Below are 125,000 nucleotides of genomic sequence, written 5' to 3'. Positions count from 1 at the left end.
CAGCGAAACGGGCAAAGACCACCGGCTACGGTCTTTGCGTCAATTAATACTTGAGTGACATTGCTATTAATCCTGACATGCAAGCTGGCTATCGAACTTGCAATAATGCTGACCGTCATTTTGCAGGGTCTGTGAGGCGCGTCCATGGCATGGACATTAACGTTGGCATTTCTTTAACATTATCACACACACATACACATACACACACACCACACACACACATATATATATACATATATATTTATATATATTATGTATATTTATATACATATGTATATATATAATTTGTATATAATACATATAATACATAATATATATATAAATATATATATATATATATATATATATATATATATATATATTTTATGTATTATGTATATATATTATATACAAATTATGTGCATATAAATATATATGTATATATATACATATACATATATATACATTTATATTTATATATATATAAATTGTATATAATATATATAATATATAATATATATATATATATATATATATATATATATATGTAAATATATACATATACTATATAGAAAACATATATGTATATGTACATTGAGTGTGTATGTTTTCATGTTTATATACGAGCCAGCGCAAAGGCCTTGAGTTCTTCAGTAATCAGTAAGACTAACGTTGAATATATGTGTACATGCAGTGAAGCATAATATGTCTGTCCAAACATAGAGTATGTGCGCGAACGAAATTTATTAAGTGTCAATATTGGCTTTCAACTAACAAGGCCGCTTTTCACGAGCGGGAATGCATTCTTCCAAATGATCAACTGACTAGGAATTTTCTCTCCTGGCTAGGTATCACCCACCAGGCAACCCCTTCCCACTCCAACAATATAGAGGTCAGAGTTGCTGATTCATTGTCTGTTTTTTTCACTGTATTTCCAAGAAGAGGAATTCTCTCGAATCTTCTTTTTCCTCTTTTGAGAGTAAGTCCCCCACTCACATCGGTGTTGTAGCCTGCTCTTTTTCTTTTTCTTATTCAGTAGTTGCTATTACTTTTCTCATTTTAATATTTCTCTATTCTTCAACTATTTTTACTTTCCTTGCTTTTGGCAGGGGGTGGGGGTTGGTAATAGCAATCAGCCGGCACTCCTAATGGCCTTCCCATTAACTGGAATACAAAGAACAACAATAATTATATGTTATTGTTCCTGCCTCTGTTTCCTTGTACTTAGGAAGGGCAATTTAATTCTTATTTTCATTTTACTTCCGTTCCCTCCTGCATTTTCTTACTGTTTTTAACCTTGTCTTCATGACTAATGATTGAAATCGGAATATAGTTTAGGAATGTAAAATGGCTGTGCCAGATTCATTATCTTCGCGAATAATGCGATTACAGTATTTTTTTTAAATATTCAGTATGATGAATTGAATATAGAATTTAGGCCAAAGGCCAAGCACTGGGACCTATGAGGTCATTCAGCTCTGAAACGGAAATTGACAGTAAAAGGTTTGAATGGCGTAACAGGAGAAAAACCCCGAAGTTACACTATGAATCAATTGTTAGGAGAGGGTGGAAAGTAAGATGGAAGAAAGAGAGCATGAAAGGAGGTACAGCAAAAGGAACGAAAGGGGTTGCAGCCGAAGACACGTTGCAAAAAACCTTAAGTAATGCCCACAGTGCACCGCACGAGGTGCACCGACGGCATTACCTCCTTACGAGGTAGTCAGCATAATGGAAAATCTTCAGGGCGAAATTCAGTCTGTTTGAGGTACGGACTTTGCAACCAGAACAGAGAAAAAGAGGACCATGAAATCGAGAATGAAAAATGCGCCGAAGTTTCTCCGGCACAATCGAGTTTTCTGTACAGTTGCTATAGCGTATAATCAGGGCCACCGAAAATAGATCTATCTTTCGGTGGTCTCGGTATAATGCTGTATGAGCCGCGGCCCATGAAACTTTAACCACGGCCCGGTGGTGGCCTATCCTGCATCGTTGCCAGAAGCACAGTTATGGCTAACTTTAATCTTAAATAAAATAAAACTACTGAGGCTAGAGGGGTACAGGTTGTTATGTTTGATGATTGGAGAGTGGATGCTCAACATACCAATTTGCAGCCCTCTGGCCTCAGTGGTTTTTAAGATCTGAGGGCGGACAGAAAAAGTGCGGACGGACAGACAAATAGCCATTTCAATAGTTTTCTTTTACACAAAACTAAAAAAAAAGAGGTAGCTCTTTTTACCGTAATTCTCGTCTGCTGTCAACTCGGAATAAAGAAATGACTACCTAAGAAAAAGTGTATCCCGTGGAAGAAGACAAATACAATGGAAAAATTATTGGTTACTCTTAGACGACAATGACTTGTTTGTACTGTTCTTTTTTTTTATACTGTGTGCATTACGCATTCACGGCCTTTTGGTTAATACCCTGTATCCAAAATAGGTCTTATTATCACCATATAACGAACTTACAAATAAAATACATGCATACGTTTTAATATATATATATATATATATATATATATATATATATATATATATATATATATATATATATATATACACACACATATAAGTATGTAGGTATGTATTTATACACATGCGCAAATGTGTGCAGAAAGAAATCACACATACGGTTCTATCAAAACACACAGATATAAAGGTACAATTACATATTTGCTCTCAGCTCAGAGCTGTTTACATGAGTCTCCATGACGTATAGTACACTTGTCTACATGCCGGCTTCTGTGGCCATAGAACCGCCTTCAAAAACGAAAGCCATTGCCCGAGCAAGGTCAGATCATGTGTCGAGATTGCTAGAAATTAATGGCACTCGGAACGTAGGGGCTGCCTTTTGATGCATTATTCAGCGTAAAGGACCAAGGGTCCACCTTCCGGTTGTTAGAAACACGTGAGAGAGAGAGAGAGAGAGAGAGAGAATGTTTATCTGGTGATTGGTTCCACCCGTCTGGTAGTAGAGTTATTACCTCGACGAGGTCCTCCCCTGGTTTGTTCTTCACTGAAAGCAATCATGTCAGCTATGAAATATGAACTGGTCCTGATACGCCAGTTCGGTTTTGGGTTCCTACTTATTGGGGGGTGGGGTGGAGAGAAAGAGAGAGAGTGTTATGTATAGGTTTTAAGACCTCATACCTCCACACAGATCTTGTGTATAAATGCGCCCTAGTGAGAAAAAAAGAGTAAATAAACTAACTCATTTAATAGATAAAATCAAAATATAATGATGTTTCATAAATAGAAAAAGAAAAGATAACAAAATTATCTTCTATTTGGAGAAGGATTCTATAGTTGTTCCCTCCCTTATTATCATTATACATACTGCCTTTTTCAACCAAATTTTATATTTCCTTTTCCCTCACAGGATTACTTTGCCATCCTAATATTGAATTAGCTTTTCTCTATACATTTATTTGATTTTTTCTTCATCATTTTAAAATACCCTTTTCCCTAATTTAACTTTACCTCTCCATCCTAATTTCAAGTTATTTTTCTAGCCTTGTTTTTTAAAATAACTTTTTCTCTTCATTCAAAGTTAATCTTCTCCTACATTTCAAGTTCCCCTTTTCTTTACTGTAAGTTACTGTTTTCTCTAATGTCAAACCAGTGTCCTCCCTAGCATTAAATCACCTTTTCCCGTTAATGTTGAACTGATTTTCTCTGAAATCTGAATTAATCTTTTCTTATTTCTAAATCACGTTTCCTCCCAATTTCAAACTAGTTTTCTCCAAAGCATCGAGTAATTTTTCCTCCTTAATATGAATCATCTTTATTTGTTATTAAGAATTTTCTCCTAAAATTGAAGCAACTCTCATCTCAGGTTTTAGCTCAAAAATCGTCCCTAAAATTTAGTCTTCTCCCTAGCTTGAACCAATTTTCTCCCTAAAATTAACGCTCCTTGTATCTCTTAATTTTAATTGTCGTTTGCCCTTATTCAAATTAACCTTATCCCTAATTATGAATAGCATTCTCCACCGGAATTTAAATTAACGAATGTTTATGTCATCTTTTTTTATAGAGTACCAATGCCGGTATGTGTGCATACATTTATTAAGATTAAATATTATAATTCACAAAAACGTATATAGGTAATGAATAATTTCTTCTATCATCTCGCAATTCACCTGTCAAAAACTACTTTATACCACAGTGCAATATATACCCCTCAGAATTCGCTTCTCATTGCTCCCTCCGCCACCCAGCCACAACACCCCCCCAAAAAAAAAAACAGGCAACTGGGAAATTGGGAGGAAACGTGAATAAAAACAAAAAGTCGAAATGAAACGACAGGTAGGAATAGGGTCAGAAGAAATTGGGGAACGATTTACATATTAATCTTGAAAATCGTCACGCAATCGTCCCAGTTGCCTGTTTTTTTTTGTGGGGGGGTTGTGGTGGGGGAGGAGGAGTCTCTATACATGGCAATGAGAAGCGAATACTGAGGGGTATGTATTGCACTGTGGTGTAAAGTAGTTTTTGACAGGTGAATTGAGAGATGTTAGAAAACATTATTCATTACCTATATACGTTTTTGTGAATTATATTTACTGTTCATAAATATATGCACACATACCAGCATTGAATAACAAATATTAAATACACATTCCTTACCTATAAAAGATGAAACTGTTATTTTTCAATTCTTATTCAGTCAGTCAATCAATCAATCATTTCCTGAGGTACCCACGGGGATGCATGGGGCCTCGATGAACTCACGCCACCACATTCTGTCCTGGACTAACTCCTCAAGATCTTCCCAACACTCCTCTGCTTTCCGCCTCATTGTCCTTAACCACATCTCCTTTGGCCTACCTCTACCTCTTCTACCAAGGGCAACCCAACCCGTTGTATCTCCTACTATTCCCTGTCTTCTATACACACGGCCTAGCCACTTCCAGCGTGAGACTGACATATTCATCGACCGGCTGCACCCCCTTTACTTCTCTAATTCTATTATTTGATATCCTATCCCTCCAATTAATTCCTAATATTCTTCTGAGCGCCTTATTTTCAAATGCTAAGAATTTATTATCTGAAGTCACTGTACTGTACCATGACTCATGATCATAAATCAAAATACTTCTAACCATTACCTTATAAATCTTGATTTTTGTTTGCACAGAAAAATTGCTATTATTCCAAATATTTTTAAGGATTCCCATTGCCTGATGAGCCTTTTTTAATCTTTCCATAAATTCTGTGCTCAGAGAACCATCCTTATCTAAATAAGTACCTAAATATTTAAACTTATCCACTTGCTTTGCGACCAAACCTTCAATTAGAGAATCCTGTGCATTTTCAATATTCGTAATCATGATTTCAGTTTTTCCACTATTAATAACCAAACCAACCTTTCGACCTTCACTCACTAGACAATCCAACACTCTGCATCTTTTCTGGTCCTTCGCAGAGCAAAACCATATCATCAGCATAATCCAAGTCAAAAAGTTTCACATTTTCTCCCCAGAGTATACTTGCATCCGTTTCTCTTTTAATCCTTCTCATAACGTAATCCACGACCAATGCAAACAACAGAAGAGGCAGAATGCCACCCTGAATCACACCAGACTTAACTTCAAATGGATCACTCAAACACCCATCAATCATCACTTTACAAGATGTTCCCTCATGTATGTTCACGATAACCGTCACAAACTTTTCCGTTATTCCATAATACCTCATGATTTTTCCCATAGTCCTTCTAGAAATACTATCAAAGGCCTTTTCAAAATCAACAAAACAAAGACTCAACGAAGTTTTCATTTCATTTGCTTGCTGCATTAAATGCCTAACTATGAAGATCTGATCACTGCAACCCCGCCCCTTTCTAAAACCAGGCTGTTCATCCCTCAGAATACCATCAACCACTGGCTCCAACCTATTCAACATTACAGAAAATTTTCAAGGCTACAGGTGACAAAGTGATTCCCCTCCAATTACCACACTTACTCAGATCTCCTTTCTTTGGGACTTTAATGATCACACCATTCTTCCAACCTGATGGTATTATTCCCGTCACCCATATCTCACTGAATAATATCTTCAAGACAAATACTAATCTATCCTCCACTTTAAACATTTCCGGGAAGAAACCATCCTCTCCTGGGGCCTTATAATTATTTACCTGTTTTATTGCCTTAACTACTTCTTCTAGCCTGATCTCACCTTCATCAATATTTAAATCTTTCTGAGCAGGCGGTATATCCTCTTCTGGGGGGACTGGCCTATTAAGAACTGTCTCAAAGTGTTCGTTCCATCTGTTTGTTATTTCAACATATTTGGTCAATAAATTATCTTCCATCCCTGACCGGTATATCCTTACGCTTACCAGCGCTGCCAATCAGCTCTTCAGTTGTTTTATATGCTATTCTTTGACTCTGACCATCATTTCTGTTAATTAATTTTTCAGTTTCCACAACTGGTAGCATAATTCGTTAATTGGTCTTTATAAACACGGAAACATTTAACATAAACTATTAAATATATTGTTCAAAAGACAAATAAATATGGATGGCTGTTTGTTATAATATTTGTCTGTCGTGCATTTGGCGCTCAATATTGTATAAAATAAATCTGTCAAATAAAAAATGATGTAAATATTTAGTTAATTTTGCAATTGCAACGCACGCATAACATCAAGTATCTTATGTTGAACTGCTTTTTCTTATTTGTTGATTTATCTTTTCTTTTTTGATAAGTGATCTCTTCTTTCTGTATTTCTCATTACTTTCTGTTACTTTTTTTTCTAATGAACATCACATTCTTTGGAAGCTTGAATTTCAAGTCAAGGGCCCCATGGGCTTGTTCCGTGTGAATAGGGTTCATCTCCCGAATAATAATAATAATAATAATAATAATAGAATAATAATAATAATAATAATAATAATAATAATAATAATAATAATAATAATAATAATTTCACATGAAGTCTATTTCCTGTAGACTCTACCACAGAAGCACAAAATTAATGTATATTGTGTTTTATAAGAGGCATGGTTGCTACAGAAAAATATCACCTACAAGCAAACATTAGGAAACATAAGGTGCAGAAAAGCAATACAGGTAATCGGTACATAGTAACAAGAACAAAGCGTTAAAAACGTCAAGGGATACGACTGGAATTTGTGACACTGATCAGAATCAGCTTAGATCACTGAAAATGTAGACAGATTGCCCCAAACTGCTTCCATGTACTCAATCAAGGTGAAGAGCTGAAACCATTTGGTGTCAAAGTAGTTCCACAGCTCTGGCGTTCTGGATATCAAAACATATGGAAATGTGAATCTGAAGGAAAAGTAAGGATAAAATATCCTATAATCTTGTTCAGTTAGTTATTGTAACTTCTAGATAATGAGTTATTAACTTCCATATAATATACAGACTGACAATACAACTGTTTTATTTTTTGCTAAGTATGTGGAATAATCTCGAATTCAGAGCATTTTTTTTTATTCTTCCGTATCGAGAAAAGAGAATCGTATGACAACTCTTTCGCAATGCAATAAGATAATTTATAAATATAATTCGAATAAGATTTCAGGATTTTTTTTTTATCACATCGATTCAGACTCAGCAGCTATCTCCTATCTCCGTCTTTTTAAATACAAAAATTGCTTTAAAAAAAAAAGAAAATCTTCGCTTTAGCGGACAATATTAAGGCACAAGATTAATGCAAGGTGACTGCTGACGTGAAAGGATCAATCAACACAAAAAACGCCGATAATTCAAATGTGAATTGTGAATTCTCATCACGCACATCGTAAAGCATACAAAAAAAGAAAAAGAAAACTAATTTCGCGTTGCACAGATAATCTAGTACTGCAAGCAAGAATACGAATCAGTCCCTACATATGTTTATTTCGACTAGACAGCGTCTGTAGCCCTCGTGAATCCTTATCAATCAAATATATGCTTGTGTTGTTTATGAAATCTATTGTTCACCTTCACCCGATCTTCGTAAATACTACGACCGCCGAGAATGAACTTTCAGTTTCTTGATTACCACATTACTAATTCATATATTTCCTACTGAAACTTCTGAGTTCAAATTTATTAACTTATGAATACAATCTTTTCCCTTGCCAGGATTCGAGAGTGGGTTCAGAGAATAGAAGAGAAGGGCGGGAGGGCACAGCTCTGAACCACCTACACCGTCATGAAAGAAGAGGAGTCACAGCTCATCCGTACATATTGTATCTATCGAATACAGATATATTTTACTTGCCCTTTTTTGAGGGGAGGGTGTGGCAGGGACTAAAATAACTGGAATCTACTACAAGAACCTCTTAATTTACCAGACCTTAACTTATAAGACTTCTTTAATTATTAAGTACATTACTATGTGGTGTTTTGCTGGGCAACCTTCTTAGTCTAGAAAACACACGTGATTACTCTTAGCTGTTGGATGTCTTGAATGTTCCAGCGCAGGCTATACTACAGCGTCCTTTTCACCTATCAGATTTTGTAAGTTATAAGAAGCCAAACCTACCTAGCTAAAAGGCTGACATTTAGTCGAATACCATCTATGACCCTTACCATACTGAAAATCAGCAGCTCTTCTGAATACCTACCACAGCAAAATCTATGCAAAGTAAGCTTTTGAACTTAACGCATTTATTATGCTCGTCTCAATTCGAAACGGGGGCACCAAGTTCCATGATAGTAACATCAAAGGAAATCATGGATGATGATCTAGATCACGCATGTGCAAATATATGACAGTTAGAGTACTAATGTCCCGTCTGTCACGAAAGGTGTAAGGCTTTGAGGCACGCTGACTAAACTAACAGTAGATGGAACAGGAAGAGCTAAATAAACAGAATTGAAAAATATAACAGATGTAATGTAACTTGAACAAAAAGATGTTCTTTCGTTTCCCAGTCCGCATTCTCTCAGAGAACAGGAAGCATTTTGAAGAATGAATTTCTCCCCCCGCCCCCATCCCCCCCAAAAAAAACCGTCATTCTTAAATGGAACATTTGTTGCTAAATGCTGTCATTATTAAATGTTCTCTTCCTATCACATAAGCGAAAAAACACTGAAGAAATAATTGTCTGTTTGTATCCTTAGATTAACGACAAAATCATTATGCCAAAGAATGGGGTGATAATAAACACAGTTCTGCATTGTACTAAGTTTTTCCAAGTGTTTGCTCCCAACTTTATATCAGACGCTTTTCACTGGGAAGTTCATTCAATCATTAAAGATATATATATATATATATATATATATATATATATATATATATATATATATATATATATATATATATATATATATATATATATATATATATATATATATATATATATATATATATTTTTTTTTTTTTTTTTTTTTTTTTTTTTTTATCAAGTTGAGCATTCAATCGGGCCGAAAAAGAATTGGTTTCTTTTCACAGACTTAATATAAATTGGATAGATTTGGTGGAGAGCTGGACGACAGTTTTAGGTCCCATTTAACAGTGTCATAACACTCAGAAATGTGCATTGTATGGTCATGCAACAGTCGTCTACTAATAGATCTATACGTAGGTAGAAATCAGCGAGGTGCCGTTGCAGAGGTTATGCCTCTGACTTCGATTAAACTTTAACGATATGAGCAATGGCGATAATAACCCCAATGCATTAACTTCTTTGCTGATGTTCTCGAGTGTGTGAGTGTTTGTTCACACATTGTTTACCTCACTCTGAAGACCAACGCTTTTCATGCTTAGTTATAATTGAGTGATACTGAGTAAATATTTACACTATCTATAAAGCCTGGAAGTTTTACACTTGAAGGGTATCACGGAAATCAGCATTCAAAGGGAGCTTTGTCCTTGGTATTTTTAACGAGAGAAAAAGAGAGAGAGGAATGAAAGGATTCTTCAGACTCTCAGTTGTTTCGATATTTTATTTAGTCAAAGCGAGAATACACTTCCTATAGCTCCAGCTATTCTTGAAGGAGTCGTTTTTGTATATATATATACATATATATATATATATATATATATATATATATATATATATATATATATATATATATATATATATATATATATATATAGATTTACCCATCGAGTTCAGGCAGTGACCAGCAATTGCCACTCGCCGCAGTTTACATTAATTCACAATTTAATTGCACGTCTAGCGGGTGGATCGATGCGCAGTTTCACAACTACGTATTCCAAGAAAGTCGTCACAGCTCTCTTGTCGTGCTGGTTCGACGTCACACGGGCTACGAGCTCGTACCGTGTAATGTGTTAAGGTGCTCCAAGTAAACAAAAGAGATTTAATAATAGCGCAGTCGTTCGCTCTTAATCCATAACTCCTTTGCTTTTATGGCTGTTTGGACAGGTAACGTTTGGCAAAAGATGTGCCATTTACGGGGCTGTCAATTATGATTATTGTCTGTTCTTACTATTTCTCATCTTAAGTTTTCTTCCCTCTGTATTTACATAGATGATGTCTAACAGAAATATACGATCTATCTAGTAAACAATAATTCTCTTCTTTCTTATTCATTTACTCCACTTGCTTCTGATTTCTCTTTGGACAGGTAATGTTTGGCACAGGCGGTGCCATCTGGGGGCCGCAATCGCCATGAGCTGAAGATGACCAGGTGGGGTACCAATTACTTGGGTCAAGACAAGCCTCTCACCGCCCTCACCAGCCATGAAGGGAGCAGGCACGAATACTACGCCCAGCCGCAGGACATGGCCTCCTACAAGGATCGCTCTGCGGACCAGAATCCAGCGACCGCTAAGGCCGATAAGGAAGAAGAAGGAGTGGCTCAGCTGTGGGTCTTCCGGGTGGTGCACCTCACAGACGTCACCTTGGAGTCGTTCATCAGGAGTCAGGGCGTCCAGGTCCTTCATGTAGAGGAAGTATCCCCTAGAGGGGCAGCTTACAAGTCCTTCCTGGTCACAGTCCACAAGAAAGATGCCCCCACTTTACTTCACAAGACCTTCTGGCCAGGGCTGGTGTCATGTAAGTATTGGCATGAGCAGGTGGAGGGCGGCAAGGGAGCCATCCTCAGCAGGCGTTCTTCAGCCAAGAGCAATCGGAAATCAACTTTGGCACAAGAGAGAGAAAAAGCAGCGGAGCAGAGAAAGAAGAGTTAGTTTATATTTCTTTAGTTTAACACTTAATCCTTTACACTTCACGCTCAAAAATTTATTTTATTAGACACTGCTCCAGACACTAAGCCAGACAGTAACGTCATAGTATTCAATAGTAGACGAAAAATAAATAGTTTTTGCATAGTAAACTAAAAATAAACAATTTAATATTTATTATTGTTTGGTTGATTGGTTTGTTTTAAATATTTCATTAGGTCTTCTATATGTAATTTATTTAAATTGTACCACTGTGCATTTCAACACACTCTTAAGCTATGGCAATTAATTTTGTATATTTACAACAATATTTACACTGGGTAGACAATAGTTTTCAGTTTTCACGTCCTAAATTGAAAACATAACAGGCCTACCTAACGATTAGTGTTTATCGTCTTGACATGACTACAAACACAATTATTTTATCAAAGATAGGTTATAGTTTACTGCAAAGCTCGGTCATTCTAATCTTCACTGATGAACCCCATGAGAAGTTTCTTCTGATCTGTGTTGCCGAATGCTTTCTAATTCAGTTTTTGTTTCTAGGTGACGGAGAGCGACCCCCGCAAATCCTACCGCCCCTCCAGAAGGTCAGCCCGAAGTCCAAGACGGCCAAGAGTCTAAGGAGACACAAAACGAGCAACAACAATCCAGGTCAAATCAAGAAGACCAGGAAAGCCAAGAAGAGCAGCTCTCGAGGAACCGTTCCCAGCAGCAAAATCACGAAGAAGAAGAAGGCAGACAGCAGGCGGGGAAGTCTCGCGAAAATTGCTGGTGGCAACGATGCACAAGACTCCAACCGCAAAAGCAGTAAGAAGGAAAAGGGCAATAAAAGGGAAAAGAGCAAGAACCTAGACGATGAAGGGTCGAAGGTGAGAAAAAAGAAGAAAAGGTTAAAAGATTCTACCGGCGAGGGCAAGGCAGAGAAAGAGCAGACGACAGCCAAAGTGAAAGACCAAGTCCCTTCAAAGAAGAAAAGCAGCGATGCTAAAGGAAGAGAGGATGTAAAGGTCAGAGACACAGGAAAAGAAAGAGAGAGCAAAGGCAGCGGTACTCTTGGTAAACGTCAAGATGATGCTAAGGAAAACCATGGAAAGCAAAAGAGTGAAACAGGTGGTGAAAAAGAGAATAAGAACAAAGAGAATAGAAATCAAAGAAAAGAGGGTAAACCAGGAGCCGTGAATCCTAACGATAGGGCATCCAACAAAGAGCCCAAAGAAGGGCAAAATAAAGACCACAGCGGCGGAGGGGCTCCGCTGTCTCAAATCACAGTCGAGGTAAGCGTGAAAGAAGCTCTCACCAAAGATCCTGACAAAAGGTCCATTGGTGAAAAAGACCGAAGTTCGAGAATCAGAGCTGTTGCTGATGGATCACCCTCTGGAAGAGGTTATTTGTACACCCAAGAGACAGAAAAAGATTCCAACAGACAAGGTTATTTACTTCCTGAAATACCTGTCAAGTCTCCCAACTTCACCGTCGCCTCTACGCCAAGATCCCAAGGGAGGCCAAAGGAGCCGGCTTCCGGTTACTCCAGTCCTCTTCCAGACATCAACCAACACCGATCCAACGCTCAGGCAGGAACAAAAAGATACCCGAACTGGGTCGTCCCTCTCAGCGGCCTCTTGATTCTCTCTTCGGAGGAAGTTGTGTACGCCCTTCTCGGTAATGACTACGACGGCTTGCTCACCCAGGACGTCATTTCTGACGACGAGCTCTTTCTGGGGGTCAAGGTTCTAGCCCACGCGTCACGGGCCAAAGTAAGAGAGGAGGACCTGGTTCAACTCGTGCGTAAAATTTGGCAGCCCCACGTCATCCGCTTGATCAAGACATTCACGGTGACCGTGGAGAGACTCTATCCAGAGAGAGCGGAGAGATATTTCTGGGATCTCGCAGAGTTTCTAGACGTGTACGTGAGTAGGGACATCCACATTGACCAAATGCCCAACCTCATCGACACGTGCTACATGGAAGTCCTGGCGCTGAGTTATAAGTCTTTTCTCTCCGATGAGATTGTTAAAGTATTTAGAGTGATGCAGAGTCAGACGAAAGAGAAGGGAAAACACTGAAACCCTAACGTGAATGTCATTTCTATTTTTTTTACTTTTTTTGAAATTTCACCAGTCAAGTGCCTTAACCACATTCAAGAGAGACTAACTGAAAAATTACCACTAATCGAAAGGAATATCATTACTTACGAAGCAATAAACCAAGAAAGAGCAATTTAGACTTGTATAATCGGCAAGAACATGTACAGCCTGTTAGTTTTACTACTTTTGAAATCGTTATGAGTAGATTTTATGCTAAACAGCAAGATTCTCTAAGTTCTAGAAAAGTGATAATTTTTTTCCTGTTGCAGAATTCAAACGGGTTCCTCAGGACGGTTTCCAATAACTTAGTGTTGCTAGTGTTTATATATTATTAACTAACAATGCTAATTATCATTAAAGAAATTTTTATACATTTTCATTTCCAAAGTACGTGGTTGTTAGTCAAGTGGGGAGGGTCAAAGCCTGAGTGGAGGAGGTCATGGGCTAGCAACCTCATCCCCTAAAAAGAATTTTGAAAATCTCAAGGTTAACAGCCTCTGGGGTCACCCCCTCTACAGAATATATATATAATATATATATATATATATATATATATATATATATATATATATATATATATATATATATATATATATATATATATATATATATATATATATACAGTATATAAAGAACTTGTTCATTATTAACAGATAGGAAAATAAACGTTTTATTAAATATTCTGTATAGATATAGAATAAGCCATGAATCAACATATTTTAAGGTATTAAAGGCAGTTCATTTCAGAAGTTTGTTTTTTTTTAAAGAAACGGAAGCAGCCTTTTTCTTTCTCTTTCCCTCATGCGTAAAGATATTGGGTAGTCTCCTCCCTTCGGCCTCTGCTTATTTCTGTATAGTTTGCCCTTTCTGATATTAAGATCATAAAGCAAGATATTTTAATAAAACTGTTCTCTAGCAACTCTGTCAAGTTTATTGTGTTGTTTTATCTGTACTGTTTTCAAAAATAAATGAAATCTAAGGTCTCTGAGTACAATAATAATTGTCATACGAAAGTAACACATGAGATGCATTACTGCATTCATTTACTGCTAAATACATAATAATGTTATACGCTACAAATAAATCAACAACGATTATAGATAACAGATCAATACTGCTGTTCCAAAACTTGCATTATATTTGTTTTTTTTCGATTAACTGATAACTACTGTCCCCACAAGATTCAAATTTTACCGAGTGGTATACAGCCACAAGTCTAAACCCAGTGATTACAGTGTTCGACTGCCGTTGCAATATCAGCAAATCAGTGAAAATGTTTTCTTTCAGGCCTATGCCCTGAGAACCAGCAATTTCTAGGCTCCTAAATCAAGGTACATTTCTTTATACTGTCTTTAGTTCAGCAATTACCTTAATGCTTAAAATTATAAAGAAGACTTGCTAATGAATTCTGGACTCAGTTTCATTTAAGTTTTTTTTATTATTCAAATGGTTTCATTTGAATGCAGTACATTACGAACTACTGTAAAAATAGACCTGAAACCTGTCTTGTGTTCTGTGGCCCTCTGTTCAGACTGGTTTGATCGAATTTTACATTCTACTTTAAACATATTATGTATAATTAGTTTCACTTTCAACCGCACCCTTACTTCATTGAAAGTTTAACCTCATAGTATTTTATATAAAGAGAAATAAATCAAAACAGGTTATTCCTAAAATAATTTATGTATTAAACTTAAAAGATCGTTCATGTGAACATCGATTTGCCGCACCTACTAATATTCCGTCCGTGAAAATTCGACTTCTTTTGCCAACCCCTCGCGGGGGGAAAAAGGGAACACTCTTGAGTGAACCTCGTTTTACTGAAAAGTCGACAGGGTTTTCGACTTTATATCGACTGGAGTGAACCGTGTTTATTGAAAAGTCGGCAGGTTTTTCGACTTTATATATATCGACTGGAGTGAACCGTGTTTATTGAAAAGTCGGCAGGTTTTTCGACTTTAGATCGACTGGAGTGAACCCTGTTTATTGAAGAGTCGGCAGGTTTTTCGACTTTGTATCGACTGGGAAGTCGCTGGAAAATTTCGGCTGAGAGTGAAGAATTTATCGTGACAGGAATACGTAAAGGTGCACCGTTTTATTTTTATATTCTAGAAGTGAGGCTTCCGCATCAGAATGGAATGGAATGTAACCCGTTTGGAAAGTTGCAAAGACCTTGCATAAAATACTGAGAGTAATCGAGTCTTTTATTCGCCTGATGTAGAAGGAGGTTGTCACTGACACTACCTTCAGTGGGCCCTGAGCGGCGCACTGTAAACTTTGCCAAAGCAGCATTGTTTTGAGACCTCTTTTGTCCGTCCTCACGTAGCTGTCCAACTTCCTTAACTTTTACCTTAGTTCAGTAATTTCACTCCGTAACGAAAAAATTCTTTCTGGAGGTCATATGAGAGTCTAGGTTTGTGACTTATTAGTCTCGTGAAATTATATAATAATAATAATAATAATAATAATAATAATAATAATAATAATAATAATAATAATAATAATATCAAGAAAGTATAAGTCATATGAGAGTCTAGGTTTGTGATTCATTAGTCTCATGAAATAATAATAATAATAATAATAATAATAATAATAATAATAATAATAATAATAATAATAATAATAATAATATCAAGAAAGTATAAACACGTTTTGATAAAAACATTTGAAAAGCACCTACTGGGCAACTGTTTTCAAATAGCAGGTATTTGCTTGACGTCACTGAAAATTTGGTCTTGGATTTGTAACTAATAGAAATCACCAATTCTTTATCAATACCTAAAATCAACAAGTCACCAAGAGGTGTCAATTCGGTGAATGCCTTCACCAAGTTACGTTATGCACTGATTAGTTTTCAGGTGCTCCTGCGCAGACACAGTAAAAGAAACAGGTAGACGGCCAGAGAGAGAGAAGAAGACAGTCAGGCAGACAGGATAAAGTAGTAGTAGTAGTATTAGTACTTGTAAAAGTGGCAGAAAAATAAAATAGTAGCAATAGTGGATCTTCTGGTTTTGAACACCTGGAAAATGTTACCTCCACATCTGCAAAAAGGGGAAGAAATGGTGAAGGATCAAAGAGGGAGAACATTAAACGGATGTAGACACAAGGACCCAGAGAGAGAGAGAGTTCAGCTCCCCGTATATTGCTTATTTTTTTTATTGTGTTCCGTTTTTACTTTTTGTTATTTAGTAGGCCTCATTCATCCTTATCTCTCTTTTCGCCGTAGGAACTTTTTCATTCATACTATAAGCTTATGTGGATGCTGATGATACTCAGTTCTATTTTCCTGTCGAAACGGTAGAAGACACCACTAGTAAGACTGTGATGCAATAATGAAAGATATCAAGAAATGGATGTCGGCGAAGAAACTGAAACTTAATGAAGACAAAACTGAGTGAGTGCTATTTAGATCTGACAGAGCACTACGAAAATATGAACACTTCAAAAGAATAACTATTGGTTCGTCAACAATAATGATTGTAGCAGCAGTGAGGAACTTAGGAGTATTTATTGATAAAAAAATTGTGGATTAAGAACCATATATTGTCTATTACAAAAACCTGTAACTATCATATTAGAAACATTGCATTTATTAGAAAATACCTAAAAGAAGATACTCTGAAAACAGCAATTTGCAGGCTTGACTACCGCAACATGATATACAGGTACTACGGTCTCTCTAACTACCTACTAAGAAAATAGCAAGGCGTACAAAATAGACCCGCCAGGTTAATGAAAGGACTACGTTCCCGTGACAGAATAACCACAGCACTAATTGAGTTACATTGCCTCCCAGTAAAAATTAGAATAGAATATAAAATACTACTTACAGTCTTTAAAGCACTAAAATATGATGAAGCAACATATCTGAGAAACTGCTTAAGCTTCTTTAGACTCGAAATGAATATTGTAATCAGACATGCAAGTGAAGCATATAGGCTATTTGAACCTAGAACAAATTGTAAATCAGGCGAGAGAGCATTTGTGCACTGCGCACCAAGACTATTACAACAAAATGCCGCCTGAAGTGAAGAGCATACAGGAAGAATGCAAATTTAAAAGGGAACTAAAGACTCTCCTGTTCTGCAGGAGCTACGATACAGACGAGAAAACACTGAAAGACAATTATAAAGTATAAGAAGCACCTTATTTTGAAAACGTACACGGGGCCGCCAGAGAGAGAATTATCCCTGTGGAGGGCTGTACATAAAACCAAACAAAGTGAAACAAAGTGAAAACTGAATTTTCAGTCAGGGACAACACCTGTCAATGAACAAATTACTAAAATGGAAAGGCGCATACGAAATCAAACCAAAGGATAATAAAAAAAAGCAGTAACTATTAGAAAATTGTGAAATAGGCTACAGTTCGAGTCACGGCAACAAGTACAGAACAGATAGAGGATACTGGAAGAATGACACAGCGGAAGAAAAAAACAGATTCCTGCCCTTGCGCCTTGGAGGAATAAGGTATTATTCCTCCAAGTTCCTGCCACAGATATAGAGATCATTTTGGCTAACCCACTAAATCCTAAATCGAAGCTTAACTTTGAAGTACCTGGAAACAGGGAAGATAAGTCTGAAATAAACGACAGCAAGAATATCAAAGTAGGGAACATTGACTAATTGCAGATTATCTGGAGTCCTAATTACCCGAGTCACTGACCCCGAAGGCAACTATATAGCGAAAAGAGGAACAAACAATTAGCGAAGACAAAATGTATGAGATGAAGATAAAAAAAAAAATAGTGTACCATTGACAACGTGGAAGATATTCTGCCATACATCGATGTGAAACGTAAGTGTATGGATTAGGGGATAGACAGGATTAATCCTGGGGATAGATACTGCTCTCGTGAACGGCTCGTAAAAGTCCTGAACAGGAAGCTAACTGAATATAAACTCAACGCAAAAACTTAAAAAAACATTATTAAAGCTTAGAGTAATCATTGTTCATACAAAGTAAACGAGAAAGGAAAGGTATATTGGCATGTCTGACAGAAATGTCTGAAAACTGCTTTTGAAAATAGCTGTGTCAGGTTCAGTCTGGAGAAGGTAGGTTTAACGGTTTCTGTCGAGGAGAATGCTTGTAACATGAGGAAATAAAAAAATCGGTTAATATTTGTTGTCATCATAGATGAATAACTATAACTTGTTGTGAGAACTGGCCCGAGTAGAGAGAATAAGAGGAAATAAAAAAAATTTCCACCGGACTAAAAATATAACTGTTAATGGCGATGATGACAAGACAGAGGAATATGCGTTGCGCCTTCATTTTCAGTACCTATGAAAACAATTTCCGAACCTGACCTGAACCTCGAAGACTACATTGTGGAACACCAGTCACTCTGATCAGATAACTAATGAATATAAGTGTTTTTCTCTCTCCAAAGAGCCTGGCATGATCGCATCTTCAGAAATATACATAGCGTGAGGAAATATATGAGAATACTCAACCTTTCGTTTTACCGTCAGTTTCATATATGAAACATGCTTTAGGAATTATTGATTAGTTACGAAAATATGATCTATGTACTAACCACAAGTCATTATCATCAATATTTTCTGAAGGTTGCAAAGTTCAATGGTCAATTGCTTGCAACATTTTCAGTTGCAGCTGGATGAGTTGACACATGGAACTCCACGTCTCTCGTCACCATAGCAACCACAAGATATTTAAGTACTACAATCTCGCCTTCATTATGGACATATCACAATTAAATATAACGTTCTAGAATAAGATTAATTAGTAGAGAAAAATGGCGGATTTTTTATATCTAAAGGAAACCATGTTAGAAAAATTAAATAGACTAGCGCGTGAGCAAAATTTTCGCTAGCCCAGAGAACTTGTGATAGTCAGCACGACAAATTTTTTAAAATTTCAAATTTTTAAGGAAAGAACAAAATAAAACGTGCATATATATATTTTATTTATATATCAAAATAGGTTATACTTACATGTACCAATCTGTATATCAAATCTTCTGGCTATAATCCTGTGAATCTCCTAATATGCTATAAGTAACAGTGCCAAATTGCTACTGATACTCGAATGTAACGTAGTGTATGTTGTCAATCGTTGGTTGGTTGTCGGCCGGCGACCCAACGTCTCGAGTTGGAGTACCAAAAACAAACGGGTGTTTCGTCTACCAATTTGTAATTTTTTCATAATGAAGTTGTTAAGTTATCCCTTTCTCTTTGCGTTAGTGATTATAAGTGTGTCGGGTACATTTGATAGCATAAATAAGGATATTGTCAACAAGAAGATAGACAGGAAAGTTGACATATCGACGCAAGTCGTGAAGATAAGTAACAAGATTACCTTAGAGAATGGAGGTTCAGGAGCTGTCAAATCCTTCCTTTTGTCGCTTACGAAGGAGGAGAAAGACACCTTGGCGTACATCAATGTAGTGGTAAGTACTATCCAAGAAATTTAATATACGTATTCCACACGGAACTTAACGTACTTAGGGTAGCCTAGGACTTGCCGGTAGGTCGGCTTAGGATTGGCCGAAATGAACGCCTGGGGGACGAAATGGAAGGTGTGCTCTTGACCAAAGCCTAATGCACTGTAGGCTCAACTTAAAATCCTTTGCAGCCTCCTTTCGGTCCCTAGCTGCAACTCGGTTCTTTCCTTTTACTATACCTCCGTTCATATTCTCTTCATTACATCTTACTTGCCACCCTCTCCTAACAGTTGTTTCGATAGAACTATGTGGTTGCTCCGCATCGGGTATTAGCTTGGAAATTGACTTTTCCTATAGTATTTTGGTTGTTAACAATACACCATAATTTTTTGGTGGTCGACTGTAATTAACCTATAATTAACATCAGAACTGATATGTTTTTGTATGCTTGCTAGCCTGGAATGCTATCACACATGCACAGTGTTATAGGGGAGGTTTCGTAAAAGTGGAGTTTCCTTCATTGGTGGGTTCGCCCCCCTTCCCCCCAACTAAATAACGCAGCCTGCTAGGTTAGGGTACGTTAGGTTAGTATAGTTCCTTTTATAATAGGCTTCCTTAACCAATCCCTTCTTGAACATATGGCTCCCTTATGGCTCGTGTATGCATGGAACCATTCCATAACAACAACGTGGCAGTCCATGCGGAGTTACCTTGTAGTTTTACTGTTGTTTCGTGGGCAAGTGCAGCTGTGAGGTTTTCCTCCTGTTACCTTTAAAACCATTTTACTTTCAATTTCCCTTTCAGCACCGAATGACCTCATGGGTCCCACTGCTTTGAACCTTTGGCCTGAATTTAGTATTATGTGTTTTTATGCTGTGCATGTTATCACATTAGAGGGTTGTCCAGGAAGGCTTGGCCCCAGCCTCCCAGGTTAAGGGAACAGTAGCATTAGCTTATGTCTTTTTCTGCGTTTGCCATTAAAAACTCTAGTCTTCAGTACTGAACTATTATCTGTATGTGTTTGTAAGATTGAATATCTCTCGGGTGTTGGGTGTCATAGAAATGACAGCAAATTTTTTTGTTTATTTTTTTAGGGTGCTTAGGAAGAATTTGACCTTTTCTGGCAAAGTTTGGTTTCTTCATCTGCCCTCCTTTTTGTTAAGTGTATTGTAGATGTCATTTTGTATTCATGTGCTGACTGTTCTTTAGTAGACAGTGGTAGACAAGGTACTCTGTGAAAGCTTTAAGCACAAGAAAAGCTATACAGGGCAATGTGTTTCATACCAGACCTTTGAGGATGGACAATAAACAGAAAAGATGGTAAATTTTTCAAGTGATCTCACCTGTATATAGTGCATTATATACACCCTTGTCTGTACTGTTCAGTCAAAAAATTCTAATAAATGATATATTTCTGCATACGTAGCCCTTCTGTAGGATTACCAAAATTTTCTTTTATATCTTATCCTAAGCTAAGTCTTACTATGTATTAGCCCCATAGAGGGGTAGTGCCATCAGTGCACCTCACGGGGTGTACTGTAGGCATTACTAAAGGCTCTTTGCAGCATGCCTTTGGCCCCTAGCTGCAAACCCTTTAATTTCTTTTACTGTACTTCCATTCATATTTCTCCCATCTTGCTATCCACCCTCTCCTAACAAGTATTTCATAGTGCAGCTGCGGGTTTTCCTCCTGTTACACCTTTCAAACCTACATACTGTTAGTTTCCTTTCCAGTACTGAATGACCTCATAGGTCCCAGTGCTTGGCCTTTGGCCTAAATTCTATATTCAATTCAATTCAATACTAGATATTAGTTAATGCATACTGTATTTGTTATGCTTGGCATATCTCATCTTCCACCCAGGTAACAACCTCACAATCTAAATGATGGACAGAAATGACCAAGATTGAGAATCCATGTGATATTGGAAACCAAATGTTGGACATCTTACAATATGGAAATTTTGACTTTTTGATGTCAGTTTTTCCTCTCAAGGACACTTATATTTTTAAACATGGTAAAAAGTGGTTTGCTGTTATCATAAAAATGGGTAGGCATAGATTTAAATACTACCATTGCAGTGTTATATCTTGTCACATTAAAACCTCGGTTAAGGAGATTTATCCTTTTGTATTATATTTACTGTATTTTGAAACCTAATTGAGCTGGAATTTTGCAGCCTAAGAAGTCCTGTTTTAATATATCCTGACAGTATTTCAGTAAATGCAGTATGATTGCTGTACAAGAATATTCTGTGAGTCAGCAAAATTTGTATATGGGTAAGATTTCCATATTTTAGTACAGTGTCACCTCAATTTAACAGTTCATGGGACTGCCCCTTCCAGTAAGTAATGAAATTCACTAAGTAACTAAGGTTGGCATATAACCTACTTGAAGGGGATACCTTAGGGCCAACTACATAGCTTATGGTAAAATACAATTCCATGTAAAGTACTTAATAGCCTATCCTAAGTAATCTTTTGTAATTATTAAGGTGAAAATAATTATTTACTTATTCTGTCTGGAAATCAGTTGCTTCTGAAAATATGTATACTGTACAGACCTGTACATTCTTATGTCTACAAGATATTTAAAATACTGTATACTGTAAGTAAAACCCATACATTATAATAAAAACATAAGCATTTTTTGTTCATAAGCATAAATGATTCCAAATTTTTCATTAAAACAACTGAAAGAGCGAGCAGGTGTGTGTGTTTGTGTGTATGTGTGTGCATGAAAGGCAAGCAAACAAATCATAAATATTATACCATTACATGATGCATACATGTGTGTCCTCTGTGCATGTGCATAAATACTAAAAAATGTATAACTACATTATTGTACTGCATTTACTACAGTAAAGTACTGTATTGCATTAAGGAATGTCAATACAAAGAAGATATTGAGAGAGAGAGAGAGAGAGAGATAAAGGTGGACCCACAGAGTGCATGAAAGGCAAGTAGGCACATTACAAGTGTGTAGGGTATCTTGATGCGGTGCATATGTGTGCTTACACAATGTACACACGTGCATACAGAAAACTGTGTAACAATGCATTATTGAATTGTATCAAGTATATTAAAATACTCTATTGCATTAAGTAACATCAGTAAAAATAACATATAAGAGAGAGAGAGAAGGCAGGATCTGCAGTAAATGAAAATTGTTCCGACACTATACAAACCCTCGGTCCTTTACATTAGGAGATTACTTTCAGGCGTAGGCTGGAAACGGCTGTTGAACTTCAAACAAGGTGGTATAAGCAGTTAACTACTGTCCGGGAGGCAGGAGCACCGCCTGCCCAGATGTAAACATTCCAATTTGCTTTCGGCCGTCGTAGTGTGCGGACGTTGTTCTTCGCTCTCTGCCTGACTGCATCTTACTTCTACTTTTGGTGGGATTTTTCTGTTTTTTTCATCATCATGGAAAAGTCTAAACCCTCCATTCCCCAGCGTGTGTGTCCCGGGGTAGGGGGTAAAAAGTGTGATTCTTTTCGTCCCAGAGTCGACGTGGACCCACATGCACTCTGCACATCTTGCAGGGGGCGTGTGTGTTCACGCGACTCTACTTGTGATGAGTGTTGTTTGTGGTCCACCAAGCAGTGGGGTAAGTTCGAGGGGAGGCGACGTTACCGTCATAAGCCTTCCAAGGAGTCGTCCGAGGGAAATACGCCCCCGACGACGCTGTTGGTGGCCAATACTTCGGGTTCGTTTCTTCCTCCCGGCGAGCTTCCCCTTCTTGCTCCCTCTCCCTCGGGTGAGGACTCCCCCTCCCCTTCCTCTTACGTATCTTCGTTAGTGGAAGGGCGCGGGGGAGAGTTGGACCGCGGCATCCTCTCGGAAGTCTCTTCCTGTTCCGGAGGTGAAATTTTTCCTCCGGATCGAGTAGAGGCTTCCATTGATAACCCGACTTTTGCTTCAGGTTCCGGACTGGACAGCCAGGCTATGATTCCCAGCTCTCCCTGGCTACACCTGGGTCTACCTGGCTCGGCCCTGGAAGGCTTGGCTCCCCTGGCCCCCCCTCCAGTCACGACCCACACGGCAGCGGCAGCCACGACTACTACCGTCACCTTTTCAAGATTTGTCCAGATGCCGGTTTCAGTGGCATCGCATCTGGACACCCAGGTATCGGCGTCATCCGCGGGCCAGCACGCTGTTCCATTACCACCTGGCTTCTTGGCTCCATTCTCGCGCGCTGGCCCCTCCTACATGGTGACGTCATCTTTTCCGTACGTGACTGTTGCTGCCCCTGTTGCTGACCATGGACTGGCTTTGGACACGGTTCCTCGCTTGAATCTCCAGCCCAGCCCTTCGTCTGCCTCAATCCCCATCCCAGTGACTATGGCAAGGCCCGACCTGGACCTGTACGCGGGAGGGGCGGCGCCTGCATCCCTGGCCCCGCCCACTTCTGTTCCTGGCCGACGCGCGGCTCTCCCTACCCAGGCAATGGCTGGTCCGAGCTCCGCCATCTCTGCCCGGGTTGCTTCTTCTACTGCTGCTGCCCCTCCTGCTGTTCCTGCTGTACCTGAATCGGTGGCCTCGCTTTCCTGGCTTGGGGATTTGACTGCTTTCCTGAAGCAGATGGTGAAGAAGAAGAAGAAGAAGAAGAAGAGGTCTAGGAAGGTGTCATCGTCGTCTTCGTCTTCATCTTCATCATCGTCGTCGTCGTCTGCTGCTTCTTCCTCTTCTCCTTCCGAGGCTTCGCGGCCGAAGAAGAAGTAGTCTGTCTCTCCCCCCCCTAAGAAACTTCGCACCGAGGTTTCTAAGGGTCTGCCTCCTTCCACAGGGAAGGCAGTGGGATCTCTCGTTGGCTCTTCCCGATCCTCGGATCAGGGAACCGCTTCCCCGGCCTCCGGGCCACAGGCATTGGGAGTCAAGGGCATGCAGACCAAGGTCGGCACTTCCCCTGCTGCGCCTAAGAAACCTCCTGCTTCTAAGGCCAGCGAGACCGCGTCGGGCACTCGTTCGCGAGTTGCCCCGAGTACCCGGGTCCCCAAGGAGACTCAGGTATCCCAGGCTGTTATGGTAGATACTTCTCGCCGTACAGACCAGGGCGTGGGACGAGAGAAAGAGCCGGGGCATGCAGGTGCTCCGCCTCTTCCTGCTGGCACTCCTTCTAGTGCCAAGTCAGGTTCCCGGGACAGTGCTTCAGCCCCGCGGGGCCGAATGCAAGGAGAGACAGGGAAGAAGTCCCCTACTCAGTCTTCTCGAGAGGCTTCGGCCTCGAAGAAGTCTGGGGCGCGTCCAGAGGACAGCGCAAGCTCGCGCCAGCCAGCCGCGCGTTCGGCTCCTCCCAGTCCCCGGCCACGCCCGCGCGGCCAGCCTGGCTCGGGGGAGACGAATGCGCGGCTTGACTCTCGCGAGCCGCTCCACTCTCCTCGGGAGATTGTTTCACCTGGGCTGAAACGATCTCCTCGACCTGAGGGCTCGTCATCACCGCGGGTTGGTGACCGCTCTCGGCCCGCTGCCTCTACTGGTTCTGCCAGTAAGGGCAGTGGGAGTGCCCGATCTTCCTCGCCTGTCCCCTCCGCCCCTTCGGTCTCCTCCAGGGGGCGTGAGTCGGAGAGGAGGAACTCTGGGGATCGTTCTCCTCAGAGTCCAGCAGCGTGGGGGTATGTACCTGGATCGGTCCTTGGCTCGACCAGGTCCTACGCCCGCGTAGTTCAGGAAGGTCCTCACGGGTCTGCCGAGGTTCTCCCCCCTGCAGGGAGAGTAGTTCGGGAAGACCGCACCCGGGAGGCACTCGAGGGTCCTCTGCCCCAGGATGCGGACACCCCCGAAATACAGAGGACTTTTTCAGAGGTTATCGCGCTGATTCGTCAGCACAATGACCTCGGGGAAGGGACCATGGCCTCTTCTGTGGATTGTCCGTCACGCCTCGAATCCTTCTGGGGACCCAAGAAGGAACCCAAGGCTTCGGTGGGACTGCCGTGGTCCGCTCTTGCCGAGGGAGTTCTCGATCAAGTGAACGGTCTTGTGTCTGGGCAAGACAGCTCCCTTCGATCGAGTCACTCAGACAAGCTTTTTCCCCCCCCCTCTGCCTCGTCAGAAGCGCTTTTATACTCCATCGGAAGGGGCGTTGTCGACTAAGCAGGTTGACCCAGACATGACTCGTTTGGATCCGGGTCTTTCGTTGCAGCAATTGTTGGCAGAGAACATATCTCTCTCCCAACAAGAAGCTGCAACCCTGGAAGCCACCGCCATGGCGGCCTTCCAGGCAGTCTCCTGGCTCGATCTGTGGTCCTTCACAGTATCGAAGTTGGCTGCTTCCTCGGGCGCTATCGTACCTGGGGAGGACTCTGCCTTTGGGAGACTGTGCCAGTCTGGAGGTAGGGCTATTTCCTACCTTGCCCACCAGACTGCAAACCTGTGGGCGAACCTGGTGTTAAAGCGGAGAGACGCTGTTCTCTCTCGCTTTGCCAGGTCTGTGGGTCCCGAGTCGGCAATTGCTCTACGGAATGGACCGTTGCTGGGTTCCTCCTCTCTCTTCCCTAGAGAGTTGGTGGACGCCGCGGTGGACAAACGCCGTGCCGATGAGAACGACCGGCTTGTCCACCAGGCAGTGGTTAAGACCTCCGGGTCTTCTCGTCCCACTGCAGCCAGGTCTTCGGGCCAGGCTGGCTCTTCCTCGGCCCCTAAGAAGTCCCAGTCTTCGAAGGGGTCCCGAGGAAACACCGAGCCTTCTTCTTCCTCGAAAAGAGGGGGTTACTCCCGTCCTTTTCAGCCCCCTTTCCAGTCTGGTAAAGGGGGCAAAGGGAAGAAGAAGAAGGGGAAACGCTAGGGGCGGCGTTCCCCCCCAAAAGCTGCCAAAGGTGGGGGTTGCCTGTCGAGCCATTGGGCAACATGGCAGCGACACGGAGCCGAGACCTGGATAGTGGATGTCCTTCGGGAGGGATATCTACTACCCTTCGAGTCTCGGCCTCCCCTCACCTACTCGCCGGTCCATCTCCAAACTTATCTTTCAGGTTCATCAAAGGACATCGCACTACAGCAAGAAGTGCAGGCCATGCTGAGCAAGAATGCTGTGGAAGTCGTGTCGGACCAGTCTCCAGGCTTTTACAGCCGTATCTTTCTCGTGGAGAAAGCATCAGGGGGATGGAGACCGGTCATAGACCTCTCTCCCTTGAACTGTTTCCTTCGCCAGACTCGGTTCACGATGGAAACAGCGCGATCTGTGCTGGCTTCCATCAGGGAGAATGACTTTATGCTTACGGTGGACTTGAAGGATGCCTATTTCCAGATACCCATCCATCCGTCCTCACGCAAGTACCTCCGCTTCGTCCTCGGGGAGTCGGTCTTCCAATTCAGGGCACTTTGCTTCGGGCTCTCGACCGCTCCCCAGGTGTTCACGAGAGTGTTCTCTCTCGTGTCAGCTTGGGCCCACTCGCGCGGGATACGTCTGCTGAGGTATCTTGACGATTGGCTAGTCCTGGCGAGCTCTCGCTCGCAGTTGCTACAGGACAGGGATCGTCTTTTCGAGTTTTGTCAGGATCTAGGGATCGTGGTAAATCTGGAGAAGTCAGATCTCACTCCCAAGCAGAGGACAAAGTACCTGGGCATGCTGATAGACACGGTGGCAGCACAAGTCTTTCCCTCGGACTCTCGCATCAGCAAGTTCAGGCAGGCAGCACAGTTGTTCCTGTCTCGACAGGAACAACCAGCTCGGCAATGGCAAGTCGTCATCGGTCACCTGTCGTCTTTAGAGAAGCTAGTACCTCACGGGCGTCTTCACCTCCAGTGGAGGCTAAAGGAGCATTGGTCCCAGTCTCGAGACCCCCAGTCCTTCCTCATTCCTCTTTCCGAGGAAGTGAGAAAGGACCTTCACTGGTGGCTAGACGACAGGAACCTCTTAATAGGAGTATCCCTGCATACTCCCCCTCCGGACATGCTTCTGTTCTCGGACGCATCGACCGAGGGATGGGGCGCACACCTGGAGGAGTTGCTGACTTCGGGAGTGTGGCATCGAGACGACAAGCACCTTCACATCAACATCCTGGAGCTCAAGGCGGCCTTCCTGGCCCTCCAAGAGTTCCAGGATCGAGTGATGGGACACTCCGTGGTACTGATGAGCGACAATACCACGGTAGTGGCATACGTCAACAAGCAGGGGGGACTGGTGTCCCACCAGCTTCATCAATTGGCGATGCAGGTGCACGAGTGGGCCGTAGCTCACTCAGTAGAGCTGTCAGCCAGGTACATTCCAGGCAAGAGGAATGTCGTGGCAGACAAGCTCAGCCGCCAGAGCCAGGTGGTAGGGACCGAGTGGTCCCTCCATCAGGAAGTGGCGGAAAGGCTGTTTGATCTGTGGGGGTGTCCAGTCATTGATCTGTTCGCCACCCGGCACAACAGGAAACTCCAGGTCTTCTGTTCCGTCGTGCCGGACCCATGGGCCGCTGCGGAGGACGCGTTCCAACACCCGTGGGACAACCCCGACACTTACACCTTTCCCCCATTCTGTCTGATTCGCCGGGTGATCAGCCGAGTGATGATCACCCCGAATCTCAGAATGACTCTGGTGGCACCCAAATGGCCCCAGGCCAGTTGGTACCCGGACCTGCTAGCTCTCCTCTCAGAGGCGCCGAGAGAGATTCCCCCCTGGCCCAACCTTCTGCGTCAACCTCACGCGCAACGGTTCCACCTGGCAATACATTCCCTGTGTCTTCACGGCTGGAGGTTATCCACCATCTCTTGCGAGCGAGAGGCTTTTCGTGCCGCGCAGCAACAGAGATGGCAGGATTCCTCAGAAGATCCTCCGCAGCGGTGTACCAGGGAAAGTGGTGTCGTCGAAGGGGTATCTCTCCGGTCGGAGCTACTGTTCAACAGGTCGCGGACTTCCTCGTCTTCCTTCGCCGAGAGAAGCTTCTCTCCGTTTCAGCTGTAAAGGGCTACCGAGCCGCACTCGGCCTAGTCTTGCGGCTGAAAAGAGTAGACATCTCATCCTCTTTCGAGATTTCTCTACTCATGAGAAGCTTCGAACGGTCTTGCCCACCCAGGGATCTCAGGCCCCCTGCGTGGGATGTGACTCTCGTATTAAGGAGCCTGACTCGTGCACCGTACGAGCCTTTAAGAGAGTCGTCAGACAGGGATCTGACCCTCAAGACTGTTTTCTTGCTTGCCCTGGCATCGGCGAAGAGAGTAGGCGAGCTTCACGGACTTTCCTTTGATGTCAAACACTCGAGGGGATGGGGATCAGTTACGCTCGATTTCATCCCGGATTTCGTTGCGAAGACTCAGAACCCTTCGGTCCCTGACGCACGGTTCGAGTCCTTCACGATCCCCTCCCTAGAGGACTTCGTAGATAATGATCCAGACGAGATGCTACTGTGTCCTGTTAGGGTGCTGCGGCACTATCTGAAGAGGACTCGGCACCTCCGGCCTGAGTGTCGAACGACTCTTCGTTAGCACTGGCTCGACCAAGAAAGAAGTGTCCAAGAATACCATCTCTTTTTGGCTTCGTGAGACGATAAGGAGAGCGTACTCTGCTGCAGGAGAAGACGACACCGTGCACGCTCTGTCCGAGAGCTCACGAGGTTCGCAGCATTGGTCCGTCCCTAGCATTCGGAAGAATATGTCGGTACCACAGGTGCTGAAGGCAGGGGTGTGGTCCCGACAGACTACCTTCACCTCCTTCTACCTCCGGGATGTTGCACACAAGTCCTTGGACACTTTTTCCTTGGGTCCTGTGGTGGCTGCTCAACAAGTTGTGTAGCTTATCCAGCTCCCCTAACGGGACAGGTTGCATCTCGCCTATGTTGTACGGTAGTGATTGGGAGATGAATCTTGAGTGACTGGCCTCTATTCCTCTCCCCATCCTAAGCTCTCTTCCCACGGGCAGGGATCGGACGCACCGTTACAAGCTGGACCGGGCGATCAAGGCAGGTAAGCACATAATGAGAGCTTCCGTTCTATTTCCTTTCAGGTTAATAGAAACAACCCCACTCCCTCCTCTTGCAAGGGGGAGGAGGAGTCCATGACTTTGAGACAAACCCAAAACTTGTATTTGCCTTCTTGTCATCCGGTGCAATTCTTCCTAGCCTACTTTGCATGAACTGACGTTTCCTCTTTCATGCAAAGGGCCCAGAAGTCTGACAACTGATCCTGCGTTTCCTACAACCCGATCTTTTGTCAGAGGCAGTTTTTTCCCTTCCTCGCTCTTACGACCTGGAAGGGAAGACAAGGTGGTGAACTCCAGTCAGTTCAGAGAGACTTTTTCAGATTCCTCCCTCCAATCAGTAAGTCTCCTAATGTAAAGGACCGAGGGTTTTGTATATAGTGTCGGAACAAATAAAAATTTTTAAAGTAAATTGTATTTTTGTACATATAACTTACCTGGTAATTATATATATAGCTGTAGTCTCTGACGTCACGGCAGAAAATTGAAAATCGCGGCAGCGCTAATGAATGGTCACGTGACACCCCTTCCCACCGCCCTCTACAGGTGAGTGAGAGGAACCATAACCCAAACTCTTCATATGTTTCTGCCGTGTGGTACCGGTAAGACCGGTGCAGCTTAGCAGAGAATTATCGCTGATTCTTTCGTTGGACATTGTTGGTGATGTACAATTGTTTGATTTGAATCTTTGGCAGACATTGTTTGTGCTTAGCTTTTTTCATCCCTGCCTTCCTTATTTAGCATTATGTCGGACACTGGTCCCTCGGTGTATAGGTTTTGTAGCAAGGGCTGCAAAACTAGATTAGGGAAAATTACCATTGACCCTCATTCTGTGTGTTCGGTGTAGAGGACAGGTATGTTGGTATCGTTAACCTGTGAAGAATGTAAGGATTTGTCAGGGGAAGAATGGACGATTTTAAATGCTTATCTGAGAAGGCTTCAAAAGAGAGAGCTAGAAAAGCTTCAGCTAGGACTACCTCTTTATCCTCCCGTGATAGTCAGGATTTATCTTTTTCGGTTACTAACCCTGATATTCCTTCTAACAAATCTCCTATCCCAGACCCCGTTATTCCCGAACCCGATACCATGGCCAGTCTTAAAACGCAGAGATGGATGCGCGTTTTTAGTGTGATGCTTGCTGCCATGGAGCGGATGAGTAAGTCTTTGGTAGTAAGAAGTGCAGTGTCTTGTGATAGTGCAGTGGAGGAGCTGGCTGTTCGGCCCACTCATTCTCCTAGGCCTGGACCTCTGTCAAACTCCCAGCACCAGGGAGGAGGCAAGTCGAAAGCCCAAGGGAGGTGAGTGGGACCTGCCCCCGAGCAGTTGGCCCCTCAAGCAGTCCTGTTGTCGCTTCCCAGGATGCAGATGTTAGCCATAGAAAAGGCACATCAAAAGGTGTATGTCTTCGAGTATGTCAAGTGAGGATTCGCCTAAGAGAGGTTGGCGCCAGTAAAGATGTCTCGAGACCATTCAAGAGGTCTAGGTTGGCATCTCCTTTGGCAGTTCCCAAGAAAAGAGTGGCGCTTCAAGATCAACCTCCTTCGTGTAGTTTTTGGGAGGAGCCCGAATGTTTTTCACATTCCATCGATTCGGAGAGACGAGGCATGTGTTGGAAGCGCCGGAGACGCTTGCGTAAGAAGAAGAGTGGTGTTGTCTTCGCCTGTTGTTGCTGCTTCTGGCGTGATTGCTGCATCTAGCGCCATGCCCACCCTTCCGTTCGCCTGGCTCATCGCGCCATATGCCACGCTACGATCCTCATGGCGCCATGCGCCAAGCGCCAAAAATTGTTTCTCCTAGTGACTCTCGTCAAGCTCCAACTCCTGCGGTCACCGTGCCTCGTTCAGTTCCGCATTCTCCTTCTTCCGCCTTGCCTCAAGATTTGTTTTTGGCGGAAATGAATAGGAAGCTTGATAGTATTCTCGGCTTTATGGAAAAAAGTGATCCTTCCTTGAACGAACTGCAAGTTGCTTCGATTTCAAAGGATGCTCCTTCATCGAATGTGCGGCTTCCTACGAGCGATCCTGTGCTGCATTCTCCTCGGAAGACGAATCTTCCTCCATCTAGATCCTTGGCTCTTTCTCCGATTTCTGGTGGTGATGTTGCTTCGAATCGGAGCGGAGGTACAACCAGAGAAAGAGAAGCCTTTATCGAGCTATAAGCAACTGCTTCAGTATTTTCTGGAGAATTTTCCGGATTCCTTTTCACCAGTATCTCCAGCTTCTCCGAAATCTCAATACGCTTCGTGATAATAGGACAGACACTTTAATTCTACCAAATTAGTTCTTTCTATTTCTTGAAGAAAATGGAGGAGTGGCAGAGAAGAGGGAACAAGGGAAGACTGTGTTTTGTTTTCCCCCTTCAAATTGTCGTCTCGTCGTGGTGGTTGGTACGAGACTGGAGAATCTTTCTCGTTGGGAGTAGCTGCCTCCTCCCAAGGAGATTTCTCTAGTTTGGTAGATTCGACCAGGAGGTCGGCTCTTAATTCAGCCAAAGTATTCTTTTCACATCGGAATTTGATCACCTCTGCAAGAATGCTTTTAAGATTTTGGAAGTTATAAGTTTCCTCGATTGGTCGGTTGGAGCTCTTGGGAGGAAACTAAAAGCTTGCGCCCTTCAGGACGATCAGTTCGCTTCCTGTCCGGCGTGTTAGCTTGCATCGACAGGAGCATTAGAGATGCGGCTATGGAACTCTCATCTGTGATTACGATGGGAATTCTCAAGAAACGTGAACTATGGTGTTCTTTCACCACTAAAGGAGTCTCTCGGTCCCAGAAGTCAGCTTTGTTGTTCGCTCCTTTAGATAGGAAACATCTTTTCCCAAGGAAATAGTATCTGAGATCGCCTGACTCTTCAACAGAAGGCAACTCAAGACTTGCTGGCACAGTCCACCAAGAAGCCTAAACCATTGCCTTCAACAGTTGCTCGCCCGACAACGTCGACGGAAAAATCTCAAGGTCGGCCCTTTCGTGGAAGAGCCCCTGCTAAATCATTTCCCAGATCGAGAGGGAGAGGTTGTTTTGTACCTAAAGCGATCAAACCCTCCGACAAGAAGTGAGAGCGCCACCCTTCACTCACCAGTAGGAGCCAGACTGTCAGCTTTCTGGACAGTCTGGGAAGAAAGGGGAGCAGAACCTTGGACAGTCTCGGTTTTAAAGGAAGGCTATTCAGTTCCATTCTTGAGGGACCCTCCTTTGTCCAGGGAACCAGTGGTCTTAATGGCTTATTCTCTAGACTCAGAGAAATGTTGTGCTCTAGAGAAAGAGGTGTCAGCTTTGCTAGAGAAAGAAGCAATAGAGAAAGTTCTCCCCCCTTTCTCCCCAGGATTTTACAATCGTCTCTTTGTAGTACCAAAGGCGTCAGGAGGCTGGAGGCCAGTTCTAGACGTGAGCGCTTTGAACCTGTTTGTCAAGAAGACAAAGTTTGTGATGGAAACCACTCAATCAATGCTGTCATCCCTTCTTCCAGGAGATTGGATGGTATCCATCAACCTCCAGGATGCGTATTTCCACATCCCGATCCATCCTGCTTCGAGGAAGTTCCTTCGCTTTGTGTTCAAAGGCGAAGTGTTTCAGTTCAGGGCAATGTGCTTCGGCCTCTCGACAGCCCCCCAGGTATTCACCAGAGTTTTGTCATCAGTGGCGAAGTGGCTACATCTGTTGGGGATCAGAACAGTTTTTTATTTAGACGATTGGCTCCTGCGTGCGAAGACGAAGGAAAGGTGTATGAAGGATTTGGTAAAGACTCTTCATCTAACCAAGAACTGGGACTACTGGTAAATTGGCAGAAGTCACATCTGGTGCCATCTCAAGAATTAGTCTATTTGGGAGTTCAGATGAACTCAGTAGTTTTTCAGGCTTCTCTGTCGGTGGAGAGGGTAGAGTCGTGCCTGTTGAAAGTGCGAGATTTTCTGAAGAAGACCCAGTGCTCGCCAACGAGTGGATGAGCCTTCTGGGGAAGTTGTCTTCCATAGAACCGTTTGTGAGTTTGGGGAGACTACATCTAAGGCCCCTTCAGTTCTTTTTAAGAGAAGTCTGGGACAGGAAGAAGAGCCCGGACTCGTTTTTTTCAAATCTCAGAGGAGATAAAGGCAGACCTCAGTTGGTGGAACTCTCCAGAGAAACTTCAGGAAGGAATTTCACTGTTCCCAAAAGAACCCCAACCTCATCTTGTGTGCAAACGCTTCAGATCTAGGATGGGGAGCCACGTTAGGCAAGTTGGAAACAGCAGGCCGATGGAAGGGAGAACAACTTCGTGGCACATCAATCTGAAGGAATTAAAGGCCATTCATTTAGCCCTTTTAGAATTTTCGAAGGTGGTAAGGAACCAGGCAGTGATTGTCCAATCAGACAATACAACAGCTCTCGCATACATAAAAAAGCAAGGAGGGACCCACTCATTCTCGCTATACCTGGTAGCGAGAGATCTTCTGTTATGGGCGAAAACGAACCAAACGACGTTGATGACAAGGTTCATTCCAGGGAAGCTCAATGTGAGGGCAGACGAGCTAAGCAGGAGCTTTCAAGTACTCTCAACAGAGTGGATCTTAAATCAAGACGTTTGCCTCCAACTGTGGAATCTATGGGGTCGTCCTCTCATAGATCTGTTTGCCACCAAGAAGACAACTCAACTGCCTCTTTTTGCTCTCCAGTGCTGGACGAGGGGCAGTCTTCGTGGATGCAATGCTGATGGACTGGTCAGGTCTGGACCTTTACGCCTTTCCTCCGTTCAAGATGTTGAGAGCAGTTCTAACAAAAATGTTGTCCCACAAGGACGTGCGAATGACACTGGTTGCTCCGTTTTGGCCAGCAAGGAATGGTTCCCGGACTTGATAAGTCTTCTCGTGAGACTTCCCGAGGCTTTTACCACCGAGAGTAGATCTACTCAGACAGCCTCACTTCCGAAGATTTCACGGAGGTCTATCCGCTCTTCAGCTAACTGCGTTCAGACTGTCGAACGTTGCCTCAGAGCTAGAGGTTTTTTCGAGGAAGGTCTCTAGAGCCATCGCTAGAGCTCGCAGACAGTCCTCCACAGCAGTTTATCAAGCTAAGTGGTCAGTCTTCAGAGAGTGGTGTAGGAAGACTGGCACATCATCTTCTAAGACCACTTTAGAAGAGATTGCAGACTTCCTCCTGTATCTGAGTGTGGATAGGAAGCTGTCTTCGTCTTTCGATCAAGGGCTACAGAGCAATGCTTTCGACAGTCTTTAGGCATAAGGGCCTGGATATTTCAAATGATAAGGACCTGTCAGATCTTATCAGATCGTTTGAAGCATCCAAGAATTCCAGAGAGAGATTGGTTTCCTGGAATTTAGATGTGGTCTTGAAATGGCTTGTGGGCAGTAAGTTTGAGCCATTATTGTCTTGCTCTTTCAGAGACCTTACGAGAAGACAATCTTCTTGGTAGCTTTGGCTACAGCAAGGAGAGTCAGTGAGTTGCACGCCCTAGATAAGAGAATTGAGTTTTCTAGGGTAAGGCAGTCTGTTCTTCATTGTTGAGTTTTTGGCAAAGAATGAGACACCGTCTAAGCCTTGGCCGAGATCCTTTCGATCCCTGGTCTCTCGGTTTGGTGGGACCAGATGAAGAAAGAAGACTTTTATGCCCAGTAAGAGCATTAAAAGTATATATCGAAAGGACTCAAGCAGTGAGAGGTCCCTCTCCTAATCTTTGGTGTTCTGTGAGGGATCCGAGTAGGCCTCTTTCGAAGAATGCTCTTTCCTTCTTTTTGAGAGACCTGATTGTAGAAGCTCATAACCAGGTAGAAGATGTGCAGCTTCAAATTTCTAAAGTTAAAGCACATGAGGTGAGAGCGGTCTCAACCTCTTTGGCATATAGGAGGAATCTTTCCTTAGATTCAATTATTCAAGCTACATTTTGGAAATGTAGGTCAGTGTTCGCATCTCATTATTTGAGAGAGATTGAGACAATATATGATGGATGCAGTACGTTGGGACTGTTTGTGGTGACTGGCACGGTGTTGGGTAAGGGAATAAAGGAAGTCGATCCTTCCTTGTGATGCTTTCTCTTGCTTAAGGTTAGCGTTGTTGTTTTCTGGGATGTCTGGGGGTACATTGTGACTAGGAGTACCCAACAGTCTTACATATTGGGTAATACTTTTAAGGTACAGGTTATTGGTGACACCCCTCATCTTTTTTTTTTTTTTTTTTTTTTTTTCTTCTCTTGGTTGATTTGTTCTATGTGTTTTCGTGTACTGCGCCCTGGGCTGGGGCATTTATTTGGTTGGTTATCATGCATAGTCCACGGTGAGCCCTCGACTGGCATGTAGCCCTCTAGCACTTAACCCTCAGGTCTATATACCTAGTTGGTGCAAGTTGAGGATAGCAGATTAAGAGGCAGTATCCATCAAATCAGGTACCTCAACAGGTAAGGAACCATCATTGTGTTTTTTATTTTCACAATTGTCTAGACTTTTTCATATTAGCTGCCATGGCCCGCCTCCATCAAGGTGCCAATCAGCTATATATATAATTACCAGGTAAGTTATATGTACAAAAATGTATTTTTATAATAAAATGAGGTTTTGTACATACTTACCTGGTAATTATATAATCAAAGCCCACCCTCCTCCCCTCTCATGGGCAGGTATGGCATAAACATATGAAGAGGTTGGGTTATGGTTCCTCTCACTCACCTGTAGAGGGTGGTGGGAAGGGGTGTCACGTGACCATTCGTTAGCGCTGCCGCGATTTTCAATTTTCTGCCGTGATGTCAGAGACTACAGCTATATATATAATTACCAGGTAAGTATGTACAAAACCTCATTTTATTATAAAAATACATTTTTCCTAACTATACAAACCCGAGGTCCTTTACAATTATGCCCACCTCATGCCACCCCTCAATCTGTACCTGGGCCGAAAAGCAAATTGGAATGTTTACATCCGGGCAGGCGGTGCTCCCGCCTCCCAGACAGTAGTTAACTGCCTATACCACCTTGTTTGAAGTTCAACGGCCGTTTCCAGCCTACGCCTGAAAGTAATCTCCTAATGTAAAGGACCTCGGGTTTGTATAGTTAGGAAAAATACAATTTACTTTAAAAATTGTTATTTTTCTAATGTGATGCATAAAGAGGAGCGTGTTGGTTGCTTGTGTGTGTGTATTTGCTTACATCAACCTCACAGGGTTAGCTAGGAAAGGAAAATATCTGTCAACTTGAGTGCATTTGTCTGTTCGTTCACCATTCACCCTAATAGGCAGACACACTATCGTACTTACCAGATTTCTCCAGTTTGTACAAAATATTTTTATTATTTTATCAGACTTGGGGTGAGTCTGCTAAGTAATGAAATCCGCAAAGTTGAGGTGCCTCTGTATTACAATAAGTTGGGCTGTGGTTTATATATTTCTAGATAGTACTGAATGTATATCTGTTTTTATCTTTTCCAGACTGGAGGCTCTAGCCTCAAAATTGCAGAAACCAAAGTCCAGGAATTCCCAGATATATTTTTCTACAAGGTTGAATTGAAAGATGCACTTCAGCCAGGCAAGACAGTCAATGTATGTATCTTGTTTTCTTTTTCCAGTACATCATATGCAGTATTTATGTTTTCATGAATAATGGAGTTTATATGTTTGGAAATAGTTTGTTTTGTAATTGAACATTTTTAAAATGATACTGTACAAGTTTTTTTTAACAAGCTTTTATGACTATATACCAAGTTTTCTAGGTTATCTGTAACTTTGTATTAATGGTGTTATGCTACAAGGAATTGGATTTTCAAGATTAATTTAGGGTTTGTGTTGTTACTGCAGTTTCCACATATTTTTACATTTCAGGTTGAGGTAGAAATGCTTTTAACTCATCTATTGGAAGCCTACCCAGCTTTGATACAGCAAGGAGAAAAGCAGTTAGTGAGATACAAAGGCAATCACTATGTGCTCACACCATATGCCACCACTACTCAAACAACCACTGTGACACTCTCATCGCCAAACATTGAAAATTACTCACGTCTTAAGCCAACTTCCCACACAGATACATCCATCACATATGGTCCTTATGAAGGAGTTGCTGCCTTTGCTGTGGTAAGTATTTTTTTAGTCGAGTTTCTGTGTTTGCAGATTGAAACAAAAACTTATTCAAGTGTCATGATTTCAGTTGTCACTGGTTTCTCTCAAGTATCATGATGATTTCAGTTGTCACTAGTTTATTTTCCTATTGATTTCAGGATCCAATGAGTATTCACTATGAAAACAATTCACCATTCCTTACTGTGACGAGACTTGAGCGTGTCATAGAGGTTTCACACTGGGGTAACATAGCAGTTGAGGAGACCATTGATGTTCTTCATACTGGTGCTAAACTCAAAGGGTCCTTTTCAAGATATGACTTCCAGCGAGAACATAACAGTTATTCCAGCGTCAAGTAAGTTGCATTTACAACAGTCATTATTAGTGAGTGGGGTTTCTGCATTACAGTATACATTTCCAGTCATTTTCTTCACTTGAAATTTTTAGTTCTTTGTTTAGGTAACTTTTCACATTTGAGTCATAAGTATTATTTACTTTTTTTTTTATAGTGCTTTCTGACTACAGTACTGTATTGGTGTCAGTTGCAGGTGCAATATTTTAAGTTCTTAGTTATCTGTCAGTTTAGCCTAGCACTCAATCAGATGCAATTCTTGAATTATTCATTCTTAAATGATGATCAAAGACTACAGGTACAGTATAGCAAAAATTTAAGCAAGACAGGGAATTGGTAATGAGAAAACTTGTACAGATGACAATCAGAATAAGTACTATAATGCAAGTAGGGGTCAAGTGTGCGTCAGGACAAACCATTAGTGTGATCTACTATGTAGTGCAGAAGGCAAACTACAGCCAGTATCCTCCTCTAGTCAATTTCTGTGAATACCTTCCTGTTGTGGTGAGATTAAGATGAAATTTTCATTTCGCTCAAACTTTTCATTTCATTCAGTTTACCAGTAGAGAAAATGAAATTTGTATCCATGTACAGGTACTGGATTTTTGTTTGTGTAATGATTTCAGCCTAGTAATATTGAACTCCATGTTTAGATGTGCTTTTGTCCAGTAGATGTGCTTTTGTCCAGCCAAGGCCCTGTATCTTGCCTTTGGTTCCCATACATGTATAGTTATGTAAGGTGGAAATACTGTTCCTTGGTCTAACTTTGGGATATTGCATCTTCTAACCACCTGTTTTATGACTATCATTTTTTATGCTTTGGCTACATCATCATTGGTTCCAAAGTCATGCAACATAAAGGACCTCTCTGAAGTCTGCCCCATATGTGTTTCCTATGCTATATCTTCCACAAATCTACACTCTTTGACAGCCTCCCTTCTCATAGTTCTTATCCAAGTTGGTGTGGTTCTTCAAAGTCCACTGATGTGCACGGGAAACCAACTGAGTCCATTTGGTATTCTTGCAGGGATTGGGCAAACAACATGTCCAAGCCATCTTCATATACCTTGTTTTATTATTTTCATGGGTGTTCTAGTAAAATATAAAATGGGTTACACAATATTTCTATTTTTGACTTCTGTAGGGGTTAGTGCCATCAGTGCACTTCATATGGTGCAATGTAGACATTACTAGTGGATGTTTGCTGCATCCCTGTGGCTGTATCTCCATCCACAATTTGGCCCTTTACCTCCATTCCCACTTCCTTTCTTCAGTCTTGCTGTCCATCACCTCTAGCTGTACTTCTTAATGCAACTGTGGGTTTGCTCCCAGTTTCACCTTTATATCTCTCATTATCTGGATCTCTATCTTGCAGTCCAACCAACTCACTCTTTTCACTGTATTAAGTGCCGAGTGGCCAAAGGTGTCCGTGTTTGGCGTAAATGGCCTAAATTTCTTTAATCAAATCAACTTTAACTCATTTTGTATTGCACAATATAATGCTTTGAGTGCTTACAAGAAATTTTAGATACTCAGGGAATGTTTAACTGATTTTGTCTTAGTTTAAAGTCACAAACATTTGATCTGTGCATCTCCAGCCTCGTGTAAAACCAGTTTGTACATATCTAAGCATTTTATTAATTTCTTTCTCCAGCCTGTTGAGAATGAGCATGCTGAACATTGTCATTACATATTAGTATCAAATGTTTGTGTTAGGAAACATTTTTAGTATCAAATATTTGTGTTAGGAAACATTGTGCAACAGTGTATGGAATTTAAAATTCCCCTCCCGCTGGTGTTTGTTGATTACAAAAAGGCATTTGACAGCATCCAATATGTAGCGACAACCTGAAATATGTACAGTATAGCAAATTGAAATTATCCTTGAGCAAAGTAGATACAAGTTCATGACAAGAGAATTTGAAGTACTTAAATGGTTGGTTGGTTGCTACAAGGGTTGTTATTTCAGTTTTGTGATTTTCTTTGTCTTATATTTTATAATAATAAAAAAGAGTGGTCAAATATTTTAGAAAAGATTTAGATTGGAGTTATGATAGAAAATTGACAAATTTAGAATACAGCATGTAGATGATGCTCTGTTAATAAGTAAAACACTCTTTAAGATTTACAAAGCTTGCCTAAGAGGGTGCATCATATTTCTAGAGAGATGACTAAAAATAAATTTAAGAAAAACAAAAATAATGATGACAGACCAACATTTTATGGAAAAAGGTTTATTGATTTGAATCTCTCAGCTATTTAGAATCAGTGATATCCAGGATAAGTTCTCTTGAGTTGGAATTTAGTGATTAACTAAAACAGGCCAATCACACTATTAACGGGTTGGATAAGATATAAGATATCGAAATCAAGTACAGTAAACTGAAATTGCATATTAAGGTAAGATTATACCTAAGTCAAGTATATATATTGCTGCGTGAATGTGAATCTTGTTATGGTGGACTAATATCTAAAAAACTTTGTTGATTTGAGAGTAAAGCTTTAAAAATAATATTAGGAGTTAGATGGTGGGGTTAGAAATATCAAAAGGGAAGTTACGGAAAATCTAATTTTACCCTTGTGGGTGCCTAAAGAGTTGGAGGATCCAGATGTACTTGGAAGCGAACCTTCAGCAGGGAAGCTGGATATTTGTGGAAGATAAAGCACAGGACAGATATAAGTACGCAGTGGAATTTCACAGAAGCCCATTGTATCACAAGGCGATGGATGCAATGATGATAATGATAAACTTTTTATGCCATCCAGTTTTTAGGTCAAAATATTACTAGTGCCTACTTCAGTATTGAACAATAATTTTAATCAACCACTCTTTGCTTTTTAATCGCAGGAAAACTGTTTTGAATGTTGTTAGTTACGAAAAAATTTAACCAGACAGTTCAGCATAAATGTTATTAAGGATTATTGCTATGTAATGGGTTTCCTTTCTGAATGTCACTTGTTTCATATATTTTTACCGATGTACTATCAGATGTCTGCAATTTGGTGGCTAAATTGCTATTGCTTGTTCTCCACAGCTTAAATTACTATCCAATTATCTTTCAGATCTTTTAAAACTGTATTGCCTGCATCAGCCAAGGACTTGTATTACCGTGATGAGATTGGCAATATCTCGACTTCCCATATGCGTGTCCTAGATGATGCTGTGGAGTTGGACTTGAGGCCAAGATTCCCTTTGTTTGGGGGATGGAAAACTCATTACAAGATTGGATACAATGTTCCATCTTATGAGTATTTATACAGCTCAGGTTAGTTTGGTATTAAGTATAATATGATTTCACAGGGCCTGTTGGGGTAAAGATCTCTGTACAGTCTTAACAAATTTTGATGGTTTTTTTATTGACTATTCTGAAACGACTATTACTGTCAATGTGTTTTCAAGGGTCCATGGGTTCTGCTGTGCAAATACCATCCTTTCCTTTACAGCCTCATGACTGTAGTAGTCATGACCAGGTTTTAGGTAATGTTAGTTTTATACATGCAACTTACCAAATAATTACATAGTCATTAGTTTCTACTTTACACGGCAGCTCAAAATTTAAAATTCGCAGTAGCGCTCTTTTATTTTGAGTGTAGTTATACTGCCCCATCCACACTTTCAGGGAAGGATAGGTACAGCATAGGTAAAGAGCTCAGTTTGTTTCTGCTGGTCAATGACTTGAACTCTTAGTCATTGGCAGCTCTGAATTTGTTTTTTCACCAGATGGTTACTGTTGTTCTTCATTTGGTGAAGTACTTTGTTCTTTTTGGTATTGTGCTACTATTAATTAGCTACTTCAGAATTCTCTCTTTGTGACTTTCCTGATTTTGACTGCTCAATTGGACTGATCATGTCAGATTCTAGCCTTTCTAGTATCAGGTATTGTAGTAAAGGCTGTAAGAATAGGTTGACTTCAGCCAAATATGACAGTCATACTGTTTGTAGTTCATGGAGGGAGCAAGTTTGCTCTCCTGAACTTTGCTGTTACAAATGTAAAGGATAAGGGGAAGTGGAAGACTTCAAATGCATATTTAGGTAAGTTACAGTTTGGCAGATTTAGGAAAGCTACTGCTAGGACTGGAGGGAAGGCTTCCGCTAGTCAGGTTTTGTCTCTGGGGGTTCATGTGACTGATTTACCTGTTCTTGCAACACCTGGGGCTGCTTTTTCCCTTATCTCAAATCCTCCGACTTTCCATGCAACTCTGATCCCTGGCTCTCATTCCTGTGATCCCAAAGCCATTGCCAGCTTAGAAGCTCATGTAGATAAGAAATTTGATTTATTAGTGAACACTGTTTCCCAGATTGGGAACTCAGTGCGTGTCCTCATGGACAGATTCAACAGTGTTAGTGCAGTGTCACTGGAAGGGACGGCTACTCGTCCCACCAATGCCCCTAGACCAAGGTCCCTGCTAAACTCCCCTTGCTCACCTGGGAGGAAGCAAACTGGCAGTCAAAGAGAGGTCGGTTGGGTTTGCCCACGAGTAGTCATCTCCTCATCCGAGCCTGTTGTCCGCTTATCCCAGGACTCGGAGGGACGCCGTTGGAAAGGCATCCTCTTGGAAGTGCATGCTTTATCTTCCAGTGACTCAGGCTCTGGCGCTCATAAGTGCAGTCGGCTCTTTGCCAATGTTTCGAGACCATTGAAAAGGTCTGGATGGACGAAGATGTTCCCCTGGCTCGTAAGCGAGTGTTGGATAGGGCTCTTAGCCTTCTTCCCTCGTGTAGTTTTTGGGAGTCTCCTCATGCTTCTTGCTCCCCTTTCAGTCCACCGAGCGCCACAGAGTTTCCAAAAAAGTGCTAGTTAGTCCATTTTACTGAGGGTTTTTTGTTCCCATGTAGATGCAAACCACTGCCTTTATATGGAAGTATCGTTCAGTACAAGCTGGAGCAGTTATTGACTTGATAACAAAGTGGTTGATTGGTGGTCATGGGGGATGAGTGGGAATACCTCTCACTCCTCTTAGGTCACCACTCATTTTTTCTTCAGCTGCTGATAAGAGTAGAAGTGCTGCCTTGTCTCTCTTTCTGACTGGTTTTTGCATGCACTTGGATGAAAAGCTTATTGTTTAAATTTGGATATTGTTTTTCTTGCCTTGCTATTTTTTTGTATTAACATGATGGAGAAAATGTACAACCAACACCATTGCAAAGGATATGGGTGTTTGACGTCAATTGTAATGGTAGACTCCCACAGGAACTGTTTATTTAGTAGGGAGAAGGCATATATTCTTGCTTCCTCCTACTAGGTGTCTGGTGGCTGGTCTTCACTTTGGTGGGAGGAGTTTGGTAAGAGGGGGAAGAAGGATAAGGAACATTTGCCAGATTTTTTGGGTTGGGAGGGCGGCACCCCCCTGGCTGCAGGCTGAGTGGTACACTGATCTGTTATCCTTTTAGGTGGAGGCTGCACTCTCAAAGATACTTTCTGTCTTAGCATTGGCCGTGGCAAAAAGGGTGGGAGAGTATTTAGACTGTCCTATCTTGTTCAGAACATTGAGGGTTGGGGATCTCTCTCATTTTCTTATGTGCCTGGGTTCATGGCAAAAAGCTCAGAACCTGTCAGCTCCAGACAAGAGACTCTGCTTGAGGGATTGTCACCCACAAGTCCTTTGATACCTTCTTCTTGGGACTTGTGGTAACTACTCAACAGGCTGTGTAGGCACCAAGCCCTGGCTGGACAGAAAAGTATGTCGCCCGAGTAACTTTAGGTAGTGGAAGTCTGGAGTTATGAGTATAGAGTGACTGGACTCCTTCCTTCCTTCCTTCCTCTCCTCTTGGGAGCAGTGTCTAGTCTAAAGTACCAGTTGGAGTTGGAAAAAATATAGGTTATTACACTTCAAGCATCTACCTTGATTAACTTATAAGATGCATCTCACTGTGTCCTCCCCCTTATAACAATGGGGAGAGGGCATGGTTGAGCTGCTTCTGAATCCATTGCTTGGCAATAGCCCTGGCCTTATACTGGTAACCAATTTATCAGACGTGATAGGTTGCTAGAGCCATGACATCCCATGTACATGCACAACTGAGATCATGATGTTTCCAGGTGGATTCAACTTCTGTCAGTTGCTGAGGTGAGCTCCATCTAAGGACTCCTATATTAAAGGAGATTGTTTGTATTTCTGTAGGAATTAATGTTTTTCTTGTATATAATGCCCTGCTCTGTCCCAGTGGCCAAAAGAAATATTCAGAGGTGACATAAGGTGAGTAAGGGTTATACTTCCCATAAAGCCCCATAACCACCAATTAACTACCTTGTTACCAAGTTCATTGGCTGCCTCAGCTCATGCTGAAGGATATCCTATATAAAAGGCTGTGTTTTATACCCAGGAAAAATACAAATCCCTTAAAAAACTTTATATTTATTCATAGATTCTTAATATAATTTCATGCACTAGCTGATATCTCCTACAATAATTTTTTGAAAATTTTACAATGTTTTTTTCATAAAGTGTTTCTGTTTTGGTGTTGTAGTTTGTGTTCATTATTAAAGATTAAAGCATTAATTTTTGTCTTTTCAGGTGATGACTACATTTTGAAAATGAGGATTCTTGATCATGTTTTTGATGATGTCATTGTTGATGAGCTAGTACTGAAGGTCATATTACCAGAAGGTGTTCGAAACATTGTTATTGAGTAAGTATTTATGTTTAATTTTTTAATTTATTATCTTGGAGTTTTACAATCCAAGAGTATGCTTATGAGGCTGTTGTCATGTTACTTGCAGTGATTGTCATCTAGTGAAGGTTGTATGTTATTACTGGAGGCATTACTTAAGGTTCTTTGCAGTGTCCCTTCAGCCCCTAGCTGCAACTCTTTTTCATTCCTCGTACCGTACCTCTGGTCATATTCTTTCTCTCTTCTTACTTTCCACCCTCTTCTAACATTGTTTCATGGTGCAACTGCAAGGTTTTCCTCCTGCTACGCCTGCAGCCTAAATTGTATATTCTATGTATCATATGTCATATCTAGTATCATTCAGTTTGTTCAGAATTGTCTTGCATCATTCATTTATTGTAGTGATATGTTACTCCTCAATATTTTCATAATATACTTGATTTGGGTGTGTTCTTTTTGTTGGGTTACAGTTCCATATGTTGTTGTTTTAGCCCTGTTTTCTTTCTTTGACAGCTTTCATTGCTTTGCTTTTCATTTTATAGTTTTGTATTATACACATGTACATGCTTTCAATCGAGTACTGTATGATTTTTTTTTTTTTGCCAGTTGATACATTGCAGTGCTCAATCTTTTCATATGTTTGTGGTTTTTAATCCAAAGTAGGCACTTGTAGGATTATTATGGCTTTTTTCCAGTATGTCTGTGTCCATTTTTGAACAATTTTTTGTATCCTAGAGTTCAAGTATAAAGGTCTAGATTCTCTTGTTTTGTACAAACATTTTTATTTTTAATGGTAAGTTTTATCCATTAAACTTTAGTTTCACTGCCTTTAGGTATGTTTCCTAATTTTTTTAGTTGGGAGTCTGTGCTGTTCTTTTGATATAGTAAGGCGTTGCCCCCCCTCTCTCTCTCTCTCTCTCTCTCTCTCTCTCTCTCTCTCTCTCTCTCTCTCTCTCTCTCTCTCTCTCTCTCTCTCTCTCTCTCTCTCATATATCTTTGTAGGGAATAGAGTGCTGTATTTTGATTGATGAGGTCCATCCTTACTTTTACATTTGGATAAAGCTAAAATTTACCGTACTGTACCTTTGATGATATTGACTGTCATGTTTTCTAACCATTGATGTTAATTTTCATTAGTTAACATGAAATTCTCAGGCTTGAAGTTAGAAAAGTTTCTGCCAGCTTGTATGACATAATCTTATGATTGTCTGAGTGAAATTTCTTTTGAAGTATTAGTGATACACTTCAGTAGTGAAAACTTCTCTCTTCAGTCTGAAATAGATTTTAAAGATTTCTAGCCTCACCACTAAGCACAGGGTTTGCAAGTTCAAATTCTGACCCCCAATTCAGTTTCCAAAGTAAAACAACTTGAAGATATCAACTTTTAATTTTAAGGCAAAGTAGTGAGCATAATAACATCTTACAGTGGATTAAGTTTTTTAATGTGTATCCTGCCTGCATCTAAAACTCTTCTGTGTTAAAATTTACACAAACTACTTCAGTAAAAATCCACTTACTGCTTTTCAAAGTATTAGTCTAGTTTAAATTCAATTATATATTTCTGCTCAACTCTGAACAAAATTAGAACCAAATATAGACTGAGACAATGAGAATCAAACTGTATTTACATTTACTTTTAATTGCTTTGCTGTGGTGAGGGTGAGAAAAGAAAACACCATGGTTGCCTCTGCAGCCTCCTTGCTTTAAGAGTATGCATGGCAAAACTTGTTCCCAACAATTTCTAAGCTATATTCATCGATGCTGATAGTGCTGAATGTCAATTAAAGTAAGAAAGATGATCAGTATAGTAAGAAGTTAAAAAAGCATCTTAGAGAATGGAGAAAGTACCTTTTGAATATTGTTGCAACAAGGTTAGAAGTGGGGGTCCCAACTCTCTGCCCTTGGCCAATTGCAAGGGAAAGAGCTACAACTAATGTGTGACACTACTGGCTATCACCATTATTCTTCACAGCCAGTATTACCAGTTTACTAATGCGATAAAAAAAAAAAGTTGGGCGAGAGGTTAATTTCTAAGATAGTGCTATCTTAGGGAACCAACAAACCAGGTCAGAAATCAGAAGGTGTGGGGTAATCATAAGTGTACTGAATTAAAACAGAATAACCAGGGGTTACCTCAGAAGATTTATTGAAGGCTTTGTCTTCTGCCTTATAAGTTCGTATAGTGAGGGTGTCTTATGCTGTAAACATGTGCTGATGTTAGAAACTGCAGTTGAGAAAAAGAAAGAGGCATGGAAATGAGGGGAAAAGTTATGATGGCAAAAGAGGGAATGGGGCATAAGATAGTCTTTTGTTACCAGTTTCTCTGTCTCTTAAATACTGTAGACAGTCCCCAGTTAACGGGACTGGTTGTGTTCCCGGCCAAGTGCTGCTAACCAAAAATCGCTGATAATTATGGTAATAAGTGGCATTTATAACGTCATAAGCACCAATAAACCGCTTTCAGTGCCATTAACTGCTTATCGCTGCTGATAAACCACTTACCAACGCTGATAAACCGCTTACCAATGCTGATACACTATTCACCAACACCGAAAATCGCTTACCAACAGAAAATCTGGTTAACTGGAATGCTGTTAACCGACGCCACCAATAAGCGAGGACTTCCTGTACTAAGAATTTTGACCAATTTTTCTCCCAAAGAGGGATGCAGAATGAGTCAAGTTTGGGTCTGGTGTCTTGTGTGTAGATTTTTTTTTTGAGATTCTAAGTCTTGTTCTTAGATGATTTACATTCTGCTTTTGATACAAGTGATGATTCTACAAAATTGTTTTCTTGATGTGGTCTTCAATAGGACCCAAGTTATCAGGGAACAAGCAAGCGTTAATAAAATTCCTTCAGGTATTTTGCTGTGCTTGTTACAAAACTGTTGTAGGGTTGAATAGAATGCTTCTAGTATCTTTAGGGTAATGAGTCCATTTAGAGCAGACCTCTCACTAGGAGCAGAGCTTGAAAAGAGACTTTCATCTTGTTTGACTGATCAAATCATAAGGAATAACTACTTAGATCTCTCCTTAAAAATGCATTGCCGTGATAATGTACATATTGTGTTTTTAGAAATGAATGCAACGTTTCGGTACTATCAGCCCATCATCAAATTGGTCAAACTTGTTGAACAATGGGCATTTGATGAATAGCCCACATGATCCAGTCCCCAAGGGTAGAACACATCCAATCTTAAATTCTTATTGTCCTGTTTTCAACCCACAATGTATATCAGGTATTAAAAACAGACTCTTATAAGAAATTGTTCAGAATATAGTAAACTCCCAGTATTCGCATTCTCATGATTTGCGGACTCACTGATTTGCGGGATTTTCTGTGAAACATATCTATAAATTATTCACGAAAAATTCAGCAATCCACGGACTTTTTCGTCTGGAAATATTCACTAATTAGTGTTTTTTGATAGTATCTTCATGACTAAATACAGTAAACCCCCCCGTATTCGTGTTCTCACAATTTGCGGACTCACATATTCGCAGATTTCTCTGTGGAATGTATCTACTGATTATTCACAGAAAATTCACTCATTCGCGGTATTTTTCACTGAGAAATATTCACTAATTACTGCATTTTCATATTTTCATGACTAAATACACTTTTGTGATAAAACTATTAAAATACTTGGGTATTAGCCTTTTTAGAGGGTTTGTCTTGTGTTTAAACCATCAAAATAGCCGGTTCTAAGTGCTTTTAGAGGGGTTTTAAGTGTTCACGGATTTTAGCTATTCGCGGGGGTGGCGTGCGGTACACATCTCCCGTGAATATGGGGAGTTTACTGTACATTTTTTTATGATAAAAAAAAATAATTTACTAATTTTCAAATATTGTTAAGATTAATAATAATAATAATAGTAATACTGCAAGATTAAATAATACGTAACTCAAAGAGAGAGAGAAACTGGTTTCCTCCCCTTCATTCAGGACGGACCTCTCCTCATTAAAGCAAAGATAGATGCTGAGAATTGATACTGTTGAAATATTGGAATTATATTAATGTTGAAATTATATTAAAATGATATATATGTGTTTCAGGATGATAGTATAAGCATTTTTAGAGGGTACATTTTATGATAAAATAATGATTTACGTTAATACTAATTTTCAAATATTAATATTAAGCTTAACAAGATTAAATAATAAAAAATGTTGTATACCAATACACGTGCCCTGTCCGAGGATGCCCTGGAACTTACATTAGCATGACATCCATACGGCTCTCCAAACGGATCTCCTGCCGTGCCCAGGAGGGAACCATCTTTAATCACTGTAAGACTGCCCACAACCAGAGGATCTGCCGCAGTGACATTGTTGGACATTTCGAAATTACTGACAGCACCCCTAACCTTCGTCATCTTCGCATCCTGGAGGCGTTCCACATAGGGAAGGAAAAACCGACCCTTAATATGACTCAGGAGACCTTCCTTCTCCCTACAGCCGTCCAGAAAGCTGAGGACAACCAGGCAAGACCCACATCCCAAACTATGCCCCTTGAGGACGACCTCCAGAGCATTGAGGGTGACCTCCTAGTGAGATCTCACCCCTAGGACGACCTGCAAGATCGCCCCCCACACCCACCTACGACTCAAAGGTGCCCCAACGTCGAGAACGACTTTAACCCTCGCCCTGAGGACGCCCTTCCAATACCTGAGGAAGGCAGAGGCGCTGCCCTTCACCTTGAGAACAATCGGTTAATCCGCTTTCCTCGAGAAATTGCACCATCGCCAATCAGCAGTAGGCTTAGATCAAGGAGAAGACAGCCAATCAGGAGCCGCCTTTCCGATGATGTCACGGCCAAATAGCCAGTGAAAATGAAGCAACTAACTCTACAAGCCAACAGATATGGATAAAAGAGAAATCCACGCATTACAGCCATTGCATCCTGTGATCCTGTCCTGAATGATGCCCTTACGAGAAGGCGAAACGTCGACACCCCATAAGAACTACCTCCTACACATCACTATACCATCGGAAATGAATATTGGTCAATTGCTTGCAACCATTCCAGCGCAAGAAAAGCAATTGATAAGATGAATTGAGCATTTACTATATAAAATGAATGCTGTTGAAACTGCCATTTTGTTTAATAAAACCTGTAATAATAATGGTAATAATAATAATAATAATAATAATATAATATTTTCCATGCATTTGTGTAGTAAATTTTTTAACAATTTAAACAAACAAATAATAATTCCCAGTCTTTTTATGCTCAACTTGGAAAAGGAAGGGGGAGGGTAAATGTCAGTTTACTTGACAGTTTGACATATTGGCCGGAGGGGAATGAGTGTTGCCCTCAGAAGCTCAAGATTTCAATCTTTTGATATCATAAGGCATTATTCTTCTCTCTCTCTCTCTCTCTCTCTCTCTCTCTCTCTCTCTCTCTCTCTCTCTCTCTCTCTCTCTCTCTCTCTCTCTCTCTCTTCAGCCAGCCTTGTTGAATAGAAGTCGAAGTGGTAACTCATTTTCTCTCTGCTTTGGCTGGAAGGCTTAGAAGTACGTACGTATATATTTTTAAGGGTACTAATGTTTAAGATGACTGAAATTATATTAATGTACTTTCAAAGATTAAAACAGTAATAGGATAATAATTTAAGGTATATTTGATGTAGGATGATACTTTAAGTATACATTTGGTATTTGAACTTTAAAGATAGGCAGTTATAAGCATTTTTAGAGGGGGTTAGCAAGTATTTGTGGATTTTAACTATTTGCAGGGGGTGGGGTCTGGAACACATCCCCCATGAATAAGGGGGTGTCTGTTGTATATTCATTGAGTTAACCCTTCTGATTAGCCCTATGACTTGAGAATGTTAACTTAGTTTTGTGGGTAGAAATATGTGAAATACAGAACTAACTACATGCTGCTTGCAATAATAAAATTAATGTCTTCACATCCTAATACAGTAGACTGAAATTCAGTATATATAAAACTTCTCCAAGTGTAAATGCATTAAGGTTCATAGGTAGAAATCATATAGATATCGAAGTGTAGAAGCTTCACACATTATTCTCTCTTTAGAAATGATGCATGCTGCAGTTGAATCTCAAGAAATAGTTAGTGTGCTGTTAGGCTAGTCAAAGCTTTCTATTTATTTCTTTAGTTTCAAATTTGAATTAAAACTTTCTGAGCAGATATTGCTCTAGGTAGGGATAAGTTCCTGTCCTTATAAAAGGGTTTTACATTGATTTTCAGTGTTTTTTTTTATAGTAATGTGAATTGTGTTGGTCAGCAACTCCAAGTTGTTCATCATTAAAAACTTTTTGTTTGATGACTTTTGAATTGTTCATGGTAATAGGGTGAATGCTGTTCTTTTAATGATTTTACATGGGCTTTGAATATGCTGTACAGTGTATTCATTTTATTAACTTTATTATCAAGCTTTCTTTAACTTTCAGAACTCCATACCCTGTTGAGCAGTTACCTGACTCCTTGCATTTCACATACTTGGATACTGTAGGCCGTCCCGTGGTGACAATCACCAAAAGTAATCTTGTAGAGAGCCATATTCAGGACTTCACACTTCATTACCAATTCCCAGCTATTATTATGCTTCAGGAGCCACTGCTTGTGGTAGTTGCATTCTTTATTCTGTTCATCACGGTAAGTTCTGCTCTAAGTACTGTATTGTTCCTGGTATATGAGTTGACCAGCAAGCTAGTAGCCTTCCCACTGCTGATGTTCCTTGAAAGTTTTCTTGAGTGTTATGAGTTTTTCTTGTGTTGTAAGTTTTCCATAATTATTTGCATTCTCCATTAGAATGACATTTCAACAAGTTCAGGTAATACTTAAACTTGCTGAAATGTATCTCAAGTGATACTTGAGATACAAGGAAAAATCATTGCAGAGAGTTTGTTTTTCTTGGAAATTCTTAGTATAGTTTTATAAGAATTAAGTCTTGCACCCACATTTTCAGATTGCAAATTTATGGCATTAACTGAAAAACTTTGTTCCAAGGTTATTTTGTATGTCCGACTTGACCTGACCCTAAGCAAAGATGATGCCACAGAAGCTAAGATGAGAGTATCATCGCACTGTGAGTTGGTACACTCACACCATGACAAACGTGCCCGGCTCTACGAGAAGCTTGAAGAAGAACTGCAGAAGTTGAAGAGTTCAAAGGACGTAGTTCAGTCTCAGGTAAGATAACAGGTTAATGTGATGGTAATTTTGAGTTATTGTGGCAAAGTGTTTAGAACTGGTTACCACAAAGCTGTGACATATGCAATTTAAGAATCTTCATGCATTTTAAGAATCTTCACACCTATTTTTTGGTAGATAAGAACAACCAGATTAGTGAATACAATATTTTAGTGCAGGAGTATTCATTGTAAAGGGATTATAAATATTGGGATACTGTAGATATTAAAATTGCAGTTTTTATATTTGTGCTGTATTGTCTACAGAAAACTAAGAAGTTCTTTATCTTCACTTTTTAACCTTCTTACAGACTGCCACTCGAAAGCTTTTTAACAGCATTCGTGATGAGACACAGGTCATCAATGACCTGGCTGTTAAGATTCGCCAGGATAATGTGGAATATGCTGATAAAGTGTCAGAACTGCAGAAGGTGGATAAGTGAGTATTTTGTTATACTGTAGATATCAGGTAGCACTGTGCAGTTCAAACTTTTGAGACTTGAATATTGGCAGCTATAAACTTGTGACTGTGAATAAGGCTGTAATACTTCCTTTCGATTGCCTGATGTTTTCTCCTCGTCATCCAGTTTTTGTTGATTTTTTGTGAAATCTTGGGGGATAATTTGATTGATATTCCAGGAGCTGATGAAAAACCACAGAATGAATTGTAAGGATAGGAATCTATATAAAAACAGCAGATGTAGAGCATTGTAGTAATTCCTTTGACTATGGGAAAATCAAATACTTGCAACTCTTGATCCACATCCAGGATTAACCCCCCCCCCAATTGATAAAGAAAAGGGTAGCATAATTGCCACAGACCAGATTGGTTAAGCTGCCAGATCAAGCAGGACCCTGATATAAATAGTCTGTCCATCATCCAGTGTTAGTTACATTCTCTCTGACAATTAGGGCAGTAGCACTTGTAACACTTAGAGATTTCAATGTATCTTCAGCAATATATCAAGAATTCACTCAAGAAAAGTTTTTTTTTTTCCACTTCTTTGAAGACTGTGACGGTTCTTATTCTACAATAAAAAATTTATGAAACCTTGGGAAAAAGAAGAGATGCTACCAGAAGAGTAGGAAAACTATTACAAAAGTAATATACCAAAGGGAGGGGATGATCTTTGATGTGAAAACTATATTTGATTATGATTTTAGATTACTGAAATACACTTCAGTGTTTAAGAATTGGAGTGGATGCTTGAGATAAGAATACAAAAATTTGTCAATAATTGTCAAGTTTGGTTTCTGGAAATAAATAATCATGACACAGGCAGATGGTACCAGAAGGATTTACTGAAATGATGGTACTGTATCATGAGACAGTAGGAGGTACATCATTACAGTCATTTATTGTATCTTTGTAATTTAGGAACCTATATACTGTACAAATGACCTAGTTTAAACAGTACATTTAGAGATATGTCCTATAAATTTTTAAAAGATGGAGGAGAGGATTCAGAATAAGTCAACTAGGCCAACCTTTTGGGGACTGGAAAGAGCAAAATTTTAAAAACCTGAACTAGAAAGTGGTTGTATGGATGCCATGGAAGGAGTTTATTTATGTTTGTATTACCACATCGAATTATTTGGCACTATGTATCAAATGTTTTGCTGTCACAGGAGATGCTTAGGACTGTAAAATGTAAAATGGAGTGGGATTTTTTATGATGCAAGTGTTTAAAGGCTAACAGTGAGTAGAGGGAGAATAAGTACCTTGTTGAGGTAGGCAAGCCTTTGTAGGAAGTTGCTGTACCACTGATAAAATTCCATGATAAGTTAAAAAGCATGTACTGAGATTTTTGAAGAGGTTTAACTGCAAACAGATACAGGGTCAGAATGTTGTGGGACGATCATATTAAAAAGTAGATGATGCTTGCTGAGAGGTGTGGTGTCCAGGTTTAAAAACCATTTTGGGATATCAAAGATTAATATTGTTTGGGCAGTCAGCTATAAAAGTAGTTTTAGGTATGGATGACAGATGGGAACTGCTAGGAAGGCCTAGGTAATCATGGAATAAGGACAAAGATGAAGATCTGAACTTGATGGAAATTCAGTCAAGAAGTGCACAAAAGAAAAAGAGAAAATAGCCAGCTTCATCATCTCAATCTTGTTTATTCTTAGAAGTTACTTGATAAAGGTCTGTATCTTTCAGCATAATTTCTAGAGAATTTTCACTCTGGAAGATTGCTTTAATGAGTATTGAATGTTTGTTAACATTCAAGAGACAACCTGGTTGTCATGTTTACATACAGTATGTCTTACTCTGCAGTGCATCAAATTATGTTATACGTGGTTTTTCTTGTTTCACAGTTACATATTTATTATATTTCAATGCTGAATGACCTCATAGGTCTGAGCGCTTGACTTTGGCCTAAATTTTATATTCTGTTCATGTATAATAATTATTTTTAAGCAACTTGTAGAATACAGCATACACAGTTCATGTGAATTTAATCTTTCATTATTCTCAGGGTTATCCGTGACAGTGTCAACCAGCAACTGACCAATGTAGAGAAATTAGTCGCTGGCAAGATGAGCAAGCAGCAGTATATGGAGGCAGATGGGCCCCTTCACAAGAAAAAAGAAGAGGCATTAGAAAAAACAAAAAATCTTTTGGGAAACATTTAACCAACTGGAATGTGGTGGTAGAACAGCTGTAAATATGTGGAAATTTTCTGCAGCTGTCTTGTTATGGGATTTTTAATTAGAAAGTAAGTGATGATTATTCCATAGAATATTTGATCTTCCATTTAAATTTTGAATGGACAATTTCTGCAAAATTCATGAATTAGTATTGCATTCATAGTGAATATGGATACACTACTGGAGTGATTGTTGTGTACTGAATTAAATGCATCATATGTGTTGCTTGTCTTTTTTTATGAGAATTTGCACATAGAATTGTTAACGAAAATCAGGATTTTGTGTTAATTATGAATTTTTCTGTTTAACACTAGGAATTTTTCTGTAATGGTTGGTAGTGTCTGTGCTTCATTATTTTTTTTATTGCTATTACGAAGTTAGCAACATTCCTGAGAAATGACATTTTGCCATGTCTTTTTTTCTTTTATAAAAAAAGCTTTGTAAATTATTGTAGATTCTCTATAATGTCATTTTGATGGCTGAGTATTATAGAAAAATCTGTCAATAAAGGAAAAGAAGCACATCTCGTATATGATATCAAAAGCAATCCTTTTGAAGTTATTTAATGATTTGTGTCTGTTTAGTTGAGGTTGAATAATAAGTAAGTTTTATTCAGTAAATGAGTGTAATTCATTGTACACATTTTTTTAAAAAACAATACTATGGTGAATAAGAAATAAAGGAGCATGAAATAAAGCCATTCCTGTTGGTGATGTTTTGATGTCTGTAAAAACATATCTAATAAATGGCAGTCTTAATGATGCTCACAATAACTTTTAAATCTTCCAGCCTACCAGTGGCTTGAGGCATTCATTGAAGTGATTTCGTCCATCTGAATTGGGTAACTTGTGTTTTGCCCTTTAGCATTTAATAATGCCTTTGTCACTGTTTCAGAATTCTTTACAGGTCAGCACTTCACAGTTTAACATGATTATGTCAGTGTCTAAATTTCAGCCAACTGACAATGTTAAAGTTTTGGAGGCAAAGCACTCGAGGAAATTATGGCAACATTTCAAGGTTTTCAGTTTATCCATTCATTAATTTTTAAAGGCTTACTAGGTTATATGACACACAACTTTTTAAAATCAACCCTTCAGGCCAGCCAGTGGCAAGAATCTACACTCTAGAGCATCAAAAGTAATAAGAAAGAGCAGCTACAGCCTGGGTGAAATAGAAAGAGATAGCTAGACATCTGGTAAATACAAATATCTGATTCATTATAAATAAAAAACTTATGGCTATAAGGCTTCCACTGTTAATATTGATAAATATTTTAACCAGACCTCTTGAATTAACATTCTTCATTCTTTTAGGGCTAGCCCAATTTGGCATTTGACACAGAAAATGGATAAGATTTTGAGAAGGTGAGACGCAAGTATGTTTTTAATATTCTTGGCCAGTGTGTGTGGGAAGGTTGTATTAGACAAAATGGGTGAGTAAAATGTCTGTTGGTGAAAAATAGAACCAAGATTTCAAAATTGGGATGATTCGAACCTGTGATGGGGATGGTATAAACATTTAAAGATAAATATGAAGTATCAGGATGAAGACCTGCTGGAAGTCTCAGAAATTCATGAATAAGAGAATTGATGAAGACATGGACCTGAGGGAGTTCAGACAGAAAATGCACCAGACAAAGGGGTGCAGAAAGCACTTGCTGCTTTTTTAAATAAAGGCAACAGTTGATGTAATGATGATGACTGGTATTATTAAGGATGGACTCTAGAGGAGACACAACATTTTAGGATATAGGTATTATCCTACCAACAATGGGGTTAGGTTTCAAAAAACCCATCGTTTGTTGGAAACAATGTATCGAATATAGCCTATCCTACACTAGGGTATTCAGTATCATGTTTAAATGTATGGTAGCCTAGCCTACACTATAAAGTATACTCTATACATAAACGGTATAGTAATTATTAATAGCTAATTCTGGAGGTTCATGTAGAGTGACTTATGATAATTCAATACAAGAGAAATTGAATAACAAACAAGAATTAGCCAACACTATGGTATATCATATACATATATGGTAGCCTAATCTACATTATACTGTACTGTATATTCACATACTGTATTAATATCATATTATACAAATACCAACATAACAAATATGCATCTTTTCCATGGGTCTTTTAAAATGTTATGCTTTACTTCACTGTATCCAATAATATTGTATATATTCTTATATTGCTTTTGCATTATAAATTGCAATCATAGCAATCAATGTATTGGTTTGGAAATCAATTTTGTGTTAAGTTTATATCGCCGTATTTAACTTAGTTCAGAGCTTTTCTTGCTTCTAGTTAGTGGAAATGAATCTAGATTATTTATATGGGGCAAGGTTATTTTTCATTTTTAAGTCAAAATATAACTTAAATACATCTCGTTGTGAAATCAACTTAGCTATTTTTTTCGTTAATAGATGATGTTGGCGGTTTGGAGGCATGTTTGTTTTGTGTCAAAAAAAAAAAAAAAAAGGTTCCGTTCGCTATTTTCACTTGATTTCGTCATAATATGAGCTTTATATATTTATCGTTTATCGGTGTAAAAACAGCAGTAATATGTGTTCTTTCATGCCCAGTACTTTTGATTAAAATACTTTCTCTCCAATTTTAATTATGGTCAAGATTCATCCATGTTGCCAATGCACGATAATTTATAGTCAATAGCAGCTTGAACATTGTTTTCTCAGCTTCAGCTACAACTTGCCGCTTAAATTTAGCAGTATACAGTATTTCTTTGCCGATCTTTTATCTATAGCGAATAAGGGTATAATGTAAAAATATATCAGTCCTATGCTACTTAACATCATTTTGTGACATAACTACGGAAATTGTTTACTACCGTACGATGGTTGAAATACAAGCAAAACGGCTGTTGTTATCCGATTGTTATAAGCAAAACAACAGTTTCTTGTTTGGTGGTTCATGGCTGTACGCATTTACGCGAGAGTATAACGTTATTAACAATGCTTTTATCATTTTCTTTTACTTTTTTTAACTAGAATATAGGATAAAGAGGTGGAGGAAAAGAAGTTGGTCTATTGTAATTTGGTCTCTCACACTGATTGTACACTGCTGCCAGCACCCACACAAAATTTTAAAATATTTTATAAATATTGTCGTATCGGTATTAATTGCTTACCCCATCGCAAAATCGAATTATCTAAAGGCGAATTATCTTAACTCGAGCACTACCTGTACAGTAGGTGGTGAAGCAGATATTGAGTGGCAAGTAGGAAAGAGTAGCAACAGATTGAATGATGTTGAAAGAGATTGGCCCCTAACTGCAACCCCTTTCATTCCTCTTACTGTACCTCCCATCTTAATTTCCACTCTCTTCTAACAATTGTTGCCTAGCGCAACTGCAAGGTTTTCCTCCTGTAACATCTTTGTAACCTTTCACTCTCAATTTTCCTTTCAGCACTGAATGACCTCATAGGTCCCAGTGCTTAGCCTTCGTCCTAAATTGTATATTCTGTTCTATTCTGTTCTAACAATAATGATTATCCCCATTGCTAAAGGGATCAAAACAAAACTTAATGGTGTATGCTGCACTACTCAGCATCAAGAGAGGCATGAATATTGACCAAGTAGATGGAGGTTTGAAAAGGTGTGATTACAAAATACAAAGATTCATGGCACATTGTGACTCTGATGGGACAGTCATATGATCGAGATATGTTGTCCCTAGCAGCTGACAAACAGATGTACAGTAGATGTTTTGGAAACGTGATGTGGAACAGTTAGGGTTCACATCCAACCACATACTGCAAAAATGTGTTAAAAGTGATAATGATTATGGTCTGATCAGTCTATTAGTAATAATAAGCTTATTCTAGTTATGAATAATGTTTTTGGTGCTGTATATTGTACTGAGATTTCTGCATCTTTTTGATGGGGGTCAAATTTTTTTACTTGCATTTGTTATTATATCTTTAAACCCTAAATGATGAATAATAGAATTAACAATGCCACACCGTAGCCATTCCCCGTAGGGCGATAGTGCTGTCAGTGCACCTCATGCGGTGCACTGTGAGCATCACTTAAGGTTCTTTGCAGCTGCAACCCCTTTCGTTCCTTTTACCATACCTCCTACATACATATTCTTTCTTCCATCTTACTTTCCACCGTCTCCTAATAATTGATCCGTATTGCAACTGAGAGGTTTTCCTCCTGTTACACCTTTCAAACCTTTTACTGTCAATTTATGTTTCAGCGCCGAATGACCTCATAGGTCCCAGTGCTTGGCCTTCGACCTAAATTCTAAACTTTGTTCACACTGTAGCCATTGTTCAAGGACTGTTATATACCCTGTGAAGTGAAGTACATGAAAATAATTTTCCTAGTAATGCCTTAAAAGCTGCCTCCTCTATAAATGGAATTTGATTAGACAAGTTTGGTTGCAAAAGTAGGCTTTCCCCTTATTTGGCTAAGGTAACAACAGGGCTGATTGAATGGGTTCTTTTGGATGGTCATTTACTGTAATTGATGTTCAATAAGATATCTTTGGTGTTTGTAAGAGTGAGAGAGGTTTTGCTTTTCTCTACATTCCTCAAGAGACCCATGACAGCTTAGTACTAATCCCTTGGTATCTGATGTTACATAATACTAATCTAATTAGGTTCTCATGCTTCTTTTCTGTACCAGGATATGTTAATTTAATTGGTTATGGTAGCATCCACATACTGTACATATTATTGCATCTAAATCCTCTGAGAAAACTTTTGTTAGTCATTTAAAGTACAAATTCTTGTTAACCTTAAAAATATTGACTGATAGGACTAAATTTGGTAACGTTTGTAAAATAAGAGAATCATCTTTGAAATGATTGAATAATCTTTGATATTTGACTTATAATTGACCTGATTGTGGAAATTTTAGATCACCTTTTAAACAGTACATGAAGAAAATACAGATTGCGCTGTATTAATGAAGGTGCACGAACTCGGATGCTGCTGCAAGCACAATGGATGAGGCAGGCCGTCTCAGGTCACGTGTGACCAGAGGCCTAATGATAGGATTTTGTTTTTAAAGATGGTTCAGTAGCAGCCAAAGCATGCCAAGCGCAAGTACTCCATATATGAAAGCATAGGTTTGTATACTAGGAAAAATACAAATTAAGTGTACTTTAGAATTTGGTATTTTTTAAACGTAGATAAGGGAAACATATTATTGTGCATATTGTTAGAAATTAGAACTTTTTGCTCCAAGAATTCATATCACACCGTAAGGAATTGTACCTAGTATGGCAGCTCATCTTAAAAGTTTGAGGAAAAAAGTAGAACATTATTATTATTAATCTGGAGAAAAATCCTTCTTGAATTCAGATTTTTAGGTTGCTTAGGAAAAATACACTTGATTGGCTTTTAGAGCCATTCCATAGTTAGTGCTGCCAAAAAATTTTCATGTATCCTTTACAGAGTGTGTGGTGCATGTCAGTACAAACATTTCAGTTAAAACCTCAAATTGTGTAAGTTAATAAATTTTTTTTCCAGGAAGAAATGTTCAAGGGGTAAGTGCTGTTAGTTAACCACCTTAGCTTGGTGATATGAGTAAACTGCTATATTTAATAATGATAATTCAACATTACTGAGCTTATTTCAAGTGTTTATACAACTGGCAAAAGAAACAAATTTGTTACAGAAAGGTAAGTGTTCCATAATTATTTAATGGTATTCAGTATTCTTCAAAAAGTAATCTAGCATAATTGTATGAACACCATCTTCTATCAACAGTAAAGCAGTTATTCTAGCTTTATTTGGTTACCAAGTGTATACTGTACTGTAGTTTGAACATAGTTTTAATAGTAAAATTATGAGTGCAATATTGTTAGAGAAAACTAAAGTGTTGGAGCTTGTTTCAGCAGTCTGAAAAACTATTAGAAAATCACTTGTTCTGTTTTCTAAAATCTTTTGACACAAGCACTTTACAAATACCGTTGAACTTACCTTGAAAATTATGAAGTAGTACATACTGCATTGGCTGCACTCATGGTACAAAAATTGCTGTCTAATCAGATTAATGACAGTTATTTAAAATATTTTTCATAAAATGAGAACAAAGCTATACATACAGATTTTGGAAAAAGGAACTGTCCTTAAACCAAGTGAATTTTTCTCATAAATAGCTGGAGTTGGGATAATCCATTCCAGAGCTCTAATACAATATAGTAATTAAAAGCATTGTAACTTGAATTTAACTAGCCTAGCATGTAGAAATTACACCAAAAAACAAAGTAAATAGATGAAATCATCACTTTGTTCTCACTTGACCTGTAATTGGGAGTGTTGATGGCTTATGTGGAAGGTGAAGAGGAGGAGAGATGTAATTGTTTGGAATGGGAGTACTCTTACATAAAAACAGCAGACAACTATGCTTCTGGGATTGTTTCTATTTTTCTGTCTTTTTGTTGCTTTCTTCTTGAGATTCACTGTTTCTCACTAAAAACCTGTCCTTGTTTCTTTATCACTAAAAACATGTTCTGTGGTGCTCATTTTTGCATGCATTTTAAAATGTCCCCAAAGTGAGAGATAGCATTGCCATTTATCAGGTTTATAATAGTTAGCTACAGCTTTGTCTGGATGATATTTCTTCTAAGAAACTGCACTTTCCCCAGTACTCACACATTTCGTTTATCAGTGAACTAGAGACATCCTTCTTCTTCCACCTCCTCCTCTAAGGACAGGTCTTCAGCTGTTGTCTGTTGATATTTCTTCTAAAAGTCCTCTAGTTTTTTTGTGGTGAGCTCTTCTTTGTCCTTCTTGATTAAATCTTCCCCCTCATCATCCTTACTTAGTTCCAACCCCTTGGACTTGCCTAGAGACACAATATCCACAACTGGCTCAGCCCTCAAAAGTCCCTCTTTGTCGCAGTATCTGGCCAAATTTCCTCCAGGTAGAGTTCATGTTCACGGTGTGGATTAGAGGAGTCGTGTTTGGAGGCAAATACCTCACCCTTACAAAGTTCAACTCCAACAGCAGCTCAGCTTCTGAGGCTGGAGAATGAGTAGGATCATTGTCCTTCACAAGAAGGTCCTTCAGAGGCAATTGTTACTCTTTGAGGTATTTCTTGATGGTAGTGCCAGCCGCTTCATCTGCTCAATAAAAAATGGCCTAGTTACCCAATCCTCACTGTTAGCCCTCCCCATCACGTTTAATTTATTTTTCATTACATTATTTTTCTTAAGAACCCTTCGGTTTTCTGAACTGCAGACAAAGGCTTCAGTTTTAGGTCCCCACTAGCATTCCCACAGAGCAAAAGTGTGCCTTGGCAGTGACTTCTCCTCTGGAATGATATATGTCCTGGTTGGCATTTTCTTCCAAAACTGGCCTCTCATCACAAACGAACACTTTGTTGGGGAACCAAATCTACAGCCTTTATATAGTGACCTACCTCATAACACATTTCTTAGCAGCGTCTCTGTCTGAACAGGTACCCCTCCTCATACCTCATCACTGTGTATGCTATGCTATTTTTCTTCAGTTTCTCAAACCATCTATGACTGGCTTTGAGTGCTTCTTGTATCAGTACTCATTCCAGGGGTGGTTTTTAACAGATCAGCATGCAGTTGTGTAGCCTTTTCATATACTTGTAAGATGGTCTCAGAAACATTATCACCAGCTAACTGTTTTTCATTTATCCAGATTAGCAACAATTTCTCAACCTCTTCCATTGCCTGAGACCTTTATAACAGATTTCACTCCCTTAGCAACAACAGCTCCATTGACAGCCTTGTTACATTTTATGATAACAGAAATTGTTTGTTTTGCCACTCCATACTTCTTCGCCAGATCAACCAGACACCTCTTTCATGTTTTTCTATGATTTCCTTTTGAATCTCTAGATTTTCTCTCTCTTGCCTTGCTGGCATATCTAGCCTCCTCAGGAGCTTTGATGACTTACATACTGTACAATTAGCAGTTGAATAAGAAAAAACAGACAGACAAAGTTTAGCAGAAAATGTGCACTGAGTAAGACCCATGAGTGGAATGAACCTTTCCCTTTGTTTCAGCTTAGAACTTCACATGCATGACTCACTAAATCCCATACATGTTCTTGACGGTCATCTTTGTCCATCCTTAACCTGAGCAAGCGTATGTTAATGGAGCAGATTTCACAAAGGTCCCTTAACCAAATTGTCCATTAAGCGAAGCATCTATTAAGGTATGGCTGTATTTGGTTTCTTGTGTGAGTAGTTGGAGATGAGTCTGCATTCTGCCGCCCTAATGAAACTAAAAAATATTGTATCATAGTAAAAAATATTTTAGGTAAACAACAGGAAGAAATTTTCTATCTTTATGCACTTGCTGCCTGAATGCGTATCTTGTCTATATCTTTATCTATGACCTTTCTCCATTATTTGTAGGTCTTTCCACCCTACTAATCATTTTCTTATTGTTTCCATATCTACTTTATTTTTTACTAACTGCTCCTCAAGACTTCACATCATAAATGAATCATTTAAATCTATGAGATCTTTTCAGCCTGTTCACACTACATCTTTCTGTAACATCCTTTGTCATGTGCTCATCCCATTTCACTCCACCCATGAATCTTTACCATCTGTATTAACTGATAAACATTCAAAATGTGCTATATGTTCTTTCTGTTCATGTTTATGCTACATGGAGTACTACAGGCTTTATAGGCACATCAAACATTTTTGCTCTGTTTACTAATAGGGTACTCTTATTTACCAGTAGTTTAGCACTCTTCCTTTTCATCGTTTCTGTTATTAGTCTGTACCCTTCTTTTTTGCCTCTCAATATCTGCTTTATTCCAGTATGTTCCCAAGTTATCAGGAATGGTCTGCCTCTTTTATGGCTTGTCCCTCCAATGCAATGCAATATTTTTCATCCATCTCTTCATTTGCACTTCTTTTACATTTGAAACAAAAATCCCTTTACCCTTTTTAGTTTTCTGTAAAAAAAACTACTGTATTGAGATGGCTTTGTCTTTCCGTCCATACTTTTTCTGTCCACCCTCAGATCTTAAAAGCTACTGAGGCTAGAGGGCTGCATATTAGTATGTTGACCATCCACTCTCCAATTGTCACACATACCAAATTACAGCCCTCTAGCCTTAATAATTTTTATTTTATTCAAGGTCAAGGTTAGCCAAGGATCATGTATCTGATGCCGCCAAGTCCAATTCTGGAGGCGTTGCCGATGCACCTTCACTTGACCACATCTGAGGAGCTACTGAGCACTGCCCAGTCGTAGCTGAGAGTTTCATACTGCAGCACGCCGAGTGGCTCATAATGATGTCAACCAAAGACAGCTACAACAAGATCATGACACTGCAGCCTTATATGCTGTACAGAAAACTCGATTGTGCCAAAGAAACTTCAGCACATTATTTACTTGTTTTTATTTTCAACCTGCACATCTCTGGTGATACCCACCTGTTACACTGGAAAATTATTTCACCCCCACTCATATATCCACATGGCCACTTCACAATAAAAATTTTCATTTGCTGGTTTTCTAGTCTCCATAAGATTTCTGTTTTTGCCCATGTTGATTTCAGTCTCTTATCCATTCCACTCTTTCATCTTTTAAGCATTTGACTGATGTATTCTTCTGATTCTGCTGTTAACACTAGGTCATTTGCATAGAACAGCTCCCAGGAATCATTGTTTCCTCTATTATTATGATAATAAAGGACTGCCAATTCTTGATGGACACAAAGTAACTACATTCTTCTGATATTCACAAGTTGCCAGTCTTCACTTGACTAGCTATGAGTCTTTCAGGTCCTCTTTGCTTTCATAATGCCTGTCGGATTGCTATCTTGATATTTTATCAAATGCATTCTCAAATTTGTACAAGGTCAGTCCTGGTAACACCCCAACTGAACGGACCTCTACTATGCAGATTTCTTTACTTATCAGCTGTGATATTACAGTATAATTATTTTTGCTGTGCTACCATTTTAGATGCAGACGTTTATAAATAAACCTCTTGAATTGAATGTTAAGTGTAAAGTACAAGTTAGTTTAGGGTAGAACTATGTGGAATTACTGATAGCTGTAAGCTACCTAGAAATTATTCTAATGCATGCTGTAATATAGAGCCTTTGTTACATAATGGACTTTGTTACTTATGAGAAAACCTGGACCCAAATTTTCTGTCAACTTTTGGTGCTACTATTTTGGTAGTTAATCTTTGGATATTTGAAGATTAGATCATATTTTGGTTTAAACTTTCCATTAAGTGTTTTAAATGTACATTCTTGTTCATGTTACTTTTATATGGAAGTCAAAGTCACCAACTTTAACTTCAGACTGTGTAAGTAGTGTTAGTGGTGAAGTATTTGGACCAGCTGATTCATAAGCTTTCTTCATTCATTCTTGCAACTGAATTTTAAGCTAATAAACAAATGGAATTGGCTTATAAGTTAAGATGGAAATTTGGGATAGTTGTAAATGTGTAACTGAATTCTCTATAAGTAATCTATAAATGTCATTTATATATTTTGGAATTAAAGTGTATAGTGTACACTTAGCCATATCAGGTACAGTGTAAATATGAGTTTTACTAATTGCATCAATGTCTCAAGGTTTTGACAAGTGGAGATTAAGCTGTAAAAGATGCAAAGGAATACATGAATAATTGAACTTAATGTTTTTTTTTTTTTTTTTTTTTTTTTTTTTCATTAAGAAAGTTTCAAGAACTAGGCTCTAGGTGTGGATAGATAACATATGTTGTGCAGACACCTATAACTGGAAAATGTGGTTTCAGAATGAAGTGTTTTGTGGAGCACATTATTCCTCCTATCAGTCAGACATAACGAATCAGTCACCAAGAAGTACAGTACAATGTTAAGCTTTTATGCAAATGGCTTTGTTGCATTTTACAACCTCAAACCTACCCAGCATATTTTCATCATTACCATAAGAAAAGTATATGCCATAGCCTTTTCAGTCGGTCTCCAATTTCCTGTAGAAAAAACAAAAGTGGTTGTTTGCCATGAAGATATTACATGGGTAAATGAATTATGATACTGAACTAAAAGTGAGGTAACTGATCCCAGTTAGCTGACTTGAAATTCTTAGGCTTAATCTTTTATACACTTGAACTGGAAAGCACACATTACAAACTGGTGTATGAAGACCAACAGTTGAAATGCATTTGAGGAGCAAGCAGATCAACATTGATGATGGTGTACCAAACATTTCTCAAGTTTTCAGTCAGTAGGAAAAAACTATTGAAATAAGAGAACATGGCAAATAACCAGAATGATACATTACTACTACTAACAGAAACTTGTTTAAGAAGTAATACACACACACACACACACACACACACACACACACACACACACACATATATATATATATATATATATATATATATATATATATATATATATATATATATATATATATAAAAGAAAAGGAATTTTGACAGCTACACATGAATTTTTTCATGTACCAAGATTCCGAAAGACTGGTTGTGAGGTGGGGGACGGCGTAAGCGTTAGTTATTCTTTCCAAACATTTGGAAAATTTCAAGTAATTGATTGAATGTAAATGTGAAACAGTTGACACAAAATACAAGATATGCTGCTTTTATGCCTGCAAGAAAGGTAAGAGCACCATATCTTAAATTGCAACTGTATAATAGTGAAATGGACGACTATCCAAATGCACGTAATGTTGAAATACGTCGAACTTGTACTGCATATAGAGACTTCACATCGCATATTTATTATTGAAGACCACAGAAGAGTAAAAGCATCTTAAATTGGAGTGGTGAAACGCGATCACTTTGAATACAAGGGTAGTAGAACTAAAAGATTAGCCAATACTGAAGAAATGTATTTTTCGATAAAAAAAAAAAGTTCATCGTTCGTTCTAGGTTAAGCCAGCATTGTTGTAAACCATTTAGAGCTAGAGGGGTGTAAAAGTGATTTTCAAAATGTACAAAACATAACTTGTTGCTACAATAATGTTATGTGTTTAATTCAGAATATCAGCATTGTCCAATCATTGTGAAAGAAATCGAAACTAAAGAAAATTCGACATAATCGAATGATGAAATAAGACAAGCCAGGAGAAAAGACGGCTAGTTGAAAATAATGGAAGATGAAAAGTCAGAACTGAGAGAAATATTTGAAGGACTGAGCAATGCAGGGATTGAATCGATGATAAAAAATAATGTCCTGTTAGGACCGAATAGCCTACTCATGGTGTGTTATTTTTCAACATAGGTATTGGATAAGTTGCAAAGGGAGCCAAGTTGGTTATGTGTATACAATTCCACAGTTTCATGTGGAACTACGTATAAGCAGAGCCAGATTTTAAAGAAATGGACTGGCAGACTAGAGCGTTTCTAGATCTACCCTCACTCTCTCTCTCTCTCACACACACACACACACACACACACACACACACACAAAAGATAGTGAATAATCACAGATAAAATTTAGGATTTATGATATGCAGTAGTTTTTTGAGTGTTGGTGAGCTGAAACATGTCAAACGAGTGAAGTCCTGAATTGAATTCAAAGGATAGATTACCAAACGAAACGCTTCCTTTTGGCGCTTTCAGTCACACGAAACATAACAAACGCTCCCAAGTGAGCTCGATCATCCGATGGAACTGGATGTCGACAGTAATCATCATTGTTTGTAAACATAACATGGCTGGCCTCGTCGCTGATTACAGCTCTTCAAGCGAAGATGAGGAAGAACTCGCGGAAGAGTTGTAAGGGTATCTTAAATTTCTTTGGTTGATGTGAAACCTGTGTGTTACGAGACCAACAAATTTACATAAGGATCTTTGTTATTTCTTAAGTAGGCATCAGCTAAGGCTACCTTAAAGTAACGACGGTACTTGGGGTAGGTTTAGGCTGAGCTAATCTCACTATCTCAGTATGCCGAAGCTTAGATAATTCGTGCCACGCCCTGTTGACAGGATCAAGACGTAGAGTTTTAAATCTGCAGGGTCGTGAAAACTCGATTCGATTGGGAAAATGGTTAGCCTCTGTAGTGTACATACCCAACGCCGGGTAGGCAGTAGGCTAAGGTATCCAGAGCAAACTTCGTCAAAAAATCAGTGCACATTGAGGTTTGAAGCTAACTGCACAGTAGGGTAATTTGCTTTTAAGTGACACGCTATTGATAAGGCTTGCTTTAAGGTAGACCAGTTTAAACAAGCACTAAGGGGGACTAATGTACGACACATTAGTTACTCATCATGGAAATAAACCGTAGGCCTGTATGTTCCAGGTATTAATTGTACTGAAATGTTAATATGATGATATTTAAGCTTCTTTCCACACACTGCACATGAGCTGTTAGATAAAGGTTATTGCTTTGATGACTTCTCCCATGTTTTATGTATTTCTGAGTATTGATGTTCATGCAAACTTTGTGTTTTTGTGTCCTTCTTATATAACCATTATGAGTGGACCCCTGTGGGAAAAAACAAATAGGAATACTGTAAAATATTGAAACTATAATGTAAGCATATGTAAAAATGAATGGTATTGCATATAGGCTAAGCAGTATGAATCACAAAACATTACTGTATAAAGATGTCACAAGGGCAGGCTCTCACCCCCCACCCCCACCCTCCCTTTTATCCTAACCTGTCCTATGGAACCTGTCCTGTAGTTCCATCAATCATATAGCTAAGCCTAAGTATGTACAGAAATTCATCATAACCTCACCTTCTGCTCTCGGTTGTAACTGGCAAGGAGCCACCCTTTCCTTCCCCATTGCATTGGTTGGGAAATGACTACAAAGAACTTTAATGTTTTCCTTGTCATAATCCCAGTTAGGCAAACTGTGCTTTGTAGAGGAAAGGCATATATCAATGGAGAGGATTTCTTCCAGATGGATAAAGCATTTTTTATTTTATGGGAATACAAACCATTGCCAGGAATGTAGGAGTATTCCTCATCATAAGCTGGAATTGATGGTTGAAATTTGGTAACAAGGTAACAAATTGGTGGTATGTGGGCTAGGTGGGGAGGAATCTCTCTAGCCACCATTGTGCCCGTACTGAAGATCAAATTGAAGCATCTTTCATATTTTTATTATGTGTGTGTTATTTATGTTTTTATTTCAACAAGCTTTTGAATTAGAAAAGTGGGCAACAAACAGTGTGAAGTATGTAAGTGGATATTTGGCCACATTGTGTTCTTGGTGTTAGTTTAACCAGTTTTATTGTTCTGCCTTTGTCTTAGGAGTGTGCTGGCTGTTCTTTACGGTACAGGCGGTCCCCAGTTGTTGGTGGGCGTTCCGTTCCGACGGTGTGACGATAAGCGAAAATCTGAGATTTTCAGCACTTATTGCCGCCAATAACCGGAGATCAACACCTCTGTTAGGTATGTATCGGTGCTGATAAGTGGATATTGGCACCAAAATTCACCGATTTTCATGGCTAGACAAGCACTGTAAAACTAGATCACCAATAACTGGGGACTGCCTGTACAGAGGTCCAGCAGCTGCGGAGGAAAGCAAAAAGATGTTCATTGGTTTTTATGGAGAGGACTACTCTACCTTTAGTACTACTGAATCTTTATGGCTCCCTCCCACTTGTGAGGTTAGGCAATCAGTGTAAGCTCTCGTACTGTGCCGATCCATGTACAGGTGCCAGACTCTCCCGAGGTGAGGTAGTGGTGCACATGTGTGGCTCGCCCTCTCCTACCGTTGCTTCATCACAGGCTTCCTGGGGTACTGACACATTTGCAGTGTTGTGAGTGATTCTTCTTTACCGCTGATCCTGCTGTTGTTTTCGCTAAAGAACTCAACACTGTTGAGCTTCTTGTATTGACTGCCTTACCAGTAGGAATACTCTTGCATTATCAAGCACAGGTTGTACTCTTCTGACACTGCTTGCTTTGACACATTTCCTATGGTAGCCAAGGAGAGTAAGGTGAAGAAACAAGTGGTATCTTCCTCTTCCTTTTCATTCAGCTCTTCCTCATCTTCATCTGTCTCTTCTCTCTGTTAGAAAGAAAAAGAGAACAGGTCTCTGAAGTACTCTCACAAGGAGTCCATCAGACTTCAAGTGAGTGCCCTCCTTCTTTGGGGGTTTTCAACAGCATTCGCTCACCAGCTGGGGGATTGTGTACCATAGATACTGTTGATACTGGGCACTCCATGCTTAGTAACCATTGTCTCCCAATTTACTTTCAAAACACAAAGACTGTCCCAGACTCTTCACCTGTCTTCACTACTTCTAGTGAGGCACAAGTATGATCCCTAGGTTGTGAGTGTGTAAACAGGTTTACATGCAACAGTTCACAGTTGTGTGATCCCGCTCGGCATTTCACTCTGTATGTGCATGTTCATGCAAACCATCAGGTAGTCCTAGTTTGCTAAGAACTCATGTTATATGCATACACAATCCCCAGATCATGTGCACTCAACATAGGGTTTTTATGTGGAATGTTGCAGCATTACGAAATTGCTGATTGTTGTGGTGAACCACTTGCACTAGATTGTGCGGACACCCAGGGTGTTTATGGTTTATACAAGAATCCCAGTGTCAGCCTCGAATCATCACTCAGCAGTCAGTGATGCTAGTCCAATTACTCATGTCCATGCCCCAAGAGCACTCACCAGGGCAGACTGGTGTGTTAGTCTCGTACAGGAGAGGATCCAACTCTTTAATTGGAGAATTAGGCAAAGGAGGATTTTTTTTTTTCCAAGAAATTGTTTGGCTCATTGACAGTTTAATGACCACAGGGAAGCAACCACTGCCCCTTGGTCAAGCCCATCTCATTGATAGAGCTTATTCTAGGGTGCATTCAGGTGAGGTAGTCATTCTGACAGTTGTGGTTGTTGCTTGCTTATGGTTTCTTAGATCAGGAAGATAGTCTGATCTGTAGATCGGAAAATTCACTGCTGTCGAAAGTTCACACAAGCTACTTTCCTATTGTTGACACATCAGTGAAAATTATACTTGCCAGATGATGCATAAACTACCCCGCAAAGAGTTGTTTCATCAGTCTGGAAACTGACAAATGAATTCTCCCTGGAGGAACCCCAAACTTTGTTCTGAGAAGATGTGTCTGTATGCCAATACTCTCTGACATGTTTTGGCAGAGTAGTGTAATTTAGTAGAAGAAATTGGTCTTGGATTCATCTCTAAGCTTTAGTACAGTAGAAAAAATTGTTCTTGGGTTCCTCTCTAAGCTTTCTGAAGAGGAAGGTGGAGGTATTCTGGTAGCCAGGACACCTTGAAAGGAGAGGGTTCAACAGAACTAAGAGAAAAACCCAGACCTCTTCCTTTTTGGTCTTCTGCACCTGCTCCAGCTAAGGAGGGACATGAAGGGAAGACATATAGGTTGGCAGTTCCCCTCTCCAGCAGGATCTTCTTTATGCAATTAGATAATGTGGCAGAGACAGGCAGGTGGGGCCCAGGGTAGGCTATGTTTTTTGGGACCGTTCAAGGACTGATGCCCTTATCTACTGTATATCGTTGACCACTGTTTCCAGCCTACCCTTCAGGATCTCCTAAAGCTTTGGCCCTGTTAGCAGAGGTGAAGGGGCTGTTGGAGGAGAATGCAATTGAAGTTGTAGATGACCACTGTCCAGGCTTTTACAGTCATATTTTCCTTGTGGGGCTGGCAACTGGTAGCTGTTGACCAGTCAATCATCTTTCTTCTTTGAATGAGTTTGTCCTTAAGATTAAGTTCAAGAGAGGAAATAAACACACCATGTTGAGTCCCATCAGAGAGGGTGACCTCTTGCTTTTGGTGGATCTGAAAGAGACATACTTTTAGGTGCCATTCATCAGCCATCCAGGAAGAACCTCTGCTGTGTGTGTACAAAGAGACTGTCTATCAGTTCCCAGGCGTTTACATGTAAGTTCACTGTGGTGTCATTTTAGGCCCAGTCACAAGATATGTGCTTGCTATGTTACCTGGACAACTGGTATCCTCACAGGCACAGTTGTAACTTGAACAGTGACTGCTTCCTGGCATTTTGTCATGACTGGGGATCAGAATAAATTGGAAGAAATCAGAGTTCATCCCAAGCACCAAGCAAATTATCTTTGCATATTTATAGATGTGGTAGCAGTGAGAACCTTTATGTCAGGCTATCACAACAGCTAGCTCAGGGAAGTTTCAGTGCAGTTTTCCTGTTATCATGCCACGACAGGAACAACCAGGTCGGTCCTGCAAAAAGTCCTGAGTCACCTGTTGTCTCTGGAGAAGCTTATTTTGCACAGGCACTCTACTTGCATTCACTTCAGTGATACCTGAGCCCTTGGATGAAGATCTCATTATAGAATGTTGACATTTTGTATTTCATCTGGTTTGTCGGGATTCCTTTTGTTCTCATGAGTATGTGACAAACTCAGAACCTGTCAGTTCTTGATAAGAGACTCAGAATCTCTTGGACCCTTCCTCCAAGAATTTGTTTGCAGGAATTCAGATTTTACCACCAGATTGCCACCCACAAGATTCTGGAACAAAAAAGGGATTTTGACAAAGGAAAAATCTATTTCTGGGGGAAGACCTGTGTCACCCAGTGAAATGGTTCCAATAGCAGTCATTTCTAGGCATAAATATTGCTAAATATACCAGAGAAAAAGCTATCCACAATGCTGGGGTTACTACCCCTGGAGTGAACACCATAACGGTGTTGGTATGCACTAGGGGTGAGCGGATTCCACTATCACAGGCCTTCGTCCAATAGATCTCTCTATTCTCAAATTCCCAAATTGGGTGAGCCGCAAAAAAGGTTGCCTACCCGCTTACCCACTAGGCGTTATCACGTGACCGCGTCGTCATCTTAATATTAGCACCCACCAAGCTTGGTATATCACCCAGGTGGGAAAGAAAGTGCAGGGATGGGTCACTGGGTGACACAGGTCTTTGCCTAGAAATGAGTGCTATTGGAACCATTTCACTGGGTGACATGGGTCGAGCCCAGAAATGCATCTTGCCATAGGTACACAGATTGATGAAAGGGTAAGCAATTTCCTCTTCCTTTCTCTGCAGGACAGCAGTCAGACCAAGTACTGAAAGTGTTTGACTTGCCATGATACTGGTAGACTTCACAAATGGGAATTCTGTCTTAGAGTTTTGGCTTAAAAGGTGTTACTCCCTTTGCTCCCTGAACCCTTCAGGACAACATTTGGTTTTCCAAAGTTTTCTTAGAGTGAGAGCTCAGTCACATCTCACTCTGGCTCACACAGGTGTTCACCTTGGTATAGGCTGGGGCCTATTCACAGGGCATATGCTTGTTGCATTACCTGGATGATTGGCTAGTTCTGACATTCTTATAGGTGCAATTACTCTAGAACAGAAACCATCAACTTTTGTTTTGCCATTAACTGGGGATTTTGATAAACTGATAGAATTTGGATCTCATACTGTAACAGCATGAAAAGTACCTGAGCATGCTTAAAGATATGGCAGCAGCAAGTCTTTCCACAGGATGCTAGAGTTTCTAGGCTCACTTAGATTTAAGTGCAGTTTCTGTCACGACAGGAACAACCAGCTCAGTTTTTGCAGGTGGTCCTCAGTCACCTGTTGTGTCTGGAAAAACTTATCCTTCTTAGGCGACTCCACCTGCATTCACTCAAGTGACAGCTGAGGCAATTTTGGTGAGCCTAAGTTGGGCCTAGTAAATACTGGAATGGGCACAGATACAGGGAAAAAGTTAAGTATATCTTAGTTTAACCAGACCACTGAGCTGATTAACAGCTTTCCTAGGGCTGGCCCGAAGGATTAGACTTATTTAACATGGCTAATAACCAATTGGTTACTTAGCAACGGGACCCACAACTTATTGTGGAATCCGAACCACATTATAGCGAGAAATGAATTTCTATCACCAGAAATAAATTCCTCTAACTCTTCATTAGCCGGCCGGAGAGTCGAACTCAGGCCTAGCAAGTGCTAGGCCACAACTCTGCCGACTCGTCCAACAAAGAGATACAGGGAAGCTACACAATCAAGCATCATCTTAGAACTCCACTCTTTACATTCTCCCTTTGAAGAGGGTGGGGTAGAGTTATATTGTGAACCCGTTTTTCTAATGGCCATATTTTACCTGCCTTCCAATTTGTCACACTGTTCTCTGAGATTTTCCTGTACGAGGAAGATTCCAGGTGCTTCTTACTCAGGATCAGGGCCACATCATTCTGGCATTCCTATGCCAGACCAAATAAGTTTCCAGGGGAAGATTCAACACGCTAGTCATTTTTGAGACAACCTCCCACCTGAGGAGCAAGTCCCTGACATACAAGACAGTGGTTTATATTACCATAGGAGCAAATCACAATCTTATCTCAGCCACTCTGCTTAACCCATGATTCCAAAGGAAAAAGTGTTCAGTGGTAGCAGGTGAATGGGGATTTCTCCCCCACATAATAAACATTAACTGCCTTGTTACAAAGTTTCAATGACTGACTTTAGGCTGTACAGAGAGATACTCCTAAATGAAGGACTTTGTTATGTATGCCTAGGAAGAATACAGATGACTTTAAAAATTTGTAAGAAGTTGGACTATTTCTTCCATGTTAGGAAAGTTTCTCTCAAAGGTACTTCATCTTTGCTTCATCATGACATATCAGTTTTCCCACTCTTACCTCTTCCTCTGTCTCCTTTAAGTATAATAAATACTGTTTCTGTCATCGTTCCAAGGAGCTCATTGGAGAAGCCCTTGCCAAACCAGGCCACTTCACAAACACCAGTCAGACCACCTGTTTTAATATTTACTCTGTAAATATTGAAACGGGATTGCATGGCTCATTGACTTTCCCTCCACTTCCAAGGTTTTACATTTGCTTTCAGCTTCTGTTTTTTCATGACATATCTTTTCTTTAAAAGATAGTCTTATAATTTTCTTCATGGTTAGCCCCAACCTTTCTTCCTCCCTTCTCGTTTTCTGATTTTCTTTTTAGGTTAGGTGAGATAAGGCCTCAGTTGCTTGTTTTTTGGATGTTTGCACTTGAAACACACGGGTAAATGTAGTAGTGAGGAAATACTGTAAGCAATAAAACAAGCAAGAAAGGTGTTGCATTTAATAAATGAAAAACAGTACATCATTCAAGGACAAAATACATACAACCAAAGCAATCAAGGAAACCCTCACCATATATACAAAGACAATTTTTTCCATCCCTAACCATGGAGTATGTGTTTGTAAAACTCAGACTTACATTTGTATTATTCCTTTAGGATTTTGAGAAGACATCATCCTTGCTATTCCATGTTGTAGGTCATTAGATAGCCAGAGGCAGAGCCATACAGTACATGCTATTAGTGATTGAAAAATTCAGAGAAAAATAATGATCGATTGAGAGGTCAAGAATAAGCATGGCTGTGCAGAGGTCAGGAGTAACATGGATGCAGTACAGATATGGCACTAGAGGTTAGTTACTTATGGAGCTAACTCCACTCTTTCATGTCTTTATAAATTATTTTATTTACAGGTTAGTTTTTACCAAGTTAGTGTCATGGCAGCTGCTTTAGTTCATATCTTATGTCACACTTTACTCCTTCAGTTACCCTATATTCTTTCTTTAAACTTCTATAAAAAATTAATACTATTTTTGTGTTACTATAGATGGTGATATGAGTGAGTTCAGAGTTGTTCAAAGACTGGAGATGAATATGTGAGCGTAGACTAGTTAGTTGCTGTTTGGATTCTGTGGTTCATCAAAGGTTAGCCTCTTTTGCCCTTCGGGTGCTATTTGTGGGTCCAAATGCTAACCTCCTATTTTGGGACAGGTTTCATTTTGTTGTACTCATCATTCCTTGTTTTTTCTTTTCTTTTTTTGTTCTTTAGGCAGGCTTTGTGTGCAAAGCTTGCTGATTAAGCTTGTGGTCATTTGGCTAGTTCCACAGATTGTATTTATGTACAACAGTAGCTCTGTTAAAGAGAATCTATTTTAGGTATAAATAATGATTACTGTTTCATCACAAACCCCATAATCTTACAAGGAATGCCTATATTCATGTCTAAAATTTTCCAAGGACCACCAAACTTTACTCATACTAGAAAAAGGCAGCTTCAGAATGCGAGTGTCTTTATGTGGCCCAGCAGTGTTGTATAGTTATGTGATTCTCCAGTCGTATGCCTTTGTGGATTGATTTTCTGTTGCGTATTTATGATTATATAATGATTTTCTATAAGTACCTTACCCAGTAATTACATAGCTATTAGTTTCACTCGCTTGGCAGCTTAAATTTTGAAATTTGGTGGATCACACTATTTGTTTTGGGTAGGTGACTTGCCCCGCCCACTTTCGTGGGAAAGAGAGGAACAACTTAGCAAAGAGCTTCCATTTGTTTCTGCCAGCTGATGGCTGTACACCAGTTGTTGGCAGCAGCTTTAATTTTTGGAATTCTTTACTTTTCCAGTTGTTTTCATCATCATTTGGTGTACTGTATTCTTCTTTTGGTAGCCTTTTGGCATATTTAGTTAGTGGTAGGTTTTCTTTAATGAGACCTTTACTAACTGATTACGATGTTTTTACCCAATTTTGACTTGTTACTGGACTTTCGTGATGTTGGACTCAAGTTTGTCTAGCTGTAGGTATTACTTTATTGCAATAAGCGACTGACAAAAGAATCGTACGATTTGCATACGATGTGCATAAAGTGTAGGGGGCAGGCGTGTTCTGTTGATTTAAGGTGTCAAGAGTGTGCAGATTAGGACATTAAAAAGTGGAAGACTTTGGAATCTCATTTAAAGAAACTGGCCACGGACAAGAAGAGAAAGGCAACTGCTAGGGCAGAGGATAGTAAGTCTCTAGCTAGTCAGGAATCTTCTATTGCCAAATCTGATTCTAATGTTCCTGTGATTTCAGTGACCCCCCGTTCCCACTCCTCTAACTATTCCACCCTCTCCTTTGCCCAGCTCCCACACTTCCGAACCCAACCCCATGGGCAGCCTCGAGTTGAAGATTGATACAAGGTTTGAATTGATAGTGAATCCATTGCCCAATTAGCATCTTTAGTGAAAGTCCTAATGGACAAAAAGAGTGATTCGGAGCATCCAGTAGTGTCTAGTGCTAGTGAAGTGTTGGTGGAGGAGGCGGCTGCTCATTCCACCGGTTCTCATAGGCAAAGGTCCTTGGCATACTCCCCAAAACCTGGGAAAAGTCAAACTGGTAGCCTAAGGGAGGTCGGTGGGGTCTGCCCATAAGTAGTCGCCCCCCCTCGGTTCAACCTGTTGACATATCCCAGGTTGCAACCAAGAGCCACTGGAAAGATCTCTCAGTGGATGTGTATTGTATGTCGTCAAGTTCGGAGGAGTCAAGTCCCAAGCGTCAATGGCGCTTCACGGACAAATCATGCCCAATGAAACGGCATACGGTGGATGTGTCGTACTCTCCTGCAGTGCCTTGTATGAAGAGCAAGGATCCTGAGCACCCTTCATGAAGTCACTGGGACAGCCTGGAGCGATTTTCTTTGGACAGCCTCTTGCCAGAGAATCTGCTTTCGGTGCCCAAGTGCTCGTCTTCCCGTAAGTGCCCCTCATCCTCCAGGATTGTTTCTTCTAAGGAGCGTCAACAAGCGCCCGAGCTCCCAACAGTGTCTGAGTTTCCTTTGGAAGTCAAGGGCCCGGTGGCTCCCAAGCGTCCAGTAGCGCCCGAGCTTCCAGTAGCGGGTGTGCACCCATTAGTGCCCAAGCACCCTGGGATGACTCCACATCCTGTAGCACCTGAGCATCCAGTGGTTTCGGAGCACCCATTGGTGCCCGCACATCCAGTTTCAACCGATCATCGTGCTTCTCATCGATCATCATCTCAGCACCCTCTCCTTGGCTGGAGTTTCTTCAGTGCAGCACCAAGAGCCTCTTCTGCACAAATGACTCCTCTTACCCAGGTTCCTGCTACCGGTTGTCAGGCACCCGCAGCTGTTGGTTAACTTTCGGACCCTATTCAGAGTAAGCTGGATAGTATTTTCAGTCTGCTTAAGAAGGCTCCATCGGCTCCTCAGACTCCAGCAGATTTATCTTTGTCACCAGTATCCTCTGACAAGGAAGATATGGTGGACGAAGACACTCCCACTTCGGCTTATGCCTCATCACTGAGATTTCTGCTTGCTACCTCTCCAGGTTTCTTTTCGCCAGCAGCATCATCCTTGCCTGCGTCTGCCTTTTTAATGGAGTCTCAAACTTCTGGGTCCTCAAGATTACCTAAGATAGTGCTTTCTTCTTTGGCGAAGAAGACTCTAAATGAAGTGGAAGGATGGCTCGCAGAGAAGAGGGACCAAGGAAGAACTGCCTTCAGTTTTCCTCCTTCCCTGAGAGTTTCTGCCTCCTCCCAGGGGGACTTCTCCGGGTTAATAGATTCGGCCTCAAAGATCAGCGTGTACATCAGCGAAGATCATGTTCTCCGCGTCAGAATTGGCTCATCTCTTGAAAAACTTTTTAAAGTGTTCAAAGTTATGAGCTTGGATTGGTCAGTGGGTGCCCTGGGACATAAGATCAGAAAGTGCACTGTTTTGCCCCAGGATTCTTCCACAGACTGGCTTGGGGTCCTTTCTTGCATAGACAAGGGGATCAGAGATGGCTCCCAAGAATTGGCCTTTTTATGCTATGGAAATACTGAAAAAAAGAGAGCTTTGGTGCTCATTCATTTGTAAGGGAGTTACTCCCTCACAAAGATCGGCACACTCCCTCACAAAGATTGGTGCTCTTGTTTTCTCCCTTAGACCATCATCATCTATTTTTGCAAGCTACAGTTCTGGGTATCACCTCCAGTCTCCAAAAGAAGAGTATCCAAGATCTTTTGACCCAGTCCTCTAGGCGCCCAAAGGAGTCAGCTGCCATTAGTTCCAGGACAGGAACACCTCTACAGATGCATCCCTTTTGGAGCAGCAGGCAGAGGTCTCACTCTAGACCAAGATCTAACGTCTGTTTGACGCACACCATTAAGAAGTCTGCCTTTAGATCTTCCTCTAGAAAGTGAGGACAATGTCCTCCATACTCAAGTAGGGGCCAGCTCCTTCTCTTCTGGGAGTGTTGGGAGGAGAAGGGAGCAGAACCTTGGAGAGTCAATGTCCTGAGGGAAGGATACAACATCCCCTTCGTGCAGAAGCCTCCTTTAGTCGGCACGCCTGTTGCATTGACAGCCTACTCTTAAGGCTCAAAGAGGTTTTGAGGAAGTACCTCAGTCAGTTTCATGCCCTGTGTTTCGGTTTTTCAACAGCCCCCCCAAGTTTTCATCTGAGTTCTTGCTCCCCTCGCAAAGTGGCTCTATCTGATGGGAATCAAGATATCCCTTTACCTCAACGATTGGCTCCTTCAGTTCTGATCGAGAAAACAGTGTATGGAGGACATATGGAGAACCCTTCTCCTGGCCCAGGACTTGGGCCTCCTCATCAGTGTACAGAAATCCCAGCTGACTTCTTCTCAGCAGATTCATTATTTAGGGATGAGGATAGACTCTCAGGGTTTTCGGGCATTCCCAGCCCCGAAGAGAATAGTCTTGTCTGAAGATGGTAAATGAGATCTTGACTTTCAACGACTGCTCAGCCAACAAGTAAAGGAGTCTTCTGGGCACCTTGTCTTCCATAGAATAGTTCGTCTCCCTAAACAGCGAGAGACCTCCCTCTCTGGATGGATCAGAACAACACCAGAGCAGTGATTCGTTTTATTCAAGGAAGGCTCAGTCATTTGGCAGACGAATTGAACCACCAGAAACAAGTTCTCCCCATGGAGTGGACACTAGACCCTCTGGTCTGCTTAGACCTCTGGAAACTGTGGGGGAAACCAGCATTGGATCTTTTCGCTACTTCCAGAAACCATCATCTCCCGTTGTTCTGTTCTCCAGTCCCAGATCCTCTAGCATGGGCAACAGATGCCATGTTACAGGACTGGTCGAACAAAGAACTCTATGCCTTTCCACCATTCAGTATGGTGAGACAAGTAATAAACAAGCTTCAGTCTCACCAAAATGTTTCACTGATTTTAATAGCACCATTTAGGCCAGCGAAGGAGTGGCTCCAGACCTCCTTGATCTGTTGTTGTATTTCCCAAGGTTGCGAATTTCAAAATTTTAGCTGCCAAGCGAGTGAAACTAATAGCTATGTAATTACTGGGCGAGTATATATAAAACTTTATTTTATTATAAAAATGTCATATTAACACATCTCTCATTTTATATAATTTATATCAGACTTTTTTCACAAGTTTTACAAGCGATAAAAAGTTGAATTTATTTGTACAGTACTGTATTAGGTATTTTTAAGTTGCCATTATAGTTAAATTTTATTAGCCAGGATCATATTGGTAACTAGTACTGAATACTTTTTTTAATGATTATTCTGAGGTTGTGGTTCTTTTGCAGTGTTGGTCTATTCTATCTTAGTATTCAGTTTTGCATTGTTAATTTCCTTTTTCTTGCGTGATGCCAACTAGCCAATGAGTCATTACCTAGTTGACAATCTGCTGCAAGTTCCTGCTTGCTGTAGTGTCTTTTTCTCATCTTGTTTTCTGTATTAAAGCAAAGAGTATGCTGTTTTCTGTCTTTGCTTTATTTTTCCGTATTTACCTTATCTTTTCCCCCTTTTTATTTATTTATATGGCTAAGAAAATGTTTACAGTACAGTGTTTTGCTGGTTTTGCATGTTCTTTTATGGTAATGTTTAGTAATTTTAGTGTACTTACATTGTTTTTTTATCTTTTACTGTATTTTTTAAAAGGGGATGTTTAGTAATTTTAGTTACTTACATTTTTCTTTTACTGTTTTTTTAAAAGGGGGTAGAAGTTACCTTCAGGCAGTAACAAGTGAGTATTTTTTTTCTGTAAGCAGGCTATTTTTTACAGTTTTGCAACAATTGCATTGACATTCAAGCATTAACCAGTTTTTCTGTAAGCAGGCTTTTTTTTAATGATTTTTAACAGTTACGTCTTTGTTTGTATTTAGTATATCAGTTAAAGTATGTGCTATTATTTGTGATTCTACATAGTTTTAAATATGCAGGATTACTTTGTATGTAGTAATTGTTCTTTCTATTACTAATCTTTTTTACAGTGTAATAATGTTTTGTAAAAATTTTGTGTCTGTTCCATACTACTATACTACTGTAATGGCTTATTCCACACTTTTCTAGAAACATACTATTAATATTTTGTACAAATTTTGTGTGTGTTCCATACTACTGTAATAACTTATTCCACACTTTTCTGGAGACTTACTATTACTGCAGTTTTATTTAATATTTTTGTGTGCATTGAGTTATGCATTTGGTATATAGTGTATATCCAGTATTTTTATCAAGGGTTTTCTGGGTGGGCTCGTAAAGTTTTCACACCCTTCCTCAACAGAGACTTTTCATCTTCTTGCATCTTTGGTTATAGTGTTGACCGCTCTAATTCTGTTTGCTTTGCCAAAGGGGTTCTGCAGGCTTCACTGGAAAACTTTGTCTCCTGGTCAGCAATGTTGTATTTGTCACATCTGGGACATCTTAGCTGGAAGTTGGTCTTCATTCCTATTGTTCTTTCAGCTTGTTTTCCTAGCCTACTGTCTGGGTCGCTTTTGTTCAGCCCGATACCCACCATTCTCACACTTTATCTGCTTCCTGTTGCCAGGCCCACTTCCAACCCTACCTGTCTTATTATACTCAAACCTTGCCCAAAGATTTCCATGTGACTGGCTATGCCTGCCTGTTCCCTGCCTTACTTGAGGTTTGACTGCCTCAGCAGGATGACCTACCACATCTGCTACATACCCACCTTGCCTGAGGACTTCCACAGTACTATACCAGACATGTCTGTTTCTTTCCTGCCTAGCACGGTGTTGTACTTGTCCTTGCCATACCAACTCTTCCTCTGTTTGACTTTTTCCTTGCCACTGACTGGTATACCAGTTCATCTACCTATGCCCATCACATGTCCATTGGATGTGACTAAGACTGATGTAGCTTTATATTTGGCCCAGTTGAAGGAGACTTTTCCTTAAGACTGACCCTCAACAACTGTGTGAAGATAAATGATGAATGAGACTTTGCTATGGCTCCTCCTACACTAACTGTTTGCCTTCCAGCAACCACTCCAGCAATTCCTGCTGCACCATTGGTGGATATACTAATCAGAGCCACTTCTTTATTTGCCAATGCACCCACTGGTATAGCTATTGAGGCTTTTAATATTTCTGATACCTGGTTCTATCATTGTTATTTACCTAATATCAGTCATCTTTCAAGAGGAGATCCATTCTTACTTCCACAGGGATTCTGTAGTAGTGAAGGGTTTTGCTAGGTTCTTCTCTGTTTAGAGGTTACACCACTGGGTATTCAAAGGCTAGCTATGTTCCTTTCGACACCACTACTGTATCTGAGACCAGTGAATAAGCTTTCACTACAGATGTCTGTCAGTGACTGTTCCTCCTTATTGAGAACTCCAATAATGACTCTTAACACTGCCAAACAGGAAGCTCTTGGTGTACTGCTCTTCCATTCCGGATCACTGGGTTGCCTTGGAAGATGCTTTCCAACACCCTTTGGAAATCTGAATGTTGAAGCCTTTCCTCCTTTCAGTCTGATTTGCTGAGCATTATTCACTCTAGGGTCAGTGGTTCCTTGTTGGCTGCAATGGTGAGTAGTACCCTGGTTTGCTAGCTTTTACAGCTGAAACACCCAGAGTTGGCCCAGTTTTCTTTGTTAGCCAGACATGCTCAAGTACTGCCTGTTGGACCGGACCTTTAGCCTTCTTCATTGGAGGCTGTCCAGTAGCTCCTACAAGAAAGAGGCTTTTGTTGCAGGGCTGCACAGATGTCTGCTGCCTCCTGAAGTCATCAGCTGCTGTGTATCACAGAAAGTGGGCCATCGTCTGCAGTTGGTGTCGTACAGGGTCTTTCTTAGGTCAGAGCTACTGTTCCGAAGACCACAGACTTCTTCATCCCTCTCATTGAGAAAAGCTTTTCATTCCTGCAGTGAAAGGTTATCACTGCTTTGAACCAGGTCTTCTGACTGAAGGGTATGGCTTCTTTTCATCAAGAGTTGTCCATACTTATGAGCTAAAAAAAAGTTGCCCACCATGGAGGCTTCAATCTCCAGAGTGAGATGTAATTCTCATCCCTCACAGTCAAATGAGCTAAAAAAAAGTTGCCCACCATGGAGGCTTCAACCTCGAGAGTGAGATGTAATTCTCATCCCTCACAGTCAAATTCAGGAGTTGTATGAGATTTTGGGATAGGCCTTAGAGTGAGATCACTCACACCTGCAAAACTGTTTTTTGGTTAATCCAAGCATCAGTGAAGTGTGTTGGTGAGTTACATAACCTTTCATGTCTTATCTGACTCTGTGAGGGATGGGAATTTTTCATTCATACTAATTCCTGAAATTTGTAGCAAAAATCCATAGGCTCTGATGAGAGATTTGAGAGTTTTTTTGCTCCCTCCATATGGGACTTTGTTGGTGATGATCCAGATGAGATGCTCTTGTGCCTGTTGCAGGCTTTTCGGTACTAAGAACGTTTTCTTTTTGGCTTTGTGAAATAATCAAGTGGGTGTACTGGTCATCTTGTGAGGAGGATGCTTATCCAGTATGGAGAGAACTCCCAGGGTCAGGGGCCTGACCCAACCCGAAGCCTTTTGGAGAAAGTTGTTTGGGTAATAAGGTAAAGTTTCTAGCATCACCAGACTACCATTAATTCATTTTACCTTGGGGATGTTAAGTTAGGTAGTTATTCAAGCTTTTATAGGACAAGAGAACATCTCACCAAAGGTTCTCAGAGGACATTAGGTTGGAGGTTGAATGATGTAGGACTTGCTTCCCTTTGTGCTTTCTCCCTTTCTTTCTTTTGCCAGACAGCTTTCATTCCAAGTACATGCTGGAACTGGACAAGATGTAGGTAGGCTTTACAGTGGAGCTATCAAACTTATAGCTTCAAAAGCTCTCTCCCTTTTAATAAGGTGGGTGAGGTGGTAGTAAAGCTTTCATGTGAAGCCATTGTTTTATAATTGACCCAGATGTTAGTTGCCTTTCCAACTTATGCTTCCCTTTTTGTTTGTGTTGGTTCTGCAAATTTTTTCTAGAGTGAGAGTTCATACACATCTTACAACTGAACATTGGTTGTAAGAAGCAGCTTGTTTTGGAGCTCTGATTGCCGACTGGTTGATATTTTCCCAATTGAAGTATTTTACCTTTGGTAGCCTTCAGCACATTTAGTGATAGTTAGGTTTTGTTTTGAGACCTGTTTTTTCTCTGATTAGAGACTTGTTTAGCTGAATTAAGACTTTTTTGTTTTTTGCCTAGTTTGAGACTTGTTTGCACAGTAACATGTTGGACTCAAGTTCAGCTAGTATTCGTTATTACAAGACTGACTAAACCCTCATATGACTCACATACCCTTTGTATTGACTGTAGGGGGCGTGTTCTATAGATTTAACTTGTAACGAGTGTAAGGACTGGGACGATAAAAGATGGAAGTTTTAAAGTCACATTGGACCAAGTTAGAAAGAGACAGGAAAAGAAAGGCAGCTTCTAGAGCTGATAGTAAGACTTTAACTAGTCAGGATTCTACCAAGTCTTCTGTTGATGATATTCCTATTATCTCTTCTCCTGTGCCTGTCATATCTCCCATCCCCAGTCCTTCAACTGTACCACCTATTCCTATGCTGGCTCCCATGCTTCTAACCCTGATCCCTTGCCAGTCTGGAATCACGGTTTGACCAGAAACTCGGTTTAATTGTGAACACTGTGGCCCAATTAGGGGCATCCATTAAGGTCCTGATGGACAAAGTGAGTGATAGGAGTGCCAGTGCAGTGTTAATGGAGGAGATGGAAGCTCATCCCCCCAATTCTCTTAGACAGAGGTCCCTGTCATATTCCCCTAAACCTGGGCGGAGGTATACTGGAAGTCCATGGGAGGTTGGTGGGGCCTGCCCCCTCAGTCGAGCCTGTTGGTACTTCCCAGGCTGTGACAGACAGCCATTGGAAAGGCGTCAATATGGAAGCGCATCATTTGTCCTCTATAGTTCGGAGGCGCCCAGTCCTGACAAGCCGCCTGTTGCGTTTTGTGGATGAGTCTTGGCCGTTGAAAGAGAGGGAGATTCTACGAAATATTTCCTCACATTTCCACCATGCCCAGCTGTCAGTATTAGGGCACTGGATGCATCTGGTTACCAGTTTTATTTCCTATTCTAAAATCTAGACTTCAAAGACTGACATGCACTTTTTCAGGGAGTTTTTATATTTTTACACCCACCAAATTGGTTCAGCCTGGCAGTCAGAGAAGTACCCTGGTAGAAAGTTAGGAGAAAGGAAGTGAGATGGTACTCTTCTTTTGATGATTCTGAGCCATTAGGGCTGGTCACTGAGAATTCTCAACATCATAAGTGGAGACCATAATAGCTCGAGTATGTATGTTGTACCCATTAGAATGGAGATGATGGTGTCTGCACAATGATCCATCAAGAAGTGTGATTTTCATGAGTATCCATGAACCTCAATGGGTTTTTGCATCCTTTTCTACCTGGCATTGATGAAATATCTTTCCTATGTAGTTTTGGAAAAAATTTTCCTGTTTCAAGTCCTCAGGTTAATTTGAAAACAGCTTCATAATTGTGGGTCTTTAGCACTTGCTAGTAATATCACTTGCACATCACTTGAGTATGGACTGCAAGCATACAGTACTTGACTATTAAATGTGGTGGGGGCTCTTAGCTGGAAGATCTGCAACAAGTCAACAGTGGTGACATATATAAGGGCTAATTGCAAACTTTGTACCAGCTGGCAGTGAATTTCTTCAGAGGGGCATGGGTTTATGAGGTTGGCTTAGTGCCATGGCCCATTTCAAGCAGCATGTTTGATTGCCCAAGAACTCAGCAGAGGATACAGGTCCTATGGTCAAGTTGTTTGATGTAATGTAGGCCTCATCCTAGTAGAACATAACAGCTTTTAGAATATTGAAAGTGCATGAGGATGATTATGATAGCTATGAACTGAAGGAAGAGACAAGCATGGTTTTCATGTCAACTTATCCATGGTCACAGCCAGTGTTTTCTGTTTGGAACTTACCTAAGTAACGACACTTTTTTAGTTTATAAAGAACTTTATCATCATTTGTCCTTGTGCCTGGAGATTATCCAGTAATATGGAGATCTTGAGGATATATTTAGCAGCTTCCATTACATGGAGGAGCCAATGATGTAGTTTTTGTAGTGGAAGAAGCATCAATTTAGTCAATTATTCCTCTTTTGTGTACCTACTGGCTACCTCATTGGGAAACTATACCTTCTGTCTGATGGAAAAAAAAAACTGCATAGGGAAAGTACCTTCTATCTGACAGAAAAAAGAATATGCTGATCCTGGGAATATTTGGGATGTGATTAGGCTGTATAATACATGGCAAATGGTTTTGTATGGAAAATATTTTAATTTTTTTATATTATATTGTAGTATGTAATTTTGTACCTATATAGATTATATACTTATCTGAAATTAAGTTCCACATAAAAACTTCATTGCTAAGTGTTATTCCTTCCGTGTATGAACTACTGAGAGTAATTTACAGTGCTATTTGTGTTATGATTGGTAATGGTACTTCATTTTGATTTCAGGTCCAATCGAGTAATTCAAAAGAAGCCTGTGAATTTCTTTGAGTGCCCTCCTGATAAAGAACTAGAGAAGGAAGATGTAGAACCTAAGAAAAAGCCTCCTGTAGAAAACAATTCTAAGCAAACAGATTCTCTGGCAAATCCACTCCGAGTAGATGCTCTGCCCTCTCCCTTTGGTGATGACAATTCTTTGTCTGTATTTTACAATCCTTTTCAAAAAGCACAAGAAGATAAAAAATTACTGTTAGAAAAACATGTGAAAATGACAGAGAATCCCAAAGATGTAGTAGAAATTAATGGGAAAAAAATATGTTGGAATTATAGGAAAGGGCGTTGTAAATTTGGCCATAACTGTAAGTATGCTCATGACTCTGATGTAATTCAGCAAGCTGATCCATCTCTTGAATCAAAAGATCGCCAGACATCAGCCATGACAAGTTCCCTTTCAGGCTGGTCATATGGGGAGCTCGCTAATTACACAGTTGAGAGTGAACCTGTTACCGAGGAATCAGATCTGAAAAGAAAAAAGCGTCCAGGCCTATCCACAGGGCTTGTTCCAAACAAAAAGGTTCTGAAGATGTATCGGAAACAGCAAGCCAAAGAATCACCATGGAAGCTTAACAATTAAATGTATTTTAACAGTTTTTTTTACACAAATCCTGTTGTTATAGCACTTTTTACATATAATTGTTCAGAGGATTTGCCAATGTTTTAGCACGTTACCAAAAGTAAAATATATGGGGTCATACATAAAGATATTAATTTTGCTTAGACTTATTGTCTAATGGTGTCTGCATTATACGGACATTTTGGTGACCATCATATATATATGTATATATACAGTATATATTTCATATAATGCATTTCTGTGATCCTGTACAATATAGTGCATGTGGTATTCCACTGTTATTTTCATAATTTGATATTCATGATTATGTATGCCTGAATTTATAAAAATTAAATAGTTTTTCTTTGAGTAGTTTTTTTTGCTTCCTGAAATGGTAAAATGCCAATAAATTTTTACTACATACAATGACCAGATGAAATGTATAAATCCAGCAACTTGAATGAGTAAATGCTCCGTAATAAATTGGTTTTAAAAGATTCATAAAATAAGAATATATTTCATTTACAAATAAGTATGAGAGTATTTTGATACAGTAATGATATACATTACATCTGAATTTCAATCTGAATTTCATATTCAACAAATATCTAGGTCAAAGACAGAAGATTATTTAGCTATAGATAACAGCAAAGTTAAGTTTCTGATTTTTGTTGCACCGATTTTCATATCACGACAGAAAGTAAAAAAAAAATCACAAATTTTCTAAGTAATTTATATTTTTCATAGATAACAAAACCAATCCTTTTATGGAGTATTTTTCAGAATGAGCTAAAATTGGTCTCAAACTAAAATATGGTGGTTAATCAGGGGTATGCACTTTTTCCCGTGGCATCAGGGACTAAGTGGGGTTATGATGAAAGTCTATGGCTTGTATGCCAAAACACAAATCACTGAAAATTCATGCTTCATTCCTAAGGAAATACAAACCATCACCATGTTGAAGACTGGCAAGTTAAATCTCCACCCAGAAATGCAAAGTTCCCAGTCATGATAGTGAGCAGACAACTTTGAACTGCAAAGTCCTGTGCAATCTGGCATATGGTTGCTAAACTGATAAAGCCTCGAGATGGAGATATATCTGAACTGTCACATTAGGAAAGTCATCAAAGAACCAAGTTTCAAGGACAGCCAAAATCTGGGTCAATTATAAATCAATAGCTTTACCAACCCTCACCTTGTAAAATAGGGAGAGCAGAGGGATTCGCAATTTATAATCCGAAGCCAAGATAGGATGTGCGATTGTGAAGTCAACCTTCTTTAGGGCCTATCCAATATGTAATCAGCCTGACTGCTACCTTGCAGAGGAAGAAAGAAAGAGCCAGTTGCTCACCCATTCAGCTTCCAGCCTTATGTTATCTGAGTACCTTTTTTAATAAGAGGACCTTGGAGAACCTGCTGAACACCTATCACATATCCTCAGGTCTAGTCACAAACGTCCCCGAAGTAAAATGAGATACCGTACTAGTACAGTCGACCCCAGTATTCGCGGGGGATGCGTACCACTAACCCCAGCGAATACTTAAAACCCCTCTAAAAACGCTTATAACTGCCTATTTTTATCTTATTTTGATAGTTCAAAACACCAAAAATCCCTCTAAAAATGCTTGTACCTGAATATAATAGTTTTATCGTAAATAATAGTTTTATCGTAAAAAGTGCATTTAGTCACAAAAATTATATGAAAATACTTTAATTTGTGAATAATTCTCTATGAAAATTACTGCAAATAGGCAAATTTTCTGCAAATAATGTGTATATACGTTCCACAGAGAAATCCGTGAATAGGTGAAGCCTCAAATCCGGAACCACAAATAGGTGGGGGTCCACTGTAGTCTGGTTTTGCCAGACTCCTGACGTCGTTGCCTTTTGAGACCAAAAGCTTCTTCATACACCTGGGGGACAGGCCAAAAACCCTGGTTTCATGAGCTCTCAGCCAGACTGCATGATCATCCTCCTTGGGGGATGAATTGTATGCTGGCTTGATCGCTTCAAGAAACGAGATAAATTGTATTCTTGGACACCTCTTATGCCTATCACTACTGCAAAGAGATCCCAAGAATCTGGCCTAGAGAGGGGGTTCTCAAACATAGTGCCTCAGGGCTTGCATTGGGCACAAAAACATTTTATGTAACTCCACTAAAATTCTCTTAGGGAGGAAGCGAAAACTTCTCAAATCCCTTGCCAGACAGGTTCTAAATGTGTGCCACAAACTTATGAATGAAAAGGAATTCCCAGCCCTCAAGAGTCAAACAAGACACAAAAGGCCATACAACTTAACGTGTTACAACAAGGCTAAAACTTGCAAAACAAGTCTTGAGAGTGAGACGTCTATTCAAGGCCTCTTCCAAAGCTTTACAGTGCCCAAGTTCGGCAAATGAGCAAAACTATTTGAAGATCTTGGAAATATGGACAACTCTACCAAAGAACAGGGTCCATGCCCTTCAGTCAGGAGACATGGCTCGGAGTAATTGGGCCTCACTGCAGGGATTGAGAAACTTTTCAATGAAAGTGGACAAATCCATCGAATATCTGCTAAAGAGTTACTCAAGTTAGCATAGCTCTAGCTAGTGACACCCTTTTCTATAACATCAACAGCTTGAAAAGGTGGTCTGCTCCCTGGTTCACAATTTTTTATGCTTCCTCAAAACATGTGGCTGACAGACAAGAGTAGACAAAAGCAGACAGTCTGGATGCCTTGACCAGATCAGGCTACCAAGTACAGTAGTATGAGGCTAACAAGGAGCTACCTAGGTTATCTGAAACCTAATGTGACAAACACTCAGCTGATTACTTGGCAAAACATACTGAATGGTAGAAAGGCATACACATCCAGAATACTTCAGGGTGCTGGAAGACATCTTCCAGAGCAGCTAGGTTTAGTATAGGTTAATGAGCATTTCCACCAAAGCAAGGATGCAGGGACCACTGTCTCCACTACCTGCCCCTGGCAACTGAGCTTGTCTGAAAACATTCCTCCTACCCAGAATGTAGCTGGCTGACAGCCTGATAGCATGGCAAATCACACCAATGTATACCTGCTTCACCAACTGACAGAGGTGTAGGGAAACCATTGCCCTTACTTGCTGATGTACTGTACTGTACTAGGATCATGTCATTCAACATTATGGAGTGACCCATCATAGAATTTCCGAATAGTGTTTGCAGGCTAACAGTGTTGCACTGCCAGAATGTGGATGTGCAAATGAGGTTTGTCCTTGTCCACAAACAACAACAGCACCTCCACAGGGGGAAATTCAAGTGCAATCTTACTAAGAGGTTCCAATCATCTAGCCAACAAGCAAGGTCCTCCTTCACTTCCCATTCATGAGTACAAGCACAAGCTGAAAGAGAGGGTTGCATAAAGCTGACAGGCACCCCAAGGCACTAGGACATAGTCTGTTCTGGAGCAACTGCACCTCTGAAGTTGCCGGAACTAATTAACCATCTAGGTAATGTAGCAAGATTATCCCTTACAAATAGATCCAAGCTGAAACCACGGTAAGCACTTGCATGAACATAAGGGGGGCTGTTGCCAGTTCAAAGCACAGAGCTTTGAATGGGTAAATTGACTTTTGTCAAAAATCAGAGGTACTTCCTGGAGGCATGATGGCTGGGCACCTGATAGTATGTGTCCTTCATTTTTCCCAAAAGCATGATTTGTACTACATGAATGTGTTTTCTCTCAGTCAACTCTTCACTAGGAAAATATGACAGTAAAAAAGTCTAGAGCAGCTCTCTACATCTTCCAGAACATTATTCTCAAGCACTGGCCCCATCTCCGATGACAGGACCAGAGTTTTGGGGAATCCTAAAGGGTAGGCTGGAAACAGGATTGATAACCATGAGAGGGGAGGATATCCATAATAGAAAGGTATTATGTAATGACATCTTTGGGCACAGACTACCCAGGGTGCCATCCTCTGTCTGCTACATTGCCCACTGACATGACAGGCATCTCCTTTACTCAAGACAGCTCGAGAAGGGGACTGCCTATCTCAAAGTCCCCTTCCTTCCCCTTGCCTCCCATCTAGCCAGAGCTGAAGTGGGGGCTAAAAAGGCTTGGAAAACTCTTGGCACTTTGTAGAGGAAGAAGCCTAGGCTCCTTGTTTCAGTTTCGAAGAGGGAAGACCCTTCCTGACACCAGACACAGATGGTGTAGCCACCCCCAAAAAGCCTTGTGTACAATTCCTTCTGAAGGTCCAAGGACTTGAAGGAGACTGCATAGTGGATCACAGGGTCCTAGCTGTAGGAAGGCCTTTTCTCCACCAATGGCCTTACTCTTCAGAAAGAATAAAGAGGATCCAAGAACTCACCTGTCCCACAGAGATACTCTGGTAAAACCTGTTGTAAGAAGAGCATGGACAGTTGCTTAAGTTTTCTCAAAACAAAGTTTGCCCAGTGGTAAGCATTCTGGTGTGAGAGAAAAGACAATAATTTTCTTTCTGAAACCAACAATCTCCAAAACTTTGCCTTCTCATCCTCAGATGAGACGCCTGTGATGCCAAAGTCAGCAAGCATGTTCAACCAGGGGTTGAGCAACATGCTGCCCAGAAGGAGGACTTTGGCAATCTGCTAGACAACAGGGAACTTTCCAATCCAGAGATCACACCAATCATCTGGTCCAAAGCACTGCATGCAAGTTGAGACCATAGCTGTCTGAATGACAGTTTCATCTACAGAGTGTACCTGAAAGTGTGCTCTACTGATGAGATCAGATTCAATAATGGCACCAGGTTCACCTCCACCAAAATAATTGCACTTACAAATTAGATCAATGACCTCTTCATTGTCATTCCAACTCAGGCTGGTGGGTTCTGAGGGTGAGGGACCCTCTGGTCTTATCACATACCCAAAGGAATGAGTTATGCCAGGATGCCCTACTGTGCACTACTAGGACCACAGACATGAACAATTTGACCAGGCAATACCAGCTGCTGAATCATAAGCTAAAATTAATGTGTAACAAAAAATCAAGGTTCACATTCCTACAGACTTTTGTATGATTGCCTGAAAGTGAACAAGAAGAGGCCACTGCGAATGCTTCCATGTACTATGGTACATAAAGGGAGTCTTCAATAAACCTTCAACACACCAAGGTCTGCATGATCATGCGCACTCTGCTCTCCATGATGCCCAGTGGTATCATACTGCAGTGACCTTTCCACATGAACCCTGTCAGCATACATATGACCCAGGGTTCACGTATACTTACATCCGCAGCTGTGGATGAACCAGGCACTGTCTAATGGTTTGCATGGTCATGTGCCTGCAGATTGTCACCATACTGTATCCAAGTATCATACAGTGGCAATTTTTCATGCGTGAACCGCTCCATGCACACAATCCAGAGATTATGCAGAAACCAAACAAGGCACCACCAACTCATGTGCACCTCATGTGGTACACTGTAGGCATTACTATGGGAGTTTGCAGCATCCCTTCAGTCCCTAAATACACCTATTTTTTCAGACTTACTTTTCCTCCATTTCCACTTCTAATGACTTCTTAGTGAAACTATGGGGTTTCCTCCCAGTTCCACCTTTACATTTTTGTACACATACTTCATCTCATTTATTTTCTGGATCTCTTTACAGTACTTTGCGGTCCAACCATTCCAACTCCCTCTTTTCACTGTCTGAAGCAATGATTGGCCTAAAATTCTCCAGTGCTTGGCTTGAAAGCCTAAATTTCACCACAGACTCTGCTGAAGTACAGGAGAAGGAGTCTGGGGTAGTCCTCTCATCTCAGAAGGAGCAGGAAAACTGAAAGTCCCAAGCAAGCTCAGGAACCCCCTTGTCAGGAAGAGGAGGAGGAAGAAAATGAGCACCTGCTTGTTTTCATCCATGCATCTTACCCTCTTCCACCACAGCCACAGAACTGCATCTGATAAAGGGGCATTACCTGAAAAGCAGCAGCAGGAAAGGAGCTCTTGGCTCAGGCTAATGTTCCAAAAATATGGAATGGACCTCTCTGAATACTGTGAGAGACTACATCTTATGTACAGTAGGCAGTCCAGCAAAGCTGAAATCCCTGGAGGAGCTGGTAAAGAGGGATAGGCTACAACAAACCATGAACATGTGCTGCAATCTCACCTGAGAGCTTGCCACTTACACTGTTGGAGAGCGTTGACTAGTCACCAACCGTCACACTCATACCTCGAGCATCTTTTGGGCTTCCTGCATTGTTACCAAACCTCTCTACTGTTAAGGAAATTAATCAGTACACACCTCAAAGGACCTGGCACTAAGGGCATAAAGCACCCAAATAATTGCTTATGGCCTTCATACCTTTTGATGTTAAATTTTCTTGTTCAAAATCATGTTTGAATAAAAAAATACAAACACCATACATACATAAAAAAGAAAATAAAAAAGTGCTTGCTCCTGGCAATTGAGCTAAGCTTGCCCCACTCACCAGCCTACCTCAAAACTGATATCCCTGTTAAGCAGTTTTAATGACTGATTCCAATTCATGCTGAAAAATACCCATAAGGAAAAGGCAATGGTCTGTATCCCTGTAGAAACAAATAAGATTCTCAAGTTTTAGACAATATACATACATCAAGATTTCTTAGTTGGCTATCAATTGGAAATTATATTTTAGTATTATGAAGTTACAAAGTAGTTATGAATTGCAATATAGCATACAGACAAAAAAGTAGCATAAAACAAATTAGTCATAACTTATCTTGATTTTCACATTTCAGTTGTGAGGTTACTGCTTGACAGCAATGATATTTGCACAGTATGTAATCAACACAATCAAGCAAATAACACTTTAGACTGGAATAAATTCTCAGCAGTCTTTAGTGTAGTTATTTCCAACAACCACCGTTTACTGCAAACAGTCCAATTTTGGGAATACAACTGACTGTGGGGAAAAACATATTAATTAACTTAAATGAGTGGGTTTTGCAATGTACATCACAATGAAATCCATATTGTATTGTATATGTGTTGTATCTGTTCATATGAGAACACAAACCATCATCTAAAATTTATACTAGTATTCCCAGCCCCAGCTGGAAAAGTTTGTTGACACTTGGTAACAAAGTGGTTAACTCGGTGATATGTGGGAAAGTGGGGGTTACCATACACTTTAAATTAGACTTAACTCAACACTCTTTGGCTGTGCTCTGCTTTCACTGTCAACAGAAGTTTTCATTAAGTATTTTTTCTCTTGATAATGCTTGGCCTGAGTCACATTATGCTTGGGTAATTGATGACAGGTATTGCTGAAGTAGAGAAAAGTACTGACTAAACAACAAAGATGTCATGGGATATGAGCAAGCTTGTGGCTTAATGTCCTCCCATACAAATCCTCAATGTTTTTGTTCCTTTTGCAGGGAGAAACTCTGCAGTTTTGACTCCCTACAGCATGTGCTGGCTGGTCTCCTTCACAGTGGAAGATGTACAGCCAGCATAGGAAGACCAAGAAGAGTTCACCAGTATCCTAATGAGGAACACTCCCCCTTTGACACCACCAAACCTTTTCATTCTTTTCTGCCAAACCTTGTTTCTACTTCTGATCCTCCAGCTCATTCTCCTCTGGCATGGTATGAAAGATGTATAAGTGTGGAGAAGGTAGCCCTCCATGTGTTCTTCAGCAGTGATGGCCTGGGTGAAACCCCTGCTTGTGCTCATAGTCCATCACCAGCTGCTCCAGGGAAAATGAGAGAGAGCCTCAAGTACCTTAAGTCTATGTGGCTTACCCTGGGCATTCCAGGAGACCCACCATTCATAGTTTGTGGGCCAATCAGCTTTGCCAAGTGGTCTGGTTACATTTCTGTCGTTATTCAAACAATCACACGACAGGAGGAAGAGCAATAGGGCATCAATACATCTACTCTTCACAGTAGCCAGGAAAAAGTTGAATAGTGATGTGAGGCAAGGGAGGGGTATTCCCCACTCAACCCCCCCCCTAACCACCAGTTAACAACCATGTTACCAAGCACGTGCTAACGAATACTACTCCTATGTAAAAGGTGATGATTTGCATTTCCATAGAAACACACAGAAATCAATAAAAAAAAAACCAAACCATATAAAAACAAATGTTACAACATATAAATATACAGTAATGTATAGTATCAAATTATTTAAAAGCTTAAAAATGTTACAAATGTCCTGCTATATTTACATGACGTTTGGCTACACAATATACAGATGTATGTATGGTACTGTACATAGTTCTAGTTTTCAGCCATCAGCCATAAAAGCACAAAAATTAATATAAAAGTGTCAAATCACATAAGAATAAATGTAAAAATATATAAAATAACATACCTGTACAGTAATACATAAACAGAATTAAACAATTTAAAAACATGATGGTGCTAGTTCTTTGCTTCAAATTCAAATGCATAGTATTGCAGCCATAGCTCATTCTCTTGGCTTGAGTCGAACATGGTATCATCAATGACATTACCCATCGGGTAGGTGCTGTAGAATACAATATATTGTACAGTACATGAGTACTTTTTTTTCTAGTTTGTACATTCTTTATATGTGATCGGAAAAATCTATTAAAAAGACAGTACAGCACAATGTTTATCCACTGGATGACTTATTGTACATATATCAGCACAATTATGGGGTTGCTTATGGGGGTTTAAAGTGTATCAAAATAATTTTTAAAGGGCTTATTTGCCTTATACTGTTCTTCAACTTCTGTTGCATATTTTGGAACGAATTAATGATGTGGGGTGAAGTATTACTGCATTGTAGAAAAGATAGATTGCAACATATGTACGATAATTTCTAAAGCAGCCATAGTTTTCCGTGTGTTAATAACTTGTTCAGAGCAACATAATTACAGTATTCATATCCTCACAGTAATTAAGAGGCGACAAGAAATTCCACCATGCATACACATAAGATATCATAAAGAAACTAAAAGTTTATTATAATGTACATTGAAAGTGCTGCAGAAAAATCTCTCCCTTTTTATCTAAGTGTCAAGTATTAGACAGGAAAAACAATTCAGAAATGAATGAAACATACAACTGTACCTGTTCAGTAAGAAAAACACCCCATGCGAGATACAGCATTACAAAAAATTGCTACTATAACCTAATACACTAAAATTAATATACAGTATAATGATTCAAATTAAAACAAAAACTAATTCAAGGAAGAGGTATACCTTATAAGTGCTATTTCTGTATTTCCAACAAAGCAGAGATTTCACAATGTTTTGCCAGCCCATGTAAACATACAGTACTCTTGAATAACCGAAAAACCCAAACATGTTACCACTTACAGTGAGCCTTATTGCAGATGGTGCTTGAGGTTCTTTGCTGCATCCCCTCATGCCCAAGCTTTTCAACCTTTCTCATTGGTCTCTTCCCACCTGACTGTCTAACTTCTTTCACTTTACCATGCTCCAATTTTCAATCATCATACCTGAGCAAATCCTCTTGAGGAGCACTAAGTGGCTCTGCAGTCTCAAACTACTTTGTTATCAGATTTACTGCATTGAATTCGGGACAGAGAGTTCATGACAGCATTGAAATGGCTAACTTACTAATCAGGCATTCCAGTCTAGATGAATGCTTGTGATTAAGTGATCCTTAATCAACTACTTCAAATTTTGAAATAACTGATATGTGTTATAAAAATCACAAAAAAGAATTAAATTATGTTATGCCCTTTCTTCGTGAAGTAGTTACAAATGCAGCAAAAGAGGCCATCATGTTTAAGATCTTAAAACATCTAGTACCTCTAGCAAAATTTCTTGCCACAATCCAACAATCATCTGTGGCTAAGAAATTTATTTCTGAAGGAATGGAGTTAAGCTACAAATGTCCCTATAGTTTTGCCGGGAAAATAACAAGCAGGCTAATATTGAGTGCTTGCTCATCATTTTTAGATTAGTCAGTTACAGTACTTCCATATTATGAAGAAGTGACACACTCACTTAGGGATGTACAGGTAGGTACTCCTGCTCTCCTAAATGGGCCTTACCAGGACAGGAACATTACCATTGTAACTTTCAGCTGTCCTTTGGTCAGAATTGATGCCATTTTCTCCAATAAAAGAAAAACTGCTGATTTTTCCTTTTCAGTAACTAAATTCATAGACATTACATCACAAAGAGAAAGCATTACCTCTATCCTCCTCCTGAAAACATTGTTGAAGACAGAATTTCTATTGAAATGGCAACTGGGGTCAGAGCATTTGATAACTAAATGTGGTGAAATCCCCCTTTATGTAAAACTGATGTAGTTCCAAGACTGGTATCAACTATTTATTTCCCAACTACCTCTGTGAGTTACCATCTGATGACCTTGAAGGACTTTGTAAAAATATCAATGAATATTACATCACAAATTGTAAACGGGCCTCCTCGTCTGTTTTTCATTTGGTTGCTGAGAAGAATCATCACACTGTTTGGATGCATCTCATAGTCAGGGGAAAGAAAGGGAAATAATAAGCTATTTGATACTGAAGTCAAATGAAAAAAAGGTCTTTCTATATACCAATGAACACAGAATCAGAAACAAGGAAAAGATGCAACAGGTGGAACTTAGTTGAAAAAGGGAAACTCTGCCCATTCAAGCAATCAGGTGTTGCAAAAGAATGAAAGCAATCAAGTGTTGTAATAGAAGGAAACTAATACCAGAGAACATAAGCAACAATAAGAAAACATATCACCTAAAATGACAAGGGGATTTTCAGGAAAAATGGTGGGAGACGTAAAGAACAAGTTAAAGATGTAAGAAGCAAAAAAATTCCAACCATGAACTCCAAACCTTCCTTCATAGAGGGACTTTGTGTTAGGCATCAGCTCGCTGGGCTGGGAAGGTTTTAATCTTTCCCAGAGGAACTGAAAGATAGTACACAGGAAAATGCCAGAAGATGAAGACTAACCCTGGAAGAGCAGGGTAAAAATATAATGAAACGGTTCACAGAAATGCAAGTGAATAAATGGAGAGGAAACATTATGAAGCACTAAGGGTTAGTATCAACAATGGTAAAAACAAGATAAAACTTTGGTAGTACAGTGTACAGAGCTTTGCTTTTCAAAAGAATATGAGTAAGATTGAAAATGTAATGAATATGAATTCCTTGTAAGAGAGACTCGCAGTGCAGATAACTAAAAGGAGGAAGTAATAACAGTGGGGGTTTTAACTGTATGGCTGGCAAAATGATTGAAAACAACAAGGAAGAAGAGATTAAAGGGAGTACAGCACTTTTCAGACTTACAAAAATAAGCTGTTGAATGATCAAAAAATGAAAAGGCCTATGAACGAGAGCCAAAAATGAGGAGAGGTCTGTTATTGAATATGTTTTAATCAGGGCCGAAGATGAAGAAAATAATAAAAACTGATGAAGACAAGACAATCACCTGATATGGAACTTCCAATTAAATAGGCTACTAAGACCGCTGAGCCGTGGTAGTTCAGATGAAATGGAGTAAGCAGTGAGTAAACAAAAGTGAAAATATGTAGTAAATATGAAATTGAAACGAGTTTAAAGATAGGTAAATTCTCATAAAAATTGCCAATACAAGTGGTAAAACAGAGATACACCAAATGCAAAAGAGAAATAAGCAGATTCCTCAGTGAATTAAGAACGAATAAACAGGAAAAAGTTATAGTATGAAAGAAGCTAGTGAAGGTTACATTTGGCAAAGGAGAAGATAAAAAATGTACCATCATAACAATAAAAACAAATACAGGTACATGAAAAATTCATAAATGACTATGCTATAGCAGAAAAGAGAGGAGAGAAGGGAATTGGATGAAGGAGGGAGCTGATGAAATAAAATTATAAGAAGTGCAGGAGATAAAAAATAGGGCCACTTGGAAGTTTAGGAAAAGAAATAATGGTACCAAGCCTAATAATGTGTTAAAAGTGAAAGGGAAAGGATGGCACCGAAGAAAGTAAGAGACTAGGAGCAATTCAATAATAATCTATGTATTCTGAGTGGTCCTACAACTAAGACAGATAGAATAGCAGAAGAAATTAACCTCATATATGAAATGGATGACTGGAGTTGGTGGAGAGGCCGGTAATATATCCAAAGAACACTTGCCTAAATGTAATATAATAATTAGGAACATCTGAAAAAAAAGGGGGGGGGGCATTAAGTTTGAAAAAAAGAATGGATGAAATCGAAAGCAAGGTAAAAACACATGGAGAATGGGAAGAAATGGAGATCTTAACTCTACATAAAACAGGGAGCAAAACAGATTTGGAGATGATAAGAGAAATATTAATTACTTGAAACAAGATAAATATCTGAAAAAAATTATTCTGCAAAGTAACTCAACTTAAAATTTAATGGAAATATCAAAAGACCATCTGTTTACTATGATCAATTCAAACAACAAAAAGTATTTAAAAATAAGAATGCTATTAAAAATAGCAGAAATTCATATTACGTAAAAAAGGGATTTTGACGAAGGAAAAATCTATTTCTGGAGAGGGGACCGTGTCAGCCGGTGAAAAGTCCATTCAGCACTTATTTCTAGGTAATTCCGTTGCTAGATACCAGAGAAAGCTAAATGAAATGCTGGAGTTACTACCCCCAGAGCGAGCTCCATCAGATGGAGTCGTGTATGGAAAAGGGTGAACTACAAAAACACGGAACCTTATCCTATAGAGATCCCAAAGTCAAAAGTCCCACAGGGAGGTGCCGTTACAAACCCATGCACCACTCGCGGACAGCACACAAAACACCGCTAGCCGCATTCCATGAAAGCATCACCCCACCAGAATGATGTTTACTATGGGAGGGACATGACACATGATGGAGGTGGGTCACCGGGTGACACGGTCCCCTCTCCAGAAATAGATTTTTCCTTCGTCAAAATCCCTTTTCTGGATCGGGTCCCGTGTCAGCCGGTGAAAAATTAACAGAGAACTAAATATCATTCTTAAACTAAAGAGATAATAATTCTAAAGGGAACAGAAGACCGAAGGTCCAAAAAAAATTTTTTTTTTTTTTTAATCACTAGTAACAATAACAATAATGTACAAAAGAAACTGATGTTAGCTTAAAATTAACATGACAATATGAAAAATATACATAAACAAAATAACTATACAATATTGAAAACCTTATAACTTAAATGTGTCATTTATACAAACACATAGATAACACAGCCAGGTGAGAAGTCAAGGCAAGCCTGACTGAAATGGCCGTAAGGGGATAACTGAGGCAGTGGAGGAGGAAATGACTAGGAATCAGAAAGGGAACCAGAGGGAGGAACAACGTTCCCTGCCGCGACTGCTGAGAATTTAAGAGCTTCTAAGGATTTCAAATAGTGACGTTTGAAAACCAAAGGTGACTTCCAACCGGTGTACCTAGTAAGATCCGTGAAATTCATGTAATGAAAGTAATTAATGGAGGTGGCCACAGCTCTAATATCATGAACTCTTGGGACTGAGTCAGGGTTAGCCTGCTTGATAAAGTAAAGGATCTGTTGTCTAATAGCAGACATAGAGAGATTACCCCCTCCTTCCCTGATAAAGAGAGGCCCAGAAGAGATGTGAGAGGACCTGTCTAAATAAGCCCTCAAAGTATGAACTGGGCACAGGGACAGGTCTTGAGGCAGGGGGAGAATTTTCCAAGGCGACCACCTATGCTGCAGATCTTCATTTTTGGCCAGGAAGGTAGGGTGAGGAATCAGCAAAACCTCCCCTGATGGAAGGAAGTCGACGTGGTTGGGTTCCCTAGAGAGTGCAGACAGCTCTGAAATTCTAGCACCCGAAGCTAGGCTAACTAAGAACAACGTTTTCCTCAACAAGGAAAGGTAGGGGCAAGACTGATTATCGATATCTGAGGCTAACTTCAACACGTCATTTAAAAACCAGGAAACCGTATGTGGACGGATTACTGGCCTCAGACGTGCACATGCTTTAGGGATGGAAGAAAAGTAAGGGTCTGTGAGGTCAATTTTGAAACCATACAAGAACACTTTTCGTAAAGCCGACTTGACTGTAGTAACAGTACTGGCGGCTAAACCCTTCTCAAACAGTGATCTAAAAAAGGAGATTGCTAAATTTATGGTCATTACTGTAGCCTCAGATTCTCTCAAAAAGAGTGCTAGTTTCTTAATTGCTGAGTCGTACTGACGAAGAGTGGAGACCCGCTTATCTGATTCCAAGAACACGGTATTGACAGGATCAATGTTAGCATCCCTTTGAGCCGCAAACTTCATAAAGTCCACAAAGCCAGGGCATTTTGGATTTTTGAGGAAGCTGACACAGTCTGAGTTTGTACTACTTGTGTTAGTTTCGGACTGGGGATTCGGATGCGGCGAAGTTTCAGTTCTAGTAGAAGAGGAAACCAGCTGCTCTTTGGCCAGTAGGGAGCCACTAGAGCTACTTGACCCTTGAACGTCCTCAGTTTGTGAAGGACCTTTAACAACAAGTTCACTGGAGGAACAGATAGATCACCTTCCACCTGTTCCAATCCAATGACATTGCGTCCGTGAAAAGAGCTTGAGGGTCCAGGTTGGGAGCTACGTAATGAGGGAGCTTGTTGTTGAGCTTGGTTGTGAACAAATCTACCTCCAGACCCGGAACTTGTTTGCAGATCCAATTGAACGAGCCCCCTGTCTAGGGACCACTCCGACTCGAGGGAGTTGTCCTGGAGAGAGAATCTGCTACGACGTTCGGACCCCTGCAAGATGGGTGGCAGATAGGTGCCACTTGTTCTTGCATGCCAAGGAGAAAAGTGCAATCATTACCTGGTTGATCCTGCTCGATTTTGAACCTCCCCTGTTTCTGCAGTGGACTACCGTGGCGCTGTCCAGAACCAGTCTTATGTGAATCTTCTTGGGGGGAAGAAGCTTCTTCAAGGTAAGGAAGACCGCCATGGTCTCCAGAACGTTTATATGGAACTGGCGGAACATGAGGGACCAAGTCCCCTGTACTTCTTGGTGTTGAGAATATCCTCCCCACCCGCTTAGGGAGGCGTCTGTGTGGATAACCAACGCCGGAGGAGGAAATTGAAGGGGGACTGACTTGGACAGGCTCTTGACAGTCGACCAAGGCCGGAGTCGCTGATATTTGCCCGACTTCGCCACACTCTGTTGATATCTTTCAGTTTCACTTTCAGCAACAGGTCTGTCACCGAAGCGAACTGAAGGGAGCCCAAGACTCGTTCTTGGGTCCGCCGAGAGACCCTTTTGGATTTGAGAAACTGTCTGGTTGCTCTGGCTATCTCCTTCCTCTTGGGAGGAGGAAGAGAGAGCTTGTGAGAATTTAGATCCCACTGGATTCCTAGCCATTGAAAACAACTGCTCGGAACCAGGCGGGACTTCTCCCTGTTTACACGAAAGCCCAAGGATTCTAGAAAGTCGACCACCACGGATGTAACTCTCCGGCATTCCTTGACGTTGGATGCCCAGATGATCCAGTCGTCGAGATACGCGGCCAGCGTAATCCCTTGAGACCGGAGTTGTTGTACGACTGTGTCTGTCAACTTGGTAAAAATCCTTGGGGCTATGTTGAGGCCGAAAGGCATCACCTTGAAGGAATATGCCTGCCTTCCGGAAAGATCTAGAGAGGTGGTTACGGCTCCACGGGGCAGTAGGGTCCGAACTTGGGAGACAGTAAGCATCCGAAACTTGTCGCAACGAATGTAGGAATTCAGACGGGACAAGTCCAGAATTACTCTCCGTTTGTCGGAACCCTTCTTGGGAACACTGAAGAGCCTGCCTTGGAACTTCAGAGTCCTCACTTTCCTTATAGCCTGTTTCTGTAGGAGATACTCCACAAAGTCCTCGAGATCCTTGGTCGTAGCCTGATAAAACTTGACTGGTGGAGGGGGATTGTCGATCCAACTCCAGCCTAGGCCCTTGAAACTATACTCTGAGCCCAGGGACAGAAGGTCCACCGAGCTCGAAAAATGGTACAGCCTCCCGCCCACAGGATGTATGTCATCGGTCCTGAGTTTGCTTCCCCCTCTGGAGCCTCTACCTCCCTGTTCCTGGGAGAGGAGCGGGGCTCCCCTTCCTCTAGCGAAGCCACAGGGCTTATTGCCTCTGGTTGATTGTCTGGGGCAGAAATTTCCCCTGACTTTCATATGCAGGATTGAAAGCTGGGGAGGAGACATAGGAGGAGCAGCCAAAGACTGATGTGCCGGGTTCACCAGGACATACTGAGGCGGAGGATGGGAGGAAGAGGTCGAAGGCTGACCTTGTAAAGGAACCTGAACCAAGGACTGAGCTGGAAGACGTTTGAAATGTTTAAATTTCTTACTGGACTTTGTGGGAGGGCTGGCAAGATCAGACTGTTTCCTTTTATAGGGCAGACCCCAACGGGAACAGAGACTCTGATTGACCCTAGCTGCCTCAGATAAGACTGCATCAACTTCTTCTTGTGGGAAAAGATTGTAAGGTGTCAAAGAAACAAGCAGGTAAAAGTTACTGCTACTTTATTACAGATCCAGGCAGCTTATATTGATGGCCGACTGACGCGGGCAGAGACAATGGAATTGACTGTGACCTGAGGTCGAAACAATAAACAATAATATGCAGTGAACGAGTACAAATTACAATACAAAACATACAGAGCTACAATATAGATACAGTCTTGATGCCTGTGAATGAAGAAACATGTGATACACAATGTGTGACATTCGTATAAATACCATAAAGTAAAAATGATTAAAATGCGTGACCTGGCACGTTTTAGGCGTGACTAATTGAGCTTGAAGAAAACGGGAAGTCATCAAAGAAAACAAGCTCAGCGGAGACTTAATTAATGGCGCCGCCGAAACACTATCCTGGCGCCGATTTGGTGACTTTACAAATACTCCCCCCCCAAGACGAGGGACGCGTCTGATTAATCCCTGTATCTGCTGGGACGCTGAAGGGTGCCGCGGCTCCTTGAAGATAACTGAGGGGCCTCCCGCCTGTGAGGCTGCTGTTTGGGCGGTTCCTTCCTGGGCGGCGCGCTGCGGGGGTGAGGTGTGCTGGAGTGCGTTTGGGCGGAAGGGGTGCTGCGTCGCTGCCGGGACTCTCCGACAGGAAGGCGGGCTTTAGCCAGTCTATGGAAACCCAGTCGTTCTTGCCTGGGAGTGCCAGCTGGAACGCCTTGCTGTTCCGCTCCAGCACGCGGAAGGGTCCCCTGTAGGGCTTAGTTAGTGGTGGACGGACGGCGTCGACTCTGACGAAGACGTGGGTGGCGGATGACAGCTGTGGCGGCATGAAGGTGGTTGCTTTGTCGATGTATGAGCGCCCAAGGCCTGGCCGCCACGCCGCGGAGCCTCTGCAGAGATGGGGAGTGGCGATCATCCGTCACGAGCTCTCCCGGCACCACGAGGGGTTCCCCATAGGTTTGTTCAGCTGCGGATGGGGTGCCGTCGGCTCTGGGGCGGTCCTCAACCCGAGGAGGACCCACGGCAGCTGATGTTTCCAGTCCTCGATGCAGCGGGCCATGAGGGATGACTTTGGAGACCTGTGGAACTGTTCAACCAGGCCGTTGGCCGCTGGGTTGTACGCTGTGGTGGTGTGGTGCGTGGTTCCCAGCAGTTGAGCCAGGGCAGACCACAACTCGGAGAGGAAAGCGGGGCCCCTGTCGGTTGTGATGTGGTCCGGGACGCCGGCGTAACCCAACTGGAGAGCAGGGCCTCAGCGCACGCGCTGGCGCTGGCGGTGGCTTTTGCATGGGTGTGGCTCAAAGAAATGTCGAACGGTCTACCACCGTGAGGAGGTATCTGGATCCGCCTGATGGGGAAGGGGCCCGGACGACGTCGATGTGGATGTGGCCGGCGGCGCCCCTGGCTGTGGGAACTCGCCTCTTCCCCGACTGCGTGACGACCCACTTTACTGGTCTGGCACTGCAGGCACTGTTTTGCCCAGGCTGTGGCGTCCTTTTGCACCCGTGCCAGACGAACTTTTTTGAAAGCAGTTTGGCCGTGGTCCTGCCGGAGGGGTGAGAGGCCGTGAATGATGTCGAATACCTGGCGGCGGCGTGAGGCTGGAACCAAATTGCGGGCTGGCCTGTGCTGATGTCACAGAGCAGGCTGGGGCCTCCGGGGCGAGGGTCACGTCCCGCCACTTGAGGGATGTGATGGCGGTGCGGTATGCTGGGGTTTCTGGGTCAGCGGCCTGTTCTCTGGCAAGGTCCTGGTAATCTACACCAAGCTGCACTGCGTTCAACTCGACTCTGGAGAGGGCGTCTGCTACGGGATTTTTCTTGCCGGGAGGTACCTGACGGAACAGGTAAATTTGGCTATGGCTGAGAGGTGGCGCTGCTGTCTGGAAGACCATGCGTCCCCTGCTTCGTGAAGGCGTGAACCAGTGGCTGGTGGTCTGTGAAGATTGTGAAGGGCGTCCCCTCCAGGAGGAACTTGAAGTGCCGAACTGCGCGGTTTACATCGCGCAGAGTTCCCTGTCGAAGGTGCTGTAGCGGGACTCTGCGGGACTGAACTTCTTGCTGAAGAAGGCGATGGGCTGGGGGCGCCGTTGATGATTTGCTCCAGAACAGCACCGCAGGCAACGTTACTGGCGTCTGTCGTCAGCTGGAGGGGAGCCTTGGGATCCTGGTGTGCCAAGGCGGTTGCCTTGGTGAGGGCGGCCTTCGTCAGGAAAAGGCCTGCTGCTGGCTGGGTCCCCAAGACAGGGACTTCAACCTGACCTTTAGGACTTCCGTCAGGGGGCCGTGGTGTCTGCGCATCCCGGGTGAACCGCCTGTAGAAGTTTACCATCCCAAGGAACTCCTGGACGGCCTTGATGGAGGTGGGTGTCGGGAACTTGGCTACGGCTGCCACTTTCGATGTAAGAGGGCGGACGCCTGTCGGAGACACCTCGTGACCCAGGAATTCTGCTTTCTGGACGCCGAAGGTACACTTGTCAAACGGACGACGAGGCCGTTTTCTTGGAGGCGCTGGAGGACTGCTTTGATGTGCCTCTGGTGTTCGCTGTGAGACCTGGAAAATATGAGAATGTCGCCGATGTAGCAGACGCAGAATTTTAGGTCCCCAGGATGCTGTCCATGAGCCGCTGGAAGGTGGCCCCGGCGTTCCTCAGCCCGAAGGTGGAGAAGGCGAACACATAGGACCCGAAGGGCGTGATGATGGCTGTCTTTGGTATGTCCTCTGGCGCAACAGGTACCTGGAAATAAGATTTAAGAAGGTCCAATTTAGTGAATATTTTGGCCCCGTGAAAGGAGGCCGTGAGGTCTTGCATATTGGGTAGAGGGTAGTGGTCGGGCTCCGTTGCAATGTTGAGCCGCCTGTAGTCGCCCTCAGGGTCTCCAGGAGCCGTCCGGTTTCTGCACCATGTGGAGGGGGAGGCCCATGGACTGGAGGCTTTCCTGCAGATGCCCATCTGTTCCATCTCCGCGAATGCTTTTTCGCCTCCTGAAGGCGCTGAGGGGGAAGCCTGCGGAACTTCGCATGTGTCAGGGGCCCTTTAGTCACTATATGGTGGTATATGCCGTGCTTGGCTGGGGCCCCGGGGACTTGGCGGCTCGGGCTTAAATACCTCAGGGAACTCCGCCAGAAGGTGTGCATACTGGTGGGGGGCGGCGGTGCTGATGGTGGGTCTGGGTCCCGCCGTTAACGGGAGAGACCGCAGGAGTCGGTATCGAGGCGGCGCATGCCCCACGCCGACTAGCAGGCCGAAGTGCGCCAGAAAATCGGCCCCCAGGAGTGGGGTTCAGCATCCGCGACGATGAAGTCCCAGGAGTAACTCTGGCCAAGGATGGAGATCGACAGGAGCCTGGTGCCGTGGAGAGGATGGGGTTCCGTTGGCGGCCGTCAGAAAAGCGGCCGGGTCTGGTGTCTGGTTGCGGTCCTCTCTGGATGCTGGGAAGACCGACTTAAAGGCTCCTGTGTCGACCAGCATCATCCTGCCGGAGACGGTGTCGCGGGACGTAAAAACCTACTGTTTTTGAGGCCCTGGGTTCTTCGGCTGCCATGGCGGCCTGTCCTGCTGGCCGCCACCCCCCGCTTTTTGAACGGTTGAACGAGCAGGGCGGCAGGCAGTTTCAGGCGTCCTTTCCGAACCACTTGTGGTAGCGACAGAAGCCCGGGGACCTCCGGCTGCTGTGGTTCGTGGACGTCTGTTGGCGATGGCGTTGACGGGCTGCTCTACGTCCTCTTCAGGCTGGACGGAGCTGACCGGCTGTGTGGCCGGTTTTAGCCGCTGTGAAGCCTTGACGGAGTCTGTGAGGTGTTGTGCCGCCTCTGAGGTCCTCGACAGGCATGGTGTAGGGGTGAGCGATCTGGTTGCGTACTTCGGGGAGGAGTTGGCGAAGGTAGATTTCCGTGTGAAGCTTATCTCCTGCCGCTTGTTGTGTGCCACCCAAGACTGGTATTGACAGGAGATCTACGACCATGCCCCTAGCGTCTCTTGGATTGAGGTCGTGGCGTGGATTATTGGCAAGGTCGATAGCACGGGCGGCCCGACTGGCGATGGGCAGGGAGCAAGCTTCGAGGAGGAACTTTTTGAGGTGCTGTATGTGAGGGTGTGTGTTTGGTACTCGCGAGATGAGTTTTCTGTACACGTCCTCCGGAAGGGCGTTGAGCACTGTGTCGGCCTGTAGGATTTCGTCCGTGAGGTCCGCGATTCTGAAGTGGCTCTCCACCCTGCGCAGCCACATCGATGGGTTCCCCTGCGTAAACGGGCGGCAGCTTTACGGTGAGGGCGGCCCGCGATTGTGTTGCCCGGCCGTCGTGTGTTCGGGCGCTGGTGTGGAGTTGCGGGGAGGGCCTCGATGCGCGGGGCGGCGCGGCTGTGATGGGAGGTAGGTAAACCTCGAGTCCGCGGGGTCCGCGTTTAACTGCATGAAGGAGGGATATCTGCGTCCATGCTCGCTCCTTTGACCCCTTACTGGAGTGGGGTACTCGCGTCAGTACGCACTTTCGTGCGCCGTGTGGTTCCGCTAGTGACGCTGGTGGGGTGCGCCGACGAGAGTCAGCACGCCAAACGCTGGTTACAGCGCCTGTTTAGGCCGCTAAGAGCGTTTTGGAGAAATCCTGGAGCCAAGACTGAGTCGCCAGAGTGAGTCCGCTAATGGCTCCGGGATACTCCGGGGTCACCACTGTAAGGTGTCAAAGAAACAAGCAGGTAAAAGTTACTGCTACTTTATTACAGATCCAGGCAGCTTATATTGCGGCCGACTGACGCCGGGTTGACTGAGAGACAATGGAATTGACTGTGACCTGAGGTCGAAACAATAAACAATAATATGCAGTGAACGAGTACAAATTACAATACAAAACATACAGAGCTACAATATAGATACAGTCTTGATGCCTGTGAATGAAGAAACATGTGATACACAATGTGTGACATTCGTATAAATACCATAAAGTAAAAATGATTAAAATGCGTGACCTGGCACGTTTTAGGCGTGACTAATTGAGCTTGAAGAAAACGGGAAGTCATCAAAGAAAACAAGCTCAGCGGAGACTTAATTAATGGCGCCGCCGAAACACTATCCTGGCGCCGATTTGGTGACTTTACAAGATTAGCTCCCCAGATCGAACTCTTAAGAAGCTTATTTGGTTCATGCCGAACTGTGGCTGCTGAAAAGATGTGCTTCTGGCAGGCCAGTCGGGCAGTCATAAAGTCAAACAGGTCTTGTTGAAAACTCGCCAAGAGAGATTTCGTCAAGACCTGGAATAATGGATCTTCCCTATAAACCAAAGAAGTTGCTTCCGCTAAAGCCAAAGAGTTCAAAGACCTGGCGAGCCTTTCCTTAGTATCAGCCTCTGTTTTCAAGAGCGTCTCCGGGATCTTAGGGAGCTGCTCACTGAACAGATCAGAGGCGCAGTCTGGGTCAAGCCGAGTCACCGTAAACGTATTAGGGCTCCCTTCCAGAATTCGGTGCCTCCGGGAAAGACGAGAGATGTCGGGTCCGTCTCTCGGAGATGAGGAAGGGGTTTACCTTCAAAGCAAGCCTGACTAGTCAGGGAGGCCACTTTCGAAGTGCAAGGGAGAAGGAGAACATCACTGAGAGTGAACATAGTGAACACTCCCTTAGCTGGTGTAAGCTTAGTGTTCTCCGCTTGCCACTCCGTGGGGGTCCTCACCAAAGACGACTGGGCTTGGTCCCTAGGATAGATGACCGTCTCCTTAGGGACTTTATCAGACCTGTTCCAAACCTCTCCCTTCAGCCTGGCAAACCCAGTGTAGGGAGATGTCAGGTCCGGAGGATAGAACTCCAACTCTTCCACTCTCCTCGTGCCCAAACCCTCTATGGTAAGAGTACCTTCGTACTCGGGAGCATAAAGGGCGAGACGCCAAGGATTCCCTAGATCAAAGGGAGGGAGAGTGGAAGGGTCAGGAACAGAATGAGACCTAGAACGAGAACCTTGTTGTGATTCCACCTTCTTCGAAAGAGACTGAAAAGAAGAAGCAAGACCAGACAGCTTGCTGTCTACCCTCGCGTCTATCTTCTCAAACCTCGCGTCGATTCCTTCCAGGAATTGTTCAAAGAAATGAAACGTATCCAAAGAAGGAGGAGGGGGAACTACCTGACGTGACTGAGGCTCCGCTGAGACCCGGAAGGGGAGGCTGTACTGTCGACGGAACGGGCTCGTCGCCGTGCCGCCGCCGGAGGACCCCATATCGGCCTGCCGGAGTAGGTAAAGTTTTCTTTTTAACGGACTTCACCTTCGGGGCAATAGACCCAGACGTGCCCGCAGAGAAGCCTTTAAAAGAAGCAACAGAGGAAGAAGGAGAGCTAAACAGTGGAGAACCTGCCTCACTTACCCCCTTACCTGCTTGATGCTCCGGGATAATGCTCGGAGACTCAAGGCCGAGATCGAGTTCCGCCGCATCTTCTGGAGCGCCGCCGCTCAGAGCCGAACCGTCTGGAGAGGGCTGGGTCAACTCCCGAATCCCAGCAATTAACGGAGCAGCAACCTCGTCGGTGACAGAAGCTGTGATCCAAGCGCCGGGAAAAAGGACATTACAAATGTCCTTCGAGAGTATGTAGGGATTGCCAGCTCCTACGTTGCGCCCAAAGCCGCTAACCCAGACTTTAAGGGCCTGAAGCGAAGCATCACGAGACTTGCGGTCAGCCTGCCGGAAGAAAAACATTATTGCGGTTTACCGAAGGCGGAGGGGATCGGAAAAATGTAAACATTATAGTTGGCTAAGAAGGAAAGATGCCTGATCACCTACCGAATCATCGATAGCCTGCTCGTAAAGAGCGTAGCAAACATCACATCCGTCAGGGTGCCAAACAATAAGATTCCCTACGTGGACCGCACATCCGGAGTGAGACCGACAAACTTCGTGGCCGCTGGCCTGATGGAGGGCTGCGGAGCACCCTTCTTCTTGGCAGCGTACCACCTGTAAGAGTATGAGATTATGAGTACACTGTGTAAGGTGCCGGAGTAGTGTGCCGGAGCAACACAGTATTAAACAAAGCCGTGAAACCAGCCGGAATGATCCAGGAGGTAACTGGGTAAAAAATGTCATACAAACAAAACAAAATAAATAATAAAATAATAAATAAAACAAAATAAATTTACCGGAACTAGCTGGAGTAACATGCCTTAAAGTAAGTGACGGATACAAAATGAAATGGGAAGGTTAAACTGTCCGGAGAAAGCGCATTCCCGGCCACTAAAAATAATATGAAACTAGCGATAACGGAAGACCGATAAACGCTAGAACCGCCGGAGCGGGAAGCAAGGAATGCGCTCTGATAGAAGACAGTAGTTAGCTAAGGGCAGGGAACGTCAAAAGCCCAACACGAAGACAGTCAGGCGGAAAGCTCTAACTGGCAACGAAGAAGGGACTGAACCGGAGTGTCGCCAAATTAAACGACACGCCGGAGAAGACGTATGAAGGGGAGGAATGAAAACCCCAGAGGAAGAACCGAAAAAGAACGACCAGAGAGTGGGAATGCACAATCCGGGTGTTCCGTGTCCTCCATTCCACTCGCTGACTGAGTCGTTACTCAGCAAACGCGAGAGAAGCAGGAGAGGAACAGGAACAACCTCCATGGGGGACAGGGACAGGGAGATAAAGATGGCCAAAGATGGTGGACGGGAGAGGGGAAGCCCTCCCGGCCACCAACAGTCCCAGGAGGGAGAGTAAATAGGTAAAGTCACGGACCGTACCAAGGAGAGGCCAAACAATGCAGAGGAAGGGGCATAAGCTATAGGCTAAAAGGAAGGAATGCTCTCATTAAACCTGGATAAGTTAACAAGATTGAAAACAAATCAAGGGGAAGAGAGGGCACTCGGGAGGAGGAGGGGGAAAAGGGTGGGTCGACATAACCAAAACTGGAAACTAACCTTAAGTAAATACCAAACTAGGGTAGGCTACATGAAGCCCCTTGCTATCCCAGCTTAACCAAGAGGCTCATTAGCCTACGCGAAAAGCCGAAACAGGGAGAGGGAAGCAACATGAGATCCCTCGCTATTTCAGCTTAAACGAGAGGCTTATTAGCCTACGCAAAAAGCCGAAACAGGGGAAGGGAACATAAAGGAGAAGACCCTAGTAAAACTTAAGGAAAGCGCCGCATTGGAAAATACGAACACAAAACCTTATGAAGGGCATGTGAACAAAAGGAATGAACGACCACCCCCCCTTTTTTCATGGAAAAAAGGGGGGCCAATAGCCTAACGCCCCAAAAAGGAAATCCAAAGCTAACAACCAACCCATAAAAAAGGATAAAATAAAAACATAACAAAACAAAACAAGAGGAGGACCATACCCAACACGATGTGGACGTGAAGGAAATGGCAGCCTCGTAACAAAAAAATATCCATAATAATCATCAAATATCAAATGCACCCGAACACTGGGTTAAAGATAAAACAAAAAAACTTAAAAGTACTAACGTAAATAAAATTCCCAGAAGCTAGGAGAAGAGAAGGGCAAAAATAAGGCATGTAAATGAATTGACAAAAAGCAAATAGGCTCGAGGGGGAAGCCCGACGCCTAAACACCAGCCCTCATCTCGAAGCAAAGGGAAACAAACGTTAATCAATCAAAATCACTAAATAGACCTCATGAAAAGGAAAATGATCCTAAACACGAAGAGGAACCGTGAGAAAGATCGAAAAACAGGGCGACCCAAGATCACGAACCACGCATGGAGGTCACGTGAGGCCGCGAGAGGAGATCGAGACGGGCGTTATAAATCCCTTTAATTATTAAACTAAAGGGAAATAAGGAGCCTCAATCGCCTCAACTAAAAAACGAAATACTGGTACTCAACTTAGGTGGCGAAAGACCTTGCGAGGAAGCCATAATGATGCAAAAAGGCACAAGATTAAAAGCACAACGAAAAAACGTGTGACCGAAGGTGCTTGCTGAAATGGAATGCGGCTAGCAGTGTTTTGTGTGCTGTCCGCGAGTGGTGCATGGGTTTGTAACGGCACCTCCCTGTGGGACTTTTGACTTTGGGATCTCTATAGGATAAGGTTCCGTGTTTTTGTAGTTCACCCTTTTCCATACACGACTCCATCTGATGGAGCTCGCTCTGGGGGTAGTAACTCCAGCATTTCATTTAGCTTTCTCTGGTATCTAGCAACGGAATTACCTAGAAATAAGTGCTGAATGGACTTTTCACCGGCTGACACGGGACCCGATCCAGAAAGTTAATTTTTATTATAAAAAATGTACTACTGAGTTTCAAGCTATCTTGTGATACACTGAATGCTGGAACATTTACTATATAACAAAATGACCCATTGTGTACTGTATACTGTATTAAAAATAAAAAATTAATTCATAATCCCACAAAAATTAACTAATCAAAGTCATATGTACTTGGTATGCTCTAGCCCCTGATGTAGGCAGTCATCCAGTTCCATTCAAATCTGCCTAGTGTTAACACCGTTTCACACTGGATGTGATGCTATGTGCGCCACGCTATGGTAGCCATGCTGTGGTATGTGGCGTTTAATTGCTGGGATTGTTTTAAGCGAGGTCGTTTACACTGGGTGCAAAGCTATGCTACCGATGTCTGCAACATAGCTTTCATAGCTTCCAAGATTGCCGGGCACGGGATTTTTGTGGATGTAGCTCACCTCATGCATGTGCACTTGGGTCTCACAGCAGATGTTCCTGCCTCCCACTCTCTTGTACTGATGGATTTCCTGTAGTTGGTGTCCTTCTTAATATCTTGTTCTAAGAATGAGAATGATAGAACTTCAGAGAACCTGAGCTGGAGACAGTCTGAAATATTGTCTAAATTTCTCCTCATCCATTTTCAACTCTAGAACATGATGATATTCACCAAATTTTTGTCTTCATATTTGTGTCATGCACCCACTTCTTTTTTCTCTTAATCATTGGTAAACTTAACAGTAATAGCTCCTCCTCCTGCTCCTCCATCACCTCAAGGGACCACAATGTACCATCTCCCATCACTGCAGCAAAGGAACTGTGTTCGCAAACATTCATAGCTTTCGGTGTGAACACAAGCATAGCAAGTATAGCTAGCATGGCTCTGTACCATAGCATAGTGCGCTTACCATCGCATTCGGTGCGTTTCACACCAGATGCGATGCTATGAGCGCCACATTATGGTAGCCATGCCGCGGCACATGGCTTTTAATTGCTGGCACTATTTTAAGAAAGGCTGTTCACACCGGGTGAGAAGCCATGCTACCAATGTCTGCGACATAGTGTTCATAACTTCCCAGACTGCCGGGCACATGATTTTTGTGGACATGGCTTGACTCGCGCTTGCGTACTTGGACTTCACAGCAGATGTTCTCGCCTCATGGCGTAAATCTAAATATACTGTAAGTGCTATATTAACATGGGGGTATAAAGTATACCAAAGCAAATTTACTCAAAGTAAAATTTTATTTCCAGTAGTGCATGATCAAGTTTTATATTATTATTATTATTATTATTATTATTATTATTATTATTATTGGAAAGAGAAACCCACAAGATTCCTGTGTACAACTTGTTTACTTGTAAATATTTACATATTACTTGAATCTCAAGTACTTTCAGGTCCTAACTGTGACCCTTTTTCAAGAGATGTGAAGGTGGTCAGGCTGGTTCAAGGCCCAGCAATCTTCTGGAACTTCTTCTCCCTGTGCTGTCATTTATATGATGGCTGTCCTGGTTTCCATTCTCTTGAGAGTTGTTAACCCCTCCTGTCGGTCTGATATCCTGATCTGATGGTCAGTGGGATTAACCCTTGTGGTAAGTGCGTGGTCACCATCAGTCTGTTGGGCAGGAGTCCTAACCTCCAGGTCAGAAGAATAGATCTTAGCTTCTTTTAATATTAAAGCTCGGCTTATGGGATCTTCTGAAGTAAATCCTTTGTTTCCTTCTATCACTTTAATCTGTCTGATGAGTGCCCCTTCCACTACCCTCCTATGACTGATGTTATTGCTTTTGTATATAAGCCTACTGTTTTTAAAATCCATCCTATGGTCCTTTTCCCAACAATGCCTAGCTATAGCACTCCCCTGTGAGTTGAGCTGTACTGCCCTTCTGTGTTCTTGGATTCTAGTCCTTATTCCCCTACCTGTTTCACCCACAAGGGCAGTATGGCTCAACTTGAAAAAGGGTCACAGTTAGGACCTGAAAGTACTCGAGATTCAAGTAATATTTACATATTACTTGTAAATATTAATATTTACATATTAATATTTACAAGTAAACAAGTTATTATTATTATTATTATTATTATTATTATTATTATTATTATTATTATTATTATTATTATTATTATTATTATTATTATTATTATTATTATTATTATTATTAAACAGGAGCACTTTCAAATGGGAGAAGCAAATGTCCAATGAATATAAATGATTTCACAGATTAATATATAAATTAACTTTAAATATAGCAGTTTAGATGAACAGATTAACAACAGATACTTACATACTTGCATGAATTGTTCGCAGACATTCATAGCTTCTGGTGTGAACACACGCATGGCGAGTATAGTTATCGTGGCTCCATAGCATAGCGTGGCGTGCTTAGCATCGCATCCAGTGTGAAACAGCACTGGATGCGATGCTAAGCACGCTACACTATGCTAGAACCATGCTAACCATACTCGCTATGCGTGAGTTCATACCAAAAGCTATGAATGCCCGTGAACAATTCACGCAAGTATATAAGTAGCTAGTGTTAATCTGGTCATCTTTACTGCTACATTTAAAGTTAATTTATATATTAATCTATGAAATCATTTATATTCTCTGGACATTTGAAAGTGCTCCTGTTTTTAATAATAATAATAATAATAATAATAATAATAATAATAATAATAATAATAATAATAATAATAATAATAATAATAATAATAAATCTTGACCATGAACTACTGGAAATAAAATTTTGCTTCGAGTAAATTTGCCTAGGTATACTTTATACCTCCACGTTAATATAACACTTACAGTATATTTAGATTTAAGCCATGAGGCGGGAACATCTGCTGTGAGACCCAATTGCGCATGCGTATGGCGGGCTACATCCACAAAAATCGCGCGCCCGGCAATCTTGGAAGCTATGAAAGCTTTGTTGCACACATCGGTAGCATAGCTTCGCAACCAGTGTGAACGGCCTCGTTCAAAACAATGCCAGCAATTAAAAGCCACGTGCCACAACATGGCTACCACAGCACGGTGTGAAATGGCCTTTATGCAGAGGTCCGCACTGAAAAACCTTGAGAGGATGACTTGATCTCGCCACAGCACCAAGATTCAGCTGAAAATAAAATAGATAATGTTAAAATTCAATCATATTTAATCATATCTGAGTCATTCTGATGCAGAAATGATTATCAAATACTAATCAGAGGTGATCGAAAAAAAAAAATGTCAGAACTCGATACCGTAGCCAGAAGAGGAAACTCTCCAGGCGATGAAAAAAAAAAAAATAATAATTGATCTCAGATGCAGGACTATAAAAAGTGAAATCAATACCTTTAAACTATTCCAGTCAATATTTCAGATACAAAATATTAAGCCAGACAAGTCTGTCAATAAATCAATCACGGATAGATTAAAACGTACAGTTTACAGTTGAGAACTGAGCACCAACATATGCTAAGATCATCTAATGGGGTAAATTGAATTGCATAATAATGCTACATTCAATTAATTTTCATGCAAATCCATTTACAGTAAATGAAAATTTGTCTTTGGATTAAGCCTGTTATATGCTGGCAGGTAGGCTACTCCTGCTTCTGGTGCTGCCCGTACACAAGTTATAATAATAAAGGCCCTCATATTAGTGGATGATTTCATGTTACCCACCAGTAGAAAAGAAGGAAAAAGCTGCAGTTTGCAAGGTCACTGCCTAGAGTAACTTGAGAATTTACATTTGATATAAAGCAGCAGTGATAGTAACTAATAATGAGAAAAAAGCCCGATGAAAACATATAAGAGCAACCCAAATCAACACAGTAATCACTATAAAAGAATAACTGTACACGGGAGAGTAGTACATGGCAAACAGATACATAAAACCTACGTACCCTGCAAAAAAAAAGGGGGGGGGGTAGATCATCTGTTACGAGCAATCACAAATCATGGGGATGAAAAGAAGCCGACATGGTAATGGAAGTGAGGCAAACAAAACATGAAGTAGTGGTAGTTACAATTCCAAGTTTCGATGTTGGTATCAGTAGAAATTATTTGAAAAAATTGACAACATGCAATCATACAGAATCTCAGATGAATTTTTGATCACTACATACAATACAGAAAAACAAGAGCTAAGAAATTACAAAAAAATCAATTTAAATACAGTTAGACAATTCACGATGGGATAGAAATTAAAAGGTGTTAGAAGATATGTGCTAAGGTAAGCATAAAAAGAAATTCAGGACAAAGGATACAGATATTGTAAAAATCGACAGACTCAGGATGTTGGATCCAAGGGCTATCTTCTAGGGGAAAACACAAGGATGAGTGGTATGATCTGCACAGAACTGAGAAGGACAATACAGTGTCTATTCTCACGTAGGGACTTAAACAAATAAAAGATCATGACGTAACTTTTGAGACCCTAAAGTCTCTTAACAAAGAGAAATAGATAAATTATATGGCACACACTGAAGGGTAAAAATTTTATTCGCCTGGAATGTGCTCCGAGTCAAAACTAGCGATATGGCGACAGCAGTTACCGGGACAAGGGGTCAGATCAGTCATCAGGGGGCTGAAGTAGAGGGAGTCAGTTAAGGGAACGCCCAAACACTAAGTTTTGCATTATGAGTTAATTTGAGGCAGGCTTGGAAGCCCGCATATGAGCAGCTTCCGAGAATCGTAATAACTAGTGGTTTCTTCTTTTCAAATATGGTAATTCTGTTCTGCATAACCTTGTTAATGGGCTTTCGGACTTGTTCCACATGAATATGTACACATTATGAGTAAATAATAACACAATACAAGCTTATTTTATTGTGGATGTGATAATTTCCTTCTAACTAACAACAAAAAAGGTTCTGTGATATCTGGTTGATGGTATCATTGAGGGAGAAGAGACAGGTCACAAATTATGAGTAGCAAACAAAAACTTATTTTTCCTGATAACATAAATTTGCTTAACCTTCCTACGGTCTCTGAAACAGATAGATGCTTGTCACAATACAGCTGGATCTGTTCGTGGTGCTACTGGTTATGTTTTGGCCATACAAAGAAAATTGTTGTGTGTGTATGTGTGTGTCAAATATATTGATCCACAAATGCATATCCCTTGATATAAAATTCAAATTATCCCTGGAATACCTTACACCACGGGGAAAATATATATGATAAATGCATCTGCCTCAGCCATGATCTGAACCTGTGCCATTTGGATGAAATCAGCAGTAAAGTCTTCTTATCTATTTGATTATCACGAGAGAGATAAATAGATTTCAAGTCCGCTGTACATTATAAGCTTTGTTACTTATACCTAAGTGACTTTTTTTAGGAGTAAGTGGCCAATATAGTATATATTTATATTTTCATGATGTTGCCTTGTAAAATGTATATCTTTCCACTAGTTTGATATATTTACTGTTCTAGTTATCATGTGTTCTGTGTAATGATAATAATTGTTGAAATATTGTATATAGTGTAGTGTCAGATCTCAAAAGAGTTAGTGATTTAGATAACTTAACAGCATAATTTCGAATTAATTAATAATACATTTTTAATAGTAACATAGTATGCGATCACGTATTTTGTCTCCCAGCAACATGTCTTCTGTGCTCGTGATTTTGTATGTCGTGTTTTGATTCGGTTGTCTTCACGAAAGATAATGTGTTAACAAGCGAGGGAATGGCAGTCGAGTCGTTTAAGATTTTGTCTCATACGAAAAAAAGACTAGTGATTTCGCAACGTCTCATGTACTATTCTGAAAACCATCTTTGGTTCCTCGTCTTGTTTTAAAAACATAACATTTATGGTTCGCTAGCTGTTGTCTGTTCTGATCATGTTGAGATTTCGTTAAGAGCTTCGTCCCATACGATTTTCTGCTCGAGTCACGTATTCCTTTCTGAGAGTAAATGCACGTCTCGGTCGATTACGTCATGTTATGTAAGAGTACACTGCTCTGATAATGTATGTTCTAAACTGCGCTAATTGGACCCAAAACATTTTGCTCTGGTAACAGCGCCATCTGATTGTTTCATTTCTTACTGGAATCCTAAAGTTTGTTCATTCTGATTTCAGAGGCCGTTTGTGTGGTTCCCTCTCTCTCTCTTTCTTCAAAAGAGAGAAATTATTAACATAAAATATTTGTGTGGTCACTAGCATTAGTCTTAGCTTTTGAGATCTGAATGTAGGACAAGTGTGTAACGACACCTAACAAAAAAGTGTGTTTTGTGAATCTCAAGCAGCTGCATTTCAGGTGATTTTGCAGAAGTTTTCACAAGGTTGTGTAAGGTAAAGTGAATTTTACTTATTATTATCATATCATAAGGTATATTGAGAAATTTTTGCCTTAGTGAAATTGTTCTGGCAAAATTTTTGTGTATTTTTGTGTGTTCTTGTGTTTGCAATCTCTTGATTTTTCACATTTTGTATATTAGTGATTTAACATTTATTTACTTAGCATTTTAAATATTTCGTAATAACTTAACATTGCATACTTGATTTAATTTTCATTTATTAAGATTTTCTTTTCAAATCTTGTGTAACTCTTGATAGTTTAAATTTTGCTTGATTGATTTAATTTCTCGGTAAATTAACCTTTATAATTTAACTCAATAATTAATTAAATTTTGTGTTGGTTTCAAGCAACAGTAAATTTTTTCAGATTGTGAATTCTAATAATAAATTTTGAATTTAAAAATAAATTTTTGTATTTAAATTGTTTTTTAAAAACCAGCGTTTCATTTATTGACCACCAGTGAATAGGATTAATTGTGTGCATACTGCAAATTGATAAAAATGTTTTGTTCCTTTAGTTTTACTGAAGTGAATTGTGACCAGGGAAACAGTTAAAGTTGTTTGAAGGAGTGATGCCCTTTTACTCTAGTATATTTCTTGTTAAATTGTTGATACCTCAAACTTGTTTGGATAAACTTAGTTTGATTTTTCACGTGATTAATAAGCTTTTCAAGGGATCACTGTTACCTTTAGAGTACTCAGTCGTAATATTTATTGTTATAAGAGTTCAGGTATCTGGCTGAAGTGAGGCAAATTTTTGAATTCTGGGATTAGTTGTGTAATAACCAGGTACTTGGAACACATTGTGACAATATATTATACATATATATTATATATGTGTATATATACATAACACACACACACAGAAATGTGAAGACATGAGCACGTGTTCCACAGAATTTCTAACGCTGGGAAAAACCTCGGTCTCCCGAGTGACAGGCCAACCTTTATATACATACATTTATACATATATATATATATATATATATATATATATATATATATATATATATATATATATATATATATATATATATATATATATATATATATACATACACACACACACACATATATATATATATATATATATATATATATATATATATATATATATATATATATATATATATATATATATATATATATATATATATATATATATATATATATATATATATATATATATATATATATATACAGTATATGAAATGTGAATCTTTGCACCACCGTAGAATGCCAGACACTACGCACTGACGAAGTGATACTATAAAGCAAAGCATTATCCGAATTTTACTGCGTGCGGTGGCCTACTCAGCTTGCTGAAGACTATGATAAAGGAACGAATTGTAATACAGTATAACTATGTGATCATATTACATATTTTATACACCGTGTTGTTTCCTTCTCCCTCCCTCTCTCTACTGCGTGGTAATAAGCGATACCGTTTATTTTAATACTGTCCTTGGAAGTGCCACCGGCTTGAGATTCTACTGTACTGCATTCTAAGGCAGAAGATTGCCAGATGGAGGGTTGTGAATACTCTGAATGAGTAAATGTCTCTTAAATAGCAGATTTTCATTCTTATACTCTGAACTGCTACTTGGGCGGTGGTAAGAGGTGCAACCTGTTCATAGCAGTTCTAGGAATTACCAAAGTTATTGAATTGAACTGAACATAAAATTTAGGCCAAAGGCCAAGCACTGAAACCTATGAGGTCATTCAGCGCTGAAACGGAATTGACAGTAAAAAGGTTTAAAGGCGTAACAAGAGGAAAACCTTGCATTATGAATCAATTGTTAGGAGAGGGTGGAAAGTAAGATGGAAGAAAGAGAATATGAAAGGAGGTACAGTGAAAGGAACGAAAGGGGTTTCAAAACTCGTCTGTGGCAAATCACTCACTAACCACTTTTGGTCATAGCGGTATCTTTATTTATTATTGTAATTTATTTTTCATGGTATATAATGTTGGTTAGGGTCTCCTTGTGAAGCTGAATGTTTTGATTTTATAATTTATTCAAAAATTGAAAATAACAAACACTCATACATGCTCTCACCACCTCAATAACAACATCAACTCCAGGTGACGTTATTATTGAGATGCTGCAGAACAGTGATGAGAGCATGTATGAGCGTTTGTTTTTTTCAATTTTTGAATAAACTATAAAATCAAAACATTCAGCTTCACAAGGAGACCCTAACCAACATTATATATCACGAAAAATAACTTACAATAATAAATAAAGATGTCGCTATGACCAAAAGTGGTTAATGAGTGATTTGCTACAGGCGAGTTTTGAAACCCATGCCAAAATCTCAAGTTGAAAACTGAAAATACACCAGCAATTAATCCACTAATGGTTAGATGCTACAGAATGGTTGTGAAAGTGGGGCTGAGTGGCTGCTCAGGCTGTGTATGGTATGGCTGCATAAAGGAGACTGAAGGAACGAATGAGAGGAGTATCTGTCCTTGTGTATAAGGGTTAATGTGATAAACGAGAGCTAGAAATTAAAAACGCATAATGTTGCTTACTATACGAGGGAAGATGTGTGGCAGGATTTAAATGGAAAAAGTACATCAGATGACAGAAGGACTGACAAGCGAAGAACAACTAGGGTTTAAACAAGGCAAAGGTCAACAGATCATGTGCATGTTCATAAGTCATGTAAGATGTTCTAAAATAAACGAAAAAGCTGTGAGTGTCGTGCATGGACTTTGCAAAAAGCTTATGACAGACTGTTAATCATAAGGCCCTCACTCCTTAACTTAGACAGACGGAAGTGGTATTACGGAGTTTGTAATAAATTTGCAAAGAGTTGTTGTTGGAAACTAAAGTGACCATACGAGTGTAATCAGGGTGTTCATCAGGGTAGTGTTCTTGGCACACAGGTGAAACAAGGAAGTGAGTAGGTAGTGTACATAAGATTGGAAGGAGGAAAAAGTGGGAATGTATGAAAGTATTGTTTATGAAAAAGGTAGAAGCTGTAGAGATGAATTTGTGCATAGTATATATGGGACTTAAGTAGAAATGAATTGGTGAAAATTATGGATAAGCAGAAGTGGTAGAAAGCTTGGCAGAGGTGAAAAGAAGAATCAGATTGCTTTGAGATGTTTTTGTAATGTTAATGGTGCAGTATGGCTCGAGGGGTTTGACTTGCTAATAATAAGCCTGCTCTGCAGATGTGCAGAGAAGCTAACGTTAGGGAGTCCATCCACGAATGAACAGTTATGAAGTATGAATGGGGCAGTGATCATTGTCATTTATTTTCTCTGGATCCATTGTTCTGTAAGGGGAAAAGGCTTAATGTTAAATAATATATATATATATATATATATATATATATATATATATATATATATATATATATATATATATATATATACACACACACATATAGTTCATTCACGTATAACGCCCACTTATAAACTTGTCTGTGGATGTTTTGTTTGTTTATTTCATTCGTCCATTTGAGCAGACGATCGTGCATAAGATTAGATACTTGCATGTATTCATCGACAGAAAATACTGAAAACGTAGCTCCACTGTAATTGACTGATTGATTATAGCTACTAAAACTGGCGTCACAAAGTTCCACGATAAGAGCACGAATGCCCAAAACAATGCTCTACGATTTTAATTATCCAGATTTAGGTCACCTTCCATTTATGTTGCTTTGTACCGTACTATTTATTTATTTCTATCAACCCTCACTTGTTGGAAAATATTCCACATCTCAGAACCCTAAAATTACATAATCTCTACTTATGCACATCCAGGTGTGTGTCATACGACTGAACTCTACCTCCCGCTCCCCTCCCCCCCACCCCGGAATCTCTCATCACCTCCGTCCCCTGCCTGCCTCGCCTACTCTGCTGATACCAGTTCAAACACTGACTCACTACAACCTTAGTCTCAAGTCACTGTTCAGTGAGTACCTGACTGTGCTAGGTAGAGGAGGGTGACTTCAGAAGTATCCCGAGCATTCGTGAGGGATCCGAGACGGTAGGGGTGCGAGTGAGAAGGAGACTAACAAAAATAATTCATCGCAGCCATTCGTAGTCACCAGTAGGAGGTGGGTGTATTTGTGAAACAATACAGAACGCTGTTGGGCGTAGCGAGTCTGCAAGGATGAGATTGTCTGTAAGGATAAGGTTATAATATCTTCAGCATAAGATTATCGCGTACTATTGCGAAGTGAACATAAGCAAAAATAACATTCATTCTCTTTCAGTGAGTGTTATTATTATTACTAGCATATGTATTCTATCAAACATACTGGTATTATGGTAGGGTTTATTGTGAAATTATTATAAACTGTCCTTAATAGAAGAACCAGTTCATAAAATCAAAATCGTTCTAATAATAATTTTCGCAATAAATTTTTTTAACAAAAAGAGTCTGTATTGATCATTATGTAAATGTGACTATTCTATTCGTTGTATCGTAAACAATTATTACGGTGTAATATAACTGGTTTCACACGTTTGTGAGAGAGATCAATTGTAATGCATTTTACTGTCCTTGGCTATGCAATAATTATCAGCGTAATCTAAGAGCGATCCGTGTAATCTCGTAAAAGCTGAGATCGCTTTCTCACCACAGTGTCAGCTGATCTCAGTGTTATATAACTGGTTTTACACATTCGAGGGAGATTAACTTTAGTGCAGTCTAATGTTGTTGGTTTTATTGTTTACTCTTCCTGGTAATGTTACGGACAATGCCCTTTCCATATTTCATCTACTGGTTGACTGATTGGTTGAGATTCGTCAAGCGAATAGATATTGGTGGTTGGGGAAATACTGTAAGAAATCTATAAAAAAAAAAAATATCAAGTATTTTTCCATTTCAAGAGGCAGTTTATGAAAAAGAGGGTTACTACACCCGAAAATATAATAATAATAATAATAATAATAATAATAATAATAATAATAATAATAATAATAATAATAATAATATTTTGCAGTAAGACATCAATTACTATTTTTTCTTTGTGACCCCATTTTTTGGAGAAACAGCTTTTCCAGTTACAATAATAATAATAATAATAATAATAATAATAATAATAACAGTGGTGGTGTAAACTCCAACTATGAATAATCCAAGCAGACAAAACTGAAAGACAAACACGTCAGTTTACAATCTAAATGAAGACTACATCACACCATAGTGACGCGAAATTGTGTACTTGCTTGTGCTCGCTACGGCATCCAGCAAACGCGTGCCAAGACGAGCCCGACCTATGTTTCAGGACTTGATTCCCCGCTGCTTTTGTGTGTTACTGTTCATTCAGCGTAGCTAAGCAGGTTTTCAATCGCATGTCACTTTTAAAATAGTGTACGGTTACCGTGTCGACAGACTTGTGTTTCAACTGTAAACTCCGCGACGCATTCTGCTGTACATAACACACTTCAATCTGCAGCTATACAGAACAATACATAATGACTATTTTCTTTTTACGTAATATGCGGTTGTTTCAGTTCAACGATTCTAAAATTATTATTATTATTATTATTATTATTATTATTATTATTATTATTATTATTATTATTATTCGTAATGTGCAAACATTTTTATGGAAGAAACCGAAAAGTTATGAATTTGCCAAGCAAGATTCCGCAGAAAAATGTGGATGTATGCAAAAGAATATCATACATACAATATATATACTCGTATATATATATATATATATATATATATATATATATATATATATATATATATATATATGTGTGTGTGTGTGTACAGATAGATAGATGGATAGATAATATAAGACAAATACTAATTCAACTTTAACGTAATGTATAATCTAATAAATAAATGAAGAATTAAATATATGAAAGCGTGCTCGAAGGTATCCAATGTGAAAGCCCTTGGTCTAGACAAGCTACCACACAGTCTAAGGCTGGGAACACTGGCTAAATGTAGCATCCATAAATAGAGTAACAGATACTCCTGTCATTCTACATGTGGCTTCTTGGCTTTCTCAGGTGCTACATTAGGCTAAACGTAAAATGTTTGCATATATGATAAGCAGATTATTTCCACAGCTAGTTTTACGAGATATGAAAATTTAAATTTAAAAAATCGACCGTCAGCTGGGAAGAGGATAATTGAAATGAGGGAATATTAATCGGTCCCTCCTGCTTCTAAGAGAATGTAGAAAAACGTCAAATAGGCTATATCAAATAAATGTAAGAAATTAACTAGAAAACCCCAAAAAGGTATAATTACGAGCTAGACGAATAGTAGTCCGGAATGCTACACAAACTTAGAGACATAAAACAGAGGAGAAATTACAAAAAAAAAAAAAAAAAAAAATTACGTGGTGAAACTGGCAACATGACTAAAAAAATCTAAACTGTTGAAGAAAAACTGGCCTATGAAATTCGATGTTACCCTGTGAGATGTTCTTTCCCTCGGGAAAGAACATCTTTCAACATAACATCGACGCCAAAGGTAACCCAGGCTCATGACAACATATCGCGCGCGGTGTTCGTCCTCGCGTAATGAAACCTTAATGAGCCGAAGCATTTGGCACAGGACTCGGCCAGGTGGGGCTTTTATTGATTACGACAATTGAGAGTCTTTTATGAAAGTGCCAGCGTTCTTTTGATTTGCTGCTTGTTTTGCGACAACCCCATTTGGCGTAGGCTGAAAGCCTATGTTTTCATTCCTGAAGCGCCAGGGGAATTTTGTTTATCAAAACTAATGCATACTGTTTTGGGCGTAAGCGAGCGTGAATGGATTGCGTACGTGTTTATTTATCAAGTGACTGTTACTGTAATATTTAATT

General features: G+C 40.7%; 4 protein-coding genes and 1 long non-coding RNA gene across 5 annotated transcripts in view; 4 read left to right on the top strand and 1 right to left on the bottom strand.

The window, feature by feature from the left end:
* The window catches only part of LOC136847422 (transcriptional regulator ATRX homolog), a 26,426-nt gene extending 13,129 nt beyond the window's left edge, over positions 1–13,297 (top strand). Inside the window, exons 2-3 of the mRNA XM_067119093.1 lie at positions 10,530–11,089; positions 11,635–13,297. Of these exons, the coding sequence (XP_066975194.1) occupies positions 10,585–11,089; positions 11,635–13,154 (2,025 nt within the window). The 5' untranslated portion in view covers positions 10,530–10,584 and the 3' untranslated portion in view covers positions 13,155–13,297. The remainder of the gene's footprint in view (positions 1–10,529; positions 11,090–11,634) is intronic.
* On the bottom strand, positions 5,352–5,684 carry LOC136846950 (uncharacterized). The gene has a single exon (XM_067118204.1). The coding sequence runs from the start codon at positions 5,682–5,684 to the stop codon at positions 5,352–5,354; it is 333 nt and encodes a 110-aa protein (XP_066974305.1).
* Positions 13,298–19,216: 5,919 nt separating the features above from the next.
* Positions 19,217–54,805, top strand: LOC136847420 (dolichyl-diphosphooligosaccharide--protein glycosyltransferase subunit 1). The gene is made up of 10 exons (XM_067119091.1): positions 19,217–19,587; positions 36,881–36,991; positions 37,271–37,519; positions 37,663–37,859; positions 40,920–41,122; positions 44,373–44,487; positions 50,890–51,094; positions 51,449–51,631; positions 51,942–52,069; positions 54,111–54,805. Exons 1-10 carry the CDS (start codon positions 19,345–19,347, stop codon positions 54,265–54,267), a joined length of 1,791 nt encoding a protein of 596 aa, XP_066975192.1. The 5' UTR covers positions 19,217–19,344; the 3' UTR covers positions 54,268–54,805.
* Positions 54,806–66,842: 12,037 nt separating this feature from the next.
* Positions 66,843–86,756, top strand: LOC136847419 (uncharacterized). The gene is made up of 2 exons (XM_067119090.1): positions 66,843–67,000; positions 85,784–86,756. The coding sequence occupies exons 1-2, from the start codon at positions 66,900–66,902 to the stop codon at positions 86,406–86,408; spliced, it is 726 nt and encodes a 241-aa protein (XP_066975191.1). The 5' UTR covers positions 66,843–66,899; the 3' UTR covers positions 86,409–86,756.
* A 35,359-nt stretch (positions 86,757–122,115) lies between these two features.
* LOC136847411 (uncharacterized) overlaps positions 122,116–125,000 on the top strand; it is a 22,767-nt gene continuing 19,882 nt past the window's right edge. Inside the window, exon 1 of the long non-coding RNA XR_010855737.1 lies at positions 122,116–122,279. This is a non-coding gene — a long non-coding RNA (uncharacterized lncRNA). The remainder of the gene's footprint in view (positions 122,280–125,000) is intronic.

The sequence above is a fragment of the Macrobrachium rosenbergii genome, chromosome 16 (assembly GCF_040412425.1).
Source record: "Macrobrachium rosenbergii isolate ZJJX-2024 chromosome 16, ASM4041242v1, whole genome shotgun sequence".
Lineage (NCBI taxonomy): Eukaryota > Metazoa > Arthropoda > Malacostraca > Decapoda > Palaemonidae > Macrobrachium > Macrobrachium rosenbergii.
This window is presented reverse-complemented; position numbering and strand designations above follow the sequence as displayed.

Bases quoted from the DNA above. Each gene is read 5' to 3' on its own strand.
- LOC136846950 (XM_067118204.1), bottom strand. From the start codon at position 5,684: ATGGGAAAAATCATGAGGTATTATGGAATAACGGAAAAGTTTGTGACG.
- LOC136847420 (XM_067119091.1), top strand. From the start codon at position 19,345: ATGAAGTTGTTAAGTTATCCCTTTCTCTTTGCGTTAGTGATTATAAGT. The intron at 36,992-37,270 runs GTATGTATCTTG...TTTACATTTCAG, and splicing joins AGCCAGGCAAGACAGTCAAT to GTTGAGGTAGAAATGCTTTT. The intron at 44,488-50,889 runs GTAAGTATTTAT...TTTAACTTTCAG, and splicing joins GTTCGAAACATTGTTATTGA to AACTCCATACCCTGTTGAGC.
- LOC136847419 (XM_067119090.1), top strand. From the start codon at position 66,900: ATGTCGACAGTAATCATCATTGTTTGTAAACATAACATGGCTGGCCTC. The intron at 67,001-85,783 runs GTAAGGGTATCT...TTTTGATTTCAG, and splicing joins GAAGAACTCGCGGAAGAGTT to GTCCAATCGAGTAATTCAAA.